This window comes from Ursus maritimus, unplaced genomic scaffold (genome assembly GCF_017311325.1).
Source record: "Ursus maritimus isolate PB19 unplaced genomic scaffold, ASM1731132v1 scaffold_7, whole genome shotgun sequence".
Taxonomy (NCBI): Eukaryota; Metazoa; Chordata; class Mammalia; order Carnivora; family Ursidae; genus Ursus; species Ursus maritimus.
The window spans coordinates 78,223,659-78,350,979 of NW_024426885.1; the positions used below are offsets into that span (position 1 = coordinate 78,223,659).

The window sequence follows — 127,321 nt, forward strand, 5'->3', positions numbered from 1 at the left end:
AGCCCAGCTCACAGCTGCTTTTGTGATACACAAAGTCATGGACAGGCAGCGGGGAAGGTGGGAGGATGCTTTTATAAAAATGCTTTCCTTGTTGTTGCCCACTGCATGGGATATGTTCTCAGGGCAGAGCCTGTGAAGGACGGCCCAAGGTTTGATGGGGCCAGCATCGCTTCCATCTGAAAATTCTGCTGCATCAATCTGTCCCAGGTCACCATCTCCCTGACCCCTGTAGCCCCTGGGGACCACCTGGAAATCAATGGGATGTGTTGTGGATAAGGATAAAATGAATCCAGGCCCACTGTTTATTAAACTCATCAGCCTGCCCCTCTTCTTCCCTGGACCCCCCATCCTTCCCAAGGGTCCCCCAACATAATAATCACCCCAACTTAAAATGGCTTCTTCTCATCTTAAACATTGACTTGTCCATGTGGATTTATTTTCGTATCAGTCTCATTTTGCTCACGTCTAACACCATAAAAAAGTACATCCAGTCTACAGAATATCACTGAGGATGCTTTTTCCCATCCAGCAAATGGGCTGAAAAGTCATTTTGAACAGAGAAGTGAAGGTCTACTCTCATTCCTTTGATCTTTTTGCAGCAGCCAGACCACCATCCAGCGTTCAGAGACAGTTATATTAATGTGGGGCCAGCCTTGGACTGTCTAACCCACTTACAGTAAATCTGCCAAGAAATCTTCTCCCTTTCCTTCCTTCTACTTTCCACAAGTATCAGACAGCTTTACTGTATCTGAGCCCTTTGGTCTTGAAGCGGCCGCAGAAAACCTTACACCCCCCACTGCTGATTAGAAGCAGATTTTTAGACACCAGCAAGCGTGTTAGTGACCAAAGTTCCCTAGAGCTTTAGGCCTCTCTCCAGGAACATCTCATGGGGATGCAGGAGCGATAAAAACTGGGATGGAGGGAACAGAAGGCACTGCTTTCTTGCCATACTTATAAATGACTGCTTTTTGTTCAAAACAGAAGTAATCGAGGTCTGAACTCCAAATACTTATCACCACGGCTTCTGTCTCATTAGTGGTTTAAGACATACAGCACCAGAATTTCCAGTTAAAAAAATCCCTGGGCCCTGGTACAATCCTATAGGACTCAACAGAAAACAGAAACGCAAAGACAGACAAATTTGTCAACTCTCGAATGGAGTCCTGTGATCCAACATCAGCCCAGATTCCAGTCAAAATCAGCTAAATTCCAGTAACAATTAAAATTCCCTATAACCTTTCAGTTCTGTTAACTCCAATCAGACATCAAAGGCCTCAAGGCTACAGCTCACACTCTGAAAGGCTCAGTGCTTTTGGCATTTACGTGTTTTTCCCTAGGCCAGTGGTTCCCAAACCTGGCTGCACTTCAGGAACACCCAGAGTGCCTTGCAGACCGCCAATGCCAACATGGCGCCCAATACCCATTACAGTAGACTATCATGGGGCAGGAGCCTGGCGTCAGTAATTAAAGATCTTAAGTGATTTCGATGTGCAACTAACTTTGGGAATGACTATAGTCTTTCTATTTCAACCCTCTCCCCTAATGTTTTCCTTATTTATTTCACCTTCATTAAATAGAAAAATGCAAGAAAAATTTGCCTAAGTTCAAACAGATAGCCAAATCATATTTTTATAAATATTTATCTCATAAAAGGTACAAATTTGAATATAATTCATATTGGCTTCAAACTAACTCTTGGACAAAACTAATTTTAAAAATGAGAGAGAAAAATTCCTCCATCAGCAATTCTTAGGTCCAAATCAGCATTCCCCTATAGACCTGCTTTTATACTCAAAAAGAGTAATGACATTGGGGCAGGCAAGTTCCTGTTTAGTCCAAAAAAAAGATTCCAAATTCCAAGAGCAAAAGTTTTCATGTTCTTTAAAATCTTTGAAAATAGAAACAGTGCCCTGGATGTCTAGCCAATGCCAAATAGAAGGTCTGATCCAGAGGAGTTTTAAATGTAATCAGAATGAACAGTTAGTTAATACAGGAATCTCTTATGAGAAAATTCTTTATTCCAGATCAAATCAACACGATTTTTTTTAAAAGGCTAAGAACAGAAACCTAAATATACAAAAACAGCAAAGTATCAAGAAAATTGCTCCTGGAACACCGTCTCATTACTTGCTTAAGGAAACACAAGTATTTGTACACTTGCTTCCTAAGGACTGATTTTATTCAAGTGAGTAGATGTGGTTTTGCTTTTTACTGAAGTTTTATTTCCCTCTAGTAAAATCTAGAGAATACTTTGAATTCCATTAGAACATATTCATAGAAAGTATCAATGTGTCCACTGTGCCATCTGTATCTACTTTGCCCAAATTAAGTGCCGTAGGACAACTATCCAGCCCTATAAACTCACAATGCAGCTATAATGAGTTTGAAACTTTAACAAACGCGATCGTTAAAAATCATGTGTGGAACCAAAGGTTTATTTGGCATGATGTTTATATTTTTAGACTTCAGAAATTAGCCCTTATCTAATACCTATTTTATCTTGTGCATCAATATCTATTTTTTTGGTTATTTCTTCCTTGCTTCCTCGAAAAAAAACCTCTTTACATAAAGAGGAAATTAAAATGAGTCAACCAACCAAAAATAAAAATAAAATGAGACAACCAACCAAGTGATAACAGAATACCCAAACCAATAATTTAGAAGCATCTAGTAAGAAAAGAGTTTCCAAATTTTGGTAATTAATAGCTTAGTGAAAATTAAAATCAACCAATGTTACTTAGAAGGAAGTGGAGCAGCAGTCAGATTGGACATCTGTTTTCTCACCTGTAAAAATGCTGCCTATTCTGAAATTGTTATACTTCTCTCTCACCCCATTGCTGTAGCTAGAAGACCATCTTTAACTGCAACAAGATACCCATTCTTTCACATCGCCAGTTTTCTTCTCCCGCCCCTGCCCAATCCTGGTATCATGCCAAACCACACTGTGTTTGGATAAAAGCACCCAATATGCTGCTAGAAAGCTACCTCGTGTTAAGAAAATACTGACTTAAAAACGTATCTAACAAACCATAGTTCCTTAACTTTTTAATGGTGAATGGAGATCACATTATAGCTATGTATTAGTAATAGTTACTCAGGAAACTAGTTTTAGTTTTACTTAAAAGTTTAAAAAAACACACACACATTCTTCCAATCACATAGATGAGCTTTTCATAAATATTGCTTCAATATAATTTTCAATTCATGTTCATTTTCACTCTGTTTTTCAGTGACGGTTTTATAGTTTCGCCTTGAAAACTGGGTCACAATTTGAATCCGTGGGGGACAGGGGGATTCTCCAGGGTGCCTTTTCAAGAATGAGGGTTAGTAAAGAAAGTTAGTATTTTGAGTAAATTGTCTTTGTATCCAAAGCTACAAAGTTTGATAAAATGCATTATTGCCGTGCAACTCCAGGCTTATCCAAGATTTCCCAAAAGTAACTCACAACTAAAAGTGGACAGTGTGTCCCAGGATTCACATGAGGCTATGATCACTCATCCCCTCCTTGTATTCCTACAAAAATTCCCAGGAGATGAAATGTACCTACAACTTAACCTGGAGACTTGGTACTTTTTCTATCTTGTGGATACATTTTTACCTATTGTAGATACATCTGTCCAAGACAAAACTAAGTTTCAAATGTGACACCTTAAGTGAATTTTGTGATAAATACTTTTAAAAGAAAATACTAAGAGCATGATTTAGGCATTTTAATGTACTTACTGGAAGACAGAGGAACTAGGCAACCAACATTCCCAGCTGATGTGTAATAGTTACGTGTTTCATTGACCTGATCACCAAATTTAATGTTGAGATTTTACTTCATTCTAGTGACGTCTTGAGAATGCTTCAAGCTTTACAAGAATATAGCCATAAAAAATGTAATATGTCCACTAGGATATATGTTTATATTTGCCAACATTAGAATACAGCAAAGCAAGTCCTGCTATAATGAGTAAAACCATTAGAAGCATGAGAGACTATGGACTCTAAGAAACAAACTGAGGGCTTCAGAGGGGAGAGGGGTGGGGGAATGGGCTGGGCTGGTGATTGGTAGTAAGGAGGGCACGTATTGCATGGTGCACTGGGTGTTATACGCAAGTAATGAATCATGGAACTTTACATCAAAAACTAGGGATGTACTGTATGGTGACTAACATAATATAATAAAAAAACATTAAAATAAAAAAAATTACATTAAAAAAGAAAGAAAGAAAAGGAAAGGAAAATGAGATTTTTTCCGACCCCCCATGCCCTATCACTTTACTTATGGAGTAAGACATTTTTTAAAAATTCCATTCAGTAAAAACATGGATACAGAATATTCCATTGCTCCCAAAATGTCCATTTTCAAAGCCATCTTTTTCTTACGGTGTTTATACAGAAAGTAAAATGTTTGAGTTTAATAGGGACAGCAGTGCATACCTTGAACACATAGACTCATTTATGGGAGAATGCAAACTTTATGCGTCCCAAGGTAACCTCAGTTTTGTAGAAAAGATAAAAGAAAACTTTAAACTTCAGCTAATAGTGAAGAGAAATTAGTAGCCAATACAGAAGTGAAAAATAATTCAGTTATTTTTCTGGAAGCCAAACGTCTCCATTCATTCAAATGTGCCTGGAATGAAATCCAGAACATTTCCACATCTCCCTCACTTTTCTCCTATTTTGGGAGATAAATCCAGAAAAAGAATATGCCTTGTTCTCTCTTCACATATGTTACTTTGTCTAAGGGGAGGGGAGATGCCAAGAAACAGCGCTTTAAAGAAAGTAAGCGGCGGGCAGGAACTTCTTGGAGCCTGAAGAAGGTCAGTCCCACTCAGGGTTTAGCCACGTCTCCGGGGTGACGGTACGTCCTGGCTTGCTGGGACAGCCCCGCCTTACGGCTGTTGTCCCATTTTCTCCATGTTAACAATAGCCCTTCGTACTCACAAATGTGTCCCAATTCAGACAATGTACAGTGACCCCATCTTTATGGCTCCTTCTTTTTCTTCTCTCTTTTTTAAATCTTGTAGTAGAGAGGCTTTATCCTCTCCAGAGCAGGTACACGTTAAATGAAAGGGCCCAATGACTTCTTTCTGACTGGGCTGGGAGCCTCGTGAACAGAGAGGAACACGTCATCTTCTCCTTCCTGATCACCCTCAAGCCACTCTCCAGCCAGTGACTCCACACTCAACCCCTTCCGGGTCCCATTGTCCTTCACAGCCCCTGGGGTCTGGGTCCCAAGTTCTGCCTCCAGTGGACAGAGCAAGCAGCCCCACGGCCAGATTGGACAGGAGACAAGATGAAAGACAGGGCATTCGACCCCTCTAGGGCCTCAAAGGATTTGCTGGTTCCTTTCTTCCTTAAACCAAGTCCCTCATATCTCAAACCAGAAAGGATTTCCAATGTAAACCTTCATCTTACAAGACTCATTGCCTTTTTCCCTTCCATGTTTTACAGGTTTGCTCAAACCTTTGCATCTCACTTTGCTGTTATAGTTGCTCATGAGATCTTCTTTACCAAAATTCCTCCTATAATCTCATATCACTTTTCAAATATTTCTTAATGGAAAATAATATTGACAGATATTTTCCTTTTTTATACAACTTCCTTTTTACTCTTTCATTATTTTCTTCACTAAGAATAAACAAATCATAATCTCTATTGCTATAAACCCACAAACCTCTACTTCGAAGAATGGATGATCTGTCTGTATTTACTATGCACCTTCTCTCATGCCTGAAACTATGAGTGTATGTGTGTGTGTGTGTGTGTGTGTGTCCACAGTGGGGGACACAGTCTAGTGACCTGTTCTGCATTTTTATAAACAATATAATTGCACTTACGTTCACCAGTCTGTAGCTTGTTTCACTTAGTCAGAATCCCCACAATTAAACCAACTCTCTTCTAAATTTTAAGTTTCAACTATTATTGCCAAATACTAGGCGGGCAGAGTAAGCCTTTTTAAAGATTCACGTAACTCTTCACCTACTAGTGTTATTCAAGTAAGATGAGTTACCAAACACATTCCCCAAGAGGAATCCAAAAGTGCAAAAAATTTAAAAAAAGAAGCGATTTTCATTAGCAGCCCAGAAGCTTTAAAATATGCTTTAAAAGACAGAATTGACAAGTTCACATACTGATTTCTGATGTTAAAGGGCAGGTACCCATGCTTTGTTAGTCACTTGAAAACATTTTGGTTATTAACTATTTTTGTTTTCTAAATATACTCGTGTTTATAAAATTCAAAAAAAATTTTTAACAAGCCTTATCTATACTTATATGTTTTCAATAAATGACTTGCAAGGATGCATACATGCTTTTTTCAAATGTACATTTTATTTTGAAATTTGGCATTTTCTACTGTAATTCCTAAGAGATTTGGGGGAATCTTAGGAGAAGAGCCACCGATAAGTGTATTTCGATAAATGTATTTAAATCCATCCATCATTGTCACTGGTTTAAATGTTTCATGTAATTATTGGTATTTTTGTTTCTATTCCTTCATGAGTTTTCAAATGTACATTTTTTTTCTACTTTTCTGACTGCAATAGAGCCAGACATCATTATCCCCTATCAATGAAAACAATGATGTTATCAAAATGCGTTTCTGGTTTCCAGGTGTTAAACCGTCCCTTGCTTCTTTTCCTTGTTGTTATTAATGACTTTATTTATGTGAAGTTAGTTAGCTGAGGTACCAAAAAAGAGAGAGATTAAAAACAGTATTAAAGAACGTGCATAAGGCACTTATTTTTGTACACTGAGTACAGTATTTTATAGAGCTCTGATCTATCTAAATATACTGAGTAGAATTACAACATCCGTTCATTAGGAAAACGATCGTGGGTTTGGAAGATATAAACATAATGGTACCACAGAATCATAAATCACATGAAATGAGAAGTAATGCAGTATTATGATGACTAGTGTAATTTCAAGATGATAACATGGTTTCAATTGAATTTTCAAGTAACATTATAAAGTTTTAAAAAGTACCAACATGAGTTGCTGATTTTTTTTTCTCTCTCTCCTGAATGTCACAGTTTTACTTTTTTTGAGTAAATACCTCAATATTAATGACCTATAATTACAGGTACCCTTTTGGTGATTTCTTTACATTTGCATCTTTTATAAAAGTTCCCTCTGGAGCATCTTCTGAGAGGAAAGTTAACGTTTAATAATTAGGTGCATTATTTTTCAATGGATAAAGAAAACAAGAGAAATACTCAGAAACTACAGATAATGAGACAGCATGCCTCAAAAGGTCAGTGGGCATGAGGCCAGCATTTGCCCATCCCTAATGGACAAGACCAGCAGTCAGAAACTATCCTTCCCTCAAAGGCCAGAACCGGTTGCTTGCTGGTCCTTGAGCTAAGAATGGTTGTGAGCTTTTCGAAGGACTGAGCCAAGACATTGTTTACATTTTAAAAGGTTGTTTAAACATAAAGGAGAAATCTGTGACAAGACCATGGACAGCCCACAAAGCCTAAAATATTTACCATCTGGCCCTTCACAACAAGTTCTCCAACCCTGCACCAGGCCAACACCCCTATTTTGGCTTCTGTTACAGGCGGCACCCCACTTCTAAGTTCTACATTCCGAATTCACTAGGACTGGGCACTACCCAGAATGGTTTACATCAGGTAACAATGTACCGTCCCTCGCCCCGGAAGTCCCAACAGGTAGTACAATGTTGGTATAATGCCTCACGGTGTAAGGAACAGAAGGTCTTTCTTCTTGTCATCCTTACTGGTAGGAGGTCGATCTCATGGCTAAGATGATGAAATGTACATTCCAAATAGGGTAGAGGAAGACGTAAAGAAGGAGAGGGAAGGATCCCTAACTAGTCTTCCCTTGAGGAGACTGACTGCACGTTACCACACTTTGCAGTGGCTGACACCCCACTGAGCAGCACGTGAGCACATGGCCATGCCGAGGGACAGGGGAGGACGTGAAATGTCATCCTCATCTGAGCAACCATAAAAAATCACTTTGCTATGGAAGAAAGGAATAATGAATAGTGAGAACTAGCAGAGCTCACTGTAACACCTACCCCCGCCCCGGGAAAGTGGTGAGGGCAACATGAACTAAGGCCCAGGAGGTCAGCTGACACCCCTTCCTTCACCAACGACAAGGAAACCGGAGGTTGATCTCAGAATTTCTTGATGCCTTGCAGGGGTCCCCCCTCGTGGTATTCCCACCATTGTGTCATCTCCTCCCCCAAAGGCAGGCTGGACCTGGTGGCTTGCCTCTGAGGAACAGAACTCAGGATAGCACTTCTTTTTTTTGTTTGTTTTAAAGATTTTATTTAACAGAGAGAGACAGCCAGTGAGAGAGGGAACACAAACAGGGGAAGTAGGAGAGGAAGAAGCAGGCTCCTAGCAGAGAATCCTGATGTGGGGCTCGATCCCAGAATGCCGGGATCACGCCCTGAGCCGGAGGCAGACGCTTAACAACTGCGCCACCCAGGCGCCCCAGGATAGCACTTCTAAGATGAGGTTGTAACACACCATGCTTGCCATCGTGCCAGCCTCTCACTGGGTCTTCCTCGCTCACTCTGATGAAGCCGGCTGCTGGGGCCATAAGTTGTGCTGTGCAAAGGGCCTTACGGCAAAGAACCGAAGGCAGCCTCCAGCCAACAGCTTGTGAAGAACCCAGGGCTGCCCACAGCCACGTGGCTGGGCTTTGGAAGCAGGTGCGGTCTCAGGAGAGCCTTGACGGACCACCGCCTGGGCCAACACAGTGACTGCAGTGGAGGAGAGGGCCTGGAGCGCAGGCTGGAGCTGTGGGCCGCCCCGAGGTCTGCCCTACCGAAGCTGTAGCTTACTAAGTGTTTTCTGAAGTTACTAGGTTTCAGGGTAATCTGCTGTGAACAGTAGACAACCGACACAAAAGTAAAGAGGTATAAAGTTCCACGGAAAGCAAATGTGTTTATCAGCAGAATCGCTGAAGCTGTTATGCAAAGTCAGAGAAACCAACCCAAGTTTTTTGAAGTTTTTATTTGAATTCCAGTGAGTTAATGGTGTTCTATTAGTTTCTCAGATGCAAAGTATAGTGATTCAGCACTTCCATGCAATACCCTGTGAAACCCACCCGAGTTCTGAGTTTATGAATAACTTGCTGTTGTCAGTGTGCAGGGGCAGATGCCCAGGGCTAAGGAGAGTAAAAGCTAAGGAAGTTGTATATGCCTCTAGGAGGTGCTCAGAAATGCTGACTGAGTGGAAAGAAAAAAGGAAGGGAGGGAGGGATTAGAGTGAAGGATGCTGGGAAGCAGAGAAGGAGGGAGGGAGGGGAGGAGGGAAGGAGGGAGGAAGAAAGGAAAGGGAGACAGGAGGGGAAGGGGAGGGGGAAGTGGGAGGGGAAGGGGAGATGAGGGGGGGGTACTGAGGGGAAGGGGAGGAACAGAAGAAGGAAAGGGAAGGAAGGGGAAGAGGAGGGAAGATACTAACTTGCTTCTATTCTCGCTGTGTTTTCCTCCTTTCTCAGCAAGCCCATCTATCATTGCTTCAGTGAAAGTATCTGGCCGAACATCAAACGGACTCCATGCAAGCCTTTCTGGCTCTGGTTTTCCAAAAGCTTTAGCAATTCAAAAAATTTACAGGGTTTTTGGAGGAAGTTAAAGAGTGGGAGAAGGTGATTTATGGTGGAGACAGAGTGTCAGGGAAAAGCCAGGGGAAGAATGCATGCGCCTCATCCCCCAAGTAGAATGGGGACACAGAGAAGAAAGAAATCTGAAAACTAAGAACATCAGGAATCTGGGTCCATTCCCACCACTATGTCCAGTCGAGTTACAGAAAGATAACATCCAATGTCCACCTCGACGTCGGTCCAATTGTTCTTCTAAATCCCAGGCCACCTTTAGAGCGGTGAGAGCAGAGGCCTGGGAGCCAGTCCTAATGGAGTCTGCTCTGCCGATGACTAACTGTTGGAAACACGGGAAAACCGTAAACTGCCTGAGTGTTTCCTCATCTAAAGAGAAATTATAATATCTCATTTAGAGGGTGATGCCAGAATTTATCAAGATCCTGTACATTAGAGCATTCACCCCAGTGTCTGCCATGCTGAAAACCAAATACATAGAAATCGGTGGTTACAAAAATCTACAAAGAGGACATAGGGCTCTGATGGAAAGTTCCAGGCTTGCTTCTCTAAAGAACAAGGGAAAACTGAGGCTCACAGACTTCGGGTGCTGTACAAACAAGTAACCCAAGAGCATTCTATTGCCCCCACTGATTACAACAGAAAATTCTAACAGGCAGCTTGAGGTGGAAAGGCAAAAACTTGAAGGTTGATCCATAATGGTAGTGACTTTTCTGTTTTTTTTTTTTTCCCTCTCCTTTATTGCCTTAGGATTTAATGTGAGGGTGGCCTGAGTCACAAAATTTTACAAGTATGAACACTAAAACCTCCAAGAAAATGCCCCCTTTCTAACCAGAGGCCCAAGAAAGGAAGAACCAGACAGTATGGGGGTGGGGGGAGGATTGTCTTCCCTTTTTTCCTTTTTAATTCTCTTTTTTTCTCTCCCAGTCCTGTCCACCCCTGACCTCCTTGCCAGAATGCAGTGGCAAGACTGGCGGCGACAGCAGCAGAGAGGCACCCCCAACACCCCCCACCCCAGAAGACTCCTCTCTCCAGGCAGAGGAGGAAGAGTAATGGAGAGAACCCTCATTGTAACTATTTTCTCTGGCCTCTTTACCCAGAGAGCAGACCCAGTGGTGTGGAGCTGCATGAGAACACAGGAAGATAAGACTCTGGGAGAAACACACTCTTTTAGCCAAAGGGACAAGGCAAAGGAGTCCCTGGAGACAGAACGTAAGAGAAATCCCAGAAGGGAGAACGGGGAGGGGAAATTCCTCAATCTGTGTATTAAGAGACATAAATTCCAGGTTCACCCCAGGCTACACATACTCAGGAAAAAACTCAAAAAGACATGTCAAAGATCATGGCCAGGGATAAAGATGTCTATTTCATAATGATTAAGAAGTTAAGTTGAAGAAGACAAAGCAATCCTAAACCTTTATATACTTATTAATAGAACTTCAAGATACACGAAGTAAAAACTGAGGGAGTTGGAAGGAGGAATAAACAAATTCGTGATTATGGGTGGAGATTGAAATGTACTCTCAATAACTTATGGAACAAGTAGAAAATCAGTGAAAATATGAAAGATTTGAAAAATGCTGTCGATTAATTTGACCTAATCAACATTTATAGACTCCTCTACCCACCAACAGCGGAATATGTATTCTTTTCAAATGCACAGGGAGTATTTACCCAGATAGACCATATTTGGGGCCATAAAAGAAATCTCAGTGAATTTCAAAGAATTCCAGTCATACAGAGTACATTCCAATCACAATAGAATCAGATTGAAAATCAGTAACAGAAAGATATCTGGAAGGGGCGTCTGTCTGGCCCAGTCAGTAGAGAGCATGTGACCCTTGATCTCAAGGTTGTGGGTTCAAGCCCCACATGGGGTGTGGAACCTAGTTGAGAAAACAAAAAAGCAATTTTAAAAAAGCCAAGTCCCCCACCCACCCCAAAAAAAAGATATCTGGAAAATACCCAAATATTTAGATACTGAGTAATATACTTTTCAAAAAAAAAAAAGAGTCAAAGAAAAAAGTTGGAACATAAGTTGAACTGAATGAAAATGAAAACTCAACATATCAAAGTCTCTGGGATAGCACAAAAAGGTACTTAGGGAGAAATGTATAGCATTAAGTACCTAGATTAGAAAGATCTCAAATCATTTTTTTTTAAAGATTTATTTATTTATTTATTTAACAGAGACAGCCAGCGAGAGAGGGAACACAGCAGGGGGAGTGGGAGAGGAAGAAGCAGGCTCATAGTGGAGGAGCCTGATGTGGGGCTCGATCCCGTAACGCCGGGATCACGCCCTGAGCCGAAGGCAGGCGCTTAACCGCTGTGCCACCCAGGCGCCCCTCAAATCATTTTTTAATACAGAAAAAGCCACACTAGAGCATGCTAAAGGAAATAATAAAGATGAGAATGAAATCAATGAAACCAAAGGACAGTTCTTTGATAAGATCAATAATATTAGTAAGCCTCTAGCCAAACTGATCAGGGAAAGGGGAGAAAAGACAACAAATTAAGACACCACAGATCCTGCAGATATTAAAAGATGATAAAGGAATATTACAAACAAATATGTTAAAAGAAATTCGGCAATTTATAAGATGGGCACATTCCTTGCAAGACACAAATTACCAAAGCCTACTCAAGAAGAAATAGATAACATGAATAGTCCGATGGCTATTAAAGAAATTAAACTTGTAGATAAAAACATCTCCACAAGAAAACTTCATGTCTAGACGGCTTCACTGATGAACTCTACCAGATAATTAAGGAAGAAATACCAATTCCATAAACGCTCTTCTGGAAAATTGAGAAGGAAGGAATATTTTCCTGCTTCTTCTAGAAGGCCAGTTTTGCTGCAATATCAAAATCAGACAAAGAAACTCCAAAACCTTATGGTCATAATAATGTTTAGCCCCATAACAGTTAAAGAGAACTTCCTCAAAATGATGAAGGGCATCTACAAAAGAATCTACAACTAACCTTATTATCAATGGTGAAAAACTCTAGGCTTTCCCTATGAAATCAGGAACAATTCTACCACTTCTTTTCAGCACCGTGCTGGGGGTTCTTGCCGGTATAATAAAACAAAACAAAATGAAAATAAAAATAAGATCTGTACTTGAATGTTCAGAGCTGCTTTTTTCAGAATAGCCAATAGCTGGAAAAAGCCCAAACATTTATCAACAGATGAATAAACAAACAAAGTGTGATTCACTTATACACGGAGTGTCACTCAGCAGTAAGGAGAAGGAACTACCGATACAAGAGATGATGCAGATGAATTTCAAAATAAGTCATAAAGGAAGCCAGACCGAGAGTGTGTACGCTGTGTGATCCCGTTTATATAAAAAATTCTAGGGTATGCAGACCTTCCACAGTGAGAGAAAGCAGAGCCGTGGTTGCCTGGGGGAGGGCAGAGGGATGGATTCAAGCAGCAGCAAACTCCGAAGGGGGAAGGGCTATGCTCATCCTCTTGGCTGCAGTGTTGGCCTTGGGAGTACATACACGTCAAAACATCAAACTGTCCGACTTTATTATGTGGACTTTATGATGTCAGCAATACCTCAATATAAAAATAAAACAAAAACAAACAAATGGGTATAAAAATTGTGAAAGCAACAGGGTAATTAGAGAAGTCAAGGGATGAGGATTCTGGTGCTCTGGGTACAAGAAAGTATATTAGCAGAAAAAGAAAAAAAAAAGAAAAAAGAAAGGGAAAAATATAGGCTCAGCTAATTGCTACCACCAGGAAGTCCTCTCTCACCTGTGGGACCGCATTTCTAGTTCTGTGATATGAAATGGCCGGACGTGATGCCCTTTAATATTTGCTCTAAAGGCTATACTATCTTCTCTCATTGACATCAGGATTCTTCATAACAGGCTTTAAAGAGACGGTCATTATGATTTCTTAAGAACCTTCAAAATTCATATCAACTAACGAGATAGGGATGGTTCACCGCCCATGTTTCCGGCCCCCAAGGAAGGCACTGTATCCTCCCCAAAATGTGCGGAACCATGGAACAAGTGCTCTGGGCAATAAAACATTTTCAAGGGAAGCCTGATTTCCTCTTATCTTGGTAACTCCTACAGGGGATTCGATTCTGCTGACATAATCCCAGAAATAACCTTCTGCTGTCCTAATGAGAACACAACCAGGGAAATCTAACTTTGAGAGACAATTACCCTCTCTGACCTGCTCTTTCCAAAGGCAGTGGGTAGTGTGTGAGCACTATTAGCCTATCCTCTATCTGGTAGTTATGAAAATTTAAACGTGTGTGTGGTTACATTGTAACTTATTAGTACCCAGAGTGAGTTCCCTTGGCTTGCTTTTTCTGATAAGAGCTGGGATAAATCATGACCCTTGGCTTGTCTTACTGGTTTCCTGTTAGAGGTTGTGGACTTTCTTGTTAGCCTAATATATCTCTGCTGAGTGCCTTGGGAAACATGCTGCAGTGTCCAACCACGGTCCCATCCCTCAGCCAAATTCATGGGATAAAACACTCAATCTAACGCCGAGGTGACAGCCAAAATATTCTGAAGCTTGTCGACTGGACAGAGCTTAAGACAGAGCCCGATAATGACGCTTCTCACCAGCTTCTGCACAATAGAAATGTCCTAAAGGTGCGTAATCTCGGTTTATCTCGAAAGTGCCTGGCTTAGTGCTAGAGGCCAACCTGGGAGTCAAGTGACAGCAATTCTAGTCCCACCTTGACTATGAACTTGGAGCCTGTGTCCTTGGTGAAACTGTGAAGGCGTCTGGGTGGTGGGTCTGTAAAATGAGATCAGGGGCTCCTCACTTTATTGCCTCAAACCCACATGAGTGAAGGGCCCAAGGAGGACTCTGGGGACTGGGACAGTCTTAATGCATTCAAGTTTCATTAAAACTGAAAACAATAAAACACATGGGAAACAAAAGTTGCCTGTGGCCTGCAGATGACTCTGGTTCGAAGATCACCGCGGTCTACTCCATCTCGACAAGCCTAAGACCGGCCAGGCCAAGGTGCACGGGACATGGTGTCTGTGCTAACTTAGATCAAGTGTGACATCCAGTGGTCTACTTGGCTAATGACACTTAGAGACTTGACCAGCCTGGGGACCTCACAGGTGCTTAATCTTACTGAAAAGACTTCAGTTGAAGAAAGGGACTTGGAACTAATAAATATTCTCTACGGGGTTGCCAGACCCCGTGAGGGGAACTTCCCCCCGTGTGTCCTAGCCACACTCCACCGCAACTGCAAGACCTAGACCACTATCCACCAAAATGGAGAAGGAAACAGAAAGACGCAAAGGAGTTCACTAACTCACGCAGCTAATTTGCCAACTTGCAAGACGAGACATTAGGGAATCATAAATACAGTTTGGTGCCCGAATTTATGTTGCGTTCATCACTCTGAGACCTCAGGTTTCCAAATATCTGTTTCTAAATGTGGAAATTAGTCTGCCAAAGGTTGTGTGATGCCCAAAAATTAACTACTGGGGGACAGGGCTGAGGACAGAAAACTAATCTTGCAGGGGGTCTGCCTATTCATTTTCCCATCATCAATTGTCCATGCTAGAAACATCCTTTACCTCCACTCAGGCTTCTGAAATGCAAACTGATCCCAAAGGCCCTTTGCTTTAATTCAAAGACAAGTCCCTCCCCCCACAATTGGCATTAGCAATGACCTTACTAACTGCTTCCTATCAAGAGTTGGCAGCAGCAAGGACACCAACAAGAATTAATAAGAATAATTTTAAGAAACTTGAATGTGTAGGTAGCACCCTTAGTCCGGGGGCAAAAGGTCTAACACACTTTAAACTCCAAACGTTTCACTCTTTATAACTCAGCATGATAATTAATGTCCATAATGATGACCCTGAGCCATTAAGAACAATTAAATTATTCTTAGAGTCCTCTGCTTAATCAAGTAAGGAAATAGGAATCTGATTTAGAAAGATTTAACCTCCAAAACTCATGAGAGTGAACATTTTCTGGGTAAATAGCTTATCTTGAAGACCGGCTTGGATTTCCTACCTTCTCACCCCTGGAAGACAGTCTGTAGGAGTAGCCATGTGACATCGCCCCTCTCCAGACATTCTCCAGCATTGGTCTTTAGTTTATGCGACAAACATGGGGGCACTGTTCCCAGGCAAGAACAATTCCCAGGACCCCTTGCCTGTTCGGCCCTAATAAAACTCAGTTCGGTCTCCTAGCAGAGTCACATTGGAGAAATGGCTTATAAGGAATTCCATTCACTTTATTTCCCAAGTGACTTTGAAGGGCATTCAAGAAGTCCACAGTAATCTTGGTAAAAGGTATCTTCTATCCTATTTTCTTTGCTCACACACTACCTGCTCTGAGACCCACCTCTTCAAAACTGCCAGGAGAAACTTCCCCTGCTTCTCTACAGGTCGTGTCTTGTCTTCCACCTGGAACTTCTCCCCCACATCTACCTCCCTTCTTGTCCCCCTTACCTTTTTAGCTAGCTATTCCCACTTGTCACAAGGTACCTTCTGCTTTAGGGTTCAACTCAAATACAGTAAAACCTCACCCTTGGAGGACTCCCTGATCCCATCATTGAGAAAAGTCCTTGTTCTGATGCACCGTGTCTGCATTTTTCGTTCCTGCCTTACCCATTCTCTCATGTTCTTTCTCTCAATCCTGCCTTACATTTTTTTAGAGATTTTATTTATTTATTTGACAGGGAGAGGGCGTGAAAGAGCACAACCAGGAGGAGCAGCAGAGGGAGTGGGAGAAGCAGACTCCTCGCTGAGCAGGGAGCCTGAGGCAGGGCTCGATCCCAGGACCCTGAGATCATGACCTGAGCCGAAGGCAGACGCTTCACCCACTGAGCCACCCAAGCACCCTCACACCTTACATTTCAATTATCTGTCTTATTGCTGTATCTCCCCGTTAGAATATGAGTTCCCTGAAAGGGGAAGGAAACGAAAGTGACCCCGCAGTAGCCACACATTTCGAGTTTATGAGTATTTCAAAGAATTTGCAGAACACTCCTGAGTGACCTGTAAGATGGCCTCATGGGATGAGCAAAGTCTTACGGTGTACAGAGGAGACTCTCCCCATCATTCGTCAAATGTGTAAAGAGGAATAGAGCAACAGCGAGACTCCCAAAAGAGAACAGGTTCTCTAGCCACCCACGCTGTTCTGTTGATTAGTTCAGCCACCACTTCCACGCCCTTGCTGGGTGCCAAGCTGTACCCTGTGCATTTTCCACCTGCACACTCATTTGGGCCTCCCCGCTTGCCTGTGAGACAGGTGCTCTGAACCTCACGATCTGAAAGGGGACAACTAGGGCTTGCGGAAATTGATCACAGGGCTAATGAGCGGCACTGTCACGTTTCGAACCTGGCAGCTCCACTCCAGATGGAGGGTAATCAGCCCACCGTGGCCATGGCAGGGGAGCCCCTCAGACCTCCTGTAAGGGAGCAGGGATCTGCCACCTGACTCATGACGGAGCCACACTTTCCTGGGGCTGCTCCCAACAGTGATCGAGCCCAGCAGGGGGACGAGGACCAGACCAGGGCTCCCCAGCACTGGAGCCACCTTTCAAGCAAGCTTTGTTCAGGGATTTCCCATCAGCCTGACCGAGACTTTCTCAAGATGCCCTGGGGTCTGAGGATCTTCCAGTGCAATCACTCCCTCCCCCCACCACCTCTCCTTTCACAAATGCCAGATTAGCAAGGCCATCTGCAGCTTCTCTAACCCGTGTCTGCTCCCTCCCCTGGATCCTCAACAGATGGTCTCTTGCATCTATTCTCATCGGGCACCTGCTTTTTGGAGGGCACAGGTGATCCCAGAAGTGGTCCCAGAAAATCACTATGGTGTTGATTTGTTCAGCTACCGTTGACAATGCCCTTTCTGTGTGCCAATATTGTGAGGTTTCAGGACCTGCTCCATCATGACCCAACGGGTAGAGATGACCCCATCCTTAATGGAACATAGGGCACAGAGTGTCCTTGCATGGGTGGCAGGCTCCTCGCTGAAGATGTCACTGCTGTCACCCTGGGGAAATGCCCTGGTGGAAGGGAAAGCCCTCGACAGTACGATGACTCAGGCATTTGAAAGATATTGGGGAATAAGTCTTAAAGACGACAGAGTTGGTGAGTCGTTACTGGTTGTATTAACGCTGCACAGAAGGACAGTGTGAAACTGAGGGTGGTGGACAGACAGCTCCGGGCTGAGAGAACCCGAGGGCTTATCTCTCGCAGTGGAAAAGCAAACAGCTGAGAGACTATCCCGAGCCCAATAGTCAGCGTTGCAGAACTCGAGACATTTCAATAATAAAACAGGGTTAGTGGTTCTAGACCCTGTTCTCATCTTTTCTCTGAGCGTACCTATTGCTCTTGGAATATCGTAGTGTCCTTTCTTCCTCTTTACCTCACAGATATTTATTGAGTCTACTATGCACGGTATCTGATTTTGCGGACTCGTGTAGTGCCATCCTTGAATTCATACAGTTACTCACATTTAAATACTCACCCAAAATAGGTCAGTTAAGCTGAAACCATGTCTCTGGTTGGGGAAACACGGGACCCAGGAATATGGGATGGTGACGTCTGGGTGGATACCCCAAGGATCTTGGCTCAACAGATACCCCCACCACCAAAAGCTTGCAGAAGTGGCCCACCCTCCACAGAAGAGCTAGCATGTCCTCTGTGTGGGAAGACACTGCATAAGCTTCTCCTGCACCAGGCAACGGGCGTCCCCCTAAGGCAATGCTTCCACCTCCTCTCCTGACTGCCAGGCCAACAGAAAGGGTCAAATTCAGCGTAACTCAGCTTTGGACATGCTGGGGCTGATAGAAGAGGAAAGAAGTTATACGCCCAGAAGGAATGGCAAAAATTACCCAGCAGATTGAGCAGAAGCCAAAGGAGAACCGCTGGGGCTGGATTATGTGGGGGCTGGATTCAAGGGCCAATGGGTCAGGCTGGAAAAGGCAGAGTCCTTTGACTTGAGGCACTTTGGAGACAGATGGACAAACCCCTAAGGAAGGGGGGAACTCACGTCAGGCGCTTTATTAGTTCTTTGCTGCTGTGACAAATCATCACAAACTATAACGGCTTGAAACAACACGAATCTCATACCTGACAGCTGTGGAGATCGGAAGTCCAACATGGATCTGACTGGCGAAAATCTAGATGTCGGCAAAGCTGTGTTCCTTCTGGAGACTACAGGGAAATCCGCTTCCTTGTCTTCGCCAGCTTCTAGAAGCTGTGGGCATTCTCTAGCTCATGGCCCCTGCCTTGCATGGCACCTTCCAGTCTCGCTCTCTGACCATCCGTTTCCGTCTTCCGCTAATAAGGACCCTTGTGACCACGTTGAGGTACACGTGGATAACGGAGGCCCTTCTCCCCGTCCTTAATCTTAATTAAGTTAAGGTCCTTCATCACAGCTGCGAACTTCCCTTTGCCAAGGAAGGTAACATATTCACAGGTTCCGAGGATTAGGACACAAACACCTTGGGGGGTGGGAGAGGCATGATTCTGCTTAACTCAGATGACCTTTTTTCCCCGACGTATAACATCGCTTAATTTAAGGCGTACAACATCACGATTTGGTGAAGTAATCACCCCAATTGGTCTGGTTAACCTCCACCACCTCACAGTGTTCCAATCTTGTCTTGGGATGAGAACTTAAAAGATTGAATCTGTTCGCAACTTTCAAATATATAATATGGTGTTCTCAACCATGGTCACCGTGCTGTACTTACACCCACGGAAACTATTCATCTTATAACTGGGTGTTTGTATCTTTCAACCACATAAACTCACCTGGCCCGCCCACCACTCTCCACCTCTGGCAACCTCCCATCTGTTCTCAGGATCTATGAGTTCCATTTTTTTTTTTTAGATTCCATATATAAATGAGATCAGACAGTATTTGTCTTTCTCTGCCTTATTTCACTTTAGCATAAAGCCCTCAAGCTCCATCTATGTTGTTGCAAATAGCAGGATTTCCTGCTTTGTTGTTTGTTTTTTGGTTGGATAATATTCCATTGCACGTAATACATGGCTCTTTTTTTTTTAAGATTTATTTATCTATTTTAGGGGGAAGGGGAAGAAGGAGAGGGAGATAGAAACTCAGGCAGGCTCCATGCACAGACTCTATCTCATGACCCTGAGATCATGACCTGAGCCGAAATCAAGAGTCAGACCCTTAACTGATGGAGCCACCCAGGTGCCCCGCACGTAATAGGTGACTCTTAGAGCCTGGAGAAAATGATGACCCACTCCAATTGAAGTAGAAATGCCTGCGTTGCCCTGGAAAATGCTAGAGGAAATGAAAAGGTTCAGAGAGGTGGCATGGTGACTGGAGATACTGTGGGTCCAAAGTCCTGTCAGCCGAGGGCCCAGAGCACGCGCCATAAGGGATGTACTGGTGCGTGACTCTCCTCTTCGGGCCAGGGCTGAGGGTAGGAGAGGGTCACAGAGCTGCAAGTGGTAGGATACCCAGAGCAATAGAGGCCAGGAGACAGTGCTCCCACGCCCGAGGCCAGGGAGCAGCCTTACCTTAGTACCCAGCAATGTCAGAGGGGCAGCCACGCGGAGTCATGGAAATGGTTAATAGGCTATTCCGAATTCTGTTTGAACGTTCTCTTGTGTCCCTCCAAGCAAGCTAGGCAGACAGGCAGCGAGGCCGTAGAGGAGCAGGAGGCTGAGAGCAGTGGCCTCAATAACAAGGCAAGGTCCTTTGCTCAGTTCCCAGACCAGACAGATGGTTCAGATCCAAGGCCCACTGACTGAAGAGATGGCCAGATCCGCAAAAGGAAAGGCCCCGCAGCACTGTGGCCAGAATACAGTGCAATGATTGCCTTCCTGAAAGAGACCTGTTTGCTCGGGTGACTGCAGGCTGGCAAGGGGAGAACTCAGGGGCTCTGAAGACGATTGTGCACAGGATCTGAGTTGACACTGATGCCCAGTGTCCCCAGAGTATCGTCACTGCCTCCTGGTAGAGTAGGGCTTACGGAGTGTCAGATATTAGAGACCGACTGAAGTCTGGCTTACGGGGGCTCTACCCCAGGTTCCCCTCTGGCCACTTCCATTCACCTGAGCCAGTGGTGGTGAACAACTGGCTCTCTGGGGGGAAAGAGGGGAAAAAACATGGTGCCTGCCAGGCCTCTCGGGTCCTGGAACCAGTGCTCCCACACTTAGAAATATTGCCCTCGCCCGTGAAGATGAACCGCCTGGCACCTGCTTCTGTGGCTGGAACAGACGCAACCCTGTGTTCAATCGGTCCCATCACAGCGCCCCTCCTCCCAGACTCAGAGATGGTCCCAGAAGGCTAGGGCTTGGTTTCAGTGACTCCCCTAAATGGAGAGGGTGTTGTGGAGGAGCTGAAGTCCAAAAGTCAGTTCTCCCTTCCTCGAAGCTCCTGGACTCCTCAGCAAGTAGACTTCTGGCAGCCTTGCCCTTCCACCCGCGGAGCTTTGGCCTGTGTTCTGGGCCCCCCAGGGTACTTGCTCGGCACTCTGCCATCTGATGCCAGGTCGCCGAAATCCTCCCCGCCGGCTCCCTCTCAAGGCCATAGCAGCTCAGAGGCGGGCTCTGAACATGCAAGGTGGCAGGAGCACCTTGAAGGTGAAAGTGGGCCAGTTCGCCTTCTCCCTGAGGTATGGGAGCAGAGAATGTCTTCTCGTTTGGCTACTCTGAAGGAAAGGGAGACACCAGCCAACCCACGCGGGCACCTAGCTTCAAACCAAGCACACGATAGGAGGGAATATAATACACGCACATCACTTATGTAATATAAACTTATTTTCGTGATGTGCTGTAATCGTATTTCTAATCCACTTGAAAAGTCTGGATTTCCTCCTGTCTCCTCAAACTTCTTAAATTCACCTTCTTTTTAATCCACCGTTTGAAGGGGGGGGATCCAAAATATTCTCTACAATGTGGGTCAGACATGCAGGTTTCCACAGCCACTTCGGCAAATCTTGTCAGCTTTTTTTTTTTTTTTAAGATTTTATTTATTTATTTGACAGAGAGAGCACAAGCAGGGGGAGCAACAGGCAGAGGGAGAGGGAGAAGCAGGCTCCCCAGTGAGCAAGGAGCCTAACACATGGCTCGATCCCAGCGTCCTAGGATCATGACCTGAGCCGAAGGCAGATGCTTCACCCACTGAGCCCCTCAGGTGCCCCACTGTCAGCTCTTTTTTATGTGGTAGCCTTTGTTGGGTTTCATGGGCTCATAACAATTTGGAACGAGAGAACCAAAATAGTCAGGACCTCATCCGGTCCTCAGTTCAGCCTGAAGAATGAGGTACATTTGCCTCCTTTGGCCGTGTGATGAAACCAAGACTCAGGGTCACAGAGTGTGAGGGATAGAGCCACGGTTCAAAGAGCCCGTCCTGCCCTGCCCCCTCTGCAAAAGGCCTGCTCTCATTCAACTTTCATCTACAAAGCACCCAAAATAGTCTGCCTAAAAATAGCTTCTGGACAGGTGACCCTCTGGAACTGTTCTTTCACAGCTGCTCCTTGTTGGTTAGATTCAAAATCTGTGCTCCCTGCAGGAAATGCCTTTGAGCATGAGACTCAGAGAATTCGACTGTAAATTCTGCTTTCGTGGCTAAGAAACCCACGCCCGGTACAGACCTGGGAAGGAAGGGGAGCTGATGTATGTTGCACAAATGACAAATTCCCCAGAGACATCCTTTCTGCCCAGATAGCCTGCAAGATGAGGCCAGCTTTCGAAGGAGACAGCTGAGGGTGCGAAGAGTGACACAATGCACCTGTCACAGGCAGGTCACAACACCTAATGTCCAGGAGAAGCAAATCTCTTGCTTCTCCAAGAGGAGCCTTTAAAGTGTCTCTATCCCACGGAAAGGCCAACTGAAAATGGGGGCTCCTGTGATCACGCCTCACCTTGCCAAGCAGAAGATTCTGCCCTCAGCCATGTGGAAACTGCAGCTGTGTCCAGAGTCCATGTGGTGGAGTTGGGGACAGCCTCTGCTCAGGCATCAGGCAGGCCTGGCGTTCAGGTCCGGCACCGTTGCTAACAACATGCACTGCAAAAGTCCCCTCAGCCCTCAGCTCCACCCTCTGTAAAATCGCGGACAGCTGTGATTACACCTAATGAGGTGGAAATCAGCTCACGTTATGCCAAGCACCTGGCACTGTGGCTGGCGAGTGAGAGCCCTGTATCTGAAACGCTTTAAAATAAATAAGTCATGTTCAACTAAGTTTAGGAAACACTGTATTAGAGTTAAATGGATTTCTTGCCGTCAGGGAATCTAAAACCCTCTACTATCCTAATATGCGTTGTGAGTCAGTGAGAAAGGGATCCCTACGTAGTGGTTCTCAAACTTGCTACATCATGGTACTCTTTTGTGACACTGATACCAACAGTCCTGGGAATAGCAACTTGGACAAAAACATAATAGACGCTTGACAAAAGTCACTTGCCTTTTGTTTCTCCCTCCCAGACTTGTTTACCTCCTAAAACCAACATCCTGGCGATTACAAGGACGTCACAAGTGTACAAAAGGGGTTTGGGGTGTTTAATCTTCAATTCTATCACTTAAAATGATCTTTTTTAAACATGAAACGACGTTTCAACAGGTATTGACAACCTACTCACAATTGTTGTTCATACTGAATTAAAAATGGTGTAAGAGCTTCTCAAAAGGATTCACCTATGAAAAAATTATCATGTCCGTGCAGCTCAATTATGAGATGAAAATGTGTGGTCTTCAGTAGAAAGCAGAAGAGTTCCTCTCACTGTGATCGCATTCCTTTCACAGGCTTGGCGTCGCTTCCCGGCCGTCTCAGTAGGTGGCACTGAAGATTCAGGGCAGAGAAAATCCCACAGAGTCCACGTGGACTCGTCCCGGGGTGAATATCCAGCTTGTTTCTTACCCTCTGCAATCTCTGATGCTGCCCATCAGCCTCGAGGAAATGGGCTATTTTCCCGGTGGGACTGAGGGGTAAAGTAGTGTCCGAAATGGTCTCTGCCCCTCCAGCAAACTCTGCCTGTGTCCCTAATCGCCTTGAAGGGGGCAGGGGGAGGGCGGTCTGTAGAATTCTGGAGATCAGGAAGGGCAATGCAAGGCCGTCAGTTAGCCACCAGCCCCCACCATGTCAGCGAGGGCTAGTGAATCAGAACACACTTTCCCCCGGACCGAGACATCGGCTCTCTATCTTCTCCCACACGCTTCTCCGGGCAGCTGCTGTGTGAATCAGCCGACAGACACGCCCGGTGAAATCCACATGGTTCTAAGACTTTGGAAATCAAATCCTTGACAAGGATCAGAGTCCTTGAGAAATGTACCCCGAATTCACCAGACGCTTTATGGCAGAACCAGGACGGGGACCCTGGCCTTCTGACCCCCCACTGAGGAGCTCTTAATCCATGTGCCTTCAGCCTCTGCTGCTGGGAGTCAGATTATTTAAGCAGAAGCCCCTAGGACAGGCCCAGATGATGGAGCCCCAGGGTCTGGCAGCTCTCTCTGGCCCCTTCCTCATTTGGAGAAGGGGCAGGCGGGGGAGTGGAGGCCCAAATTAAGTCCAAAAGCTGTCTGTGGTGGGGGGAGGTTGTGTTATTGTGCAAGTCGCCTAGCAGGCCAACTTTACATGGAGAAGCAAGTCTTCTGCTGGCCCAGAATGACCCAGCCCTCCAGGGGCTCCTGGCCCAGAGCTCACCACCTCCACCTTCTGTGGCTTTTTACCCCTTGCCTTTGAAGGCAATCAGGAAACATCTTGAGCTAAGTGGCAGGTCCCTTCATTAATACTGTTCTTTTAGGAGATTTCTATGGTTTTTGTATGTTTTTTCCCCGTGGTTTTTCAGTTTTGATATTGTTGCTCTAAGGTGCTTCTGGAAAAGCTGAGTGTGAAGCCCATAAACCACATCCTGCTACTTCTCTTCTCAAAACTACTGATGATGCAGAATGAGCGTTCCCAGTGGGCTTGGGGCCCTCGTAGATGACATCCAGCCAGAATTTTAAACGTCATGCATACCGAAGTGGTGCTGTCCCCCTCCGGCTCGTTCCTGATTTTCAGGTGGCAAGTGCAACTCTTCAGGCACTGCGGTTCTCCTGTCAGGGGGATCTGAAGTCTCAGCCCTTCTCAACCCGCTCCGCCCCTCACCCCATTCTCACAGTCACGCTCACCCCCGTCTGTTCTACATTCACTCCTTGTACAAATGTCAGTGCAATACTTCCAACATACAGAAAAGACCAAAAGAATAAGAACATAATGGACCCCTGCGTCTCCCCACCATTAACTTCTAGCAAGTGGTCATGTTTTCCCATAATTACTTCACATTTTTTATTTCTTTATTTCAAAATAAACTTTAATTTTTTAATTTTTAAAATTTTAACTCCAGTCTAGTTAACATACAGTGTTATATTGTTTCAATAGTATTATATTAGTGTACTATAGTGATTCAATAATTCTGTACCTTACTCAGTGCTCAACATGACAAGTGTAATGACAAGTGTGAACCCCCTTCACCTACTTCCTCCATCCCCTCACGACCTCCCCTCTGGAACCATCAGTTTGTTCTGTATAGTTAAGAGTCTGGTTTTTTGTTTGTCTCTTTTTCTCTTCATGTGTTTCTTAAGTTCCACATATGAGTAAAATATTTGGTATTTGTCTTATCCTGACTGACTTATTTCACTTAGCATTATACCCTCTATACCCATCTATGTTGTTTCAAATGACAAGATTTCACTCTTTCTTATGATTGAATAATATTCCAGTGTGTGTGTATATCTATCTATCATCTATCTATCTATCTATCATCTATCTATCATCTATCTATCATCTATCTATCTATCTATCTATCTATCTATCTATCTATCTATCTATATCTATCATCTATCTATCTATCTATCTATCTATCTATCTATCTATCTATCATCTATCACATCTTCTTTATCCATCCATCAACTGATGGACACTTGGTTTGCTTCCGTATCTTGGCTACTATAAATAATGCTACTATAAACATAGAGGTGCATGTATCCCTGTGAATTAGTGTTTTTGCATCCTTTGAGTAAATACCCAATAGGGTGATTGCTGGATCATAAGGTAGTTCTATTTTTAACTTTTTGAGGAACCTCTGTTCTGTTTTCAACAGTGGCTTCTGCAGTTTGCATTCCCACCAACAGTGCATGAGGGTTCCTTTTTCTCCACATCCTTGCCAAAACCTGTTGTTTCTTGCATCGTTGACTTTAGCCATTTTCACAGGTGTGAGGTGATATCTCATTGTGATTTTTATTTGATTTTCCCCGATAAGTGAAGATGAATATCTTTTCATGTGTCTGTTGGCCATCTGTATGTCTTCTTTGGAGAAATGTCTTCTGCTCATTTTTTAATTGGATTATTCATTTTGGGGGGTATTGAGTTGTATAAGTTCTTTATATATGTTGGATACTAACTCTTTATCTGATATGTCATTTGCAATATCTTCTCCCATTCAGTAGGTTGTCTTTTAGTTTTGCTGATTATTTCCTTTGCTGTGCGGAAGCTTTTTATTTTGATGAAGTCCTTATAGTTTATTTTCACTTCTATTTCCCTTGCCCCAGGAGACATATCGAGAAAAAGTTGCTATGGCCAATGTCAAAGAAGTTACTGCCTGTGTTCTCCTTTAGGACTTTTATAGTTTCAGGTCTCACATTTAGGTCTTTCATCCATTTGGAATTTATTTTTTGTATGGTGTAAGAAAATGGTTCAGTTTCATCTTTTTGCATGTTTCTGTCCAGTGTTCCCAGCATCATTTTGGAAAAGACGGTCCTTTTCCCATTGGATATTCCTTCCTGGTTTGTCAAAGATTAATTGACCATACAATTGTGGGTTAATTTCTAGGCTTTCTATTCTGTTCCATTTATTTATGTGTCTATTTTTGTGCCAGTACCACACTGTTTTGATGACTACAGCTTTGTAATATAACTTGAGCTTTGGAATTATGGTTCCTGCAGCGTAGCTTTTCTTTTTCAAGACTGCTTTGGCTCTTCAGGGTCTTTTGCGTTTCCACACAGATTTTAGGATTGTTTGTTCTAGTTCTGTGAAAACTGCTGTTGGTATTTTGATAGAGATTGCATTAACTGTGTAGATTGCTTTGGGTAGTAGAGACATTTTAACAATATTTGCTCTTGTAATCCATGAGTATGGAATGTCTTTCTGTTTGCGTCATTTTCAATTTCGTTCATTGGTGTTTTATAGTTTTCGGAGTACAGGTCTTTCACCTCTTTGGTTAGGTTTTTTCCAAAGCATCTGATTATTTTTGGTGCAATTGTAAATGGGACTACTTTCTTAATTTCTCTCTTCTGCTGCTTCATTATTGATGTACAGAAATGCAACACACTGGCAATAAGCTCTTTGACATCAGTCTTGGCAATGATTATTTGGATCTGACACCAAAAGCATAAGGCACAAAAGTGAAAACAAATATGTGGGACTATATCAAACTGCTTCTACACAGCAAAAGAAACCACCAAGAAAATGAAAAGACAACCTACAGAATGGGAGAAAATATTTACAAAACATATAGCTGACAATGGGTTAATATCCAAAATACATAAACACTCATACAACTCATCATCATTAACAACAACAAAAACCAATTTAATTTAAAAGTGAGTAGAGGAACTGAGTAGACAATTTTCCAAAGAAGACATACAGATGGCCAATGGGTACATGAAAAGATGGTCAACATCACTAATTACAAATGCAAATCAAAACCACAAGGTATCTCACACCAGTCAGAATGGCTATCATCAAAAAGACAAGAGATAATGTGGTAACAAAGATGTGCAGAAAAGGGAACCCTCATGCGTTGTTGGTGGGAATGCAAACTGGTGCAGCCACTGTGGAAACCAGTATGGAGGGTCCTCAAAAAGTAAAAATAGAGCTACCATATGATCCTGCAATCATACCTCTGAGTATGTATCCAAAAGAAATGAAAACATGATATCACAAAGATGTGTGCACTCTTGTGTGTATTGCAACTTTACTCACAATAGCCAAGACATGGAAAAAACCTAAGTGTCTATCAATGGATAAACAGAGAAAGAAGATGTGGTATAAATATATGGAATATTATTCAACCATGAAAAAGGAAGAAATCCTGCCATTGGCAACAACATGGATGGACATGGAGGGCATTACTCCAAGTGAAATAAGTCAGATAGAGAGAGACAAATACCACATGATATCACCTATACATGGACTCTTAACAACAACAACAACATATAGAAACAGAGTGTAGAATGGTGGTTATGAGTTATAAGCAAAGTCTAAGGATCTAACGAATACATGGTGACAATAGTTGAAAAGACCGTGTTGCATAGTTGAAATTTGCTAAGGGTAGAACGTAAGCGACCTCACCAAAAAGGAGGAAAAAACATGTACATATGTGAGGTGATGGATGTGTTAATTAACTCAATGGTGGGAATCCTTCCAAAATAGATACATATACCAAATCATCACGTTAGACATTTTTAATATTTTACAAATTTGTTTTTCAATTATACCTCAGCAAAACTGAAAAAAAGAAAATTACCATTTTGTAATCCCTAAAGAAATAGTGGATCTAATTAACAATCACTTTGGCTGTGAAAACCAAAGATCAAAAGTTGACAGGAACTTTTATAATGAATGGATCAAGCTGATGACCCCTGAATGTCAGGTCAATCTTAAATGAGACAACCAGACATTATGTATTTCCTGTTTTATGAAATAGAAAACAAAGAGCCCTTCCAACAAAGTATTCTTGCCAAAAGAAAAAAAAAATTAACCTGAATCTAATCAAGCGTTTACAGCTAATGTTTACAAGAAACAGTAAGAGTAGAAGAATAATTTAAAACCCATCATGAAGAAGCAAAAGTTCATAATGTAGGAAAATCTATTAGATACCATGGTTTCTTAAATAGCCTGGAAAGGAGGGTGATATGAGGAGAAATGTTATATATTAAGTGTAATTGAGGAGGTTAATAAACCAGGGGCACCTGGGTGGCTCAGTCAGTTAAGCATCTACCTTTGGCTCAGGTTATGATCTCGGGGTCCTGGGACCGAGCCCCACATCCAGCTATCTGCTCAGAGGGAAGCCTGCTTCTCCCTCTGCCTCTGCCCCTCTCCTCTCTCGCACGTTTTTTTCTGTCTCTCTCATAAATAAATAAAATCTTTTCAAAAAAGAGATTAATAAACCAAATGCTGTGTACAGAAATTGTTTGACCCTGATTCAACAAACCCACTGTGAAAGGTATTTTTTAGACAATCAGGAACATTTGAACATGGACTGAGTACTAGATGAAATTAAGAGGTTATGGTCAATTTTGTTAGATATGAGAGTGACCTTCTGGTTAAGTGGAAGAAAAAATATTTTTATTTGTCAGAGAAATATGCTAAAGTTTTATAAGAGAAATAGTCCAGTTCAACCCTACACCCCAAAATGTGAAGGAAGAGATGAAACACATTTGGCAAGCTACTTATACTTTCTGAAGCTGAATGATGAAATACACAGCAATTATTGTACTATTCTCCATATTCGTAGGTTTCAGGTTTTCCATAAGAATTTTTTTTTTTAAGATCTCAAGAAGTTCAACAACAGTCTAAGTTTGGAATCACAATGTGCATTCTCCTGATGTCCCTACCAGAGTGGAGGCACAGGATGGAAGATACCTACAGAAGAGCAAGACTCCTTTTGGGGGGGGGGGCTTCATGGCACTCAACCAGGAGGACACAGCATATTTCCCACAGGACCCCAATAAATTTTTTGCAAAAAATGGACATTGAGATATGACTTAGTTAATTCAAAGAAAATAAAATCCCTCCAAAAATGAGATTTCTTTTCGATAATCTTGAAAGCATTCTCTTATTCACAAAAGCATTTCTTGAAATAGAAAATATTCGTTTATGTAAGTATTAAGTAAATTATTCATAGAGAGAAAAAACTCACTGCTCCTACTTTTTGCAATAACCTCTCTAATACATGGAAACAGCCGTCTTCTGCCTTGATTTAAAACTGGCACTACCGAATTCCTAAATTATATTATGATTCCTTTCTAGCTTTGTCTCCATGTAAACAGAAAGATAGACTCTATTCTGACATGTCCCTCATTTGCTGCAGAGCTTATAATACTTGTATAATAGATTGGAGAGGAAAAAACCCAATTTAGTTCAATAAGAACTGAGAATAAACATGCATAATTACATTTGTCCTGATTCTGTCATCTTGTAAATATATATAATAGATATTCATGGTCTCACCCACAACCCATAAAAGATCAATTCCCAAAATTATGGAATGTTTATTCTCCATAAAATTTTAGTTAGAGCTGCATCATAGCTGATTCATTTGGCTTTTTATGATATGTAAATTAGTTTTAGAACTTACTATAGTCTTTGACAGTGACAGATGACACTAATAGGCAACCAAAGACAGATGAGACCAGTTGTCATAAAATGATCATATTATCCAAAAGAGTAAAGAACAGATATAATGACTATGTCTTCTAAACTAGAAGGTACCCAAGAATCTCTTTGGGTGGGTATCTGTAGGAGTGGACACTAATCCATTGGCCATTGTATTCATTTCCCAGGACCACCATAACAAAATGTCACACACTGGGTGGTTTAAACAACAGTAATTAGTTGGCTCACTATTCTGGAGGCCAGAAGTCCATGATCGAAGGGTCACCAAGTTGGTTTGCTCTGAGGGTTGTGCAGGAGAATCCACTCCAAGCCTCTCAACTTGATTATGGTGGTTTACTTGCAATCATTGGGATTCCTTGGCTTGTAGACACAGCACTCAGGCCTCTGCTTTTTGTTCACATTGCGTTCTCCTTGCCTGCGTCTCTTTACATGGCATTTTTTTTATAAAGATATAAGTCATATTGGATTAATGGCCTACTCTACTCCACGATGATCTCATCTTAACTCATTACATTTGCAATGACCTTATTTCCAAATAAGGTCACCTTTGAGGTATTAGGGGTTAGGAACTTCAGCCATTGTTTTGGGGGGACATGATTCAACCCATAATAGCCAGAGAGTCAAAAAATTGAAAAAGGTCACCACACCATTTTCCCCTGGTCAGTTAGTAAAGATCTGCTTTCTGATTTTACACAACTATGTTGATATTTGTCCTCACCACAGTAGAAGAAAGAAAGGGTCTCAATCATAGCCTTTGTGAAGTCTACAATCAGTATAGTAGTTAGAATTTGGGTTTCTGCTGCTCTAACAATGACGTGAACGGTAAAAGATGAGATGGCAGTTTGTTTCCCCCTCAGTTAATCATCTGAAATGAAGCAGTCAAGGAATGATTTGATTCTCAAGGACGAGCAAGGACCCAGGCATCTTTCATAGGATGGCCATCCTCAACAGGGAGCTTCCACCTCTACGCTCAAGATGGCTCCGGCTCTTGCCACCTTGTCCATTACTAGGAAGGGAACTGGCTAAGGGAGTATATGAGTATCACTTCTGAGGGTACAAGTAGGAAAATAGAATGTACCACACCTATCTTCCCACTGAACAGAACTTAATTCGTTGGACGGTTATTCCCAGCTGCCAGATTCAGTCCTCAGATACACTCAGGCTGAGAAATGGAGCCCTGTCCCTGTAACCAACACAAACTCTCGCTCTGGATGGGAGATCAGGTACAGAATGGCCACTAACTGCTCTGCCACATCCCACGAGCCCCATAGATAACTGCACTCTCTCTTGCATGTGACTTCCACAGTCTTAAGAAATTGCTCCTCTCAAGCATTAAAGGCTTAACTCAATCCTTAACCATTTTAGTTTCTCTACAACCTTTATCTAATTGACCTTTTTGGAGTTCTTTCTTCCTACTCTCCAAATTCTACTAATTGTTCTTTTAGTAATAGTATTTTCTGGTTGTCCTTCTCCTCCCCTTTCCTAAAAGTTGTGTTCCCCTCAGGCCTGTCATCCAGGCCCTTTCCACGTCTTTGTCCTCCTTCTTGCAAATCATCAACTTCATTGATTTCTGCTATTGGGTTGAAATGGATGTTTCCCGTGTCTCTCTGTTTTGCCCTACTTTCTCTGCAAAAGCTGAGCTCCCATTTCTCACTGTGCGCTGGACTTTGCTGTCTGAACATCTTGTCAAGTCTCAGGCACCCAAACCCAGATTTTCCTTCATCCCTCTGCAACCCTCTTCCTTTTACTCTGGTGCTCATTTCTACTGTTACTGTCACCCAAACGGCATTTTAGGGTTTTAAATTTTCTAAACTATCTTTCTTCCCCTCCCCATCCCGTCAATCAGTAAGACATGACCATTTTAACTGTAGAGTTTCATACACTCGCATGTTCTGACCCATTCCTGAAGCTGCTTCTGGTTCTGGTTCTGACCTCCACTGTCTCTCAGTTGTCACGCATTCCAACTCTTCCTATGCTAACAACAGAGATGCCAAAATATCAGGAAAAGCATAATGTCTCCTGGGCAAATGATGGATTCAGTTCACAATGGAGAATTTATTTTTTATTTCCTACTCTTTTCTAGGTATGTATATGCATCACCTTACATAATACTCAGTGACAGCTAAGTTAATTAACAGCTAAATAAATTAAGCATATTCCATATGCCAGACACTCTGCCAACAACTCTACCTTATTCTAATCTCACAAACTAAAAACGTAAGTGCTTTTATTGTTTTCATTCATATATTCGGAAGTTGGGATGCATTAAGAAACTAAGGTTTTAAGACATTGAGTCAATTACTCAGGATTGGATATTGGATAAATGATAGAACTAAGATTTGAACCAACTGGTCTCCAGAATTTGTTTCCTATTAGTTTCCAATGAGCTTTCTCTCTTACCCATTAAATTCTACAACCCCGTATTAATAACAGAAGGGCATAATTGTTACACCATTTTATAAACCATGGATGCTCAGTAACCCTCCCAAAGTCACAGACATAATTCAATCCAAGTTAACCAGACTTTAAAACCTAGGTTCTTTCTTCCACATTATACAACTTCTCACTTATGTCCCATGGTTCAAAGCTACCACCTAGTCCCCCTGAGATATTTTGCATCTATGGACTTGAGGCTAAGAGAAACTGATAAAAGAGCGGCAATGGGTCAGCACAGCACCATTCACAGTTTCAGAAACACATTCAAAGTACATACTTTCCTTATTGTGGTGGCACCGACTTATAAAATCATACATGCCAGTTTATTAAAACTCCACTTAAGAATGTTGTGGGTCCATGCTGGACATTTTTCCAAAGTTACAATGGCTGAGATCTTAAGTTCTGATGTTCGTTAGCTTACCCTGGTCTTGTATTGAATAAGTAAGCTCCAATAGAACAGGGAATATGGTCATGTCAATTTTCCCTGAGAGTGGGAATCCAGAGAGTGGGGTGGTAGATTTGTTTTCTTCTGGTGGTGTTAAGCCAATATCCCAAGTTTCTGATTGCTCATTATCCTAAAATACGGCCCCCCCCAAAAAAAAAAATCAACGCTGGCTCAGTCTCTGATAACTTGAACTTCTGTACACCAAGGTATTTTGAAGTTTATGTGGGTGGGTCAGTTTTTTAGTATTAATAAGTACTTAAAGGATGTAGGCTGGAACTCTGGACTCCATCTAAAGGGAGAGAGTGGTCTTTATGGGCTATACTCACCCACTTAATAGGCATAAAAAAAGCAAAAGAAAATCAAGATTTGGAAACATGAGATGGACAGAAGCAAAAGAAGTCTTAAATCCAATTTTAAGAAATGGTTACAGCCTATGAAGACAGAAAGGCGATCTTCGATGTCACTGGAGACTGGGAACCAAAATCAGTTTCCTTAGTTCTAAAAGATGTATCTTATTAGTTTAGCAAAGGGAAAATACATTCAAGTGCATTCAGATTAAAAAATGAAGTGTCTTAAGTGTGAAAAGGCTAATATGAATATAACACCAAATTGCTATTTATGAAGGTGAAGTTCAGGGCTACATCTCTGATCATCATTTCCCTCTTGCACTGTAACTACAGCCTTGATAAACTATTTGATATTCCCCTTACCTGAAAAGTGTAGTCATCCTGGATCCAAGCATGTAAACACACACACACACACACACACACACACACACACACCCATTACCTTTCTTCTAGCTAATATCCTTTGGGTCTTAGCTTAGATGTTATTTCCCCCAGCAAGCCTCCTGCAATATCCCCAAGACCCTATAAGGTGCCATCTCTAACAGCCTGAACAGCAACAATCTGGGTCACTCTGTACAGAATTGCCTATCTACCTGTCTGCTTCTTCCATTAAGACTCGATGTTCCTTGATGGCAAGAACTTTCCTTCTTGATCATTACTGTATCTTTAGGGGCTAGCACAGCACCCACAAAGTAGTTAGGTGCTCCATGTAAATTTGTTGAATGAATGCATAGATTTTGCAGTATAGAGAGCAAGTCCTGTTACCATCAAGGTTCCAAGATGTGTTCTTTCCTGAAACATATTTGCTAAGATAAAAGGAGTGCCGATTATGTCAAAGAGCTATTAAGTTGGCTCTGCCATTACTATCAGTTGCCTATCGTGGTAACAGGAGTGCTGGTCACCAAGAGTCTACTGACCCTCTTATAGAACAGCTACTTGCACCATCTCTTTTTCCCTGCTGATCAGAACTTGCCTCCCCATCCAGAGGCAGAAAACGCCAACTATTCTCTTCCTCAGGCTCCCTTGAAGCTATGTGACTCAACTGTAGACAAGGAAATGTAAGGAGAATTCTACTTGGGTTTCTACTAAATAGTTTTCACCTTCCAAAAAGGGGTTGCAGGAACTCTCCTCTTCCTTCTTGCTGCTGGAAGACATGAGGTAGCTCTCTTGAGACTGAGGCGACAAGCCTGAGAATTAAAGTTAGTATGTTAAGAAAAAAAAAAAAGCCAATGACATCGTGGTATGGTTGTGGGAAACCTGACTTTGTCACCTTAAGACTCACTGCTATGTGTGGTTGTTCAATGTCTTTCGTGTTTGGAACCCTGTTGATCAGGAATATTTTGTTACTTACAGGTGAACACAGCCTAACTAATCATGTAAGGAACATGCAAATTTTCCTCTGTGGCATCATGATAGTCCAAAGCCAGTATAAAGTGGCAGGTGGGATTGGGATACCCAGGAGCCAAAATCTCATTATTTGCAGAACTAAAGACATGAAAGGATCATCTAATGATGAAATCTTTTGGCTAAAGATGAAATCCATGTGCTCCTATTAGAGAAGGACAGTATGTTAGCCTACATTGGAGAAGAAGCATGAGAGGGTAAATTGGAGAAGGATATTCACAAGCATATTCATTCTTGGTGTCTTTGTTCAGAATTGGCTCATGAAACGGTTATATGGATAATTACCTGCCTGGGCAACTCTCAATGGCCCTAGTAGTAAAAAAAAAAAGTTCAAAAACCATATGTATTTTTCCAGCAATAAATCTTTGGAGGGCAGGAAGGAAAGGATGAAGGGGACCCCCATATGTTTGGGCAGTTACTTAGAGATACCATTCATATCACTTTCCAGCCTGACCTACGTGGAATCCAGCACCATTCATTCCATCTCTTAGAAAAACAAGTATTCATGTGTCTGCATCACTTCTCAATAGAACATATGTTCCAAATTTTACTAATTTATTATTAAATATGATATTGCATATTAGCAATTTTACATAATACTCATTGAAAATATAGAGGGATCATTCAGTATTTTTTGAGGAAAATCACAGCATCCTTCGAATCAGAGTGGACAGATTTCAACAAACTGAACACAGACACTTTGACATGAGACACAAGAACTTCTGCAGATGCCTTCTCCCACCAACCACATTCCTTTTCCCCGTGTTCTCCAGCAATTTCAGGAGCTTTTGCCACATGGTTTGGCTCCAATGAGCCACAAACACAGCTTGGATGTAGGTTTGTATATTCACAGATCAGATCTGCCTCTTTGTGGTGTTGCTTAATGCAGGAGTGAATAGCTATGGTTTCTATCATGCAGGATCTGGTCTTATTTTCCTATACAAACAGAAACGGCACTGCGTGGGTTGGAAGAGACAGCAGCAAGTGAGCAAACACATTTCTGTGGGTTATCTGGGGCCAGGAGAACTGGTGGACGGAGGGCTGGTGCAGAAGGCTCAGCACCAAGGCAATGCTGGATCTGGCTTGGCACAGTTGCAAGTAACCAACAGGGAATCACAGGCCCACTGGAGAGCTTCAGTGGGAAGCATGGAGGTAGTGAAAAATAATTCAAAAGCTCTTCTGAATCATGAGAAATACTTTATAAAATCTTATCATCTGTTCTAATATCATTCATCTGTCTAAGGTCAACTTTCAGAATTTCCTGTTCCTCGAAGCCTCTGAACTGTTATTCTAAACACTGTGTGTCCTTAGGGAAAATGATCACTAGTCTTTGGAATCCAATTAGCTAATTCTCCAGCAGTGAACTCCCACAGAACCAGAACCCTGGTCCATCAGAGTGTCCCAGGTTCATTCCAGTGCGATAGAGCACGTTTAGTCATATGGAAATGAACACTAGGATTATTGTTCTTAGTATCATTACTATTTTCAAGCCTTAACATTTGTTTTGGAAATAAAGGGCATTTTCCCCCCTAAAATGCTAAAGCTTTTACATACATACAGAAGCATGACTTAGTTTTTGGAAATTTACTTGGTAGCCTGGGAACCAGCTCCTTGTTAACTTGGATCATTTTTTTTTATTAAAGATTTTTATTTATTTATGTGACAGAGAGACAGCCAGCGAGAGAGGGAACACAGCAGGGGAGTGGGAGAGGAAGAAGCAGGCTCCCAGCGGAGGAGCCCAATATGGGACTCGATCCCGGAACGCCGGGATCACGCCCTGAGCCGAAGGCAGACGCTTAACGACTGCGCCACCCAGGCGCCCCATCTTGGATCAAGTGGAATTGGTACTTCTGGGCAATCATTGTCAGACTGTCATATCTCATTCTGCTAGACATTGGGCTGGGTATTTCATAATGCCCCCAAAATAACCATGAAAACAACTTTTTCCAAATGGTCTGGAGCCTCTTTCCCCCCACAATAGAGCACCCAACCAGATTGTATATAAGATAGGACTTGAAGATTACTGCTTTATAAATTGACACTAACACATTCATCCCAAATATGATCACAACAATCGTCAGGGCCAGGCACTAGCACAATGTTGGGTATGTAGGTCTTAATAAATATTCTTTGATTGAGCAGGTCTATGAGTAAGTGAGTGAGAAAAGAACAGATCAATGAATTTAGAGCTTGTCCTTCGAGGACCCCCTTCCAATCCAGTAACACTTTTGTTTTAAATATCTAGACTAATGGCAAAACTTGTATTTTGGGGGTGACTGTGATTAGTGAAAACAGTCAAAATCACTTAGAACCAGTCTTGGGAAGAGGAGACACAACTCAAAGGGATAAGGGCAGTTAGGGAAACACAAGGCATGATCAAAATATTACAGGTCTGACTTTCTTGTGATTGGCCTCCGAAGGCAATGCCAGAAATAATTTACCAGCATTAACCGATCTGGATCAGGTACATCGACTCCAGGGTAATGGCTTTGCGAGGCTGTGCTCAAGACAGAAGAGTCGGCATGCTAGTTTCCACACTAATTTTCTCTCATTGGGCATATACATTTATGGTCAGTGTTTATATATTTTTAGGTGTGATGGAGTTGGGGGAGGAGGGGAAGTCCTGAAGTCTTTGTTAATGCTAAATCCGCAAAACTTCATTGTTTCCATCTGCAAAATAATTTCCCAGCACGAATATTCAATAATTCTATACATAAATAGTTGTACCATTGTTCACGCATCTTCAACCACTCTCGCTCACTTTTCAGAGGCTTCATATTGAGGGGACGTGTTCCTTCAAACAGCCAGCAGGCCCCGAGGGAAGTTCTGCGTTAGTCTCTAGACCACCCAGGCTACGAAGCTCCTGAGCAAGACAAACTGGACACACGCACACACCCCTCTGTCCCTTACAGTAAACTATCTGTGCCCCAACAGGGACAATTATCCAAGTCATCGTCACAGTTTACATTCATGTGAAATCATTTTTATAAATTAGAGAGTGTAGCTGCTCTTTCAATGAACTGTCAACTCTTCGTTAAGAAGTTACTACTTCAAAGGCAGCGGAAGTGCTTTCAAATGGAAGTATGACCGCTGGCTTGAGAAATTCCTGCTTCCTATTGTGTCCGAAGTATCTTATTCTGTAGATCCCAGGCTGGGCAGTGTCTGGAATGTGCCATTGTATCGTGGCATTGCTGTGACCCAGCAGTCCCTTGTGCCAATAGAACCTGTTGGTAGAAGACAAACAAGCCGACTGAGTTTTACTCTTAAAAATGTGTGATTAGAAAAATGTATGAATATTCATTATATGAATATTGAGGGAGTACCTACCCTAACCAAAGCACTATCCTGGATATTGAGAATACAGCAATGAACAAAACAGGGACAAATACTTACTGCCTGGAATAGACCCTTTAGGAAATAGCCATTTGTAGAAACAGTTTCACTTGTTCTACCTTTCTAACTACCCAAACACAATCCACCCCAGGGAGCCTCCCTCACCTGGTACTCAGAATACAAGACGTCTCCTGAGTGAGAACTGCTAGAACATTCCTCTTGCCCTTGTCATCCTCTGTGTCGACTGACACATTTGTTCAAAGTATATATTTAATGAGCGCCTGTGCCAGACTCTATTCTAGGGGTCTGAGGATACAGTAGTGAGCACAACAGACATGGCCCAAAGTTCCATGGAGCATACAGGCCCCTGGGGCAAGGGGGGGAAGAAAGGCAACAAACAAGAAATCAACAAATGATCTCAAACGTGGGAAGTGAAATGAACCAAATAAGGCAGCGGTATCTCTATGGAGATGTTATTTAAACTGAACCCACACATCCCCAGAGGAGATACATTCCAGGAAGAAGGAACAGAGATGCAAAGTGGCTTCAGCGGGAAAGCAGAGGGTGCAGGGAAGGAACAGAATGCTCTTGTAGGATCAGGGTGCAGTGGGCTGTGGCACAGAGGTTGAGCTGACAGAAACAGATGGAGTCAGCTCGCATCGGTCCTTGCAGACCACTACAAGGAGTTCAGATACCCTTCTAGGAAAGCGAGATACAATGGGCTAACGGATGTCCAACGGTGTAGAGAGTGAGTGCTCAGGGCAGAGAGGGTGTTCTCAACATTCCGTGTTTTTCAAGGATGGGCCCAGTGCTCTCATGACAGAGGTGATGATACTGCTGTTGGTGAACAGGAAGGAGGCCTATCCATGCCCTCCATGTTCACTGCTATTCTGAGTTGGGGCTTTTCAAAAAAAAATCATCGTTTTTTATTATTTAGATAATAAAAAATGGTTATAATCTGCATAACCTTATTTTAACAATAAATATGTATTTATTATTTGTTTTAAAATGACCAATACCCTAGAGTCCTAAAGATCAGAGGAAAATGTATGTCCATATTTATGTGTGATTATCAAAGGGGGCACAGTATGTTCAAACTTCGATTTTCGGTTAACCATGGGGAGCAAACCAACATGCAACCCATCACTTAGTTTAAGGTGATCCAAATTAGACAGAAATTGCCAAAACTTTTGCCCACTTGTTGTGCGGTGTGAAATTTACACACTTGGGAGCAGAAATATTTTCTTATTTCAGACACATTTTCAAAACTTCAATATATGCATTCAGCTCAGATATTTGATAACCAAAGGCACAGAGATATGTCTCTGAGGGAACTCTATCGGCAAATTCCTTCCTTACTTGAGTCAGGAAGAGATAAACACTGGAGCATCTCGTGTTTTAGTAATTCAAATAAAGAATCATTGACCACGTATACAAGTACGATACATTTTGCGTATAGATCGTGATTTTCCCAGAAGGAACGTCAGGTTCTAAATATAGACCTATAGCAACACCTCCACCCCAGTATGCCTTTCAGCCAGTTTGCAGGAAGGCCAGCCAGCCTTTGGGGGTAATGTCTGTGGCCGTGGAAAAAAAACAAAACTAACAGATGTTTACAAAAATGGAGGCCATAACCTCATTAGCACCTAATCTTCCAGAAGCACACACCACACTGTTTTGCAGAAAAACAGAATCAAAATGAAGTCTAATAAATCAACTAAATATGGCCAGAAGGCTCCTTGGGAATTTGATGTCATTAATATCATGCATTGAGCCAGGCTTCCCATTTGTCTTCCCTGCATTACTAACCAACTGTTGTCAAGGCTTGAAAGACAAAATATCCAACAGACATGCTCACCGAGTCTCCCAGGAGGCATCATTATGCACTATCTGCCATATTGCTGATGCGGCCTCATATTTCTCGACAGTGAGGAAGGTCTGATGGGTCTGAAATGTAATTAATATAACTGATGAGACCCCACACGGTCATAGAAGGAACTTGCCTGTAAATACATCCCTTGTGGACTGTAGGCCGACCTGTCAATACCTTGTGTGAAAATGTATTAGAATCTCATCCAAATTCTTAGGTGTTTCTCTTCACATTCCACGCAATGTCTTCAGAATGCTAATTCATCCAGGCTATTACACACCATGACCTTTTTTTTTTTAAAGAAAACTGGATGATCATAATTTTAGAGTTGATAGCAAATTTTGCAAATAGGGGCAGAGAAGAGATAGAATGAAACTTGCAATTTTGAAAAAGGCATAAGTCAAACCTTTTCATGACATGTTTATTGATCTATATTCCAAGACCTTCTCTAGTCACGCCAAGTCTTAGGAGGGAAAATAGGAAAGTTTCTTCATCTTTCCTTCTCTGGGTAAATGAATTATGAGTAAATATACCTCTCGAGTGAAAGAACTGGAAAGGATGCATAAATCTTCCCTGTCCTAGGGTGCTAAAAGCAATCACTGTAATTTCTCATAATGGATTCCCAGAAAGCACATCAAAAGCAGGTTTTATTGTTCCCATTGGAAAATTGCTACAATAATTCAATTCAGACCAAGAATTCCATGTCAAATTAAGCACAAATTTGAATAATATAACAAATTCAAAGAGGCAGAGACCATAAATCTCCAATTTTCCTCAAAAATCTTTAGATTGTGGGCCCTTAAGGGTAGGACTTGTATCTGATTCACTTTTATCCATTACAGGTGTTCAAATAAAACTTTGCTGAATGGATCACTCACACCTGGGCCGTGGGATTATTTAAAACTCTAATTACTCAACAGATAGGTTATACTCAATAAAGTTTTCATGATGATGGTGACTTGTAAAGAGAAGGGTTTCTGGCCATTTAGGGCAGAGGGACATCGGGGAGGCTGTAGACAGAGTAGGAGATTGGGTGAACCCTCGCTGGACAGGTGTAGAGTGTAGACCAGAGAACAAGTCTAGACCACTGCATATGGAAACTATGTGACTATCCTTTCCCCTTCCCAACCCTAATCTCTACCTGATACACAATTAGTTAATACTAGTTACTTAATCTTTCTGGCCTCAGTTTCCTCATCTGTAAAATGGGGACAATAAAATGTAAGCCAATGGACAGTAAGGAGAATAAAATGAGATTGATGTAGTAATGTATGTAAAGTGCTTCACCTGGTGCCTGCAAAGAGTAAACCTTAGATAAATGGTGGTAAGGATTATTAACAATAAAAGGGAGTGGAAATTATCATATGCGGAGTCCCAGAGCCTTCTTAGAAATCAATTCTATTCTCATTACAGTGCTTTAAGCATTTTGTTGTCCTGCTTCTCCAAGGCAATAACGATGATGGTGTTTCTCCAGCCCAAGGATATCAACAGATAGCTAATCCTGCCATTTTGCCATAATACTTTGATATCTTCAGAAAACAATGCCATAAACATGCAAATATTATGGCATAGTTTGACTGCCTAGAGAAATTATTTCCAACAGGTGCATGTTGACTTTCCAAGCAGTCAAACATTTTTCCCCAGTGTCATATTTGACAATGTCGTATTGCCACAATTGTTATTAGAGCAGTAATGATATTTCAATGAACAGAAATGGAAGGTTCACTGGTAGGAAGGTGTTTGGAGTTATAAGTAACAATGGTCCTGGGAAGGATGGCTCATGGATACAGTAAGTGCATCCTCAGCCACACTAAAAAATATGACCTTGAAATCACTTTCGTATACTTACTTTCTTTTTCTTCTACATATTTCTTTATTGTTTGAATTTTTACAACTAGAATATGCCTAGTTATTGCTTGTGTAGTTATAAGAACATTCTTTTGTCTTTTAGAGAGAAAGAGAGAGAGAGTGGAGGAGGGGAAGAGGAAGAGGGAAAGAGAGTATCTGAAGCAGACTCTATGCTCAGCATGGAACCCAATGTGGGCCTTGATCTCACGACCCTGAGATTATGACCTGAGCTGAAATCAAGAGTCAGATGCTTAACTGACTGAATCACCCAGGTGCCCCCATTAAAAGAACATTCTAAAGGAGTTACAGAGGAGTAAAACGAATTCATTTTATTAAGGGCGTGTATTTTATTATACATATGTATACTTTACATATGATAGAAACAATGAAGTATGAAATGACATGTAACAAACTATAAGCAATTATTGCCTCTGAAAAGGTTTATGGAAAGAGAGGTACTTTCACATTCGACTTTAAGCACTTCTATATGGTCTGTTTTTACATTAAACATGTATTTCATGTGCCATTTTTCAAGATTAATAAATAAATATCCCATTAGTGCCAGCAGTAAAGAGTAAGTTAATGGCAAATGCAAGATAACATAAAGCACCTGGGCCAGGGCCCCAAGCCAGTGGGACATCCCCCCCAGGGGTCCATGGTCACTCCACAACACTGGACGTAGGACCAGAGGCTGCAGTTCTGGAGTAAGAGAGGAGCCAGAACTGGGGGGAGGAAGGAACCAAAGATATACTTCACTTTTGGTCCTTTGGTGATTTGACCCAATTTTGTAGAGTTTCTAAATCGGAATACATAAATGGGATTGTATTGAAATTTGTATCTTCTCAAGGGACAGCGTAGCTCTCTAAGCTTTGTGCAATATGTGAACCTAGACAGACCCAGTTAAACGTTTCCTGTGCTTTTCTTCCCCCAGACTAAATTCCACATTACTCTTCTTACTGAAAATTTCCACACACCTAAACAGTAAGATGAAAAGCAAGTCGGAACATTTTATCATTATGTCGTTAACCTCTATAAGGCTATTCAAACGAAGACTAAAAAGTGGATTTAAATCCGTCAGAAGAATCTTTGACTCTTACCTGGTTTTCTGCTGAATTCTTCGGGTTAGCGCCTACGAATGTGACTTCAGCAACTTCTCCCTGAAGATACAAACTCACGTGATGAGTTTATTCTTTGCCATGCTCAAATTTAGGCCATGATTTATGAAATGTTCTAGGATTCTGGGCACCTGTGCTGATTCTATCCTATTTAATCAAGTGAGTTATCTTCAGAGAATATTAGAGAACATACCCTTGCCACAACAGACATAGGAATTTTTGGCTGGGAAGTGACTCAAGAATTTTTCACCAGTGAATTTGTTTTTAGTACATTCAGATAGAGATGAAGACAAGGCATTTAAATGGCTTCTTCAGCCTTTGATATTGTCTCACACTTCCCTCAGACACACATACAGGAAATGGGCTGACTCAAATCAAAGCAGTCAAAACTTCCCGTGAACGACTTGCACTGACACTGGCTCGTGTGAGATACAAAGTGGAATAACAGGTGTGTACCTACCTTCCCACCGGAAACAATGACAAAGCTGGACAAATGTGCATTAAACCATGGCTTTCCAGACAGCAGAGCAAGGAAAGCAATCAAACGATGAAAACAGTGATCCTCGAGTGACAGAAAACAGACAAAACGAGCCTCGCAATTGCTCCAGCCTAACGCCCTCAGAGTGTGCAGTTCACAGCACGAGGAGGCAGAGCGCAAGCAAAGCCAGGCGGTTGGTCTAAATTAAAGAATAGCTGTGGGAGTCCGTGAAGGTCAAATAGTCTTACGTTCACAAGGTAGAGTAATAGAGACAAGAGTGTACCAGAGAGAGGAGAGCTACATACAGAGAACTCTGGACATCTGTAGAAGGTTCCCCTCAAATCTGCATGCAGGGAAGAGAACCACCCGAAACCAGGAAAAGAACCTATCAGCAGAAACTGAAATTCTTACTCCCTGAAGCATCTAAGCACACACTCTGATCAATATTTGATTGGACATTAAGTTATATAACCACAGGGGCAACACTTGAGAGCCAGACTTAAAAGTAAAATCAAAAACAAAAAAACAGAGCAGATCCAATAGCCACACGTTGCAACAGAGACAGACGTTACTGATCTGGTCCACTCTAGTGTTCAGTGAGCAAACAGACAAACAAAAACAACAACTCTGGGGTGGGGAGGTCAGGCTAGAATCCCGAATTGCTACAATGTATCAAAACACATCTAGTATTCTACAAAAAAAAATGATGGGATGTGCATACATGAAAATATCACTCATACTGGGGGAAAAAAAGTCTAATCAAAACTGCCTTTCTGTGTCCCCAGATGTTGTAGTTAACAGAAAAAGACTTCAAAGCAGCTGTTGTAAAGATGTTCTAAGAACTAATACAAATCGTGTTTAAAGAATTAAAGAAAAGTCTTATGTTAATGACTTAACATATGGAGAAACTCAGTGAAAAGAAGTAATCTTTAAAAATGTATCGGATGTTCTAGAGCCGAAAATCACAACTGACATGAGAAATTCACTAGAAGAGCTTAACAGCAAATATGAGAAGAAAGGAGACGTGAACTAGAATTTATCAATATAAATTATTTGGTCTGAAGAATGGACAGAAAAAAAACTGAAGAAAAATTGCTAGAATCTCAGAAACAAGCATGACATCAAGTGTACCCGCATTCACAAACCAGAAGACCCAGAATTCGAGGAAAGAGAGAAACAAACAAACGAAAAATCTTTTGGAAGAAATAATGGATGAAAAATTTCCAAACTTGATAAATATTAACTTGTGACCCAAGGAACTCAGCAAATCCCGAAGAGCATAATCCCAGAGTACGTCACATTTAGATGCATTGTAGCGAACTGGTGGTAGGCAGAGACAAATAGAAAATCTTGAAAGCAGTAAGAGAAAAATGATGCATTACTTTCACGGAAACTCCAATAAGATTAGCAATTGACTTCTCATTAGAGGGTGAAGAACAGTGGTGACAGGATAACATACTCAAAGTGATAAAAGAAAACCATTTCTCGACCAAGAAGGCAGCAAAACTATTCTTCAAAGATAAAGGGAAAATAAAGCCATTGCAGCTAAATAAAGCCTGAGAGAATTTGTTGTTAACAGAGCTGTCATACAAAAAAATACACTAAGGGAAGTTCTTCATGCTAAAAGGAAATGACGCTAGATGATAATAACAGTTCGAATTCCTAAGAAACAATAAGGAGCACCAGAAGGGTAAATATGTGGGCTAAGTTTAAAATATTCTATGAATATGCTCTTCATATCTTCTTTTAATCTCTTTAGAAGGTGTGAGATTATATAAGACAATTAGTTATAATATTGTATTATTGCATTTATATATAGATGTGATATATGTGACAACAATATCACAAAGGATGAGAAAGGAAAAATATATTGGAGCAATCTTTTTATATTTTTTAGAATTTTTAGTATTATATTGAAGTAGAGTGCAATTAATTGAGATGCATATTATAGCCCTATGACAGAATAAGATATATATATATATATATATATATATATATATATATATATATAGTCTCTGTCCCCATTTCCTGATACACAGCTCCTAAAACCCTTGGAATCCCCAAAGTGGTGTGTCTTTTTGTATGTTAATGAGATGACCAGTGGCTCAGGGTTTCCGGTAACATGGGGGGGGGTGAGGGCTAGTTGTCAGGGGAATCAACCTTGTGATTAGAGGGTTGGAATTATCAAGTCCAACCCCCCCCAATCTCCAGAAGGGGAAAGAAGACGGAGGGTTGAATTAATCATTAATAGCCAATGATGTAATCAATTGTGCCTATTTAATGAAGCCTGCATAAAAGTCCCTAAAGTCTGGGGTTCAGAGAGCTTCTAGATGGGTGAATGCATGGAGATGTTGGGAGGGTGGCCTTCCTGGATAGGTCATGGAAGCTTGGCCCTCCTTCCCTCATACCTTGCCCTCTGCTTCTCCTCCATCAGACTGTTGCTGAGTTGTAATCCATGTATAATAAACTGATAACCTAGTACGTAAACTGTTTTCCTGAATTCTGTGAGCCTGTTCCTACAAGTTATTTAACCCAAGGAGGGGCTCATGGGAATCTCCAATTTGTAGCCAATCAGTCAGAAGCAGAGATGACGACTTAGATTCACCATTGGTTTCGAAGCGTGTGAGGGGGTGGGGGTGGAGGAGTACAGTCTTGTGGGACCGAGCCCTTAACTTGTGAGGTAAATGCCAACCCCAAGCAGATAGTGTCAGAATTGAACTGAATCATAGGACACCAAGTTGATGTCTGCAGAGAATTGGAGAATTGCTTGGTGTGGGGGAAATGTCCACACAGCTGCTGTCGGAAGTGCTGAAAGTAGAGAGTGTGGAGAGGAAAATCAGAATTCTTTTTTCTTTTCAAGTCCTTAAAGCAACTACTAGGAAAATAATCAAAAATATATATGGTCAAAAAAAATCAACAGAGGAATAAAAAATTACACAAAACCTAAAAAGAACCTAAGCTTCCACATTAAGAAATGAGAAGAGCAAAATAAAATTGAAGCAGTCAGAAGGAAGAATATAAAACACCAGAGCAAAAATCAAAACAGAAAATTGAAATCAAAACAGAAAAACAACAGATAAAATCAAGGAAGCTAAAAGCTAGCTCTCTGAAGACACAAATTATCAAAATCAGGAAGAAAGAAGGGCCATCACTGTTGACCATACAGAAATTAAAAGGATTGTAAGAACATATTATGAACGTTATCCAAACAAAATAGACAACTTACACAAAACGGGCAAATGCCTAGGAAGATTTTTAGATAATTTTAGAAAGATGCAGATTCCTCAAGACAAACTAAATGCCAAGAGAGATACATAACTGACTCAAGAAAAAAACAGAAAATCTGAATAGGCTTGTAAGTAAAGAAATTGGAGTAGTAAATAAAAATTTTGCCATAAAGAGAAGCCAAGGTCCATGTGGCTTTGCTAATAAATCTGACTGAATATTTAAAGAAGAAATAATACCAGTATTTTCCATACACTTTCAGAAAATACAGGAGGAAACACGTGCTAATTCATTCTTTGAGACTAGTGTTACCCTGACACCAAAAGCAACAAAACTAACACGTGAAAAGAAGACTGCAAATATCCCTTATGGACATGAGTATAAAACTTCAGCAAAATCTTAACAAACCAAATTCAACAACATATAAAAAAGATTCTATACCATTACAAAAGAGCATTTATTTAATATCTGAAAATCAACTAATGCAATATGCTGTATTAATAGAGTAAGAGACAAAATCCTACATGATCACCTCAGTAGACAGGAAAGCATTTGAAACAAATCCAACACCCATTCTTCATTAAAAATAACAATAATAACTTGGCATACAAGGGAACTTTCTCAACTTGATTAAAGTCATCTACAAAAATCCTCAAGAAAACATCATACTTAACAACTGAATACTCTTCCTCCTGATTAGAAACAAGAGAAGAATGCCCAGTCTTACAACGTGTCTTCAAGATTGTCTTGAAGATTCCAGCCAGTGCATTAAGGGAAAAAAATAAAATAAAGGCCTCCAGTAAAGAAATCCAAAAAGGAATAAGTGAGCTTGCTTTTATTCACAGACAACATGATACTGTATGTAGAAATTTCTAAGGAATCCACATCCCCTGCCCAGAATCTACTGGGACTAAGAAATGACTTAGCAAAGTCACAGGACACAAGATAAATATAAAATAGTAATAGTCCAAGTCCTGCTTCATTGCTACGTGCTTTTCCTGTCCTTGATTTGAGAGACTTTTCTGAGCTCTAGCAAATGGTTCCATGACCATCCATTTAAGAAGAAAAGAAGAACTTGGATTTTAGAAATTTGATTTTACGTCATTACCACCTGCAAAATAAATATTTCCCCATTCCCATGTTTGCAGAGGCTCTGCACAGTTAAGAACAATTGTCAAAATTATCGTTGCTAACAGCTGGTCTACAGCATGATTACAGGCAGGTGTTGACATTAGACAGTATCTTCCCCCCATCCCCAGACACAGGCTTCTGGAAGATTCCAAGATCTCTTCGGGAGCCTTACCACTCTATATGTAGGTTTCGCAGGCTGCAGAACATCCCCAAAAGTTTTGCCTATTGGTGCTCTATCCACAATATTAGGAATTAACGAGGCTATCAGTTGTTTGAAAAATGGAGGCTCTGGACCTCTGCTCAGGTTGGCTACTGTATCCTAGAACAGAGAACATTTGCTTAAGGACCACACAATGTAGAGTCAAAGCCCCTTTCCCCAGTCCCCAACCTCCCAGAAATGCCCTTAGTAAAGGAAACATCCACACACATCATCTCTCCAAGAGCTAACAGCTTTAACAAAATGTGGGGCAACTTTGCTAAAATGTGAGTCTAGGCATCCACAATTTAAACGTTTGTCACTAGAGGAATGTTTGGGTCGTAGACAACACTTTCGCTCCCTCAGACCATGCAGTCCAGAGATCAGAGTGTAAACACTATATAAGTTTAGATTCTGGGATAGTCATTTTTCAATTGTGTGACTTTGGAGAGGAGCCTAACCCATGGTAAGACTTTCTACCATGACACTGTGATTTCCTTTTAATTTTTAAAAATTAATCTTACTTTTTTTTATATATATTATGTTAGTCACCATACGGTACATCCCTGGTTTCTGATGTAAAGTTCAATGATTCATTAGTTGCGTATAACACCCAGTGCACCATGCAATACGTGCCCTCTTTACTACCCATCACTAGTCTATCCCATTCCCCCACCCTCCTCCCCTCTGAAGCCCTCAGTTTGTTTCTCAGAGTCCATAGTCTCTCATGCTTCATTCCCCCTTCTGATTACCCCCCCTTCTTTATCCCTTTCTTCCCCTACCAATCTTCCAAAAAAAAAAAAAAAGTGCACTTGTCCAAGTGAGCACTGGGTGTTATATGTAAGTGATTAATCACTAAATTCTACACCTGAAACTAATATTACACTGTATGTTAACTAACTGGAATTTAAATAAAAACTTGAAAACAAAAAAAAATTCTTACTCAGAGTCAATACCAAGCTTTTTTCCCCCTAAATCCTTCTTTGTGCTAATTAAAAAATATAATAAATACACTTTTAGCTTAAAAGTTAAGATCTGCATATGCCCTGACTGGTTTAATCTATGTTTTCCACATTTGTCACCTTTAATAGTATCATCAGAACGTTAATCTCAAATTTTAAGTAGTCCTTCGTAATGGACACTGATCCTCACTTTAACAACTTAATCTTTTTCAACGGCCATGACATCTATTTGCTGGCCTTCCGCTTTCACAAATGGGACCATAAGCTGGGAGATACTTGGTATTTTGTTTCGAGATCACATGGCTAATCTTAGCTACAGAACCATAACACTGGCTGTGATACAAATTTCTACAAAATGAATCACACTTTCTGCTTAAGTTTCACTATAAAACCTGAAGACTATTTCCGTGGGAGGAACTATAGATGACAGTCAAAGCAAGTGAAAACAGTGGCCGTCTCTCGGGATGGGTTCTAGATTTATACTTTACTGTATAATCTAAATAGTCTATAACTAGTTACAGCTTTTATGATGAAAATTAAAGCAGTTCCACTTTGGGGGGAAAAAAGGATCAGACCTAAAACTGAGAGGAATGCTATGATAAAACAATCATCAGGCAATTAAGATGCATCCTAAGTAGATACCCGGTCGTGAAACTTCGTACGGTCAGCAATTAGGTGGAGGCATATGGAATTGCCCATATTCAACTGTTTTGACCCTCACAAGCAGCTGTGTTGTTTGTTTCCACTCAATATAACCAAGCTCTTTCTCTGAATGGGCTCCGTTGTCTTCACTACGTGGTAATTGTGTCCCAGCCTTTATTGGGGCTCATATGGGATTATATAAAGATCTGCTGATGATTTTAAGCCCTTTATTCTGCTTATTGGCTCATCTTCTGACACCAGAATCAGCTTCATTAATACCTGCACCCTAAAGGAAGAGGTCCACGACTGGAGTTCTTCTAAGTCAACTTGTCGAGGTGCACGTACCCTAGATCGATGCAATGTGTACGCACTCCAAGGTTGTACTTCATCCCATCTAAGCCTCTAGTGATTATAGCAAGTGCTACTGCTTTTGAGAAAGTAAAAACATGCTACTAATCATAGTCATAAAACTCCTCTGATTGGAAGACATATCGCCATTTCAGAGATGCTACAATATGGGGAAATGGGCATCTCAGAAGGAATGATCTGCTCAACTCATTAAGAGATTGGAGAGACTCTGGCCAGGCCTCGAGAACACTGGTTCAACCCCCGGCTAGAGTAAGCCCGATGACTTCCATCTCCAAACCATTTTGCTCATCTGAAAAATGGGGGGAAAATGATACCTCCCTACTTTCACATGGTAATCAGGAGGGTAATATGAGATCATATATGTGAACGAAGCTGTCACTACCCAAAGATGTTAACTGTATCTGAATTTACTAACGGTTTTGTTTCTTAGAGATATGTCATAGTTGCAAACTTTAAAAATAAAGGTTTTGAAAAATAAAAATAAGGGAAAAACTGGACATTTAAAGCTAAGGTTTTCTTTTGCTTCCCCTGCATCTCCCCACCCCTGAGACACACATGCCTACAAGTTTTGATTACCGTAGCAATGGCCTTAGCAAGGCCTCTGAAGAGCTGGATGTAAGCAGACAGAGTGTGGGGTCCATAAATTGTAGATGCCGCCTCATACCGCTGAGCCTGCAGGAGAGACAGGGCTGAGTTTTACACTGTTCTATGTATCTCTAACCATTTGCGGAAGTGCCACATCTTAGGAGAGGGGTGACGTTGGACATCTCACATAATTCAAACAGGCATAATTCATTAATTATTATTTATTATTAGTAATTATTATTATATTATATTATTATTAATAATTATTAATTATTAATTAATAACATTAATCCTGACAAAGGGCGGTGGGCATTTCCATTTGCCAGCTAAAGTAAATGGCTCCCATTAACTACTTGCTAAATGGAGTCGGTTCTCAGTTTATGCCATTTGGACTGTCGCCCCATCTAATCTGAGAGAGCAGAATAGCTCCTAAGCTTAAGTCTATCGTAAGTACTTGCAATATAAATGTTGGCCCTCAAAGAGCATAGCAGGAGGGGGGAAATGAGGGAAAATGAGAGTCTCCGTAACTCCTGGGGAGATTGGGGATGATGGTACTGTGTGGAGAAGGACATTTAACCACTATATGGCTATAAAATAGAAGCAGATGCATCTCCTTTAGCTGAACTGCAAGCCTCCTGCTGTTTCACGGGAATCTCAGACTCATCAAATCTAAAGTGGAACTCATTATTCCAAAGACACCCGCTCTCCCTGCAGCGTTCTTCATCCCAGTGAATGCCACCCTTTGGCCATCTTAGACTCCTCCTTCTCCTTCATCCTACATCCAGGAAGTCTCCAAGCTACCATTACTTGGAATCTCTTGAATTCCTTCATTTCATTTTCCTCTCTCCCAATCTTACTGAGGCCAAACCCTTGGTTCTCACCCAGATCATAACTATAACTTCCTACTCAGTTCTCTGCCCCCACCCTTGCCCTTCCAATTTATTTTTCTACACTGTCTTCCTAGTGACATTTCTAAACCAAAATTTGATCAGAACACTCCTTCCTTGGAATTCTACTGCCATTTTCCAAAACCTTCCTTATTGAGGTAAAGCCCTGTACCATAGCATAAAAGATGCTCCATCAGCTAAAACCTCCCCATCAACTAGCCCCTGTCTCACTACCCTCAACTAATTATGGCCCCTCAAACGTACTAACTCAGCACCCCCAGACTTTTGTATGGATAGCTTCCTCAATACAGGACACCTCCCTAACTTTTCTTTCCCTAACTAGCCCTACTCATTCTCAAAAACTCAGACAGAGATTACATCTTCCAGAAAACCCTCCAGTCTCCATTCTCTAATACCCAATACAGACTAGTGAACTTTCTCTTTCTTTTCCTATTAACCCTGTACATCCCTTTTACAGCAATGTGATTACCTGCTCTTTCCTGCCTTTCACTAGATCATAAATCCTAGTAGTCTTGAGGGGAGGGGCAGATTTTTACTAATTGTTATGCCCAGATAGTGCCTAGTACAGTATCTGTCCCAACACATGTCTGTTGAATTAATTAGTGAATAAATTAATTAATATTAATCCTTGCAGGAGCATGTCCCTGAGAGAAGTTGTAGGGGTTCCTAACCTTATTTGTGCCCAGGACTCCTATGACAATCTGTTGAGGCTTATGGACCCCTCAGAGTAAATGTTCCTGAATGTATAAAGTAAAATACATTGTTGGCAAAGAAAACCAGTTAGACTGAAATATATTTAATCAAACAATAAAAAACCATTTTTGTGATAGGATAACGTTTGTTCTTCTTTTTTTTTTTTAAGATTTTATTTATTTATTTGACAGAGATAGAGACAGCCAGCGAGAGAGGGAACACAGCAGGGGGAGTGGGAGAGGAAGAAGCAGGCTCATAGCGGAGGAGCCTGATGTGGGGCTCGATCCCATAATGCCGGATCACGCCCTGAGCCGAAGGCAGACGCTTAACCACTGTGCCACCCAGGTGCCCCAACGTTTGTTCTTCTTTATTGAACAAGTAATGTTTGTGCTTCTTTACTGAGTAACAAGATCTAGTAGCAGATCTAATAACTACTGTGATTTAAAATAGTGATGAGAGTGGAGTTACTTCCAAATCTGCAATAACTCTCTGTGATATAAAATATATCTGTGGTTCCTATGGGTGACAAAGTCAGAGGTACTGCCAATATTATTGTCGTTTGTCACCTACATTCCCAGTTGAAGGAAATTCTACATAACGGTTACAGAGAAATGAAAAAAAAATGGATAAAGGAAAAGTATTCCCATCCAAGTTTGCCCCAATTAAGAACCTTTATTCAACAGAATTTCCTAGAAGGCAGGGAAAGTCAACAGAGGACAGCAGGGCAGACGCCACTGTTGGCATCACTGGACATTTGTCAAAAAGTGGACTGGATGCCTCTGTGTGGACTGCCAAGATATACCAGCAGATACATCAGCAAACATGAACTTGGGAATCTAGACTGTTCCTGCATTTTTAACTACTACCATTAAAAAAGTACTTGAGCTACTGTCTGCACTATTGGCAAACAAGAAACATTACCTCCCTTAAATTCTCAGAGGCTTTGTTTCTTAATTTATGTCGTGGATATAATAAACCCCTACTCCAGGGCTTGCTGTGAAGATGACTGAAGATAACATTTGCAAGGTGCTTGGCTAGTACATTCAATAAATAGTAGCTATTGGGCACCTGGGTGGCTCAGTTGGTTAAGCGTCTGCCTTCAGCTCAGGTCATGATCCCAGGGTTCTGGGATCAAGTCCTTCTCCTTCTGCTTCTCTCTCTGTCTCTCATGAATAAATAAATTTTTAAAAATATTTTTAAATAATTAGTAGCTATCAGTGAAAATTTTCCTCCATTCTACAGAAACTTCAGGCATCAAAAGCACCATGGACAGAGTTAGGAAAGTTGTATGTCACCACCCAGGCTCATTACCAGTACTCCAGACAAAATAATTTATTTCAGAAAAAGTAGACGTCAGTGAGACCAGAATTCTGACTTGAACTTGGACAGGGCAAACCTAGAACTCCCAAATACAACCTCCGGCTTATCATTCTCTCCTCTGTCCCAAAACAAAATCATCTCTCGAAAACACCATTAAGGAAGTCTAGAGAGAAAACCTGCATTTGACACAACAGTCTCTACAAGGGGATAGTTCATTTAAATGCCAAGAACTTTTCACCTTACCTGGTATTCTTCAAAGGTGGTAATGTAATGTGTATACACATTGCACAGACCCGAAATAACAATGGTCATATTCTGCATGCCATGGGTTGCAAATTCCTAGTGGGGGAAACATAGAGCTCAATAAAATTACTCTCCATCATAATGTATTTTATTGGCCCAGATATACCTAACACACAATCATAGATGTGAGTCAGCAGCTCTCCTAACATCATTCGTAATGATCAAAACTGCCTGGGAATGCAGAAGTACGATGAGTCCTTGAGGAAAAGTAAGAGCCAACACCACACTACGGTTGGGCAAGTCAATGGATCTACAGACATCTTAGTGATTACATTTACAGTTGTAGAATCTTCTTATAACTAAAATACAGATATTTTATCCATTTCCTAAAAAGAATAATAGGACGATACTAACTAACCATAGTGGTTATTTCCAACTCCAAGTACTAAGACCTCTGTTGATTAGGTCTTTCTAGAACCATTCACAATGCTTCCTGAATATAAATAGATACAGATAAAATACAGAACTCCTAACACGTGTTAGATTTTATTTAGACAGGACTTCATGATATTAAGGTACTTAGGGTGATTTGTTATTTAATCCATAAAACCATTATTAATTTTAAAATTATTGATATATAAAAAACAATAAATTATTTAAACCTGATTCTAGTTTCCTCATAATTTTTTAAGTTTGCTTTTATACCACTAATATTTCTTATTGACCTCTAAGCATTACTTTCAAGAACTTTGAAACTCTACTCATTTCAGCAAAGATTAATTTAAAAGGTATCAGACCATAGGAATAGGGGATTCTTTTCTCTTCATCAAATATAAATGTATAAACACTTTATTTCATTTTTAACTTACTGTTTGAACTGCCTCTCGAAGTCTTCGTCCAGACATGGTCCTGAGTCAAGAAAACAGAATTATCTAAGTGTTTTTCTACTCAGAATGTAGGCAAAAAATACAGACAAACTTGTAGTGCAAGACAAATATGATCCTGGCACATAACACAATATGGTAAAGTATGTAGGAGCTCTATGGCAATGCAAAGCCAAAGTTGAGCTTTTTGTCCCTAACTGTCCTATCTTGAAAATAAATCCTAAACTGAAAAAAGACAACTTGCAGGAGGCAAAGAAAATCAATGAATATCACTGGCAAAGACTACAATCATTTTCCATTCATTGACTCAGCAAAAATATACTGTTCGTGTTCTATGTTAGTAAAAACTGGGGCAAGTAGAGAATGCATTGCCCCTGCCTAGGAAGAATTTATCATTTTGTTCCTTCACTGAATCCTTCAATAAAACACAGCACCTACTACAGAAGAAGCCCACTTCTAAATGCTAAGGATTCAATAGGAGGAAGCTTGCATTCCAGGGAGGGAAGCTGGTCAACAAGCAAAAAAAGAAGTGAGATGACAGTTGGTGCTATGGGGAATATAACGCAGGGTAAGGATGACAAGCAATGGTGGTGGTTCTTGTGATGATGAGGCTGGGGCTAATGCTGTGGGAATGTGGCAGCAGTGGTGGTGATGGTGGTGGTGGGGATGGTGGTGAGGACAGTGTCATATAGTGTCAGCACAACAGGTATCTCTGTCAGAGATCTGAGCAGAGAACCAAAGGAATAAAAGAGTCGGCCATGGGGATAAGAGGAGGGTAAGTGTTTCAGGCAGAAGGAACCGCAAGTTCATAAGCCCTTAAACAGGAGAATGCTTGAAGCAATGCATTGCACTGAAGCAACGCAGTGAAGCCAGGGTGGCTGAAGTAGGGGTGAGTAAGGAGGAGAGGGGTATGAAAGATCATATCAGAGAGGTTGCAGAGGGAAAAATCTCATAGGGCCCTTGTAGGATGTTGTAAGGGTTTAAGAATTTACCTGGAGTAAGATGGGAAGCCACTGGAGAGATTTGAGCCCTGACTTGATTTAACTTAAGTTTTAAAGGGATTCCCCTGACTGTAGCGTTGAGAAAAGGTTACAGAGGAGTAAGGGAGAAAGCAAGCAGGTGAGACAGGAGGTTATGGCAGTAATCTAGGGGACAGCTAATGGTGGCTTAGACCAGGGAGGGAGTGATAGAAAGTGTTGGGTGGAATGTGCAGAATTTGCTGCAAGATTGAAAGTGGGGGAAATTGAAAAGAGAGAGAATTCAGGGATGACTCCAAGATTTAGGGCCTGAGCAACTGGAAAGATCTGAAATTGCCACTTACTAAGATAGGGAAGACTGCATAAGGAGCAGATTTCAAACCACCTTTCCTGCTTCTAATACTTGAACTGTTTCAAGCATCTGTATTTTGATACTTTTTCACATCTTTCTACTGACATAATAATGTGCAACATCATTTACATTTGGAATAAGTTTTTCAAATGTTTATGTTTGCTATCATTTACCCACTAGAAATACACATCAAAAGATTGACTCTTCAGAGGCCCCCCAAAAGAGGGTTGGAATATTTGTCACTCTTGCCAAAATGGCAGAGTGAGATACAAAGGAGTCAGTTCAGAATTATTGCCCATGAGAAGAAGTGATTCCAACAGAAACACATACACAATGATGACATTTTTAACTACAAAGTTAACAAAGAAGGACTTACGTAAACTCCCCAGGGATGGCAGTTATGGCCAAGGACCCAATGGTGATAATCTGAACATCAACAATATCTGGGTGCCAGGGATGAGGTTTTGTCAGCTAAGAACCCAAAACATGAAAACTGTGTTAGGAATACTGTTCTTTCTATGGCTAAGAGACAGATGATGCTCACAGACATTCCGTTATTAAAGGATTTATAATGTTCCCAGCTGTTCTTGGTGATTCATCCTACTATCACAGATTTTCTGTCTAATGAATGAGGTAATATGAAATATTCTATCTTGGTCATGACATATGGATCTCAGATGGCAATGCCCCATTACCCTGGACTTCCTTTCTCATCAGTGAGGTTTTTGGTGGATCTGGCATCATAGAATGACCATGTGTAACAGGCAACCAAGGGTTCTCTTGGAGCACTGTGGTGACTATCCTTAGCAAGATGGATAAGTAATTCTACATTTGAAACAGCTTAATTTAATGATTTCTCTTTTTACTCTCATAACACTTTAAATTTGCAGGTACCAAGTCTTGCCTTACTTTCCAAGTTTTCTCCAAGACAATCTATCCTTTTCCATAGTCAGATTAGTGTAGAAGATTTCCCTCTATTCCTTCCTTTCCTCTCTTTCTTCTTCCTGAAGAATTTTAATTGAATATTAGGGGGAAAAAAACTCTATTCAAAAATGTTTTCTATATCAATAATTTATATTATAAACACTACACAATCTTTTGACATTTAGAATGTGAAAACCCACGGTCCAAAGACGTATTAAAATGAATTTTGCTTTAGTTAATCATGTTGTCTGAGTTGATAGACAACTGAGACATGAACATGTCCCTTTTTATATGACCTGAGGATGCTTTTTTCTGCAGAGAATTGTATGTGAACTCCTGTCCTGGAGTCAACATAAATGAATCCTGAATAAGATAGATGTTGATTGAATTCTTCCTTTTCCACTGTTTTCGTTGTTCGAGTTATTTACTATATATTCTAAATCACGATATTTAATAATAATTAATAATCAACCCCTTATTCCTTAGAGTTAGATTCTTTACATATTTTTAATATTAAAAATTTGATGTGGAACTCCCATGTCAACAAAAATCTATCATTTGTCTCTGACAATTCATCAATATACTAATTTTACCATGATAGTAAAAAATGCATTACCTCTCCAGTGTGAAGAAGGATTGGCTTTGGCTTATGGCACTCTTTGATTTCTTCAGAGGGCTTGCCCAAGATTTGATCCCGAAGACTGTCCCAAAATGGATCCCCTACTGTTGTCCCTATTTAGGAATGTTAGGATTAATTTGAATTCCAACCCTCTGAAAAATGACATCACTTTGACAAATGCGCAACAAGGCCTTTATTGCAAAGTTTTATTAAGTTTGTTGCCCAATAATTCCAAACAGTTTGAATAACAAAAGAGGCAAAATTTCCTGTTCATCCTAAAAGAGGAGTCGTTATTTCATTAGATCCCCATTGTGGCTGATAGAATAAAAGATCATATTTTGTTCAACATCCTTAAAGTTTTGTTTCCATTGCTCTTCCTCATCCATGTTGCAAATAAAAATAATACAATATAACTAACTATAGATCTATGAATGAAATCACTTTTTTCCCCATTTTAAAAACTAAAAATGACACCTCCAACTTGAAGTACTGATTGGCTTGCTGTCCACAGAAAAAGCCTCTCCTAACTCCCCACTTAATTATTTACACAAAATTACCCCTAAATGCCACAATCTGGGGAAAAGTTATGTTAACTCTGAAACTTATGAACTTAGAATCTATAATCCACTGGGGAACTATAACAATTATAAACATACATGGACCTAACAACAGAGCACCAAAATACATGAACCAAAACTGACAGAGATGGAGGGAGAAAGAGACGCTCAACAGTAATAGTTGGAGCATGAATAACCCACTTGCAGTAACAGACGGGACAACTAGGCAGAAGATCAGCAATAGAAAACGTGAGCAACACTAGAAGCCAAGTGTATGTAACAGGTACCTGCACGTACCTCCCTCCATGCAACAGGAACATGACAGACACTCTTCTCAAGAGCGCACAAACACTGTCTGGGAGAGACTGTATGCTGGCCATGAAATAAATACACGCACAGTGTGTTTTCCAACCACAATGTAATGAAATTAAGAATAAATAACAGAAGAAAATTTGGGAGACCCACAAATATGTGGAAATTAAGCAAGGTCAAGGAAGAAATTAAAAGAAAATATGAAAATGCTTTTGGATAAATGCAAATGAAGACACTGCATATCAAAACTTATGGGATGCAGCGAAAGAAGTGCTTAGAGGGAAAATTATAGCTTTAATGCCCATATTAAGAAAAAAGAGGATAGTGACATAGCAAGGAGGGAAAATAGAAAATATCAGCCCTTGTCACCCCACAGAAAACCACAATTAGCTACTCGCAAATGAAAACAGTCCCAGGGAGGCTCAAGAGTCCAGTTAAGAACCTATGGAGTGAAACATGGACTAATCACACAGAAAGGACCACTGGAAGGATTAACTTAGCTGAAACAGAGAGGAACAAAGAAGTGCAGAGGCTCTCAGTATCAGCTGTATGGCAGGTGCCATCACAGTGCCCACTGGTCTACTCCATGGAGGACCCCAGCGGCCCCTGTCATTCAACAGCCCCCATGGAAGACTTCCTGTGGTTTTCACAGCAGAGGACCCTGTAGTCTTCACTGGCACAGACCTCAGCAGCCTGCTCCACAGAGGACACCAGCAACTTTTGTGACTGAGGTCACCAAAGGCCATTACCACCATCACCACCACCATGGACTGACCGCCCCCCCCAGGGGACGAGATGCTGCTGCTCCTCACCCATACAAAGCTGCTAGTGCATCACCCTGGGACCAGGTTTGTCAGCCCCCACCCCCAAGTGTGCCCCTGACTGCAGAGCTCCATCTGCTCCATCCACACCCATGTTTCAGAACCCAACATCATGGTAGTACCATGTGTGCCTGTGCTCCATCAGGACCCCAGAGCCACTATCCTCTGCAAGCACATGTGCTCCAATCCCCAGCTCCATGGCTGCTCCACATGTACCCACAACTCAGGCACAGAGCCACTACTACTACTAGAGAGCCAGTGCCCTGGACCCTGGAGCTGCCCACGCTCTATGAGCACCTCTGCTCCAGATCTCAGATCTGTCACTGATCCATGGGTGTTCGTGCATCAGCCATCAGTGCCACCACTACTGTGAGGGCACCCGCGAGCCAAACTTAGCCTCAAGAGAGATCTCCTTCGCCATGATATGCCCCAGCAGGGAAAGAGGTCAGGAGGATTTCAGCAGCAGCCATGGGATCCCAAGAGCACTGATGGCAGCTGCAGACACCCACAGCCACGCAATCTTCACCAGTGCTGACCTAGGCTGAAAAGAACTACATGGACACTACTCCACTGGCCCTGCCCTGGATCTGGAACTGCCACAGCACACCCATCCAATGTCCCTGCACACACCACGAGTAAAGGTCTTGCCCCACCAACAACCAGTCTGCAAAGTGACTGCTCTATCAAACACAGAGACAAAATTCAAGGCTTCCTAAGAAACAACAGAAATCAAGGAAACATGACACCACCAATGGAACACAGTAATTATTCAACAATGGATCCCAAATAAATGGAGATCTATGCCTTGTCATCAAATAATTTGAAATAATTTTTTAAAGATTTTATTTATTTATTTGAGAGCAAGAGAGAGAGTCTGCACATAAGCAGGGGAGAGGGGCAGTGGGTGAGGGAGAAGCAGACTCCCCACTAAGCCAGGAGCCCAACAGGGGGCTCAATCCCAGGACCCTGAGATCATGATCTAAGCCAAAGGCAGATGCTTAACTGACTGAGCCACCCAGGTGCCCCTCAAAATAATTTTTTTAAGAAAGCTCAACAACTACAAGAGAACACAGTTAGACAAAATCAGGAAAATAATATATGAACAAAATGAGAAATTCAACAGAGAGACATTTAAAAAAATAGAAATTCTGAGGCTGAAGAATACAGTGAATGAAATGACAACACAGTAGAGTGTACCAACAGCCAATCTGATCAAGCAGAAGAAATAATTTGTCAATTCAAAGACAAATCATTTGAAATTATACAATCAGTGGAGGAAAATAAAAATAAAAAAGAGTGAAGAAAGCCTACATGAATTATGGAACAGAAAATGCTAAAGGGAGTTCTTCAAACTAAAATACAAGGATACTATTAGTACATAAAAGATATGAAAGTATAAAACTCACTGGAAAAGGGAAGTTGATAATTGAATTAAGAATACTCTATGTATTCTAATACTATAATGGCAGTATATAAATCACTGAACTCTAGTATGAAGGTTAAAAGACAAAAGTATTAAACATAACTAAAGCTACAATAATCTGTTAATGGATACACAATATAAAAAATGCAAATTATGACATCAAAAAACATAAGATATGGGAAGAGGAGATAAAAGGAGAGTTTTTGCATGCAATCAAAGTTAAATTCTCAGCTTAAAATGAACTGTCATAACTATAGGATGTTTTATGGACTCCTCATGGTAACCAAAAAACAAATACCTATAGTAGATGTGCAAAACATCAAAGAATCAAAGCATACTACTACTGAAAATCATCAAATCATAAAGGAAGACAGCAAGAGAGGAAGAAAGGAACAAGAGAACTACAAAACAGCCAGAAAACAATTAATAAGATGGCATCAGTAAGTACTAACCTTTAAATAATTACTTTAAATGGAAATGGATTAAATTCTCCATGCAAAAGGTATAGAGTGATCGAATGGGGGAAAGAAAGATCCAACCACATGCAGCCTACAAGAGGTCACGTCACTTTAAAAATACACATAGGTTTAAAGTGAAGGGTTGGATAAATATATTCCATACAAATGGAAACCAAAGGTGAGCAGAAGAATACTTATGTCCTACTAAAAAGACTTTAAATAAAAAATGGTAATGAGACAAAGAAAGTCATTATATAATGATAAAGGGGTCAATTCATCAAGATAATATGACAATTGTAAATATTTATGCACTTGATATTGGAGCACCTAAATATATGAAACAAAGATTAAACAGATATGAAGGGAGAAATGAACAATACAATTATAGTAGGGATATTTTTACCCCACTTTCAATAATAGACAGATCATCCTGACAGAAAATCAACAATGAAACATTGGACTTGAACCATACCTTAGAAAAAATGAACCCAACAGACACATATAGAACATTTCATCCAACAGCAGCAGAGTACATATTCCTCTCAAGTGCATACAACACTCTCCAGGAGAGATCATGTATTAGGTAACAAAACAAACCTTAGCAAATTTAGAAGACTGAAATCATACCAGCTATTTTTTCTGATGAAACTAGAAATCAATAATAAGAGGACAATTAGAAAACTCACGAATACGTGGAGATTAAACAACACACTACTGAACAACTAATGGGTCAAAGAAGAAATCAAAAGGGAAATAATGAAGATTTCAAAACAAATAAAATTAGAAACACAGCATACCTGAACTTATGGGGTCCAGCAACAGAAGTTCTGAGAGGACGATTTATAATGATAAACCCTTACATTAAGAAACAACAGAGAGGCACCTGGGTGGCACAGTCAGTTAAATGCCCAAGCTCTTGGTTGCAGCTCAAGTTGTGATCTCAGGCTCATGAGGTCGAGCCCTGCATCAGGTTCCATGCTCAGTGAGGTGTCTGCTTGAGATTCTTTCTCTCCCTCTCCCTCTTCTCCTCCCCCCATGCTTAACTCTCTCTCTCTCTCTCAAATAAATAAATACATCTTTTTAAAAAAAGAAAAGAAAAATGAAAGCAAATAAACAACCGAACTTTACACCTCAAGGAACTAGAAAAAGAAAAACAAACCCAAAGTTAACAGAAGGAAATAACAAAGATCAGAGCAGAAACAAAACAGAGATCAGAAAAACAATAGAGAAGAAAGGGAAGAAGAAAGGGGAGGTGAACAGAAGGGGGAATGAACCACGAGAGACTATGGACTCTGGGAAACAAACTGAGGGCTTTGGCGGGCAGGGGGAATGGGATAGGCTGGTGATAGGTATTAAGGAGGGCACGTATTGCATGGTGCACTGGGTGTTATACGCAAGTAATGAATCATGAAACTTTACATCAAAAACTAGGGATGTACTGTATGGTGACTAACATAATATAATAAAAATATATAAATAAATAAATAAATAGCAATTTCACACAAAAAAATAGAAAAGATTAATAAAACTAAGAGCTGGGTTTTTTTAAAGATAAATAAAATTGACAAACCTTTAGTTAGACTAAGGAAAAAAGAAAGAAGAGTAGACTAAGGAAAAAAGAAAGAAGACTCAAAGAAAATCAGAAATGAAAGACAAGATGTTACAGCTGTTACCACAGAAATACAATGCATCATAAGAGACAACCGTGGGCAATTTTACATCACCAAATTGGAAAACCTAGAAGAAATGGATGAATTCTTAGAAACATACAAACTACCAAGACTAAATCATGAAGAAATAAAAAATTTGAGCAGACTAAGGAGAAAGGAGATTGAACCAATAATCAAAAGCCTCCGAACAAAGAAAAGCCCAGGACCAGATGGTTTTACTGGTGAATTCAACCAAACATTTAAAGAAGAATTAGTGCCAATCCTTCTCAAACTCCTTCCAAAATTGAATAGGAGGATGATCCAGCAATTGCACTACTGGGTATTTACCCCAAAGATACAGACGTAGTGAAGAGAAGGGCCATATGCACCCCACTGTTCATAGCAGCATTGTCCACAATAGCTAAATCGTGGAAGGAGCCGAGATGCCCTTCAACAGATGACTGGATTAAGAAGATGTGGTCCATATATACAATGGAATATTACTCAGCCATCAGAAAGAATGATTACACAATATTTGCAGCAACATGGACGGGACTGGAGGAGATTATGCTAAGTGAAATAAGTCAAGCAGAGAAAGACAATTATCATATGGTTTCACTCATTTATGGAACATAAGAAATAGGAAGATCAGTAGGGGAAGGAAGGGAAGAATGAAGGGGGGTAAACAGAAGGGGGAATGAACCATGAGAGACTGTGCGCTCTGGGAAACAAACTGAGGGCTTCAGAGGGGAGGGTGGTGGGGGGTTGGGATAGGCCGGTGATGGGTATTAAGGAGGGCACGTATTACATGGTGCACTGGGTGTTATACGCGAATAATGAATCATGGAACATCACATCAAAAACTAAGGATATACTGTATGGTAACTAACATAACATAATAAAAAATTATTATAAAAAAACTGAATAGGAGGGACTATTCCACAACTGGTTTTGCAAGGCCACCATCACCCTGATACCAAAGCCAGATAAAGACACCACAAAAAAAAACAAAAAACAAAAAACAAAACAAAACAAAAAAACGGAAGTTATCCCTGATGAATATAGAAGCAAAAATCCTCAACAAAATACTAGCAAACTGGGGTGCCTGGGTAGCTCAGTCATGATCTCAGGGTCCTGGGATTGAGCCCCACATCGGGCTCCCTGCTCAGCAAGGAGTCTGCTTCTCCCTCTCCTTCTGCTGCTCCCCCTGCTTGTGCTCTCTCTCTGTCAAATAAATAAATTTAAAAAATCTTAAAAGATATACTAGCAAACTGAATTTAACAACAGATAAAAAGGATCATACACCATGATCAAGTGAGATTTATTCCTGAGTGTTTCAAAATATGCAAATAAATATGACACACCCTATTAATAGAATGAAAGATAAAACTCATATGATCAACTCTGTAGATGCAGAAAAAGCATTGAACATCCTTTCGTGATAAAAACTCAACATATTGGGTACAGAAGGAATGTACATCATATAATAAAGGTCATATATGAGAAATCCACACTCAACAGTGAGAGGTTGAAAGTTTTCCCACTCAGATTAGGAGCAAGACAAGAGTGCCCACTCTCACCACTCCTATTCAATGTAATATGCAACTTATCTTCTGCTTAGAATTTAAAAACTAACATTCTCTGTTCAGCCGTTAATGTTGGGATCCATATTTAGTTTTACAAGTTTTTCCCTGTTTTTAGTTTTGCTTTGGGTTTTTGGCTCATGAATTTTATTTGTTTGTCAATAAGAAATGTAAGAGTAGACGTTAATAAATTCCAGTTCTATAATGTCAAGAATTTAAAAATTTAAAAATGGATTGGTTAAAAATGCTTCATATTTGAAAAAGCTGGACTTAAATACCTTAAACTCTTCGTGCTTTCTCCCCCTCCCCCTTTTAGTATAAGGTGTTTGTAGGGTGAAGAGTGGGCCTGTCTCAAATCTTTTCCACCTTATTGGTAAGATTCTGTTCCCTACGAAGGAATACAGCAGGCTGGGCATGTTTGCAGAGACTGGGGGGCCTACCCAAGAGTAACATCTCACCAGCCATGTTCTAGGGAGAGAGGCCTTTGCCCATTTCTCTAGTAGAAAACATAACAGTTTCTCCCAGAAGAAAACAGTACCCCTATTCAGTAGGACTTCTGATAAATGGTAATGTGTCTTCCTGTCTAACCAGTCACCCCTCAACCCCAATTTCAAAAAAAAAAATCACAGCCAGAGCAATTAGGCAAGAAAAAGAAATAAAAGGCATTGAAATTGGAAAAGAACGGTAAAATTATCAGATGGAGAAAGACAAATACTGGAGGTTCTCACTTCTATGTGGAAACTGTAAAAGCCAAAATCATAGAAGTGAGAGTAAAATGAGGGTTGCCAGGGGCTGGAGTGTGGGGAAGATGGGACTGGAACCCGGGTCAAAGGGTTTAGCCACAGAAAGAATAAAGTACTGATGAATGGGACGACACGGACGAACCCCAAAAACATGATGCTAAGTGAAAGAAACCAACAGAAAATGCCACGTATTTTATGATTCCATGTACGTGAAACGTCCCGAATAGGAAAATACAGAGACAGAACGATCCAGGTTTGCTTAGGCTGGAGGGAGATGAGGGACGGGCGTAGTGATAGCTAGAGAGTACAGGGTTGCTTCTTGATGTATTGCAAATGCTCTAAAATTGACTATGGGCACGTTATATACACGAAAAACCACTTTAAATGGGTATATCATATGGTATGTGAATTACATCTCAATAAAGCTGTTAAAAATTATTGTTCTAGGAAATTAGACCACCCTGGATGAGATATTACCAGGAAAGATGGGCCAAATGTCTCAAACTGCAACTGTATTCATTACTTTGTCAATGAATGGTTCCGAAATACATATACATAAAAAGCAGGAATAAAAGAAGCCAAAATGTTTCCTACAGGTGAGACTCATCCATTTTTCCACTTCCTCTACTTTACAGTGCATGTTATTACAGAGATGATCAAGACGAAAGTACGAAGCCTACAATCGTCAGTTACGAATGTGTGGCAATGCACACAGGAAGAGGACTTGGCAGCCCATGTTCGGGCTCCTGAAGGCCTCTGCCCTGAGGACTTTAGGCTTCAGTAAAGGAACCAGAGAAAGAGGCATTCATTAGCAGACGGCAGAGCCAAGTCCTATTGTTGAAGGTACAATGACAATCCCGCTCTGTCCTCCTCCCAACTCCACCCTAGCCCCGTCCCGTTAAAAACCATCATCTGTGGGCTGATACACAAACGGACGTTGTCTCCAATTCTATTCGGATCAGTGGAAGCTAAGTTCCAGAAGACGCGCATCCCTGGGAAATCTGGCTGTCACGGACACACCTGGAAAGCACGCCCACCCCCGCGTCTAAAGATAATAGTAAAAAATCATGAAGGTACGGCGACCACTAAACCCTCCAGAACCCGGAACCACAGATATCATCAGATGGCACCTCACCCTGCGTGAAATTGAGGCTCCCAAATCCATCGATTGTCCCAGCCGCAAAACTGTAGCCCAGGGCTGGTTTACACGTTTTTGCCTAAAGGGGAGAGTTTTAAAACAACACAAAAATACAAAGTAAACAGAAGCAAGAAACAGAAGTTAAACTTCAAGTAAGTCATGAGATCAGCCCAGTGTGGCTCAGTGATTCTTACTGTGTGTGTGGAGTTGAGCTGGACGGTGACATCTGTCATATTCACCCACTGATGAGCCGCGGCCAGTGGTCCAGTGACCTCCTGGGAGGCAGAGGCATACAGTTCCTAGAAAACCCACACTTACTGTTAGAAGCCAAAGAGTTAAAATGAATCATACCGACTGTGCCCCATAAGTACCAACTTGGAAAAGCACCTGTCCGCCATGTTTTGCTTTGCTGGCTGCTTAGAAATGGCCACAACCCACGTGGCGCGCTCTGCCAACCCCAGTTGCTTCCCAGATGTGTGGAGGCCCTGAGACCTTGACCTGTGTCCATTCCCCCCACAAACAGGACATTCTGAGAAACAGGCTGTGGCACAAAAGGCCTCACTTGAAAAACAGTCAAGAAAATTTAAGGTGAGGAGGACGCAGGCCCAGTGATTGTCTTTGCCAGAACCAGAGCACAACCTCAGGGGGTCTCCCTCAGAAGCTGGGGGTCCTCTGACAGGGCTGGCACCAGAGGGTGGCTGGAAAGACTTCCCACTCCCCCACCATCCACCCTTGGAAGTTCTTTTGGGGTTTTTTCCTGTAGGGTGAATTGATGCTTTTTCCATCTCGTGGGAAATGTGAGTCAGTGTGTTTGGAAACATCAGTTTGTATTGATTGGTACCGCACGCGGTGGGTCAATCCTACGTCAGCGGATGCCCCTTTGCCTGACACCTGACTGTCCCCCCAACCCCAATGCGACAGCCACATGGGGGCTTTCGGGGTGAGCTGTCAGTAGCACCAGCTGCCTCCCCGATAAGTGGTGAACTTGTGCCTTATTGAAGAGAATCCAGAAGGTGGGACAAATCCCTATGACTCCCAGGCCCAGAACAGTAAGAAAACTTCTGACACCAAACCGTGTTATGGGTGCACACCCTACATAGAAGCTGTTCATCTGGAACCATCCACTGATAATACCACCGTAATTAAAAGGAAACTGCAGCAATTAGGCTGGCTGGTGCCTAACGTTTTTAAAGGTGCTTTTGTTCTTCCTTAATTGCTCCTGAAACATTTCAGAACCCTTGGAGCAAAATATTTACTGAAACACATGCACAGGCACACACACATACACACATACAACAAAGGTATGAGTTAGCCTCGCAAAGAAAGAGATCGAACTATGGGAGAGATCTCGGCTTGGGGTCGTCCTCTGTCTTTTCAATCTTAAATGTGTCTCCAGCAGAGTGGACACAAAATACAGGGGGAAAATGGAAGATGCAATTTAGCAGAGGGAGAAGCAGAGAGCAGCTCATCGTAATCTCACTGAAGAGCAGATTCGCTCCTCATCAAAAAACGTCTTAAGAAGGAAAGAGAAGAAAATATAAGATGGACAACTGGGGCATATCGAAGACTAGGAACTAATTTGACTCCAAATTGCAGGCGTGGGGAGCCGTACTGCCCAGTTTGGCCTCGTCACTGAGGACGGGAAGAACAGTCAGGCGACTGGCAGCCAAGCCCGAGAGAAAGGCCACGATCAGTGCGGGCGTGCCTGACGCCATGTTGGCTGAAATGCTTCCACTATCCATCACCAGAAGCAAGCACTCAGGCTGGAACAGAACGTTTGCCTGCCTCCTTGGTTTTCAAAGGACTTCCTAGAAGAAGACAGCCGAGCAGTCCGAGGGCCCTTCCCGTGTGCTGCTGGCAGCGGCCTTCCTCGCGGGCCGGCACCAGCAGACTCCACGGCCCCCACAGACTCTTGTGACCTCTTACCATTGCTGACATCCCCACGAACCCTGTCGCGGGATTTTAAAGAGCCACGTTAAGTGAAGTTGAAAGCAGTGGGGCCCGCGGCTGACCTTTGCCCTCTGATATAGGATCCGTCCTATAATCTGCGTGCTGTGGAGCATATCCTCTCCGGGTCCCGTCGCAACGCACATGCTGGGCTGTCACACAGGAGACAAGGCAGACTCTCGGTGAAGTGAGCAGTGGTTTTAAGGAATGCAAAATGACAAGGGAAGCTAAGCAAACATACTGTGAAACCCACATTCCAGCATTTCTTGTCAGGTAGTCTCTCCATTTACAGATAATGAAAAGCAAAATCACTCATGGCATTGGAGCAGTAAGGTCTTCAGAAATCACCTATGGCAGCACTTTATTTTTACAGATAAGGAAACTGAGGCTCAGGCAGTTTGGGCAATTTGTCGGAAATTATACAGGTAGCTAATATCTGAGCTAAGACCTAAACACAAGTCTCCCACACTGGCTGCATATCTTCCTACGTGTCTGTTCTTGTCCATGGCTCATGATTATCTTAAATTGAAACTCAGTTAAAATTATGTTGGAACAACTAGGAGATCTTCTGGGAAAAAGCAGCACAAAAATCTGGCTCTATACTTCACTTCTTATACCAGAAGATTTTGAAATTGACCAGATGCTTAAATATTATAATTGAAATTTTAAAAGTATTAAAAGAAAATATGGGTGAACACCTTCTTAATATCTTTTGATTCATCCATATTGAGTTGGGTGTTCTCTTATTTGCAGTCAAAAGCATCCTATATGTGTATAAAAATGATCACATTGTATATCTTAAAATTATACAATGCTGTATGTCAATTACATCTCAGTAGAGCTGGGAGGAAAAAAGAAAAAATATCCCGGTGGATACACAATGGAATACAGATGAAATTGGTAATTTGCAAAAAAGAAGTGCAAATGGCCATTCAACATTAAAATATATTCAATCTCATGAATAATTAAATATAAATTTAAACTACAAAGAGAGAGCTCTTTGCATGTTGTATTGGCAAAGACTGAAAGGTTGATAAACCGGGTGTCACTGAGGGTTTGGGGAAACTGTCACTCACGCTCTACAGGGGTAATGGGACATGGCAGGCACCCCGTGGTGGTGGCACTTTCTCTTTGACAGCAAATTCACTTTTCAGAATTTGTTCTAGGGGCACCTGGGTGGGGTGGCTCATTCGGTTAAACACCCAGCTCTTGGTTTCAGCTCAGATCATGACCTTAGGGTAGTGGAATCAAGCCCGAGGTTGGGCTCCACACTCAAAGGGAGTCTGCTTGAGAGTCTCTCTCTCTCTCTCCCTCTGCCCCTTCCAAATAAATAAATAAATCTTTAAAAAAGATTAAAAAAAAATGTCCTAAAGTGAAACTTTAACACACGTGAAAATATGTACAACACACATAGTGACCAGAGCGTGTTTATATGACAGAAGGAAAAAAAGAAGGGAGAGAGGGTGTGAAGGAAGACAGGAGGGAGGGAAAGAAAGTTCTCATCAGTAGAGGATCAGTGAACTGATTTATACTTAAAATAAAAAATTATGGCGTTAGTTTAAATGATGCTTTCAAGTACATTCACTGGAAATAAGACAGCAGGTTCCAGATCGCATTAGAGTAGGACCTCATTTATGTACAACTGTACATGCAGATAGGCGCCTGGACACAGAAAACGTTGTCTGCAAGGACAGTCATTAAATCTTTAACAGACTAACTGGGGGGTCAGGGGCAGCTCATTTACCTGTTTTGTTTTCTGAGCTTTTCAATATTGTTTGAGTTTTTTAGCAAGCATATATCTTTTTTTACATCAAAGCTAGTTTCTAAAGTTAAAAAAATCTGTTTGAAGAAGTGACATTAAAGCAATAGACATGACAACATTTGCCCGTTTCCCTCTTGGTTTCTTAAGTGAATCATGATTTTGTTCAGAAAGCCATCTCTTCTTTAACAGTCAACGAGTCTATTCCCAGTTCCAGGTCAGTCTAAGGTGATCACGGCCATTCCCTAGGCCTCACCAAAGACTGGGCAGAAACCACAGCTTAAGCCCATGAACACATATCATTTCCCCAGCGGCTTCTTTGGCCCAGGAATGGGTACGTACCTCTATTGACCCAATCGGACTGAAAAGAACTTTTATTCCACGGTTAGAAGAGAGGTTTTCTCTCTCTCCTACCATATATGGGAGAGAAAAGGATACTCCTTCCTCGGTATTGACTGCCCTCTTGCAAACATGAGGGAAGGCAATCTAACAGATGGAACAGAACAGAAAGAAACAGAATTCTGTTGTGGGAGAGGGTGTGATTTTGTCATAATTTTTTATGATTACAAAGTATGGTCACGGTAGGAAAAAAAACCACAAAGGTGTATAAATAAATAAGATAAACAGAATAAACACTCCCTATAATAATGCCAAACAGAGAGAACCAGGGTTAACAAATCAGTGTGTTTCACTTTGTCTTTTTACTAGGACCCGTTTATTTTCAAAACTGCAGTCATCATGAATATGCAATATTAAATGCCGATTAAATTCCCCCATTAAGTATTCCAACACAACACACTGAGTTGGTGCATAATATCCTATTGCAAATAGATCTCATAATTTATTTAAACATTTCATCTCTAAATTTTGGAATTTAACAAGTAATCTTTAAATCTAATGTGAATTAATTAATAATGTATGGAAATTTTGCAAAGGAAGGGTAACAAAAGAAAACTTTCTATATAAAAATGGTAATATATAATAGAAAAGTGTAATTGTTAAGACCATACTACTCATTGTGTGGCACTGACTAGAATAGAAGAAATAGCCCAGAAATGATGTTTAATAAAAGTAATATCACAGTGACATATTCTATAGACACAAAGAACAGCATCTGCTGCTCATATCAAAGCCAAAAAAACCTAAATGAACATGGCAGGGAAGCAATTAAATAAACTGATGGTACATACAGCCATTCTTGTTGCTTTTAAAACCTACCACACAGACCTATATAGAGTCAAAAAGATTTTTAAGATCTATAAGGTGGAAAACTCGAATCTCAGACCAATAAAAAAATCAATAAATAAGTTACAAAATTTTATTCATGAATGCTTAGATGAGTATGTAAGAAGTGGTAGGACAGTTGTAACTCCTGGGGGGAGGGGAGAAAGGGAGTAAATAGGACTCACTTCTTACCATTGTCTATATTTTCCATGTCGTGTGAGTTTTTCACAGCAAGATTGTGATTTTATTTTATTTTTATTTTTTTGAAGATTTTATTTATTTATTTTATTTATTTGGCAGAGACAGAGAGCACAAGCAGGGGGAGCAGCAAAGGGAGAGGGAGAAGCAGGCTCCCTGCCAAACAGTGAGCCCAAAGCGGGGCTCAATCCCAGGACCCAGAGCTCATGACCTGAGCCCAAGGCAGATGCTTAACCGACTGAACCACTCAAGTGCCTGTTTGTGATTTTAAAGAAAAGAAAAAAAAATGTTGATCTTATATTTTTTAAAAATCCCATAGACTCAACGATCAGTGAGAAACATCTCAGGCAGGCAGTTTCTGGTACTAACTCACGATGTCAGAAATGCCAAGGTGAAATTTTTCAGATTGTTCAAGTTTAGGGAAGGGTATTGCATCTCTGACATTGACTATCTCACCATTCAAAAAACTTAGCGGTCAATCAAATGGGAAACTAGAATTTTACCCAATCGGAATTTAGTGGGTGCTTCTGAGAAAAGCACAAGCTAGCAGTCAGTAGGCATGTGTACACTTGAGGAAAACATAATTATAAGTTAATGGTGGATATTTACACATAAAATGCACATGAGATGCAAAAACCAAGATTTCATGTCACAATTACCTACCCCGCCAACTGGACAAGAGCTATTGGCATTATCACAAGACTCCCCTGTGTTGACGCAATGTGGGCCAAGGATATTGGGGGACACATCTCCCAGGTTAGATGAAGCAAAGGCTGCTACATACGGTCCCTGCCAAAAGAAACATCCAAGTGCCTTTTATTCTTTTCTTATTTCCCATAATGACTTCCATTAAAAATGCAAACATTCAATCCACTCTGGTGAAGTATTCAAAGTCATTTGCAGACAATAAAAGGAGGAGATATAACATTCTGAGAAAATTTCTGAAAAAAAATTCACATTGCATCCGCATACATATTATCACCCACGATATTCCAATGATCGATAAAGCCGTCTCAAGTAGGACAGCTTCAAACCTGTGCCACCAACAGAAACATTCTGACAAGAAACAGCATACAACAACAACAAATTGTAACATGCTGATTCTTCAAGCTATTCTCTGGTATTGTATCTGGAGCTCAGAGATTTTCCTTGAAAAATAAACATCCTCCTGGCTTAAAAAGAATATAGTGAATCCAGAACTTCCTGTGGCAAAACTGAACCTAAATGTGGTGTCCACCATCCAGATCTGCCTCCATGTAGCTTTTCTCTTATCCCTTCAACCTCAAGTAACAACACATAACGTTTCTGAATAGTGCAAGACTCTAACTTCAACCCCACTGACCTACCATTCCACCTTGAATGTCTTCAGTTTTCTTGGGGCGAGAGAGAAACAGGTATCAGAGATCATGTGTCTCTTTTTATACTGAAAAGATAACTTATCTCAAAGTGCCCAGCACCCAGTGATCATAAATGGGAACTTCCTTTCTTTTCCCTAAAACTCAAACTAAAATGCAAAAAAATAGTGTTTTGCCAACAAGGAGCTGGAAGATCAGATGAAATGTTCATGGGACCAATAACTTTTATATCACTATACACCTTTTAGACATTGATTCTGGTCAAGGGCCTGGGGCTCTCATTCTCTTCTATTCTTCTGCATCTGGGACTTGGACACTAGGGTCAAACAGAGCTGGGTACCCCCTCACTTAGCTACTTGTAGTCAGTAATTTCCACAGAGCTGAGGAGCTTTCTGAAGTACACAGACTGAGTTCCAGCCCCTGTCTCTAATTCCAGCCCTCCTTGTGTTCCAAAGTTAAAAAACAAGTCTGGTGCATTAGGGCTGTCTCTGACTTTGGCCTTGGTGAAGAAAAGTAACACAAACTCCTTGAAAGGAAATTTGCCCTTAACAGGGAAATTCGGACCAGTGAAAAAGACACATCATCTTGTCCTCAGTCAGGCTCTTAACACTATTCAGAAGGTGCTTAATACATTCATAGCTCTGAAAACAAAAGTAAACATCAACACAGCTTATCATATTTCCAAGGTGATCAAAACTATTCTATATTGCAAAAATCTTGAACTTGTCCTTCCTTATCCAACGAACTGTAACTGTATGAGGTCATCCATATAAGTAGTATTTGACACGATTAGTCATTTTTTACTTTTCTTTCCCCATCAGGGAGGATGGAGAACTCTTTTTACCCAAGCATGTGAGTATGTGACATCCATGATGACACCTGACGCTGAGGATTTGAATCAGCTATTCTGAGCATTGCATGAATGGTGATACTCCGTGCATTAAGATGATGCTTTTAATGACACAAATTCTCACCTGTCCAGGTAGATAGCCTTTGTTCTTCTCTTGCTCAAAGAGGTAAGAGGCATAGCCCATGTTGTCGCTGTTGACGAGATGATTGCTGTTGTTCATGCTGACCGGGTGGATGGCAAACCAGCTATAAAAGAACAAGGAGCCCTCAGTTCATGAGAGAACCAGACAATGGGACCAAAGACAATGACGGGGAGCTGAAGTGTTCTCCAGCAGGAAAAGAAATTTTTTTTAACGAGAGGCATTCCGCATTTAGGTTCTTCTATTGTTGGTGAGCTTAAATGACTAGTAATATACTCCAAAAGTCTAATCACTTACTTAAAATAAAAATACAACACTCGATTTTTATAACTGTATCATCATCGTCAGTGTCAAAGCTTTTAACAAGAGCCAAGACTGGTCAGTGACCAGACCATATAGCTGAGGCATTGTATAGGCACATACTCTGTCCTTTAAGACAGGTGCACATAGTAAGTATTAAAATCGATCCTATCTCATTCAGCACTTACTGAGAGTCTACTGTGTGCAGAGCATGGAACAAATGGCAGTTTACGCTCAGAATCTTGCAGAAGACAAAGATGTAGACAAATGGCTTTAATACAATGTGGCGACTGTTATAAAGAAATAGGCGTAAAGTGTTTGGGGACCACAGATGACTAGCAATTAATGCTTAAGGGCATTCCAGGGAAAAGGCACAACGGAGTAAGTGCAGAGAGGTGTGAAAGAGGCTATTCTACCTAATTTGATGTATCCTTGTGCATAGTAATACCGTGTTTAACTGTAGAGCTACACAGTTTACAAACTAATTTCACATCTGTTACCTTACTTGAACTTCACAACAACCCTGAGAGTGGTTGTCCCCTTCACTGCAAGGTGTCTCAGAGAAGCAAAATGGCAGCCCACGGGTCATCAAGGACCAAGGCTAAAGTTTGGGTCTCGTGACACCTTGTCCCGTGGCCTTCGTAGGATCAAACCTCCACACAGGTGAAAAAGAGACTTACAAAATGGAGGGCTATCATGCAAATTCCCTAGAATGAATGCTCAAGAAAAGAGAGACACTACTTCCAAAAGTTTCAGGCCAATTTAAGATTTGTAAAAAAAAAAAAAATCCTTGTTGATTGAAGTCCTTGCTGAAAGCTTTTTAAACATTTCAGTTTACATTCCTACCTAAGTAATAGAGCACACAAAACTGAGCATTTACTTTATGACTAGGGATGCTTCTAAACTTCAAGGCTGTCGTTCAGGATCCAGTCCTCATTGCCCAACAGATGTCTATGTAGGTCAGAGATCACCAGCACAACGCCCACGGGAGCTGGGCAGGCCACACAGATGGGTTGAGCTGGTTGGTGGAATGGGGACTGGCGTGAACTGTGGCTACATGGAGGGACCTGCGTGGTCTGAAGACAGTAGCTTCTACTAGTCTGCTTATGAAGGTCTAAGCCAGTGCTGCCAGATCTTCCATAAGTCCATGTTTTTATGCAATGTTTATTGATTTAAAAACTCTTAAAGAGGTAAATGTCATGAGAGGAAGGAGTGGAAGGGGATGAACAAAATGGGTGCAGGGGAGTGGAAGACACAGGACCCCAGTTAGGGAATGAATCAGTCATGGCTACGAGAGGCGCAGCATAGGGACTCTAGTCAATGGCACTGTAATAGCGCTGTCTGGTGACAGATGGTAGCTACACGTGTGCTGAGCACAGCATAACCTACAGAAATGTTGCATCACTTCATTGTACACCTAAAATTAGTGTTACACTGTGTGTCAACTATGCTCAAATAAAAACCTTTCAATTAAAAAAAGAAGTAAGTAGCATGGAATAAAAGGAGGGGAATTGTTACCAATGAAGAGCCTTCAAGCACATAGTCAACACATGTAGTCTGTGGACTGTTTGGATTCTGATTCAGATAAAAGGACTGTAAAAAGACTTCACTGGTACAAACAGGGAAAACTGAGTATAGACTGGGTTTTAGATCATATTAAGAAATTATTTTTAGGGGCGCCTGGGTGGCACAGCGGTTAAGCGTCTGCCTTCGGCTCAGGGCGTGGTCCCGGCGTTCTGGGATCGAGCCCCACATCAGGCTCCTCCGCTATGAGCCTGCTTCTTCCTCTCCCACTCCCCCTACTTGTGTTCCCTCTCTCTCTGGCTGTCTCTATCTCTGTCAAATAAATAAATAAAATCTTTAAAAAAAAAAAAAAGAAATTATTTTTAATTTTGTTGGTTATGATCATGGCTTGTAGTTATACTTTTCTTACATTTTTACCTGATAGAGATATATGCTGAAATATTTATGAGTGAAATGTTTTGATATCTGGTATTTGCTTTTAAAAGTCTAGCAAAGCAAACAAAAGAAGAAGAGGGATGAAACAGAGTGACAGAGGATTGCTGATTACTGAAGCTGGATAAGAGCTGCTGGAGATTCATTAGCTTAATCACGCTAAATTGGCATATATTTGAAAATTTCCATAATAGGGTTTTTTTTTTCATGTTGACATCCACTTCGAATTTTTCTTTTAAACAGTGTAAGGCCAAATCACGAGTCCGTAAGCAAAATTCAGTCCCCAAGGTAAGTATTTGCCACCACGTAAACGGACAGAAATTTAGGTGAAAGGTAGTTCTAAGGTCATCTCCCAGAAGTTACTTGCAGAGTTTCTATATTTAAAAAAAAATCCTTACACTAGTTTCTTTTTCGTGTGTATGGTTTGCCTCTCCCTCCTAAAACTCAAGTGCCAGAGAAAATTCTCGTCAACAAACATTTTCCAGGTGGTTGGGAGTCTGTATTTTTGCAGTTTTACTCCATCTAGTTTGGAAGGAAAAGGGGGTGGCGGCCATCACAGTTTCCTGGCTCCCCGACCAAAATACTCCTGTCTGAAAAGATTGCACTGAGGTCAGCCGGATTCGGCCAAACCGCAACCCCTCCAGTGCAATCGAAGGAAACCCGTAGAATCATTTTATCAACACTGACTATCATTTAGCACCGATTAGGTGAAGGATTTCATGCACAGGATCTCATTTCATTCTAACAGGAACACTTCAAGTCAGATGCTATCATTGTCCTTATTTTACAGCTAAGGAAATGACCTCTCTGAGTGATGCAGTCATCTGACCAAGGTCACACCGTTGTAAGTCAAGAAGCGGGTCTATGAATCCAGGTTTGTCAGACCACAAAGGCCAAGTTCTTCTCTGCCATGGGATACTGGCTTTGTTCCTTCATTTCATTCACTTGCCCATTCAGTACACATCTCGTTAACTTTGATTCTGTGCCAGGCACTGGAGACGTGAAGACGAACAGGCATCATCTTGCCCTTGAGGAATGCTTCATAGCAGAGGTGACAAAGAGCTGGGTCTTAAAAGATAAGCAGGAACTTGGCAAGGGGATCAATGGAGGAAACTCATTTGTAGCAAAGGCATGAAGATCAGAAGGGGTATAGAGGGCTAGGAGGATGGATGGTCAATCTGGCCACAGCAGAATGGGTAAGGGCAAGGAGACATGGCAGTTGCTCTCATCATTCAATCAGCATGAATTTATTAGTAGCCCAGCATATGGTGGGCATTGTGTCAAACCCCAGGGAACATAGAGAGGAATCAGGTTTATCCCCTACCGTCAAGGAACACTATTTGTAAAGAAAGCAAATGCTAAGAATTTTGGTCTGCTAATTAGACTACAGACTTGAATTTTCATTGATTTCATGTATTCATTTTCACTTACTTAAGGCCTTAGAAAATTAACAGAATTTTCTTTCTCTATAAAACTAAAAAAATAAGCATTCAAAAAAGTTATTTGGAATTTCAGAATAAGAAGATGCTGTATATTTCCTCCTCTGGCCTTTGAAATACATGCTATTCAAATATCTGGCTTGTCACAGCAACCAAAGTATTATGGCAAGAGATGAATATCTTTAAATATATGCAGAAAAGTGGTCATTTTAGTTTAAGAAAGCTGCACTCACAATTTATGTTATCTGACCAAAAAAAACCAAAAAAAACAAAACAAAACAAAAAACCAACCCACATTCTTCAAAGCAGAGTTCAAAAGAGAGAAAGAAAGGTTGAGGTGGTTTCAAAAGAAGTTAGAATACGGACACAAAAGGATAAAATATGCCCCTGTTAATAAACACCTCTAAGGGGCACCTGGGTGGCTCAGTCGGTTAAAAGTCTCCCTTCAGCTCAGGTCATGATCTCAGGGTCCCGGGATGGAGTCCCGCATCGGGCTCCCTGCTCAGCCGGGAATCCGCTTCTCCCTCTCCCTGTGACTCTCTCCCCTGGCTCATGCTCTCTCTCTGTCTCAAATAAATAAATAAAATATTTAATAAAAAATATAAAATAAACACTTCTAAATAATCATTACATCATAGCAAAAGCAGGGCTCTTCAGGGCTTAGCACGATACAATCAAGGTACCAAGGAAGGTCCAGAGATAAGAGATTTTTTTCCCAGTCTGTAGTAAAGTTGGTGAAAATTTCTGAGTCTCTGTTTCCTAAGACTGAACAATAATGAATTTTGACTATGTTTTGTGAATCAATACACAGCAAATTAATATAAAATCTTCTAATTATTCTCTTCCCCTGTGTAACTGAGGCATTTTCTAGGGCCTCTTTTAATTCAGACACTCTGCACTTCCTACTCCGAAGCAGAAAAGAAAAGCCAAATGCAAACTTGAGCTTCCTCCATATTCTAACACAGTAACAAACCTGTCCCAAGTGCCATTCTCTCAAACCCAGGCCGCCACATCCAGCATGCCCTGCACAAGAATGAGTTGCAAAAGGGGTAAACGGAGGCTGAAATCCAGCCCCCCGCTCATGGAGCTAGGCACCTCCGTCAGCCCAGAGAAGGAAGTGCCTCCGTATGCTGTGCATCAAGGTCCTATGTGCTAATGGCAGCCCTCTCTGACCTACATGTCCACCAATTGGGAAGGAGAACATTGTACATCCACTGGAAGGTAGTGTTCATGAAGACGTGTAATAAAATGGGAGCCCTCTGGGTAAATACAATATAGGAAGCTGTAGTGGGTTGAATAGCGTCCCCCACCATATTCATGTCTACCAGATCCTCAGGACGTGACCTTATGTGGAAATAGTCTTTAGACATATGAACAAGGTAAAGATCAAATGAAATCATATTAGCCTGAGTTGGGTCTTACATCCAGTGACTGGTGTCCTCATAACAAGAGGAAAGGAACAGAGAGATGCCCCGAGACATTGAGAAGTAGGCAATGTGAAGATGAGGGTAGAGATTGGAGTGACAGGTCTACCAGCAGAAGCTGGGAGACACATGGAACAGATTCTCCTGAAAGCCTCCAGGAGGAACCAACCCTGCCACCTGATTTTGGATTTCCGGCCTCTTGACATGGTGAGAGAATACATTTCTGTTGTTTTAGGCCAGCCAGAGCATAACAATTTGTTATGGCCGTCTTAAGAAACTCTACTGAGGCCATATGTTTTAGCAGCTAAAGTTCTAGCTCTAGACTCAGACACAAATTTCTTAATCTAGTGGAACCTCAGTGTTCATTTATGCAGCATAATAATAGTAGTATTTGCCTCACATTTGACAACCCAAGGAACAAGTACATCTAAAGTGCTCGGCACAAAGACTGGTCTACACCGAGAATGGAGTGAATTATCACCACGATGAGGTGGATGGCGCTGATCCTGATCCCGGTCCTGGTCTGCAGCTGATGGCCAGGATGGTGATGATGGTGATGATAAGGGGGAAAGAGATGCAAAGCTCTGTGTGTGTGTGTCAGAGATTACGATACTAAAATATATGAAACATGCGCACCTGTGTATTCAACACATATTTTTCAACCCACATCATATGCACATGAAATAATTAAAGGAAGAAACCCTGCCTTCCTGTGGCAGAGATTTATGGGCTTACAAAATACCCAATGTCCTCTACTTCCCTGTCTCACTAGCAAGATGGGACATGTGACTAGCCCTGGCCAATCACACACATGCAGAGGGACCACCCAATTTTTATTGGACTTTGCACGTGTGGGGAATGTGCACATTTCAAGTCCTTAACGTGTTAAGCCACTGGAATTTCATGGGCTGTGTGTTGTGGCCCTTGGCACGAATTACCCTGATTCACACACCTCTTTTTCACCTCCCTTACAGTTCTCACCCTGCCCCACTACAAACTATCTGGGGAAGGAGAGGAAAGGGTGTTTCCTTGCATTATACTAGTAGGGTTACCAGACCCAAAGAATGACCTGAATTTTAAAGAAGCAGAAACAGAGTACAGACCAGACTGCCCAGATTAAAGAAAGACAATGAGCAGCAAGGGGAGCCCTTCTGAAGTTACAGGTAAACTTGGTGGCCAGCATCCTGGAAAAATCTTTCTACCATCTCCCTTCCAGAAAAGAGATGTACATTTGAAGCTATTTTTATTGTCTTCAAAAGTCCTGGATGATGTAGTGCCTCTCAATAATGTAATTGGAGAGAGAGCTGGGTGGGGTAGATTCTAATAAATCACTACATTCAAAATTCTTATATCCTGAACGATATGATGAAGCAATCAACAAAAGCAAAACAAGAAATGGCCCAAAGAGTATTTGAGTATTTTTTTTTAAATCCAGCCTAACTAACCAGGAATTGAAGAAACTGAAAGGAAGACAGAAGTGATTTGGCTCTTGGGGGGGTCTCTTTTTTTCTTTTTTTTTAAAGATTTTTTTTTATTTATTTATTCGACAGAGATAGAGATAGCCAGCGAGAGAGGGAATACAAGCAGGGGGAGTGGGAGAGGAAGAAGCAGGCTCACAGTGGAGGAGCCTGATGTGGGGCTCGATCCCATAACGCCGGGATCACGCCCTGAGCCGAAGGCAGACACCCAACCGCCGTGCCACCCAGGCGCCCCTTGGGGGTCTCTTATTCAGCAATAATTGTAGGGCATGATGATCCCAAGATTGACAAGAACATGGAAAGCAGCCCTCCACTCATGTTCTGGTAGCAGGAGTGAAAAGTAGCAAAAACCTTCCAGCGGGCCATTTGGCCATTTAAAAGAAAAGCCTTAGTAAGCAGCATTCCTTTTTAGCCCAGCAATCACACTTCTAGGAATTCAGCTTAGGGAAATCACTGGCAAATATATAAGATATCTGTTCTGGAATGTTTATCCTATGGTACTTTATGATGGCAAAAATTATAAACTGAGTATCAAATGTTCGCTGCTACGTTGAGTACATTGTCATGCATACAACAGAATACTATGCAGCCATTAGAAATGGTAAATTTAAAAATACTAAGTAGCATCGAAAGGTATTCATAAGGTGTTTCTGAATGAAAAAGCTACCAATTGTATATAAAGTCTCACTTTTTCAATAAAAAATGTACAGAGATGATCTAACAAGATATGTAACAAACTGTTAATAGAAGCTATCCTGTCCCAGAATTACCAGGTGATTTTTAATTTTCTTTCCTTTTTTTTTTTTTTTGTTCACTGTTGAAATATAAAATACATGAACAAAAGAGAGAAGATTTTAAAAACCACTTGATACAACTCCAAGAGTGAACTCTGATGTAAACTATGGACTTTGGGTGGTAATGTTGTATCCATGTAGGTTCATTGACTTTAATGTACATACCCCTCTGTTCTCAGATACTGATGGGGGGAAGGACAGGCAGACAGTATATGGAAAATCTCTGCACTTTCTGCTTAATTTTGCTGGGAACCTAAAACTACTCTAAAAAATAAAGTCCATTAAAAACCAAAAACTTATCCCAACCCTGCCACAGTGTCACCTCTGACACCTTCTACTGATCAAAATGGTTCCAGGGCCAGCCAAGATTCAAAGGCTGGGGAAATCCTCTCCATGTCTTAATGGGTCTTATTCAAGGTCACTTTGTATAGAATACATGTGATAAGAGTTTTTGTTGCCACCATCTTTGGAAACTATCATCTTCCATTTATTTTTTAAAGATTTTATTTATTTATTTGACACAAAGAAAGAGGGCACAAGCAGGGGGAGTGGGACAGGGAGAAGCAGGCTCCCCACTGAGCAGGGAGCCCAATGGGGGACTCAATCCCAGCACCCTGGGATCATGACCTGAGCCAAAGGCAGATGCTTAACCAACTGAGCCACCCAGGTGCCCCTATAATCTTTGATTTAAAGATTTTTTTTAATCTCTATCAATCCTGAAAGGATAAGAGAGGGAGAAAAGGCATTGAAAAAGAGAAACAAATAGCAGAAAGTGAAAAGATACCTAAGAAGTGCAGATATGCAGTAATTACAATTCCTAAAAATAGACTAAACTCACTTATGAAAAGATGAAAATTGTCAAAGTGAAAAACAAATAAACAAAGCTATATGATATTCATAAGGGACATCTCTAAAATGTAAGAACAAATAAAAGTTGAAAGAAAATGACAGAAAAAATATACCTGCAAATTCTAACCTGCAAAGAGCTGAGTTAGTTGTGCTAATAGGAGAATACAAAGATTTTGAGACAAAAAAAAATCATTATTAGATGTAAAGAAAATCACTACGAAACATACACACACACACACACACAAACACACACACTAGCACATAGAGATACAGTTAATATTTCTCACAGTATTTTAAAACTTCTAGTGCCCAGAGTGGAACTAAGCACCTACTTTTACAGAATGACCTTTTAGACAAGCTTATTTTTTATTTTATGTTCTACATTGGGAATTGGGCAGAAGAAAATGTGCCTGAATATGAGCCACGATTGACTTTGGGAAGTAAAACTTGGAGTTAATTTTTCTTTCTTTCTACTTGTTTATATTTTATTTTTCCCTGGTGAATACATATTATTTTTATACTTAAAAAAAAAAGTATACTTGGAGTAAAAAAGTAATAGCCTCCCAACTCTCTTCAGGTTAAGAATATTCCAGAAACCCAACAATCAAGTAAGTCCAACGCCTTCTGCCAGTTTTGGCAACTGGTTTTATGACTTTGGTTTTTAGACTTTGTAAACTTTCTCTTTTAAAAGTTTTATTTAATTATTTGAGAGAGAGAGGGCACTCTCGCATGTGACTGGGGGTGGGGGGAGGGTCAGAGAGAGCGGCAGAAGAGAATCTCAAGCAGACTCCACGCCCAGTGTGGAGCCCAATGCAGGACTTGATCCCATGACCCTGAGATCACGAATTGAGCCAAAATCAAGAGTTGGATGCTTAACCAACTGAGCCACCCAGACGCCCCTATAAACTTTGGTTTTTGAACTTTTAAATTTAACAATTTAAATTAACAAGCATGATTTATCTCTGTCATCAGTCAACTATCATCACCCTTGTCATCAAAGAATGCTTAGTCAGCAGCTTCACTTTAAACAGGGGTGGACCAGACGCAGGACGAACCCTCACCACAGAGCCCAGGACTATCCTCCACCGGAGAGGAACAGCGCAAGCAAGCGGACAGGAAGTTGGGGCAAGAAGATGGCATCAAGCTTCACGACAGCAGGAACGAAGCAGAACAGGAAGAAGAAACTAAGGACGTAGAAATAGAGAGCAGGGCTTTGCAAACCAGAGTTAACGCTAATGGAGAAGGTATTTGTACAAAGATGAGCTGAGGTGGAGGCAGAAGCCCAGAATGGCTGGTGAAGGGCAGGCCCTGAGCTTTCCATGCCTGCTCTGTGAGTGAGGTAAGGAGACTGAGGGGAGAATGCAGAGGGCAGAACAGACAGACGTGATCGTTCAAGAAGTCATGGTCATAGATGTAGAGAAGATTTACACACGCATACACACCCCACAACCAAGTTCTATAAGTCAACATCATTCGAATAAATTAGCTTAATGTCATAAATTGGGCTTTTCTAAGTGCGTACACCAGTTATTCAAATAGGATGAACAAATCATCCTGTTGTTTCGTAACACACATCTTGAAAGAACCCCCTCACGTGACCCCTTTCTGCGAGAACAAGAGGATTTGCAGTGCGTAAAACACAAGGCAGTTGAGCAATCATTCAGAAACCCGCTCAGACCTTCCTCACAGCTCTGGCAAAGAGGAGCCACGCAGGATGGAGCCCAACAGGGCTGATAAGATAAGAAAAAGGAGAAGAAAGTCCATGCCCCGCCTGCAAGCTGAAGGCAGGGAACCTGACGGGGCAGAGGGAAGAGCAGTGAGACCAAGCCTGTGCTGGTGCATGGAGCCTGAGGAAATGAGCCTGTGCCCCCCCACTCCCCCAGCCACCATGCCCAGAGATACAGGCACCAACCAGAGCCGCCATTCAGATTATCTGGCTGCCCTTATGACTTTCCTTTTGGTGCAGACGTTTGAATCCTCTGCTTGGTTTTCTCCTTTCAGAGTTTCCTCTTGCACAAGCTATCCTATGACAACAGGATTTCTCAAGACTTAATGTCATGTTCTCCACTGGAGGAGAGACTCCTTCTTTCAGGTGCCTTCCAGAGTCCCTCAAAGTGAATTTTGTGAATGCTATCCAGCTTCCATTTTAATTCAGAACTCAGAACGTCCCAAATGTGTCCTCCACAACTAGAGACAAATCATTTACTGTTTCTGCATGAGATAGAACCAGGCAAAAAGACAGAAACACTTCCCTGGCATAGACAGGCCAACTGAAGCAAATGGTGCGCTCACAGCTGCAAAGAACTTAATGACTTCTGGAATAGTTTCACACATGGAATTCTATTCCATTCCTCAAGTCTCCACTCTTCCTAACCCTTCAAGAGCCTCCATCTCCCAACCCCAGCTTAAAATACTGTAATGATTTTTCCATTGCCCCTGGTATAAAGACCAAAATCTTTATTGTAGCATCTAATCTCTACTACTCACTTTAACTCACAACACCGTTCTCTGCACTCCAGGCACACAGACTTTCTATCAGCTCCTCTAATGGGCCACAGGACTTTTGCATATGCTTCGCCATCTATGTTAAATGCTCCTTCCCCCCCACCACCACCACCATCCAATTTGCCAGTCAATTCTCACCCTTCCTTTGGTTTTTAGTTCCATTGATAAATCCTTAGGAAAGCTTTTCCCAAACTCCCTGACCAGGTCAAGTCCCTTTAAGATAACTATACATACCTTCCTTTCATAGCAATTAACCCAATTATAATTATACAATTATAACCCAATTATAATTATTTGTATGACTATTTGGATACCTTTTGTCTCTACCAGGAGATTATAAATTCTATAAGAGCAACAATTCCACCTATTTTTGCTCATCAGTGTATCTATAGTGCTAGCTCAGTCCATGACGTATACGCTCTACAATATTTAATAAACGAATGAGTGAATAATAACCTATGGAGAGAAGATATTATATCCACATTAGAGAAATATGGAAATTGAGTCTCCGAGAGTTTAAGGGATTTGCTCAAGGAGCACAGACGTGGGGATTTGGTTCTAAGGTATTTGATTCCTGATTTCACAGTCAGGAAATGCACCATTCCAAGGACTGGGGAGTCCTGCATGGCACATAGCAGGTATCCAGTGCAGACTTGCTGAATGAAGAAATGAAAACAAAAATGAAAGTAGGAAAAAAATCAATTGTGGACTTCAATATGATTTTCAGTGCGAAGAGAGCAGTCTTGGCCGTGACATTGGACAGACAGGTCATATCACCTTTCTAGGCCATAGCTGAGCTTTGGACTAGATGACACCCTGCAAATCTGAGATTCGGACTCCTCCCACCTTGGGATTCTGTCTAACAGCAGGCACCTACATATGGTGGCTGAGCTACTTAGCAGCCCAGACTTGACTTCGTGCTTTGGACCATTTTTAATGCATTCAAAGAGCAATTATCACGACGCAACAAGAGGCAATCGCAGGAGCACTTACATCAAGGATAACATACGGCAGCTACAAGAACAATAGAAAGTTACTGCAGTGTGTTACGCATAGCGGATGGAGGCGAGTTGTTATAACCTTAACAGTTGACCCTGGGACTTCTAGATATGTTATATAGTCATATGCAAGGAAGCAAAGAACATCTGGCAAAAGGATAACATGTTTTAGCTTTCTGTTGGCATCGTTAAATGATTCAGAAACTAATAGAAGGGAATCATGAATAGTCTCAGTCATTCAGCCAAGAGTTAAGTATAAACGATAAGGAAAAATGGTCCTTCTTCCCTCCAACAAATGTGGAATTCTCTAACTAGTTACAGATAATATGTGTGTATCCTGACTGTCTCTGAACCGAATGTCCCACCAAAGTGACTCACAATTTGGAACTAGCTCAACTGTTCAGGTTCACCCCTTGCCCCTCCCTGACAGTCACCCATACTCTGGCCTTACGGCTCACTGTGTTTTCATGACTCCGTGAGAAAGCGCCTGGCTCCTTCAGCTGCAGTTGAAAGGTCATTTTCTCTGTGAAGCCTCCCACAATGCTCCCAAGCATCAGTGCCACCTCCTCCGAATTCCCACAGCATTTACTCGTGCCCAGGTGGTAGCACTGATGGCCACCTGACTTCTGGTGTGATCCCTTGTCTGTCTCTGTGCTGCCCTGCCCCAATCACCCCACCAGCTGGTAAGACCCTTCACGATAGGGACCATGCTTTATTCATCACAACATATCCCCAGCACACAGCCTCATGCCGGATATTCAGAAAGTCTATTGAGTGAAACACCAGGGAGGCAACTAATCGGTAGATGAATTAATCATTAATGGATGAATGACTCCTATTATGTCAACCCAAATAATAAAGTTTATTTTATCAGGGAGTTTTTAGTGACCTCACTTGAAACCCAAAGAAGTAACTCCAATACTAAGAATGTCAAGCCCTCTGATAAGCCAATAATGGTGTTCTTTGTATGTGTTACCTCATTTAATCTTGAAACAATCCTATGAGGTATTATTATTCCCAGTTTCAAATGGAATAGTTAAGGTGTAAGTAGGTAAGTTACTTTCCCTAGGCTTCAGGGTTAGTAAGTGGCAGGCTAGGATTTGAACTCGAGTCCTAAAACCTACACCTGACACCAGAACCCCTCACCACCAGGCTGTCCCTCATCTATTGTCGGGCCAGTCCTGGTCATAGTCTTTCATGTTTTCATTCACCTCTTATTACTTATAATTAACTGTGAATTTGACTTCCATAGAAACTTTCACATGAGGATTTCATGACTCTATCTGATAGACTCTATCTGCCTTTAATAACACTTACTATCAACATTTTGAGGACTCACCTTATCCCTCAATTTTAAAGTAAGAACATTGAGACATAGAGCAGTTAAGTAATTTGGCCAAAGTCACGTAGCTCGTCACGATGACAACCCAGAGTGAACCCCAGCCACTCAACTGCAGTGCCTGTGCGCCATCTTGCACTTCCGTCGGGCATCCTGCATCCCTTGGAAGTCCACACACCAAGGCGTCTGGCACTGTTACCCATCCAGACAATTCCTGAGTCTGTCCAATTGCAGGGACCAAATTCACACATGAATGCAAATGCCTTCTTTTTGAAGAAAACAAAATCTACATTTTCTTACATACAAAACGGAACTCAAATCCATGCCACGCTGTAGTTTTGCCTCATCTGTTTCCTAGACGTGGCCTTGATTCTGCTCCCATCACTCATTAGCATTGCCCTACATTGGACTTAACTTCATTCTTGTAGGAAAACACAGGTAAATCATCTCGAACCCATTATCACTTGCCCGGTTGGTCAGAGCGTTTCTCATTTTACTGAGAGCGAGTGGTCCGCCGTCATCGAAGTTCCATATATGACGTCTTGCTAGAGTAATAAGCACTGGGACTGACTGAATCCTTACATCATATGCCAGATGCTATGCTACACACCTTCACCCAGGTCCCTCATTTACCTCATCCTTTAATTGGCCCTATTTTCCAAGTGAGGAACTGAGCCCTGGGAGGCTGAGAACCTTGTCCCAGGGTCCATGGCTGAACCCCAGATGGACCTGATTCCCAAGTCTGGACTCTGAACCACTCCACAGATTCTCAACGTCTGCTGCCACTATTCTAGTCTCTTCCTCCCATCACCCCCTCTTCAGGACTCAGGAAAGTTATCCAGACAGAATGAAAAACAACAACAAAAAAGTAAACAGCGTACCTGATAAGGCCCAGTTCAGCTCCGTTCAAATCTTCCATTCTTAGGATGACCATTTCTTTGTCAGTATTTGAAGAATACCTAGTCAGCAAAACAAAGAAACTCCGTCACTTCGACGTCAGAGCCTGGCCCTCCTGTACGACCAGCAGTAGGAGCTACACAAAACCAAAACACCTTTCCGTAAGCGAGGCGTCCTGACTTGCTGTATTGTCCTACAAACCACATCCACGACCCCATTCCTCAGCTAAAGAAATGGTTTGCAAGCGCTGTCAGAGTCTGAGGCATCAGGCCAGCCGACTGGACGTGAAACATACATCTCTATGTCATAGACACGATCTTCCAGAACGTATTGGTATTTCTTACCAGAAAGACTGGCCTTTGAAATTTCTACTCATATTAAATTTTAATGGAATCTCTTAAAAATAGCAAGGAATATGCAAAATCAAAAGCATTCATGACCTGCAGCATAAAGTGGCTTTTTCAACTCCTTTCAAGGGAAATCAGATTATGTTTTCTAAAAATCAATTCCTTTGAAATCTACTGAAAAACACACAGACAAATGTAAAATGTCAAGCGGTCAAATTGAAACTGAGGTATTCTTTTACTATGCCATAGTAGTCACGTGCTTCTCTTCTGTTGCAAACCTGGTTCAGCACTTAAAAAAATTAAAAAAAAAAAAGACAAAGAACTATGTCTCTTAGTCGTTCCGTTCAATTACTCTAGTTTTATTTCTTGCTCTTTATTCCAGTTTCTTTATCCTTTTATGTCCTTTCTCTTGCCAGATTCTCCTGGACGGAGGTGATTTCTTCTGAATGACATAATAAAAAGAGCTGTTCATTAATTTAACAAACACATGCCGTGCACATTTTTATCTCCACTTTGCAGAAGAGGCTGAGAGCCAATAAATTACAAATAAGCAAATCACCAAAGTCACACGACTAGGAAGCGATCAAGCAAAGATGAGACCAGAGTCGTGCCCATTTCCAAAGCCAGGAGTCCTTCCTCCATTGTCGCTGACTCCCCACAGCCAGCAAAGCGGCCAGACTTGTGCGTGGGTTGGTGTGTGCCCCCACACTCACTTTGTACTTCTGCCACTCGTAACCTCTAAGCACGTTTTAAATTTATCTAAGCTTTACTACTCCCTCAGGATCCCGCCACGTTCCTCCGGGAACAACTGTGTTCTGAGATTCTGTCACCGAGACGGCTAAAGGAAACACGTGATCTGATCCCGATAAACCCCCTCACCTGGCTCGCTCGGACTCAGGATTCTGAAGGTAAGAAGAGGGACTTCGGTTGATCTGGGCACCTTCCACAATGCCTTTGTTGAAGAAGATTTTGCCTGGTTTCATAGTTTTGTGCGCCATCTCGATGCTCTGTGGGTTAAAGAGAGAGTGAGAGCAAGTTGGGAATTAAGAAATCCTGGTGGGATACGGACTTAGTCAATATAAACAGAGGGGCGCTGTGGACAGTTTCCTTTGTCTCCAAGCTGCTCCTGCTAGGGAGGGTCACTCTGGGGGTGCGCAGACGGCTTTGGGGCTAAGACAGAATTGCCATGAACTGGGAAGCTTGCAACAATGGGCACCTGAGTGTCCCGGGGCTGCTGGGTCAGACACCGTTCTCGGGCTCAGGTGACCAAACTGGGAGTGACTCCCCCAACACTGGACCAGGATTTGTACTCACTCCATCCCCCCACACACCGAGGCAAAGTTTTTCAAACTTTCTGACTCAAAACCAAAGTAAGCAAAAATTTTTCATCACAACTTAATACGCATCGACGCCTGTGTCCTGAAACAAAAGTCCACAAGACAAACTACACCCTTACTATGTGTTTGGCACCATGATTTTCTCCGATCTGTTTTTAGTTCTGTTTTTCCAATGCGTATTGCAACCCATGAAATTGATTTCACGCAGCCAGCCATGACGTGCCAGGCAGAGGCTGGAAAACATTGTTGCAAGGATGTGTCTGCCTTTGCGGACTAGGTGGTGGGGCTTGGGGAGTGGCTTCATGAGAAAAAGTAGAGAGAGACTACATCTTGAAGGCAGAGGCATGGGGAGAACATTAGACAGGATCCTGTAGGAGGAAATAGTAAGCTGAGAGACAGGGAGAGAGGAATAAGAGGAACCCAAGCCAGGAATGGGAGGGGGGCTCAGAGGTTCTGGAAGGAGCTCTGTGCTGGCTGCAGCTACCACTGAGGACATGAGCAGTGAGGGTGCGTGTAGAAACAGGATCCCCTGCCATGCTGTTTGGGAAATAGGTGGCAAGATTGCAATTATTTGTAATTACTTTAGGTTCCTTGATGGGTTGCTTTTCGTGTGACTTAACGCAGAGAACAGACCACGTGGGGGCCCTCTCGGTTATAATGGTTATAACTTTATGTCCCTTTAGACAACTGCATGAGGCTTCCTGCAGAGAACTGTCCTCTCTCAGGACAGTGCCTCGGAGACCAGAAGCTGCATGGGAGTCAGAAACGGAGGCGAGGTTGGAGCGAAGATGCTCAGACCAAGACCCTCGAAGGACTGTCTCCATGTCACAGCAAACCACTCCTCAACACTTGTAGGTGAGGCAAAAAACAGCTCCCTCTGGGGCTCTGTGCCTACCTTCACGATGCCAGTGACCATGTATTCGAAAGTTCGATTGCTAAAGCCTTCACTGGCAATGACAAATACGGTATACTGGAAAAACCCCGCTGGCCCTGAGTGAGTGTGCGTGCCACTCAGGATGACATTGTCTCTTCTGTACAGGGAGCCGTATTTACTCTGCAGTCTGTTCAGGACCTTCAGGAGAAAAGGAAAAAAAAATTAGAGCTAAGAAGAGGGATAACATAGCAACTCGCTATGGAAAAGGCTTGGGTGAGGCTAATCGCAGATCCGCATCAATGACATCCCTGTCAAGTGGCCCCTCACCCTACGCTTGAGTGTGTCCTCGTAGTAACAACATCAACACCAACAGTCCCCGCCACGGCTGGTGTTTCATGGAACCTCATTATTTGCGAGCACAGGGTTAAGTATTACATGCATGATGTTATTTTAAAATCTTTAGAACAACCCAAGAGGTAGGTATTTTTAGTCTTCTAGCTGAGAACACTGAAGCACACAGGAGATGAATAATGTGCCCGCTGATGGAATAAATAGAAGAGCCACAACCAAGATCCGCGTCTCTATAGAATGAGTACGCTTTCCTATTCATTATTCCACACAGGGTATTAGCGCCCAGGCGCTGGTCTAAGCACTGGGAATGTGTGAGTTTCCCACGTTGACGAAGCTTTTATTCCTAATGGGGGAGAAATGAGCAAACAAGTAAGTCTGTAATATTGTATTGTATCATGCAGTGGTGAATGCTATGAAGAAAAAGATTTCTGGGTAGGGAAAAAGAGAGTGATGGGTGTCAGTGAGGAAAAAAAATGTTACCTTTCACCAGAGGCTTAAAATGAAGAGTGCAACCTGGTCAAGCAATACACGGGAAAAGCATCCCAGGGGCAGTGAACAGAGCATGTAAAGGCCTCTTTACTGCCTCCCGGTCCAAAATGAAGAACTTGACATTCCCTGACACATAGCGTCACACTTGCTGGCCTGGCGGAAGCCAGCCGTTGTGACCTAAGGACACCCCAGCAGCCCTGTGGGGACCCCCGTTTGGAAAGGAGCCCTCTTGTCAGCACCAACCTGCCAGCCCTGTGGGTGAGCCACCTCAGACACAGTAGACCCTTCACCTCAGGCAAGCCTTCGAACACCCGCAGCCCTAGCCACACGTGAGTCCAACCTCACGACACAGAAGGGAGGGGGTGTGACTGCTGTTCTCGCCTACGTTGGGATCACCCAGCCCGGCCTCCCTGGGATTCCCGAGCCACAGAAAGGACAGGCCAAGTGTGGCCGTAAGGCCCTGAGTTTTCCAGATGACTTGTGGAGTGAGAGGGAATGCACACAGAGAGACTCGGGGCATGCTCACTGCACTCGTCAGTCCATGAACATCGAAATACGTGATATGTGTGCTTGTGGGGCACAGACACATCGAGAAAACAACAGAGAGAAATCCCTGATGGTGCTGAGCACCTGTTTCTGATTCTGCTTTAATGAGCTTTAATCTGAAATTTGGTATTATTTTGGCTTCCTTGGGAAAGATGTTTTGACATTTTTTATACCAAAAATCATTAAGATGATCTCACGGGGCGCCTGGGTGGCTCAGTCAGTTCTTGATTTCGGCTCAGGTCCTGATCTCAGGGTCGTAGGATTGAGCCCTGTGTCTGGCTCCCTGCTCAGCGGGGGGGCCTGCTTGAAGATTCTCTCCCTCTGCCCCTCCCCCTGCTTGTGCGCTGTCTCTCAAATAAATAAATCTTTTTTAAAAAGTGGGTGTTATATGCAACTAATGAATCATTGAACACTTCATCAAAAAAGAATGATGGGCTCTATGCTGGCTAATTGAACATAATAATTTTAAAAATTAATTACTTTAGGGGCGCCTGGGTGGCACAGCGGTTAAGCGTCTGCCTTCAGCTCAGGGCGTGATCCCGGCGTTATGGGATCGAGCCCCACATCAGGCTCCTCTGCTATGAGCCTGCTTCTTCCTCTCCCACTCCCCCTGCTTGTGTTCCCTCTCTCGCTGGCTGTCTCCATCTCTGTCAAATAAATAAATAAAATCTTTAAAAAATAAAATAAAATAAAATAAAAATTAATTAATTACTTTAAAAAAAGTGCCAAACCTAAAGCAACTTTCCTCGATGTAGGACACTACCTCCTAATACTGGGCACAAGGACGAAAGCTCAATTATGGCAGGGATGGCGAATACTGCTTACTCGTGTACCCAGTCCTATGTGTTGGTAGTTGCTCTCAGATGCAGTGTGTTGAGAAGGACTTAACAAAAAAAAGAGGGCCTTTTTAAATTAGCACCTCTGTCTACCTCGGGTCTGGCACAGGCAGCGGCGTGCTGATAAACTGGCATTCAGATGGAAACGAAAGCCCTCGTTTGCATGGTTTGCCAGTTTCTGAGGTGTAAATATTCCCACCACAGTCAATTTCAAGAATCTAACCCGAGCTCACAAAGTTCCTGAACATTTAACAATCAGCCCTCAGGAGCCAGTCCAAGCCAGTTCCAACACACCCCTGGTCCATACGGGAGCAGCAGGAACTTCTGGGCTGTATACCCAGTGCACGTACATACATCCCTTCAACTTCTATTTTAGGTGAAGACCTACACCACCCTCGTCTACTCATGTAGCCATTGAACGAGGAAGAACTAACAAACCATCTTGCCTCGTTAGCCAATCCATGCCGCAAACACCGATTGCTAGGTTACCATGTCCACTATGCAATCCTGTGATGCCAGGCTAATGTGGAAAGGAAATAGGACGTGACCAGACTAACACTCTCTGACCAAGTAGCCCACATTCTCCGTCCCAAGAAGTTTCCATGTTGCTTCTGTGTGACCCAACTCCAGCCCACATGCTTCATCACTCTTATACCTTCTTCCACACAGTGATGGCGACCCACACGAGGAAGAAGCATCTGTAAGGAGCAGGTGGAATGATCACTGAAGGAACGCCACAAAACTCAACTAAAAGCTGCTGCCAAAAGCTAATGTTCTCACAGTTCCGTCACCAAGACAAGAAGGTTGTGGAAAAAAATAATTTTCTGGTCAACTGTAAAGGTCCCCCTGGCCCTACCCCCATTTTTATTCCCAGAGAACTATGTTAGGATTTTAGAAGTCAGGGTACTTCTTCAGGTTTACTCAAGAACCAAGCCCTTAAATAGATAGGAATTATGGATCTCAAATTTTAAAAGAAAAAGGCTACAAACAGGTCACAGGCATTGCATCCTAAACTATACTCTCCAATACAAAGTCCGACACATGGGACTTCAAGAAGGAAAGAGAAACTCAATCCTCTAAAGACAATGCCTACAAGTAACCATTATAATTAGCATGTTCCCTACGTCATGAGAGGAGGGTGTTTGAAGAGAATGAAGAAGTTGCCCGAATGTCTACAGCTCACCCCTCTGTGTTCAGTTTCCTATTACTGATGCGCCTGAGAACCTGCCATGGAAAGAGCTGGAAAGCCACTCTGTTCTCCTGTCCTGCCTCACTGCTCAGAGATCTTCCCAAACTTTCATTCCATGCTGGAAAGTTCATCAATCCTGAAAGTGAGACTGAGAAGCTGCCTAAAACCAGGTGTTCTAGGGAAGCATAAGAGCCCCTGTTTAGCTACGTTTATTTTTCACACCTTCCCTTGGGTTCACCTGGGGTAGGGAAGTGGGTTCATTTAAAGGTCTTCCCACTGCATCTCAGATTGCATAGGGAAGTAAAAACAGGAAGAATTGGGAAAAATGGTGAACTGTTGACTTCAAGGTCTCTACAACCCAACACATGGATCCTCTCTCTGCTCCACACTCCATCCCCAAAGTTCACCTTTGACTCTCCCATTTCTTCTCATGACCCCACCATTTCCCCTGTCAGAAGCACGGCCGGTGCTCTGGGAAAGCAGTAAGCGTCGTGGTAGTGCGTGTAGGTGCTGGCACCGAGATGCCTCCGTGCGCACCCAGCCCAGACACTTCCTAGCTGGCTAGCCATGCACAAGTTACTCGATCCCCTGCAACTGGCTTCCCAATATGTCAAATGACATCATAATAGCACCTCCCTCATTCAGTTGTTTGGAGGATTAAATTCATTAATACATAGAAGCAATCAGTGCGTGACTCACCATGGGAAATATGCAAGTGCTAGCCTTTATTTCTATTCATTCCCAAATCTCATTATCATTTAATGTGACCTCCTACCACCATGTAGTCTCGCTGCCACCCCATTGATTTAAGACCTTTGTGCCAGCCTCTCGTGGCATAGGAGAAATTTCCAAGCAAAGTTGAAATCCTTCCTGCCACCCTAGTTTCCCTTTCTAGTTCGTTCAGCCTACCAACGCATCGTAAAACTCCCATGTATTAAATCTCTTCTGCTTGAAATACCAAGTGTGATGACCGTTTTCCCAACTGGACCCTTACCAGTAGAGCCTTGACATTAATTTAACGAAGCTGCCAATTTGTGTCCTCACCTCCAGCCTCAGTCTTGCATCAAACATCACTGATTAATCATCCTAAAGCAAAATTGGGTTTGCATTACTCCTCCACTCAAAAGTTTTCAAAGAATCCCCATCACTTACAGAAGTAAAAATCAACTGGCATCCCAGGCCCTCTACAATTATGGCCAACATACCTTCCAGGTGTATTCCCAATTACATGCCCAGATGTGTCCTAATAGCACGAATTCCTGTCCCTTCAAAGGACAGTCTACATTCCTCCCTTGTGTCTCCCTGTGGTCATGCTGTCTCCTCCATTTGATGGCTCTCTCTCCCCATGTTAGCCACCGAAAATTCTTCCCATTCAGATAAAGAGGATGTGGTAGATAGATAGATAGATAGATAGATACTGGAATATTACTCAGATTTTTTATGTGTGTGTGTGTGTGTGTGTGTGTGTGTGTGTGTGCTGGAATATTACTCAGCCATAAGAAAGAATGCAGTCTTGCCATCTGCAACAACATGGTTGGATCTAGAGATTATAATGCTCCGTGAAATAGGTCAGTTGGAGAAAGACAAATACAATATGATCTCACTCATAGGTGGAATATAAGAAACAAAACAAATGAACACAGAGAAGAAAAGAGACAAACCAAAAAAACAGACTCTTAACTATAGAGAGCAAACAGAGGGTTACCAGAGGGGGAGGGGTGAACTAGGTGAAGGGAGGAAGAGCACACTCGTCACGACGAGCCCTAAGTCACGTATACAATTGTTGGAATCGGTATACTTTACTCCTGAAGCTAGTATAACTATACTGTTAACTATGCAGGAATTAAAGTAAAATTTTGCCCATGCAAATATCACATCCACTATGAAATTATTCCCTACTTTCCAGTTCCCTTGTGGTAATTTTAAAACACTGTGCGCCTGCAACTTCCTTGCTAGCCCTCCTTTTCAGAGGGGACTCTGCTTTCCCATCCCTGGGTGTGAACTGGACTTGGTGACTTGCTTCCAGTGGATGGAATAGGCTAGAAGTGCAACTTCTGAGCCGGGTTAGGAGAGGCACTGTGGCTTCTTCGCTGCTCTTTCTCTCGAGTTGCTCACTCTGGGGAAAGCAGCAGCTCTGGGCCATGAGGATATGGAAAGCGGGGAATGGAGGCCTTCTGCCAGAAGCCACACGAGTGAATCATCTTGGAAGTGGATTAATCAAGCCTTCCAATGACTGCAGCCTTTGCCAACACCTTGATTTCAAGATACCCTAAGCTGGAACCACCCAGCTAAGCCAGTCCTGATTTCCTGACCAACAGAATGTGAGATGATGTTTACTGTTTTAAGCCCCTGTATTCTGGGGCTACTTGTTACTCAGTCATAGATAACTAACTCACCACCATACTTTAGTGAATTATAGTTACTGTGTTTTTCTATTACAGCCCTTCCTCCTCTCCCCAACTGGGTAGTGAGCTCATAGGGAATGTGGATTATGACTCACTTGGTTATGTGCCCCCTGAAGTGACCAGCAAAATGACCAGGTGATCAATGCATTTTTCCCTCCAAGATAATAGAATAATGTCACTTTTAAGAATGTGGGCTCTGGTATCAGGCATACATGTGTTTAGGACCCAGCTCTACCATTTGCTAACTGTGTGAATTTGGGAAAATTCCTTGCCTTCTCTGCGACTCTGTTACCTTATACATAAAGTGGGGAGAACAACAAACACACCTCATAGTTTTGTTGTAAGTGTAGGAGTGGGGAGAACATGTAATCCCCTGCTCCCTGGGGGCCCAGAGATGGGGGAGGCTTCCATTCTCCTCTTGGGGAGCGACACTGGAGAAACACTTCAAGGCCCCCTTGTCATCCCTGTCACTGGCCACTTCACACAGCAAGAGAAACAGTGTTTAATAGAGGCTAATATAACGTGACACTGAATAGTGGACATTTAATGGTCACTGTCCTGAGTGCTCCAGACTCTCTTCTTCCTCACCTTCATGAATATGCGAGCAGACCTTAAAAGAGCACATTCTCTTTCTGTGACCTGATCCCATGCAGGAAATACAACTACTGGGTATCTACCCCAAAGATACAGACGTAGTGAAGAGAAGGGCCATATGCACCCCACTGTTCATAGCAGCATTGTCCACAATAGCTAAATTGTGGAAGGAGCCGAGATTCCCTTTAACAGATGACTGGGTTAAGAAGATGTGGTCCATATATACAATGGAATATTACTCAGCCATCAAAAAGGACGATTTCTCAACATTTGCTGCAACATGGATGGCACTGGAGGAGATAATGCTAAGTGAAATAAGTCAAGCAGAGAAAGACAACTATCATATGATTTCTCTCATCTATGGAACATAAGAACTAGGAAGATCAGTAGGGGAAGAAAGGGATAAAGAAAGGGGGGGTAATCAGAAGGGGGAATGAACCATGAGAGACTATGGACTCTGAGAAACAAACTGAGGGCTTCAGAGGGAAGGGGGATGGGGGAATGGGATAGGCTGGTGATGGGTAGTAAGGAGGGCACGTATAGCGTGGTGCAGTGGGTGTTATACGCAACTAATGAATCATTGAACTTTACATCAAAAACCAAGGATGTACTGTATGGTGACTAACATAATATAATAAAAATATATGATTATAAAAAAATAAATAAATAAAACTTGATGTTAATAAAAATTTAACATCTGTTAAAAAAAAAGAAAAGAAAAAAAGAAAATACAACTGGGTCAATGCCAAGAAACTGGCTTAGAAAGACATAGCTGGAAGGCCATGCCCATCACCCTACTTCTCCCTTTCCCTCTGTGCATCTTACTGCTGCCTTCCCAGGGCCCATGGGCACCCTTCTGCTAAACTCAACCTTCCCCCACAGAGGGGGTAACATGGTCTCAATCAGGAGAAAATCACAGAAGAACCTTCCATAGCCTACAATAGAGCTCAAAGAGTAAGAAAGCTAACATTGTATTCTTTTTAAACTTTATTATGCAAATTTTCAAACATGTACAAAAATAATCAGAATAGCAAAATGAGACCCCCATCTCCCTCTCACCCAACTTCAGCCATTTATGGGCAACATCATTTCAATGTTGTGTTTTACTTCTTCTCTGGCTCCTTGCATCTCAATGGTCTAAAAACTTGAGGGAAGGATTAGTGAGTAATTGGAGCTCTCAGACTTCTAACAAGGAGGATTAAATAAGAGAATGGATGTGAAGGTTTCCTCGAACATAATAAGCTTGCAAAACACATTAACATTAACAGTGGCAATGAATCATCAGCAGAATTGAAAACAAGTTTGACCAAGATGACTGAGAGTGGAATCGTTTGCTGGATGATTGTCTGTAGGCTTGTCAAGAGCTTATAATGTGGAGGGCAGTAGAAACTCACTGGATGAGAAGCCAGGAGGGCTTAGTTACTGGCACATTCACTCCCAGACCTTTTCTTTTAAATCATGTCATTTCATTGTCACCTCAGCCACTTACCTCCAGCCTGAGTCGTTGGGATACCATGCCTATGTCGACACTGACAAACACCACTCGATTTGACCCATCAGGCTCCGCCATGACGAAAGCACGACTGTACAGCCTGGTGAGGATGCCCCGTGCGTTTTGGCCAGTCTTACTGTAGCCCATCTAGAGAGGAAGAGAGAGAGTCAGAGGCTCTCTGCCTCAGTCCCCTGCCACCAGAACCAGATGCAACTGCACAAGAAGAGACCACTTAGGAAAGGCGAAGTAAAACACAATCTGTGGCCTTGCGTGAGATAATAATATGTGTTTTCTTTTTTTTTTTTAAGATTTTATTTATTTATTTGACAGAGAGAGAGACAGCCAGCCAGAGAGGGAACACAGACAGGGGGAGTGGGAGAGGAAGAAGCAGACTTCCAGAGGAGGAGCCTGATGTGGGGCTCAATCCCAGGACTCTGGGATCACGCCCTGAGCCGAAGGCAGACGCTTAATGACTGAGCCACTCAGGTGCCCCGATAATATGTGTTTTCGAGAATAAAGCCAACATCATAAAGGAGACTTTACTCTTCTGTGTGGAAAAATGCAAAGGCAGAGTAGCCATCAGTTTGGCAGAAGTCATTCACAGGCCTATGGGCAAGGAAGGGGTTGGCTTCGCGCTGGAATTCCGTTACCATGTCAGAGACCTTCCAGGGTTTTCTGTTCTTTTCTCCTGCCTGAGGTGATACAGAAGGAAGTAGTTCCCCTACCATCACCCCACATTCCCAGAATGTCCTAAAGACTGAAGGTCCCTCCCTTCAGGTGTTTGGTGTGTGATGCTCTTTCTTTTTCTGAAGAAAATGGTTTCTTTGTGATTAAATAGTCTCTACTCAAGGTACCTCATGCTGGTTTTTACCTTGTTGACCATCCCTCAGTTGTCAGACCAAATGTACCTATCACAAACACTCCTTCTCACCGTGACATAAGACCCACCCATGAAGTCTTCAGAATGCTCCCTCTACTGCTTGCTTGACCCCTCATAGGAGTGTTCACTTAGGGTTCACATTCCAGAGTTGCTTCTCGGAACAGACAGTAGGGAATAACTCCTAGAATCTAAAGATTATTTGGTAGGAAGGAGAAAATCTCATCAAACCACCTCATGTTCTAGCTTCCTAGAAAAGGGTTGATATGAATGAATACATCCACCATCACAACCAAGAAGTTGCATGTCACCAGCCAATAGGCCACCCGGACCCACAGAAGCCCTTTCCTTGGCTTACACAGTGTTGGCCCACACTAGGTGTCCAGTTTTAACTAGAGTTGCCTATATTTTCCAACTGAGAGATTTAGATCTTCAGGTCTCTGATCCAGAGATTTTCTAGCTTCTCTTGAAAAAATTTAAGATGGGGCAGCCCTGCATGGCAACAATTGTTAAAGCCATGCACCTTCTTGTTGTACCCCCCTCCACTTCCCACTGCCCCCCAAACTGAGGATTCACTAGTTGCTTATCTGCTTACACTGGCCTGCTTTCATCATTCATGGTACCCTGCGGTATGTGAGTTTGCCAGCCTTGCCACTTCCATTCATAAAAAATGGCCAATTGACTTTACAAAGGAGTTGCCGTTGAACACATGGTCCCTCTTTACGGTACAATATTCTTAGTGTTAAACACCAGGGAAGTCAATGAAAAAGTGAGAAGATGATGCTGTTGCTGATGACGTAATAATCAGGAATAAGTGTAGGATGCAAGTAATAACATTTCGTTCTCCTTGAGGAACCCATGATTTACCTACCAAGTTGATATCTGCTACTTGTCCTGTGCAGTCAGCTCGCCCAACACCAATATGGTAGCCACTAAAGTTCTGAAAGAGAGGAGGCTCTGGGGTGCTCATCACAGGAGGTGCCTGGGTGGTTGTAGAGCCATTGGTGACTGTCGAGCCTTGAGTGGTTGTGGAGCCCAAGGTGGCCAGGGAGGTCTGGGTGGCCGGGGAGCTCTGGGTATCTGAGAAACCTGAATCTAAAAGCAGAATAAAATATTTAAGAAACGCCATTTCAGTCCACTTATTTGTTGGCATCAGTTAGAACACATAGGTTCAGTTTCCTAGGGGAAAATCTTTATATATTCTCATATTTAAACTATATGGTAGAAGGGAGCCTGGGTGGCTCAGTTGGTTAAGCGTCTGCCTTTGGCTCAGGTCATGATCCCAGGGTCCTGAGATGAGGTCCCATGTCGGGCTTCCTGCTCAGTAGGGAGTCTGCTTCTCCCTCTCTGTCTGCCCCTAACACCACCCCACTTATGCTCTCTCTCAAATAAATAAATACAATCTTTAAAAAAATAAATAAAATAAAATAATAAAATAAAATAAAATAAATGGTAAGAAACATCTCAGGAACTTGTTGTATATAATAATCCTAAGGAGGATCTTTCTCTTGAACTGGAAATACTTCTGCCTAACAATCAAGGCCTGCATTAAATGTCCTTCAACTTCTCATCACAAGCCCTTCCTTGTTGAACTCATGGTCCTGCACTCACTCCCCCTGCTTGTCTCCTCTAGGCAAACAAACCAGGTGCCAGGTTCCTGGCACACAGCCTACTAAATCTAGCCTCCAGGGATTTGTCTCCACCCTTGTCTGGGGATGCCACCCCTACTGTCTCTATGCTGCCCCCTCTTCCCCAACTTTCTCAAGCCTTTTATTCAGAATACCAACTAGATCACTGTAGGCTCAACATAGTTCCACCTTATTTTACTCATTTCACCCTCTACATATGTGCGTGTACACACACATCCTATGTGAACATCACACACACACACACACACACACACACACACACACAAAGTATCAGAGGAGGCAGAATGGCATAGGAGACTACACGAGCAGGTACCAGAACCAAAGAGCCTGGGTTTGAAAACTGACTCTACCACATACTAGCTGAACAAATCACTTACCCTGTTCTACCCCGATTATTCTCATCTATACAATAGAGGTAACAATACTCTGCTCCCTGAGGTTGTTTTGAACAATAAATATGTTAATACATATTAAAAATTTAGACTGATTACCAGCATATAGCTTTGGTACTATTTATATATTGAGATATCTTATTTGTTTGTTTGTGTCCACCCCAGACAACAGCTGGGGTGGCCAAGGCAACAGATGTCATTGTCCCAGGCATTGGTGCTCAGAAAGTACTCAGTCAAGAGATTGGCTGGTGACTCCCTGGGATCCTAGAATTGGGGGGCCCAAGAAAAGCTAGAGATCACCTAGTCTGATCTTGTCAGTTTTACATATAGGAAAACTGAAGCCCAGGGAAGTGATGTAACTGCGATTTCAGGGAGGACACAAGATGAATCCGGTGAACAGTCCAGCTCCTCTGACTCAGAATCTGATGCTCTTTCATCCATAATTGACACGTAGTTAGAATCCATATTTTCTCAACTGCAAGCCTCCATTTTCTATAAGACATCAATTATTGCAAGGAAGGAGGCAAGCGCTTCTGCCTTATTGATACCAGCGTAGGAATGCGGTGCCAACCAAAGCCAAACCAGGTCCGATGGTGAAGAGTGATGTCTTTAGGACCTCAGAGTCTCAGGTTCTACATCTGGAAAATGGTACTAAGACCAGCACCTACCTTTATAGAAGTTGTATGAGAATTAAGTGGGAAAAGTATGTAGATTCTTGACCATAGCGCTCAACAAACAGCCACTCCTATGATGAGAATAGTTACCATAACTGTTGATCACCTCCCTGAGTCTCAGCCTCTGAACTTTAAGAGCTAAAACTAAGGAAGTCCTATGGATCTTTTTCTTTCTAGCAGTCCATGCCCTTGCTCTACGCACTGCTGGCACAGAGGATCTCTGTCCCTCTGCAGGGAGCTCAAAGTGCACGGTCATGGTAGAGAATATACTGGAAAGAAGAGGCCACAAAGAGAAAACTGAGGTGAAAAAATTGGGCTCCTTCTCTATTTGACATAAAGCCAGCCCTCCCTTTACTTCGGTCAAAGCATTCAACCCCCACCTGTCTTCTCTACTTGTTTACCAGTATATGACCCACCACCAAAGTAGGGCTCCATCAGAGACCCAGGGGCCCAATATTACCTATAATGTAGCCTCTATCATTTTCCAAAACTAAATTAATTCCCAACATTAAAAAAAATTATCAGAAGATGCCTGAATCATCCATTCCAGGTTCTCTTGAAAACCCTGGAGATCTGAGTTCATATGACACCATGACAACTACCAGCTGGCACCCAGGAGGGACTGCGGACCTTGGCCCCCACCCCAGTCCACCTCCCCAGTCCACCTCCCCACTCCACTTCATTTACAGAACTTCAGTGGCTGTCCTAAGAATTGAGTTCAATGTCCCTTCTCTAAAGCTTTCCACAGACTAATTGATATTCGGTGGGTCTTTCATTCTCCTTTTGTCCCCAAGAGAAGATGATGCCTGAGAAAAGGCAAAGAGAAAGAGAAGAGGCTTGGGGCAAATGCTCACATAACTGGGCCTTGAAGAATTCTGTATAAGTACCGCACGCTAACCGATTGCACCACTGGAGCTCCCTTGAAGAATTCTGAACTGGGCTTAGGTGAGTGGAAAAGTGAGAGATGAATAAGCACATGTCAGAATGCCTGTCAACTGGCTATTTGTGAGCAAAGGTAAGCTTGATAAAAATTGCTATCGATGCAGAAAGGGCAATTAATGTAAAGGTTAGATGGCCATCCCACGTTGCTTAAGTACACATTGAACTGCCCTGTTATCGGCATTATCAGCAGACATTGTTCATTGCCTTGCCATCCCCAGTAATCAAGGAATTTCCCACAGGCTAGGAACAGCATCCAAGAGAGCCCATGACAACTTGCCTTTGTGATTTTCAATGGTCCCACTGGTGATAAACAGGAGGCTGAGAAGGGCTACCGTGACAGCGGTCATCATCACGAGGAGGAAAATCAGGAACGTCTCTAACGTGGAGAAGGTGCGTTTGGCCATCTCTCCTGAGGAAAAGCAGAAATGGAAGAGGCAGAAAAGACAGAATCACAAATTTAAAACGCATATGCTTTGAGCTGCCCAAACCTTAGATGTCTTAGTTCTTCCATACGAATAGACTATACCAGGGATGGCAAGTACAGAGCCTACCTGCCACTACTTCCATATCCCAAGCCATGGCAGATGAGACCAATCAATTACAGCACTCTTTGGTGAGCTCACATGTGGTTTCCAAACCTTTCTCGGCACAGTGCTCCTTCTAGAAGCCACCACCTACCATGTGGCATTAGCAACTAAGCCAAAATCTATTTGTATTCCTTGGCTGTATCCTACTGCTTTCATTTATGATGATGATGCTATCTGCACACAGGTCAAGGTTGGAGCCCTTCTATCAATACGGATGATTACCCCTGGTTCAGGCTGTCCTCTATGGTCATGGCCTAAGGAAAACTACCTTGTCTACAAGGAAGTGAAACACAATTTTGGCCTTTAAACTCCATTTACTAATCTCCAGTTAATACCTACTGAGAAAACAATATGGAAGAGGGGGTGGCATCTCTGGTCTCAAGCCAGGCATTAAGAAAATCTCACTCTTCCATCATCAGAAGGATCCTATGGGGGCGCCTGGGTGGCACAGCGGTTAAGCATCGGCCTTCAGCTCAGGGCGTGATCCCGGCTTTATGGGATCAAGCCCCACATCAGGCTCCTCCACTATGAGCCTGCTTCTTCCTCTCCCACTCCTCCTGCTGTGTTCCCTCTCTCGCTGGCTGTCTCTATCTCTGTCAAATAAATAAATAAAATCTTAAAAAAGAAAAAAAAGAAGAAGGATCCCACACATTTTGCAAGCCCTGTCAAAGGATGAGGACAAAGACAATGCCCCTGTGTTCTACAAAAGCAGAAAATGTCCTTACAGATTCCTTAAGATATTTTAGAAGTAGGAAGCATTGTCACTCAGAGAGACTATAGAAGCTAAAACTCCACATAATTTAGCGGGAGAAGGTATAATATGGTGGTTAAAAATTGGATTCTGCCTTCTGACCCCAGAGTCCAAATCTCATTTCTGCTCCTTACTGGGTGACCTTGGGAAATTCTCCACAACACTGAGTCTCAGTTTCCCTATCTAGAAATAGGGTTGTGATGATGATGATAACTTTAGTACCCATCTTATAGAGTTCTTATAAAAATGAGATGACAGTAATAATTATTTTATCCCATAGAATGCAGTAGGTGTTCAAAATGTTTGCATTTATCATTTGGTTCCAAAACAGCAAAGGGAGTTTATATGAAGCAAGCATTAAAGAATTATTGGAAGCACAGGTAGGAACTTCAGAGTCCATTTTCTTAATCCATTCTTCAGGAAGCCAGAGCAATGAGATGGGATTGGAGCCCCAGGACTTGCCTCCAAGGTGGGTAATATGTGGCTCGGATGCTACTATCCCCAAGAGTTATAAATTGGCTACAAACAAGTGTTCTTAGCATGGCCCAATTTTTTGTTTCAGTTTGATTTAGTTGACAAGATAGAAGAGCTTATAGTTTATCTGTAAAAAGAGAGTCTACATTTATAAATCTAAACCCTCAAGTTTTCTTTCAAAATATTTCATAAACCATGGCAACATTGAGTCAGAATTCCTACATACCAGGAGTTTGGTAGAACTTAGTAAAAAGGAGTTTAGTAGCTCCTTTTGATGGGGCCTGCATTTCCCCGCCCCCCCCCCCACAGACTCTTCCCAGTGGACCTGTTCCATCTAAGTTACTACCTGGTCTTTGTAGTTATTTTATTTTGCAATCCCTGGACTAGAGTTCAAAAATCAGTCTAACAGCAAACATTTCAGAGGTAGGGCTGAACTGGAAGTGGACAAAGAAACTGGCACATTTTCCCAAATTTCTTGGATATTAGCATACTGTCCTCATCCATTTATCATTACCATGATTGCTTTCACTGCTACCATCAGGGACAACTTCAAATTTAAGGCAAAATGAATTAGTTCCGATCTTGGTCCCAACATTCACTGTCAGCCCCCAGGAGTCAGGAAACACATCTAATATATGCCTCTGAAACTTTGATGATCCAACTAAGTTTACTAGTCCTTAGCTGCTGTTCCAGTGGCAAACCTCAAGCCCAGTGTACCTAGGTCTTTCTCAAAGCTTTGGCTTCATTCACCTTCCCGCTGGCTGGGAGAGCTGCTGCACCAACGGGACAACTAAACACGGCTGACAGGAGGACCTCCCAACCGCAGAGCGTCTACATACACTGCGTGTGTAAATGTGGGCATGTGGTAGGAGCCTACATAAGAGACAGACATGGTTCAAAATCATACTCTCCTCCTTCCCCTCCTTCCCCTCCTCCTCCCCCCTCCTTCTTCTCCTTCTTTTTTGCTAGTTTTATTCTGTTGAACTGATGACCACCAGCAGCCTTTTACACAAGTCAACAATGGCACTCGATTTAACATTGGAGTGTCCAGCTCTAACTCGGATTTCAATGATGTACTTCATGGGTTTCATTGCTCTGTTGCCACAATTACTGCCAACATTATCACTATTCTTTTTTAATCAGTTAGTGCTATTTATTTTTCATTGATGACCACAGTCTGAATTCAAATGTTAAAGCAAATGCCTTGTCTGTCTTCAGAATGCACCACGGAGAGCTGAGCTAATGGTTGTAACTTAAAAGATTTGGCACTTCCCACTGGTTCTCACTTCGTCTGGCACAATTCTGCAAGTTCAGTGATGAGGCTCTGTGACACAATGGCAAGCCACTTGCCACATGTCTACCATTCTGAGGTCTCTGTTTTTCAACTGTGAGAGTAAAATGTAATAATTTGGCAAAATGGGTTTCCAAAACTAAGAAAATAGAGTGAAGCTTTTAGGATTTCATCAAGATCTCTAAGACACAGGGATGATTCAAGATCCCTCCCTCCCTCTCCAAGAAAATACAGGTATTCTTACCTGACTCAACCAATCAAAAGAAATCCTGCATCCCAGTAAAGCAAATGACAGTCCAGAACCTTGTTTCTTTCCCCTTGCACCGTTGCTTAGCCAAGATTTCTCAGCACATTCTGAAATCTGCTGAGGAAAGATGTTCACAGTCATGCCCAGGAGAGTAGAGTTCTCATTAGCATACCATTGTGGGCTTGGTGCAGGAGGAGATTAAAGTGTATTGATAACAAGAGCCTTCTACGCAAACTTTCCCCTGGGACAGACTGATACTGAGGTAGAAGTTGCAGAAGATCTGCTGGATTGAAGGTCATTGATTTCAGCCTTTACACACTCTCCAGCACAACAAGTTCTGTGCAAGGTCTATAGCCTGGATCACCAAAAAAGAACCCCTTGCCACTTGTCACTCAACCAGCGATCAAGAGGGACTGATGATGCATGCTAGACATTGGTGTGGGCTATGGCTAACATTGAGCTACATGTACACCAACTGCAGATGAGAAAAGTGATTTTAATGCTTAGGGTCTTGTGCATAAAAAGAATGCAAAGTTTTAGATGAACTAAGAATGTGAATAATATAGTAATTTTTTCAGGTCATTAAATTATTTAATAGTTGCACAGCGTTCTTGCGCTGTTGTATACTCGTTTTTACTAGGGTTTAGTAGATCATATATCATTTCTCCCAGACATTTGAAGAACCATCCCTAAATACCAAGGGGTGAGAATCAAGGGAATGTCAAGGACTATGGCAGAGCCAGTGGAGAAGTGATGTTGGGCCAAGGGGACTTGCAGTACCCATCAGAACAGCTGGCTCCTGTCGCCAGGAGTGAGACCACCTGAGGGTGAGGGCAAGATAAAATCACCACAAAGAGTTTAACTTGTACATATATTTGATTTCTGTCTGGATGGCCCTCAGACAAATCTTGTTTGCTAGGATAAGGATGATTGTCCTACTCTACCCACTACCGCAAGACATGCACTCATACGCCACCCATTTTACAGACGAGGAAACACACACAGAAGGGTGACATGGCTTCCAGAACAGGAAAGGATGGCCAAAAGTGAGCATGGTTGAGCAATACTTATTGCAGGATGTGAGCCCAAGTCTCCAGATTCCTAGACAAGATCTCTTGTCTCTCACCAAATTCTTACCGTGTCCCCTTGACTAGAGCATGGCATCGCAGCCCCTGGGGATAAGCAAGTCCGAGTGGTCACTCCACATTAGCAAATGATGAAGCAAAGTATGTCCTCTGTCTCCTAACTCCCTATCACAGAAGGAGAAACTACCCAGCGGAGGGCAGAGGCAGCTAGAGAGAAACACATGAACTGTATTCAACCCCCCAAAAATGCTTCTCTCAAAACTTCAATTCATAAACCCATTAACCACTGGTCATTAGCACCACAGGTTCTTTTACTTATGCCTACAGGGTCGGGGCCTTCAAAGGCTTGATACTGACTTCCAAAGCTCCATGCTAATTGCCACATCCTTTTTCATTCTTTGATCCTTGGAATAATTGAAGAATAAATTACTTTTTAAAAAACATATATTATTTCATAGAGCATCCAGATTATGGTCTCTAAATACTGTTTCTTGCTAAAGGGAACAAGAGATCCTTGAAGAAATGGCTGTTTCTCGGTCTGGGACAAGAAATATATGAATGAAACCTGCAGCATATTTTCATACCAGGAATCAAAGAAGTCAAGATGACAATCAAGAAGATTAGAATTATGTAAAAAGAACTAGAGGTTCCCTCTCAAATGGGTCAATTTGGGCATCAATTTAAAAAAAAATAATTGCAGTAGATAGATACAAACCAAATTTGCTTAAATCCGTGATGTCTTAATGATACTAAAAAAAAAAAAACCTCATTGATTACCTGTAAAAGATACTACCTTTAAAATAATGAATTCCAATTTGCTTTTCTGAAAACAGATAAGAAAAAAGGTGGGGGGGAGAGATCAAGAATGTACTCTACTTTCCCTATATAAAGGTATCTTGGGAAAGCCAAATCATTGATGAGGGATAGCTTCTCACACTTGAAATGTTCCAGCCAATAAATGAGGAAAGAATGACACATCAAGAATCTACACGCTTTGCAAACCCCTAGTGAAATGATAGACCTAGGCAATGATCATTGACTGGATGCTGATATAAGTCACCAAAAGAGAGACAAATAAATATTGCAAGCCTCTGGGTGACGTGTTCTTCTCAAGTACCCTTACCAAAAAAGTAACCCTGAATTGGAGCATCCTCTAGATCTGAGTGCCTGTTTATGGAAAATTCAAGAGACAACCAACTATGTTAGAGGACAATGTGGGGATATAGTAAGGACAATCCAGACTGTGGAAGACCATAGGACAAATGACTCAGTTTCTTTAACAAAGAAATTGGAAACGGAGAGGGAGAGAGAGGTAGAGGACCAAGAGGATGAGAAGGAAGAGGGAAGGAAACAAGAGGAGGAACAGAATGGAGAAGAGAATGAGAGAGAGGCAAGGGAGGAAAAGGGCAGGAAAGGAGAGTGGCCAAGGCAGGGGAGGGGAGGAGAAAAAAGGAGAAGAAACTGTAGATTAAAAGAGGCTGAGGAGACGTGCCAATCAACTTATGCTGTAAGACCCAAACCCTCATTATTTAGAACCTGATTCAAACAAACTGGTTTTGAAATTAAGAGATAATTGTGAAGATTTGAACGTTGACTAGATATATTTGATGATCTTAAGGAGTTATTGTTAAAAATGTTAGTGTGCTAATTGTATTATAGTCAGACCTTTTAAACAGTCTTTTATCTTTTAGACACATTCTGAAACAGATTCTTTAAAAAAAGAAATAATACCAAAAGCTCAAAAACTGGATGGATGGATGGATGGATGGATGGATGGATGGATGGATGGATTTGTGGATGCATGGTGGATGCGTGGATGGGTTGGTGGGTGGATGGATGGATGGTGGATGGGTGGATGAATGAATGGGTAGATGGATGGATGGACACATATATGGATGGATAAATGGATGAGTGATAAACAAATAATGCAACAGGTGGGAGGCTAGATGGATGGGAACTCAGTTTTGCTCTTTAATATGCAAGTGGAGGGAAGAGTTGTGGTTTAAAGCACTATTGGCTTTGTAGAGGGCTTCCCTCAACACCCTTTCTAAACCCAGCTGGTGTGCCAATGCCGGACACTCACTTGCCTAGAGTTCCAGATGCAGTTTCACTTCCGCCTTTCAGATGCACTAGTGTGAGACTTTGATTCAGAACTGAGCCACATGAGAGGAGACATTCTGTATCAAACATCTGTTTTGTTGGTTTGGACTGTGCCAGCATGACTCTGAGACAGCAGTATAGTGGTTTCTTCTTGATGCTGCAGCCACTTCCCTATTCCAGGACCACTACCAAAGCCACCCATCCCTCAGCAGCTCAGGTCTGTATTTAAGTTGGAGAGTTTTTCCTGGGAGTTCAACCCCAAACCTCTGTTTTGACCCTTCACAATGACTGAGCAAGTTATCTCTACCCCCTAATAAATCCTGTTCCTCTTGAGCTAGCTGGAGTAGATTCTGTTGCCTCCCTCTAGGAACTTGCCCAAGCTAAATCTCATGAAAGTGAGCATTGGACCTCCCTTTGGAGAATATATGCATTCTAATCACTGGACACTGTATGCCAAGCTGCCTCTGGGAATATTTTTAAAGTTAAAAGTGATGAGCAATCTGACACAATAAATTCTTCATTAGGTCAGAAAAGAAATTAGTTTTAAATACACAGGGCAGCCATTGGTACCTTACTACCTCATACATTTCGCAAAAGAATGAAAAATCCCTTTGAACTTCAAAACAGTCCCATTATCAGAGGGTTATTTATAGATTCGCCTTTACACTTATCTCCATTGAATCTTGACCTCAAACCTCAAACAATAGAAAAGAGGTCCCTTCTGTTCCAAGCTGGAGAGACCATTTCTTATTAAACTGCTTCTGCACTTGTTGTATGTTGAACTTGAGAATGAGACTAATGGCTGTACTTCACTGCAGTGGAGAGCCCGGGTTCCCTCTATGAGGGACGTCACAGCTCTGACCATAGTGGCAGGGCACAGGAGGAAGATGATGTGTCACAGAGCAGAGCTGTGGCTCTCCTTCCCTGTGGGGTTTCACAAAGCCCTTGTTCCCAGCAATATTGGCAGTCCTGCTTTCTCATAGAAAAAAGTAGATACACTCCTCCAGGGCTGCAGAGTTTCTCTCCCCAAATTTACCTCAGTCCTGCCTTCGATACAAACAGCAAAAGTCAAAGGCAAAAGATTGAGTATATGGGAAGGACTGGAATTTGGAATCTGAAGATTGAGACTCTTTTCTCAGTGACCTTAATCCCTCTGTCTCATTTTTCTTATTAGGAAAATAGAGACTAACAAAAACCTACCTTGCTGAAAGTTTCACATAGGCAATATTTTTTTAAAGTTCTCTACTGGGGCGCCTGGGTGGCACAGAGGTTAAGCGTCTGCCTTCGGCTCAGGGCGTGATCCCGGCGTTATGGGATCGAGCCCCACATCAGGCTCCTCTGCTGTGAGCCTGCTTCTTCCTCTCCCACTCCCCTGCTGTGTTCCCTCTCTTGCTGGCTGTCTCTCTCTCTGTCGAATAAATAAATAAATAAAATCTTTAAAAAAATAAAAATAAAAATAAAGTTCTCTACTAACTCTACAGCTTGATGTGGATGAGTTATTATATTATATTATATTATATTATATTATATTATATTATATTATATTAATTATATGGATGCCCCAGAGTGGTCGGTTCCATGCATTTAAACCTTACAGCACAGTTCTTTTCTTGGTGTATTCCTCATGGGTGGTTCTAATGATCTCCCTGTTAGAGTTTGACAAACTCAGCCTTGGGAAGAAGGGGTATTTTTGCTGTTTTTGAAACATGCAGAGGGTTTGAAATGTAGATAAAACTGGAATTGAAAATTTTCCCTATTTTGCTACTGCTAGAAAACCACTGTGGGGCCATATGACCTTTGCAGAGTATTTGGAAATTATTCTCTGATGATTTATCTTTTTCCAAAACCACGGATATGAATTTATTGCACTTGGCAGTGACAAATTTGACCCATTTGCCATACAAGATTATGAAGGCAGATTGGGGGGAAACAGGCTGCAGTTTCATGTATCTTCATTTCAGGGACAAGATGCCAGTATCTTTTGATGCAAGTCATTCCCTCTACATAAACCTCAGATGCTTAGCATCTCCCACCTGCACGGTGCACTTAGGGAAAAAATACCACATTGCTCACATTATAGGGATCCCAGAAGAAGATAGAGAAAAGGGGGCAGAAAATTAATTTGAAGAAATAATAGCTGAAAACTTCACTAATCTGGGGGAGGACATCAATGTCTACGTTCAGGAAGTACAGAGACCCTCCTCTCCAAAATCAACCCAAGGAGGTCCACACCAAGACACAGGGTAATTAAAATGGCCAAAGTGATAAAGAAAGGATTTTAAAAGCAGCAAGAGAAAAGAAGACAGTTACATATAAGGGAAATTCCATATGGTTATCAGCAGAATTTTCAGCACTTTGCAGGCCAAAAGAGAGTGGCGTGATAAATTCAAAGTGTTGAAAAGGAAAAATCTGCAACCAAGAATACTCTATTCAGCAAGGTTGTCATTTAGAATAGAAGGAGAGATAAAAAGTTTCTCCAAAAAAAAAAAAAAAAAGAGTTTCTCAGACAGACAAAAATTAAAAGGAGCTCATGACCACTAAACCAGCCCTATAAGAAATATTACAGGGAACTCTGTGAGTGGAAAGGAAAGAACATAAGTGAGAATATGGAAAATAAAAAACAAAAGCAGTAAAAATAAGTATTTCTGTAAAAATCAGACAAGAGATTCATAAAATAAAAGGTTGTAAAATATAACACCACAGACCTAAAACATGGAGAGGAGAGGAGTAAAGAATGGGTTCAAACTTAAATGACCATCAATTTAATATAGACTGCTATCTATATGCAGATGTTATATAAATATTTAATGGTAACCACACAACAAAATGCAAAATAATAAATATGCAAAGAACGAAGAGAAAGAAACCAAATGTATCACTAAAGAAAGCCAACAAACCATGAAAAAAAGCAAGAGAAGAAAAGATCAGAGAAAAACTACATAAACAACCACAAAACAAGTAACAAAATGGCAATAAATACATATCTATCAATAATTATTTGAATATAAATGGACTAAACTCTCCCATCCAAAGACATAGGGTGACAGAATAGATAAAAAAACAAGACCCATCTATATGTTATCGAAAAGAGACTCATTTCAGACCTAAAGACATCTGCAGATTGAAAGTGAGAGGATGGAGAAACATTTATCATGCAAATGGATAGCAAAGGAAAGCAGGATTAGCAACACTTATATCAGACAAAATAGACTTTAAATCACAGACTGTACCAAGAGACAAAGAAGGGCACTATATAATCATAAAGGGGACATCCCTACAAGAAGATATAATAATTATAAATATTTATGCACCCAAACTGGGAGCACCCAAATACATAAAACAGTTAATAACAAACATAAAAGAAATAACGGATAGTAATACAATAATACTAAGGGAACTTAACACCCACTTACACTAATGGACAGATAATCCAAATAGCAAATCAATAAGGAAACAGTGGCTTTGAATGACACACTGGACCAAATGGATTCAGAACATTCCATCCTAAAACAGAAGAATATATATTCTTTTCAAGTTCATTCTCCAGAAGAGATCACATGTTAGGTCACAAAACAAGTCTCAACAAATTGAAAAATAATGAAGTCATACCACACATCTTTTCTGATCACAGTATATGAAACTAGAAATCAACAACAAGAAAATATCTGGAAGGACCACAAATACATGGAGGTTAAATAACATGCTACTAAACAATGAATGAGTCAACCAAGAAATCAAAGAAGAAATAAAAAACAACATAGAAACATGCAAATGAAAACACAACGGTCCAAAACTTTTGCGGTGCAGCAAAAGTGGTTCTAAGAGGGAAGTTGATAGCAATACAGGCCTACCTCAAGAAGCAAAAAAAGCTCCAATAAACGACCTAACCTTACACTTAAAGGAGCCAGAAGAGGAAGAACAAACAAAACCCCAAACCAGCAGAAGGAAGGAATAATAAAGATTAGAGCAGCAATAAATGAGATAGAAACTAAAAAATCAATAGAACAGATCAATGAAACCAGGAACTGGTTCTTTGAAAAGATCAACAAAATTGATAAACATCTAGCTAGACACATAAAAAGGGAGGGCAAAAATAATCACAAATGAAAGAGGAAAAATAAACAACTGACTCCACAGAAATACAAAGAATTAGAAGAGATTACAATGAGCACTGGGTGTTATATTCAACCAATGAATCATTGAACATTATATCAAAAACTAATGATATACTGTATGGTGACTAATATAACATAATAAAATAAAATTTTTAAAAAATTAATTAATTTAATTAAATCTTTTAAAAAAGAACATTATATCAAAAACTAATGATGTACTATACCTTGGCTAATTGAATTTAAATTTAAAAAAGAGATTATGAAAAATTATATGCCAAAAAAATTGGACAACCTAGAAGAAATGGGTAATTCCTAGAAACATATAATCTACCAAAATTGAAGCAGGAAGAAATAGAAAAATTTGAACAGACTAATTACGGGCAATGAAATTGAATCAGTAATCAAAAAACTCCCAACAAACTGAAGTCCAAGACCAGATGGCCTCACATGTGAATTCCACTAAACATTTAAGGAAGGGTTAATACCTATTTTTCTCAAACTATTCCAAAAAAATAGAAAAGGAAGGAAAACTTCCAAATGAATTCTATAAGTCCAGCATTACCCTGATTCCAAAACCAAATAAAGACATCACAAATAGAGAGAGAGAGAAAGAGAGAGAGAACTACTGGTCAATATCTCTGATGAACACAAATGCAAAAATCCTCAACGAAATACTAGCAATAATTGAATTCAATAATACATTTTTTTAAAAATATCATGCACCACAATCAAGTAGAATTTATTTCCAGGATGCAAGTGTGGTTCAACAGTCACAAAACAATCAACATGATATGTTACATCAATAAGAGGATAAAAACCATACGATCATTTGACAAAGTACAGCATCCATTGATGAAAACCTTCAACAAAGTAGGTCTAGAGAAAACATATTTCAACATAACAAAGGCCATATATGAAAAACCCACAGAAAACATCATCCTTGATAGGGAAAAACTAACGTGTTCCCCCTAGGGTCAGGAATAAGACAAAGATGTTCACCCTCACCACTTTGATTCAACGTAGTACTGGAAGTCCTAGCCACAGCAATCAGACAGCAAAAAGAAATAAAAGGCATCCAAATTGGTAAGGAGGAAGTAAAACTTTCACTGTTTGCAGATGATATGACACTATACACAGAAAACCTAACAGCGCCACCAAAAAAACTACAAGAACCCAAACTACTAGAATTCTTGTGTGTTGGGAGATTTTTGATGACTGCTTCAATTTCCTTGCTGGCTATGGGTCTGTTCAGGTTTTCTATTTCTTCCTGTTTCAGTTTTGGTAGTTTATACATTTCTGGGAATGCATCCATTTATTCCAGATTGCCTAATTTGTTGGCATATAGTTGCTCATAATATGTTCTTAGAAGAGTCCAGGGCCAGATGGCTTCCCAGGGGAATTCTACCAAACATTTAAAAAAGAATTAATACCCATTCTTCTGAAGCTGTTTCAAAAAATAGAAATGGAAGGAAACTTCCAAACTCTTTCTATGAGTCCAGCATTATCTTGATCCCAAAACAGACAAATACCCCCACCAAAATGGGAAATTACAGACCAATATCCCTGATGAACATGGATGCCAAAATTCTCATCAAGATACTAGCCAATAGGATCCAACAGTACATTTAAAGGATTATTCACCATGACCAAGTGGGATTTATTCCTAGGCTGCAGGGGTGGTTCAACATCCACAAATCAACCAATGTGATACAGCACATTAATAAAAGAAAGGACAAGGACCACATGATCCTCTCAATAGATGCAGAAAAAGCATTTGACAAAGCACCGCCTCCTTTCTTGATTAAAACTCTTCACAGTGTAGGGATAGAGGGAACTTACCTCAATATCATAAAAGCCATATACAAAAGCCCACAGTGAATATCATCCTCAATGGGGAAAAACTGAGAGCTTTTTCCCTAAGGTCAGGAACACGACAGGGATGTCCACATCATTACTGTCGTTCAACATAGTACTAGAAGTCCTAGCCTCAGCAATCAGACAACAAAAAGAAATAAGAGGCATCCAAATCAGCAAAGAAGTCAAACTCTCACTTTTTGCAGATGACATGATACTCTATGTGGAAAACCCAAAAGACTGCACCCCAAAATTGCTAGAACTCATACAGGAATTCAGCAACATGGCAGGATAGAAAATCAATTACCCTATGATTCAGGAATTGCACTACTAGGTATTTACCCCCAAAAATGTAAAAATACTAATCCAAAGGAATACATGTACCTCTGTGTTTATTGATGCATTATTTAGAATAGCCAAATTAGGGAAGTAGCCTAAGTGTGCATTGATAAATGAATGGATAAAGGAGATGTGGTACATATACACCAATGGAATATGATTCAGCCATTAAACAGAATTTTGCCATTTGCAGCAATATGGATGGACCTAGAGAGTATTATGCTAAGCAAAGTAAGTCAGAGAAAGACAAATACCACCTGATTCCACTCATAACTGGAATTTAAGAAACAAAACAAAGGGGTCGGTGGGGGAGAGAGAGAGACAAACCAAGAAACCAACTTGTAAGTACAGAGATCAAACTGATGGTTACCAGAAGGAAGGGAGGTGGGGGGATGTATAGAAAAAAAAAATACCACATTGTCCTTTGATAGAACTTGTGGGGGAAAGGACCAAGAGAAGCAGAAAGTTTGCTTATATCAAAGTCTAGGCTGACTCAATGTTCTCTCCAGCCACCAGGGAAAAGGACAACCCGAGTGGAGGATGACATGAAAGCATTTTGTCTTCCTTGTTTGGGGCAGAACCAAGCCTGAGGAGGAACCCTGTGTGGTGAAAATTGCTTTTTTACCTGCCCAGAGCAAACCCACTGGCAACCATTCAGAGCCCCGCCCCCATTAGAGTAGCCAAAAAGCAAGGGGGGAGGAGAACTGGACCACCCCCATGCTAGAGAGTGAACTCATGCCATTTCTCACAATCTCTCTTGCTACAATTTGTCTGGCTCATTCCCAAGGACAATCTACTTAAGATCCAGGGGGAAAAGGAAAAAAATTCTTGCTCATGTATATCCTCCTGGAGGGCTAATGCCTGCAGGAGGACTTCACATCCTGGGGTTTCATTGGTTTGGGATGGCGATAAGGGTTAGGTGGCACCAGAAATGCCCAGGCCTAAAGGGGGTGGGAAAGGAAAGGGGGTGTCTGCTGCTCCCTTTGCTGTGTGGAGGCCAGGACCAAGCCCGTGTGTGAACCAGAAACTGAGGCAAGGTTTGGGTTCTGAGAGGCTGAGTTTAGGGAGAGCACTTATCCCCCTGAGGGAAGAGAGTACTCCAGAAATGCAAGGGGCCAGCCTAGACTTCTCTTATAAGTCTAAGAGAGAAAGCAGAGCTCAATGATGGGGGAAGCCAGAGAGGAATATCAAGCTTGTGGGAGCCAAAGGCAGGATCCACCTGAGATATGGAGCCAAGACAGGGACAGGCAGTGATGGAACCTAAGCTAGAGAGGATGAGACTACAACTGCAAGGGGGTTGATGGTCTTGGGAAAAGACCCAGATCACCTACAGAGTTTGTGACTCCACTTCACGGGTCAGTAGATGAAAGAGACTGGCATGGATTGGGCTGACTCCTCACACCAGGACACAAAGGACAACATCAGCGTATCGAGCTGTTACTATGTAGACACTTAAAAAGCCAGCACAAGGACAGTCGCCTTCAAAAAGTAAAAATAAAAAATAAAATAACATGAATATCCTGAACTTATAATATGCTCCAGACACTGTCCTAAAACATTACATGAGTTGTTTCATTGAGCACCCACAGCAATATTTTGAGGATGGTGCTGTTCCTATCCCTGTTCTACATTCCAATTAAAAAGAAAAAATAGAGTCCAAGAGAAGTGAAACAAATAGCCAAAGGTTATACTGCCAGTTAAAGATCAAGCATCTGTCCCTTACTCGTAGTGGCCTGATATTCTTAGAATAACAGTGACATAGTGTCTACAAAGCAACCAACATCACAAAGCTAAGAAGAAATCAGAGATTTAGACTCAGGATGGTGGGAAGAGGTAAGGATTCCATGGTCGTCCCCTGCCAGATAGAGAAATTCCAGTACTTGCCTAAGGTCATGGTGATGGAGCCTTGAAGCCCTCATCCATATCTGGTCTTCTGTTCTTTTGTGGGCATACAGGGAGGTAATGCTCTCCAAGCCCCTGGTAGTCACTGGTCAATGGGTTGTGAGTGGCAATGACATGTGTCACTTGCAGATTGAACTATTTAGTGCAGAGGCATTTAGAGGGGGTGTGGGTTCTCCATAATCTCTCTTCCTCTGCTCTGGTGACCCCAATAACTGCCTGTTCCAGATGATAGGTTACACGATCCCTGAGTCACCACTTGGAAGAAATCTACTCCCGAGAGTCATCAGACCAGGAGTGCACTTTGCATAAGCAAGAAGTAAATGCTTCTGTGTTAAGCAACAATTTTTCCACAGTAAGCCCCCCACCCATTTTGATTAGCATAGCCACCTGATTAACGCCAGTTCATGAAGAAGACTCTTTAGCTAAATATTTAATCTTCTTTAACATTTCTTTCAGTCCATAAAGTGCCACAAATAAAAGAGGGGAAACAAACAATAGAGACTCCTGACTCCGGATACAAACTGAGGGCTGCAGAAGGGGAGGTGGGTAGGGAAAGGGGGTAACCAGGTGATGGGTATTAAGGAGGGCACATGATGTGATGAGCACTGGTGTTAAATGCAACAAATGAATCACTGAACATTATAATAAAAACTAATGATACGTTGGCTAATTGAATTTAAATTTTAAAAAATCAAATGGTTTTGTTCCTGGATGACCACAAAAAGAGAAATGAAATTTAACCCCTATCCTACACCATTCACAGAAATTAACTCAAGATCAACTAAAGACTTAAACATAAGACCTGAAGCTGTAAAACTCCTACAAAAAATGTCAGGGAAGAAGCTCCTTAGCATTAGCCTTGGAAATAATTTTTGTGGATATGACACAAAAGGCACAAGCCACATGAGCAGAAGTGAACAAGTGGGATTACATCAGACGAAAGCCTCTGCACAACAAAGGAAGCCAGCAACAAAATGAAAAGGCAACCTACAGAAAGGGAGACAACATTTGCAAACCATATGTCAGATAAGTGATTAATTCAGAATATATAAAGAACACCTATAACTCAATAACAAAGAACAAACAATCCAATTAAAAAATGGGCTGAAGAACTAGACGAACTAGACATTTTTTTCAAAGCAGACATCCAATGACAAACCATACATGAAAAGATGCTCCACATTTCATTTCAAAATACACTCAAAGCTCTCTAATTCAGAGGTCACACTTCAGGCAGCCTCAACTCTAAGACATAATTACAAATGGGAAGTAAATATAAAATGTCTCCAGGTCACAGAGACTCGTGAAATAGAGTTTGCATTGGACCTGTGCAGAACTCGTTGACTTTTCACTGATGAACAATTCTAACCAGCCATTCTTTTCTTCCAATCACAGAAGACTGGAAAACTCCGGGTCTCTCGAAGCAGGCACACAGGTGGTAAGAGTAGCAAGAAAAGGAGGTTCTAGAGACGACGACTCAGCCATGACAATGGTCAGTAATCAGAGCAACAACCTGACTCATTTTTGCTTAACAATATCTAAGACAGCAGGAGAATGTGCAACAGATTTGAAAACAATCCCTTCGGGGATATTGTTTTTAAGCTTGGGGTTTAAAAGAAAGCAGTCCCAAGTTTTAAAGCTGTCAAAAATATGGAGAGACAGAGGCAAAGAGATAACTAGACTAATCCATTTTGAAATGCTATTGCGATTTGGGGGAACTTTTTATTTTCTGCATTTTGCTTAACCATATTAAAATGTCTTGCAATGATTGTGCATTACTTTTGTGAGACAAAGGTATTTTTTTCAATGGACGTATACAGGATGTGAAATAGTCACCTAGAGTAGCCTAATTTCCAATGAGGCTGAAAAGAGAGGTGTCAACTCTGCTACTCTATTCTTAATTATTCTTAAATGAAGAATAATCATTACAAAACATAGAGTTCCAGTTCCTCCTCTTGGCTTTAGGAGGTAGACTGTGTCCATGTCAGACTCCATCTTGGTTGAACTCATAAGTCAGTTGTGTGATCCCAAGGGACTTTTAGAGATAATGAGGCAACAACCAACTTAGGACTAATGGAACAGAGCGGGTTCTACCTGCTTATTCATTTCACTAATCAGAAAACAGGCTGAGCTGCCTTTCATGCCCTGGTAAACTGAACTTTGGATGCACCATAAGAGATAAAGGTTCTCTTGAATTGGATGATTAAGTTGGTGTTTACATAAGAGAATTGATACCACCAAGTGGCATAGAGCTGTGACCACGTTCTTAAGCCTGTTGCCTCACAGATGAGTCCAAAGGTAAAGGCATAATTGAAGACTAGCATGTTTTCCATTCCAGAGTGTTAAGTTCTCAGGGTTGATATGTTCAAAAGATTTAACTACTGGTTCAGCCCGAGCACTGACCAATTAGAACGGAGGCCCGGGTAAACAACTGGTATACCTACACCAGTGCATTCCTGCTGAACATCACTGAGTTCTAAGCCTTGTAAATAGAATAAGTAATCATAATATTAATTAATTAAATTTAAAATTCATTAATTTTAATGAAGTAATTGAATTAAAAATTAACTAATTTTTTTAAAGGCTCTGCAACCCATTAGGAAAGAGACCACAGATAGTAGGTTGTACACAGACCTCTCTGAGCACCATTAAAGGGGAAAAATATCAGAAAACTGGCATGTTCCTGACAGGCCTGCCAGCATTGCTGGGTGAGGCGGCTACCTCCAGCCAAACCACCATTCCTGCCATAATGAAACTGAATTATGAGATGGAAGAAAACATCTTGCTCTCGTTGAGGCAGGTGATAAGCTAAATTATCCCTGAAAATCCTTTGGAGGGAGAAAAAAAACTCAACTTGTAGAGGAGAAAAAATGAGATTATGAGCAAGGCTTCAAGTCTTGCCTGGGAAGAGAGAAGCTGCCTCCATCACAACGACCCTGCAGGCAGAGCTGGGTGAGCAGACACATTTATCAGCAGCTTACCTAAGTGTTGAGGGCTTTATAGCCTGTAAGCAGCTGAGCGAAACTCGCAGACACAGCAGAACTGCACAGATTCCATGATAAATGACACAGTAGGTAGGGATCAGTGGGGACCATCACAGCCAGAAGCGTGTGCTCATCTAAAGGGGACAGCCACCACTCGCTGGCACCATGAGGAAATGAAGGCCCAATATTGATGGGTCTTTCCATTTCTTTTAGTGAAAATTAGTATTGTGGGGCTTGTCTTAAATTTCTTGATTTGCAAATGTAGGCGAACAATTTTTTTTAAGACTTTATTTATTTATTTGACAGAGATAGAGACAGCCAGCGAGAGAGGGAACACAAGCAGGGGGAGTGGGAAAGGAAGAAGCAGGCTCATAGCGGAGGAGCCTGATGTGGGGCTCGATCCCAGAACGCCGGGATCACGCCCTGAGCTGAAGGCAGACACTTAACCGCTGTGCCACCCAGGCGCCCCAGGCGAACAATTTTTTAAAAAATATTTTATCATTCACTCTATGTAGGACAAATCAAACATATGCAGGCCATAAATTACAGCCTCTGATTTAATCCATTGCTTCCTTCATTTAAATATATTCCTCAAGCACCTAGCGAGTCCCAGATACTATGCAGGACCAAAAGAATATAATCCCCAAAACAAAATTCCTGCCTTCAAAAATCTTACAGTCACATGTAAGATAGAGACGATTGCCAAGTAATTATAATACTGGACTGTATGTGCCTCTTGGGTACAAGGCAGGGAACCCTGACTCAGACTCAAAAGGGGTCACAGATGGCTTTGTCAAGGAAGTGATATCTAAGTGGAGTTCAGAAAGATAGCTGTTAACCTAATATATCTGTTAGCTTTGGCTGCGTAACAAACCACTCCAAAGCTTAACAGCTTAAAATAACAATTTATTTAGCTCATGATTCTGTGGGTTAGCCATGTGGCTGGGCCAATGAGGCAGTTCTGCTGAGCTGGGGCTTGTGAATGCATCAACAGAGAGCTGCTGGGTTGGCTGGAGCTGCCGGTTTAGGATGACCTCTCCTGGACAGCCCATCTCTGTTCCACATGGTCTCTCATCCTCCTCCAGGCTGGCCCAGGGTTGTTCACGTGGCAGCTGGGCCAGTTTCCAAGAACATGAGTGGAAACCTGCAAGCCAGACTCCAAACTGGCACGTTGAAAATTCTGCCGCATTATACTGACCAAAGCAAGCCATGGGGCCAGCCCAGATTCAGGGGGAGGAGAAATGGTCTCCACCTCTTAATGAGAAGTCACATTGCAGAAGGTGTGGATTCAGGGAAGGGTGGAGAACTGTGGCCATTCTGGCAATCTACTTCACCTGATCAGAAGGCATGGCATGTGCAAAGCTGTCTGCTATTCCAAGAACAGAGAAGGCAAAGGGGCTACTGAGGAAAGGCATGACGAGGGTCAGAAGAGGCCAGTTTATGAAGGTTCTACAGTGTATGCAGCCCAGTGAAATAGAAAGATTTTTTTTTAATCCAAAGAAAAAATAAAAATTGGATTAAAAAATATTTCTCTCTTGCTGATTATATGGGCAATCCAAGACAGGTGCAAAATAAATACAATGCAAGTTTTGAACATAAGCATCTGAAATAAAATGTTCTGGGGGTTTGCAAAAAGGATAGATCGTATCTAGTTTGAAAAATCAAGGAAGGCTTCATGAAGGAGATGGAATTGAAGCCAAACTTTGAAGAACAGAACAGATTTTGCCAGGTAGAGATGTGGATGATAACGTATCAGTGTTCACCCAAGTGTAGGGGAAGGGAAGCCTCAAATATACCTGATAGCAAGCAGTGTGGTTTGGCTACACTGAGGGCAGCCATTCACAATCTTTGTCTACCTTAACCTTCTGGAAGATGATGTTCCCTTGTGCCACTCCCACATTCATACCCCGGGTATGCCAGAGTTAGGACAGGATCAAATCAAACATCACTCCAATGTTTTAGCATTGGGAGAGACTTGGGGTGCCATGCACCAAAAGAAGAAAGTTGGAAAAACCAACCGGGCAGTGGAGAAGAAAAAGGATTCAATTTGAGTCGTGGGTATAAACATCAGGCACAAAAGCATCAGGGCAAGGGCTGAGACTAACGCTTGTAACTACCACACAAAACAAAAATGTCATGCAGGTAGCCTTTCTTCCAAGTGCCAGCAACATTTGAAGAGGGCCTGTGGGAGAGAAACACACTTCTTGCTCCTTCTAAGGATGTTAGAACGTTGTTCAAGATTCCTAGTGGAACCCAGGAGAGGAGGAGAGGTGAAAAATCGGTTTGCAAGAATTTTGTTTTTCTTGCACACAATGAAAGTTTGGAAAGAATGACTCTTGGGTACTGGCCATGGCTGCACCTGGGGAACCTTGAACTTCCCGGCTCCATCCTTCAACCTCCGCTTTGTGTCTGAACAGAGAGGCTCGATGAAACGTAGAAAATTTGATCAAATTATGAGATCCATCGTTCTGCTCCCTCTAAATGGAGATTGTTGTTCGTGTGACAAAAGTGGGGGCCCATGTTCAGAGGAGAGGAGCTGAATTTCTGGTCACCCATCTTGCAGGGAGATGGTAAAGAAGGGTGGCTTAAGAGGATGGGTTCTAGATTAAAATTTCTTGAGTTAGAATCCCAGCAATGCCCTCACCAAATGCATCAAAGCACCGATTTCTTCATCTTTAAATACTCGTAGCCACCTCTTCCCAGGGTTGTGAGGATTCACTGAGAAAACCAAGTCAGGTGTACTTAATGATTAAATCTGATTGCTTCACAATGCCCTTTCCTTCTGTCTTCAGTACAGACACCTGTTAAGTTCTAAGAATAATTCCTCTACTATGGTCGTATCATCCACGGGAAGTTCTCATTTTCTAAAAGGAAAATTTCCTTTGGTTTAGCATGACCAGAGGAGAAACTTTAAGGACCTATCAGTGAGTGAATGTGCCTATAAAGGATGTTCTCAGCAGCTTCCCCACTCTCTGAGAAGGTCTGAAGTCAGCGCAGCCATAGAGTCCATCAATGCTGGTCATACCCAGAGATGTGTATGAGGCTCCATGGATGTGAAGTTAGGGAGACGAACGTCAACAAATAATCTTCCACATGAGGGTTTGGAATAGGTCTTGTTTCTACTTGTACTAACCCCAAAAGATAAATGAGCTGGAAACAGATTAGAGTACTCACACTTCAGCTGCAAAGATTTCCTCATAAATTCTTCCTCTTATTAATACAGTAACATAAAGATGGCATTATGTGATTCAGTTAACGTAGTGCGGGGGTCTGAGCATTTCGAAAGGTAGTAGCATTCCCTGTTTTTTTTCTCCTAATATCTTAAACCAGCACATCATTTCTTTATCAAAGAATTTTCTGGGACAAGTATGGGCAGTGGTGTGTTGCTAAGTGTTTAACAACCGGCTCTCCAGGAATCCAAAGCCTGGGTGTGTTGTACCGTTTGCCAATTCCTGCTATGTAAATACTCTCCCCATGGTTGATTACAAGCTACCAAAAAAGTCACTGAAAAGCCAGGTTGGGGAGTCGCCATGCAACTGGCTCCCATGAACCAAGAGGAACTTTTTTTAACACATCATCGTCACTGCACAAAACACCTCTCAAGCCGCCAATGAGACATTTAAGTATAGTACAAGATAACAGTACTGTCCTTGGAGCCAGGGAGGCAGTGGGGAGCAGGAATTGAGGCTGGATATTGCAGGTGGTGGTGGAAACCGTATCTAGCTGGTACACACTGCTTTGTTTTGTATCGTAAATAATCATAGATACGCTCTGATGTGTTTTTTTTTTTTAAAGATTTTATTTATTTATTTGACAGAGATAGAGACAGCCAGCGAGAGAGGGAACACAAGCAGGAGGAGTGGGAGAGGGAGAAGCAGGCTCCCAGCAGAGAAGCCTGATGTGGGGCTCGATCCCATAAGGCCGGGATCACGCCCTGAGCTGAAGGCAGACGCTCAATGACTGAGCCACCCAGATGTGTTTCTTTATGTTAGCCGCCCTTCCCAGACAGGCCCGTCTGCAAGAGCAATCAGGCGATGTAGATAGCAACAACAGCAGTAATGAAAACAGTCCCCAGAGATTCTCTGAGGCCCTGAGGGACCTCCCTGCTCGGCAGGATCCTAAGACGCTCATCAGCAGACATTAAAATCCTCCCGCACGGCGCTGGTACGAGCCTCTGCACTGCCCTCTAGTGGTTTCAGTGGCTGCCATAATCTAGGGGTGAATGACGACCCTCTGACCGCATTGTCCCCTTCTTCTCAAGTGTTCTAATGTCACTGACGCTGTCCTCAGTAAGGTGTGAGGAGAAGCCCCATGACCACGGATATAAGGGTAATTGGACCCCACTCTTCTGGAGAAATTTGGGACAAACGCCCACGTGCTGTATGGGAAAATAGACGAGTGGGACAACTTAGAGTCACAGCTGAAAGTGCCCCTTGCTGCAGGAAGTCTGGGCATCAGAGTTCCTTCCCTGTAGGGTGATCCTTGACATTCAAATCTAGTGATAGGAGGTGGCTGAAGAACCACCTCCTGTTGAACAGTCTTGATCCTAAGACTGGATAACTCACCATCTCTGAGTTTTTATTACCATTTTTTCCAAAATACCCATCCCGCCCAGGTGCCAGTAGAACTTCTGGTGGCTGCCCCGAGAAATAGTCCAGATTAGCTCGGCTTCCTCCCTCTCCCTCCCAACAGCGTATTCGCACTAGAGATCTGGTAAGCTCTCCGTTCTTCTCACCTACTCTTGACCTTGTAGTGGTCTCAGCAGAGAAGTGGGAACTTCTTTCTCTGCGAAGAAAAGAGACTGGCAAAGTTCTCACTGCAGAAAGGCTTTGGAAAGGTGCCTATTTGGAAGAACACTTAGAGCCAGCTCCTGGCATCTCTGCTTCAACCAATGAGGCAAGGGTTCCAGGTGTCACCTCACAACACCAACGATTTCCTTTTGGCAAAGGTGATGGGGCTGGGGGCACGCCTCTCCTCATCCTCCTGGTTTACAGGACTGTGAAGCCAGTAGAGAGAGCAAGTGTGTGATATTGCCGTGAAAACTGCAGAGTGCTGGAAAGATGCTAATTCTCAGAGCAGTGATCCCCCACATAGAGTGAATGGCTTAACCCATTTCTTTCTCTTAAACTGTAGACACTCTTGCATGCTGGCACGTACTACGTGATGAGTGTGTCTCTCCACTAGGTTTGGTGCTGGAGCCTATCGTACGTCTCCCTCCAGCACCAGTGCGGGTATGCACACACCGGATCCCAACTTCCCAAACAAAGCAAGTGAGGCTCAAGGCAGTTCGAAGAGCTAATGCTTTGCAGACAGGGGATTTGAACTCACGTCTGTTGACTCTGGCCGCAGGGAACATCACCCTGGTCATCAATGTCAGTTATCGGTGGCTGATGCCACAGGGGCAGAACAGACGTGGAATGAGGATTTAATCAAACATGCCTCTGGAATGAAGCCTCCATAAAAACCCAAAAGGATGGTAAACACATGGAGATTTGGGGGAGTCATAGGCCTGGAGAGGGCAGGGAGGCTCTGCGCCCCTTCCCCATACCTACATCTGTCTATTCCTGAGTTATATCCTTTTATAAGAAACTGGTAATCTAGTTTTTAAAAAAAGAATGGGGGAGGATGGTGCCCAGGTGGCTCAGTCAGTTAAGCATCCGATTCTTGATTTCAGCTCAGGTCATGATCTCGGGGTTGTGGGATCAAGCCCCGCATCAGGCTACACACCCAGCTTAAGATTCTCTCTCTCCCTCTTCCTCGGCCCCACCCCCACCTCTTAAAAAGAAAGAAAAAAGATAATAGATGGAATGAGATCCAGACAAACTTTGCTCAAGTCCCTATATCCTTGGAAATTCCAGCCAAACCAAGTTTTTGAGGGTAGTTCCAATCTCCTCAGAATTCCAGGTATTTTGTGAGCAATAGAATAGAGTCATCCAAAGGGATGGGAGGACCGGGGTGACCCAGTCGAGCAGACTCATTACAAGACCAGGACCCTCAAAGTGATTTCAGGGCACACTGCGTAAGGCAGCGGTTGTCAAGCCCTAAGCAAGACAAAGACCACCTCCGGGACACGCTCTCACTCAGGCAGGGGGTAAATTCAGAGAAGTTTGCCTGTTAAGACTGCCGAGATGAATCTTGCTGTCCAGAACGGGCCAGGAAAATGGATATCTGCTACCCGATTTCACCAACTCGGCAAATAACTCTTCAAATCAAATCCCCATCTCTGAACGTAGATCTAAGACTGGCAGAAAAACAGCAAACAGAGCCCTTTTGAATTCCCCCCTCTACCGCTGACATTCAAACGACCTAACTCCCAGCACCGGAATGCGGACGGAATTGAGGAAACCTGCCACAGCCATGGCCAGGGACACATAACCGAGGATGAGGGTCTGCTCCCCTCCCCTCCCCCTCCCTAGGGCTTATTCCACACCCCCCCCCCATAAACACAGGCTCCCATTCAGTGTCCAGGGGATTCTGGTGGCAAACACAAACCACCACTGCTCCGCCCTCTGGGGAAAAAGCAAAACCCCATCCATCCAAGCCCAGCAACGTACCTAGACCTGCTGCTGTTTTGTTCCAGGTGGCAGGTCAGTCCTCCTGGGGAGCCCCGAGCCAGGCCCCCCTCTGCAGAGCGCTGAGCGGTGCTGCATGCTAAGTCCCCGAGGCCGACTGCGCTCCTCTGCCCGGAGCCCCGCTGTGACTTAACTACTTGTGTGCTGACTCACACCCCAGGCAGATCGTGCCCCGGGTGAGCCTGCTGCCGGAAAAACCTGGCACCAGCCCTGGAAGGTCACACCTGGAGCTCGTCACTTTGCACCCACGCGCGTGCGCACACACACACACACACGTGCATGCACATTCACTCGGGCACACCTGCTTCTCCTGTTTGATTTGGAAAAAAACACATTTGTCTCCACCGCACCCAGCTCCCAGTACCCAGGGGACTCTCCCACCTGGAGAGTCAGGGTCGTTTTGAAGGAAGGCGTGAAGCTCTGGTCAGAGGATGGCCCACTTGTCTAGAGAGGTTGTAACTACATAAAAAAACTGATACTAGGCATTTAAAGTTGGGAGTTTAAGGAAGCAAATAAGACACTGTTTCTGTTGCCCCGGTGGCCTTCCCAAGACAAAAGCCAACGTCCCTTTCCTGCAGTATGGCCTCTGTTTTAGTCTCCAAGGCTCCTAGAATCCAGAGGGAAAACTTCT

General features: G+C 42.0%; 1 protein-coding gene across 1 annotated transcript; it reads right to left on the minus strand.

Annotated features, from left to right (window-relative positions):
- Positions 1 to 37,620: 37,620 nt before the first annotated feature.
- Positions 37,621 to 102,793, minus strand: ASAH2 (N-acylsphingosine amidohydrolase 2). Its single transcript, XM_008689663.1, has 20 exons — positions 102,667 to 102,793; positions 99,604 to 99,827; positions 97,853 to 98,002; positions 89,975 to 90,151; positions 88,622 to 88,749; positions 87,380 to 87,457; positions 73,402 to 73,522; positions 71,736 to 71,861; positions 67,957 to 68,043; positions 66,139 to 66,243; positions 65,942 to 66,023; positions 57,258 to 57,373; positions 56,094 to 56,188; positions 54,374 to 54,413; positions 53,505 to 53,600; positions 50,332 to 50,427; positions 47,759 to 47,905; positions 42,735 to 42,794; positions 39,778 to 39,866; positions 37,621 to 37,810 (listed from the first exon to the last, which is right to left on the minus strand). Exons 1-20 carry the CDS (start codon positions 102,791 to 102,793, stop codon positions 37,621 to 37,623), a joined length of 2,334 nt encoding a protein of 777 aa, XP_008687885.1.
- Between the last annotated feature and the right edge of the window lie 24,528 nt (positions 102,794 to 127,321).

What these genes read in the sequence shown, in the direction of transcription:
- ASAH2 (XM_008689663.1), bottom strand. Translation starts at nt 102,793, where the DNA reads ATGGCCAAACGCACCTTCTCCACGTTAGAGACGTTCCTGATTTTCCTC. An exon ending in TTCGAGAGGCAGTTCAAACA is followed by an intron (nt 53,601 to 54,373) that starts GTAAGTTAAAAA and finishes TTCCCCCACTAG; the next exon opens with GAATTTGCAACCCATGGCAT. An exon ending in GATGCCTCCTGGGAGACTCG is followed by an intron (nt 37,811 to 39,777) that starts GTGAGCATGTCT and finishes TTCTACCAACAG; the next exon opens with GTTCTATTGGCACAAGGGAC.